Source organism: Phocoena sinus, chromosome X, assembly GCF_008692025.1.
Source record: "Phocoena sinus isolate mPhoSin1 chromosome X, mPhoSin1.pri, whole genome shotgun sequence".
NCBI lineage: Eukaryota > Metazoa > Chordata > Mammalia > Artiodactyla > Phocoenidae > Phocoena > Phocoena sinus.
This window is the reverse complement of record NC_045784.1, coordinates 131,258,907-131,403,085: the sequence shown is the minus strand read 5'-3', so window position 1 is coordinate 131,403,085 and position 144,179 is coordinate 131,258,907. Positions and strand designations below refer to the sequence as shown.

Genomic DNA, 144,179 nt, shown 5'->3' with positions numbered 1-144,179 from the left:
AATGACAACATACAAAGGAATACTCATAAGGTTAACAGCTGATTTCTCAGCAGAAACTCTATAAGCCAGAAGGGAGTGGCATGACATATTTAAAGTGATGAAAAGGAAGAACCTACAACCAAGATTACTCTACCCAGCAAGTATCTCATTCAGATTCGATGGAGAGATCAAAAGCTTTACAGACAAGCAAGAGCTAAGAGAATTCACACCACCAAACCAGCTCTACAACAAATTCTAAAGGAAGTTCTCTAAGTGGGAAACACAAGAGAAGAAAAGGACCTACAAAAACAAACACAAACAATTAAGAAAATGGTCATAGGAACATACATATCGATAATTACCTTAAACGTGAATGGATTAAATGCTCCAACCAAAAGACACAGGCTCGCCGAATGGATGCAAAAACGAGACCCATACATATGCTGTCTATGGGAGACCCACTTCACACCTAGTGACACATACAGACTGAAAGTGAGGGGATGGAAAAAGATATTCCATGCAAATGGAAATCAAAAGAAAGCTGGAGTAGTAATACTCATATCAGATAAAATAGACTTTAAAATAAACAATGTTACAAGAGACAAGGAAGGACACTGCATAATGATCAAGGGATCAATCTAAGAAGAAGATATAACATTTATAAATATATATGCACCCAACATAGGAGCACCTCTATACATGAGGCAACTGCTAACAGATATAAAAGAGGAAATTGACAGTAACACAATAATAGTGGGGGACTTTAACACCTCACTTACACCAATGGACAGGTCTTCCAAACAGAAAATTAATAAGGAAACACAAGCTTTAAATGACACAATAGACTAGAGAGATTTAATTGATATTTATAGGACATTCCATCCAAAAATAGCAGACTACACTTTCTTCTCAAGTGCTCATGGAACATTCTCCAGGAGAGATCACATCTTGGGTCACAAATCAACCCTCAGTAAATTTAAGAAAATTGAAATCATATCAAGCATCTTTTCTGACCACAATGCTATGAGATTAGAAATTAATTACAGGGAAAAAAACATAACAAACACAAACACATGGAGGCTAAACAATACATTACTAAATTACCAAGAGACCACTGAAGAAATCAAAGAAGAAATCAAAAAATACCTAGAGACAAATGAAAATACAATGACCCAAAACTTATGTGATGCAGCAAAAGCAGTTCTAAGAGGGAAGTTTATAGCTATACAAGCCTACCTCAAGAAACAAGAAAAATCTCAAATAAACAATATAACGTTACACCTAAAGAAACTACAGAAAGAAGAACAAACAAAACCCAAAGTTAGCAGAAGGAAAGGAATCATAAAGATCAGAGCAGAAATAAATGAAATAGAAACAAAGAAAACAAGACCAAAATCAATAAAACTAAAAGCTGGTTCTTTGAGAAGATAAACAAAATTGATAAACCATTAGCCAGGCTCATCAAGAAAAAGAGGGAGACGACTCAAATCAATAAAATTAGAAATGAAAAAGAAGTTACAACAGACACTGCAGAAATACAAGGCATCCTAAAAGACCACTACAAGAAACTCTATGCCAAAAAAATGGACAACCTGGAAGAAATGGACAAATTCTTAGAAAGGTATAACCTTCCAAAACTGAGCCAGGAAGAAAATATGAACAGACCAATCACAAGTCATGAAATGGAAACTGATTAAAAATCTTCCAACAGGGCTTCCCTGGTGACGCAGTGGTTGAGAGTCCACCTGCCAATGCAGGGGACACGGGTTCGTGCCCTGGTCCAGGAAGATGCCACAGGTTGTGGAGCAGCTGGGCCCGTAAGCCATGGCAGCTGAGGCTGTGTGTCCGGAGCCTGTGCTCTGCAATGGGAGAGGCCACCACAGTGAAAGCCCCATGTACCACAAAAAAAAATCTTCCAACTAACAAAAGTCCAGGACCAGGTGGCTTCACAGGTGAATTCTATCGAATATTTAGAGAAGAGCTAACACCCATCCTTCTCAAACTCTTCCAAAAATTTGCAGAGGAAGGAACACTCCCAAACTCGTTCTATGAGGCCACTGTCACCCTGATACCAAAACTAGACAAAGATACTACAAAAAATGAAAATTACAGACCAATTTCACTGATGAATATAGACGCAAAAATACTCAACAAAATACTAGCCAACAGACTCCAACAACACATCAAAAGGATCATACACCATGATCAAGTGGGATTTATCCAATTCTTCAATATACGCAAATCAATCAATGTGATACACCATATTAACGAATTGAAGAATAAAAATCATATGACCATCTCAATAGATGCGGAAAAATCTTTTGACAAAATTCAACACCCATTTATGATAAAAACTCTCCAGAAAGTGGGCATAGAGGGAACTTAACTCAACATAATAAAGGCCTTATACGACAAACCCACAGCAAACATCATTCTCAATGGTGAAAAACTGAAAGCGTTTCCTCTAAGATCAGGAACCAGACAAGGATGACCACTCAAGCCACTATTATTCAACATAGTTTTGGAAGTCCTAGCCATGGAAATCAGAGGAGAAAAAAAAATAAAAGGAATACAAATTGGAAAACAAGAAGTAAAACTGTCACTGTTTGCAGATGACATGATACTATACATAGAGAATCCTAAAGATGCCACCAGAAAACTACTAGAGCTAATCAATGAATTTGGTAAAGTTGCAGGATACAAGTTAATGCACAGAAATCTCTTGCATTCCTATACACTAATGATGAAAAATCTGAAAGAGAAATTAAGGAAACACTCCCAGTTACCACTGCAACAAAAAGAATAGAATACCTAGGAATAAGCCTACCTAGGGAGACAAACGACCTGTATGCAGAAAACTATAAGACACTGATGAAAGAAATTAAAGATGATACCAACAGATGGACAGATATACCATGTTCTTGTATTGGAAGAGTCAATATTGTGAAAATGACTCTACTACCCAAAGCAATCTACAGATTAAATGCAATCCCTATCAACTTCCCAATGGCATTTTTTTACAGAGCTAGAACAAAAAATTTGAAAATTTGTATGGAGACACAAAAGACCCCGAATAGCCAAAGCAGTCTTGAGGGAAAAAAATGGAGCTGGAGGAATCAGACTCCCTGACTTCAGACTATACTACAAAGCTACAGTCATCAAAACAGTATGGTACTGGCACAAATCAGAAATATAGATCAAGGGAACCGAATAGAAAGCCTAGAGATAAACCCATGCATCTATGGTCAACTAATCTATGACAAAGGATGCAAGGATTAACAGTGGAGAAAAGACAATCTCTTCAATAAGTGGTGCTGGGAAAACTGGACAGCTACATGTAAAAGAATGAAAGTAGAACAGTCCCTAACACCATACACAAAAATAAACTCAAAATGGATTAGAGACTTAAATGTAAGGCCAGACACTATAAAACACTTAGAGGTAAACATAGGAAGAACACTCGTTGACATAAATCACAGCAAGATCTTTTTTGATCCACCTCCTAGAGTAATGGAAATAAAAGCAAAAATAAACAAATGGGAACTAATGAAACTTAAAAGCTTTTCCAAAGCAAAGGAAACTACAAACAAGACGAAAAGACAATCCTCAGAATGGGAGAAAATATTTTCAAACTAATCAATGGACAAAGGATTAATCTCCAAAATATATAAACAGCTCATGCAGCTCGATATTAAAAAACAAACAACTCAATCCAAAAATGGGCAAAAGACCTAAATAGACATTTCTCCAAAGAAGACATACAGATGGCCAAGGAGCACATGAAATGCTGCTCAACATCACTAATTATTAGAGAAATGCAAATCAAAACTACAATGAGGTATCACTTCACACCACTTAGAATGGGCATCATCAGAAAATCTACAAACAATTCTGGAGAGGGTGTGGAGAAAAGGGAACCCTCTGGCACTGTTGGTGGGAATGTAAATTGATACAGCCACTATGGAGAACAGTACAGAGGTTCCTCAAAAAACTAAAAATAGAATTACTCTACGACCCAGCAATCCCATTACTGGGCATATACCCAGAGTTAACCATAATTCCAAAAGTCACATGCACCCCAATGGTCATTGCAGCACTATTTACAATAGCCAGGTCATGGAAGCAACCTAAATGCCCATCGACAGACGAATGGATAAAGGAGATTGGTACATATATACAATGGAATATTACTCCGCCATAAAAAGGAACAAAATTGGGTCATTTGTAGAGATGTGAATGGATCTAGAGACTGTCATACAGAGTAAAGTAATTTCAAAAGAGAAAAACAAATATCGTATATTAACGCATATATGTGGAACCTAGAAAAATGGTACAGATGAACTGGTTTTCAGGGCAGAAATTGAGACACAGGTGTAGAGAACAAACGTATGGACACCAAGGTGGGAAAGTGGCAGGGGGGTGGTGGTGTGATGAATTAAGAGATTGGGACTGACATATGTACACTAATATGCATAAAATGGATAACTAATAAGAACCTGCTGTATAAAATTTAATAAAATAAAGTTCAAATGTTAAAAAAAAAGATAGAGACAAAGGCAGAAACAGGAAGTTTGAAAGCCTCACTAAACTAGATTAAAAGAACATAGTGGAGAGCTTCCCTGGTGGCGCAGTGGTTGAGAGTCCGCCTGCCGATGCAGGGGACCCGGGTTCATGTCCCGGTCCGCAAGGATCCCACATGCCATGGAGCGGCTGGGCCCATGAGCCATGGCCCCTGAGCCTGCGCGTCCAGAGCCTGTGCTCTGCAACAGGAGAGGCCACGACAGTGAGAGGCCCACGTACCGCAAAAAAAAAGGAAGATAGTTGAGACTTCAGATAATCAAAATAATTTCAGTTTTTTTTCAAATGTAAAAAGGAAGCCTGGCTGAAAGAGTGTAAAAACAAGAGAAAATCTAAGAGGAAGATACATTCCTGTGCTTAATGATTATATGTGATCACATTAAGGTTACCAAATATTAATAACACATCCCACAGAGTTCATTTTGCATAATTTTTCAGAATGATACTGACTCATTGAAGGAACCAAATTCCAAATATAATGCATGAGTTCCATCCCCGTGTCTCCATCTATGAGAAAACATTTAGGACAACTAAGTCAGGGACTAGGGGAGATGCACAGTTTGTTGCTCTGCAAAGAGTTAGCTACTGCATTCGTGGATAAAAAGTGACCCTGAACAGTCGCTTAATGGCAAGCGCTTTAAGCTAAGGGAATGTAACTTTCAACAGTGTAGCAGTTTTCTTTACAAAGAAATAAATAGAAATACATTTCATGTTCATGGGTCAGAGGACTAAATATTCCTAAGATGGCAATACTCCCCAAATTGATTTACAGATTTAACAAAATCCCCATCAAAACCCCAGCTGGACTTTTTTTCAGAAATTGATGAGCAATTCCTAAAATTCATATGGAAATGCAATAGCACAGAATAGCCAAAACAATCTTGAAAAGGAAAAACAAAATAGAAGTATCCAGTCTTTCTGATTTCAAAACTTACTACAAAACTACAGTAATCAAGACAGTGTAGTGTTGGCATAAGGACAGACATATCGATCAATGGAATAGAATTGAGTGCCTAGAAATAAACTCTTACCTTTATGGTCAATTGACTTTCTACAAAAGTGTCAAGACAATTTAATTGGGGGGAGGGGGGAAAGAATAGTCTTTTCAACAAATGGTGCTGAGATAAGATATCCACATGCAAATTAATGAAGTTGTACCCCTACTTCACACCATACAAGAAAATCAATTCAAAATAGATAATAGACCTTGGTATAAGAGCTTAGGCTATAAAAATCTTAGAAGAAAATATAGGAGTAACCTTTACTATCTTGGATCTGGCAATGGTTTCTTAGATGCATGACCAAAAACACATGACAAAAGAAAAAATAGATAATTTGGAATTAATGAAAATTAAACATTTTTGTGCTGTCAATGATACCAAGTAAGTGAAAAGACAACCCTAAGAATGAGAGAAAAATTTTGAAAAACGTGTATCTGACAATGGACTTTTATCTAGAATATAAAAAGAACTTTTACAACTGAATAATATAAAGACAAACATCCTAACTGAAAAATGGGAAAGGGATCTGAACAGATATTTCTCCAAAAGAATACAAGTGCATAATAAACACACTAAAAGATGTTCGACATCATTATTCCTTAGGGAAATACAAAACAAAAGCCAAAAAGTGGAATCAACACAAAAGTATGTTAACCAATATATAAATAAATAAAACATTGTGTATGCATACAATAGAATATTAATAATAAAAGGTGAAGTACTGATACATGCAACATCATTGATGAACCCTGAAAATATTTGGCTGAGTTAAATAATCCAGCCTCAAAAGAACACATATTGTATAATTCCATTTATATGAAACATCCTAAATAAGCAAATCTATAGACAGAGATTAGATTAGTAGTTGTCTAGGACTAGAACACAATGATGGAAAGGAAGGGGTGTGACTTCTAATGGGTACTGGGTTTCCTTTTAGGGTGATGAAAATGTTTTATTTATTTGTCTTTTTATTGAAGTATAGTTGATTTAAAATATTGTATTAGGTATACAGCAAAATGATCTTATTATATATATATATTTCAGATTATTTTCCATTATAGGTTATTATAAGATATTGAATATTGTTCCCTGTGCTATACAGTAAGTCCTTGTTGCTTATCTATTTTATGCATAGTAAGATGTTACGGAAAAACCCGAACTAAGTTTTTGGCCAACCCAATAGTTTGTATCTGTTAATCCCATACCCCTAATTTATCCTTCCCCGCTCCCTTTCCCCTTTGGTAACTGTAAGTTAGTTTCCTGTGTCTCTGAGTCTGTTTCTGTTTTTTACATAGATTCATTTGTATTATTTTTTAGATTCCAGATATGTGATATCATATAATATTTTTCTTACTCTGTCTTACTTCACTTAGTATGGTAATCTCTAAATCCATCCATCTTGCTACAAATGACAATATTTCATTATTTTTTGTGGCTGAGTAATAATATTCAATCTTATATATATATATACACATACATATATATACCACATCTTCTTTATCCATTCATCTTTTTTTTTTGAGCTTTGACTTAATCATACATTTTATTACAATATATCTCCAAGATACAACACTTTAAAATGCTTCTTTAGAAGTTAAAAATGGTATTGTTCTATGAAGAAAGATGATACACTTTTAAAAAGAAGTACATTAGATTTTACCCATATTTAAAACCCATATTTAGATAAGACGTAACATAAATGTTCCAAAATAATCAAGAAAAACTAATCTGCTAAAATGTATACAAAGCAATGCTTTTTGATGATGAATTTGCAAGTGATAAAAATCAAAGAGCTTGATATCTAAAATGAAGCTAAGGTTAAAGTACTGTAAAGTATATAGACACAATTAACATCATCAGATAGATTATGAAGCTGTAGGTAGAGTGGTGCATTACATTTTACTGAGTATTTTATTAAACCAAATTCCCAAACAGCCGCATATATTACTTTTTAATCTGCTATAACCCTCTGAAGAGAACCAGCAGGTTGGGATGTTTATGCGGACCTGCCATCCGTTAATACTATTGAAGCACATGAGAATAAATGAAATACTTAAATAGAAACCAGCATCCATACCTAAATGTGAGACAACCTGGCACCCTCGTCGAACTGTAAGTAAGATACATACCAGATGCAAATGCTTATTTTTCAACACTAATAAGAAAATGCATTTGATAGATATTCATAACTGAGAAATTTAGTGTAAAGGCAGAAGAAAAAGGACCAGTTGGGAATTGTAAGCCATGGAGCAGAAGAGGTGACTGTGCTGGCCCCAAGCAACTCCACAGTGCTGGGATTTCAAAATCCTCAGAAACTTGTGGCCAGACCTCCATCATCACCTTGCCGGGACTTTTTCAAAGACTTCTCCTAAAAGCCTCTGTCTTCCAGCGCGCCTGACAAAGGCATAGTGTGGTCTGGCTGCTTCCCAGGGCTCTTGAGAAACACCAGGGTATTTGGGGAGGTTAGCTCTCCAACGTGCACCTGGGCAGTGTACTCAGCTGGCCCTCCTTATTATCTCTTCAGAAATGAGGACACTGAAGAGAGAGAAATGCAGAACTAGAAACCATTTGGCTTCTGGGGAGATGTCACTTTGGTAATGGGAATTAAAGTAAGGTACAGGTCCTGACTCTCTAAAGAAGAGTTAATATTAAAGTTCAAGTAAGTTGTCTCACTTTTCATTCTTTCATTTTCTCAAAAAAGCTGAGGCTGCATTTAACCTGGATCAAAGCCGTAAAATATAGACAAGTCATTTCTTTAAGAAAATTTATTTGTAGCTCTAGAGCAGAATTAGGGAACTCATACCACATTCATTTTAATAAGGCCTGTTACTGCAACATTGTTTCTAGATTTTCAAAATCCAGCCAACGTGGATATCTCTGCTACTCTGTTTTGGCCTTCACAGCAGCTTCTTCTCTCAGACGAGCTTTCTTTTCTAGGTTCAGGCTTGTTAAAGACTCGTGTCTTTTGGCACCCTTCTTGCCCTCAATAACCATCAAGATGCATCCTGCCACTGTCAAGGCAATCATTACATAGCTGATCTTCACCCAGACCTTGTTCTTTGCAGCATCGAGCATCTCAAACAACCCTAAATTCAGCACTCACGAGACAGTCTCTGGGATTTCATCTTCCTTTTTGAAGCGACCTGACCATATTAGGATCTTCTTCTCCCAATCCGTAGGCTTATGCAATGGCACTCTGTGGCTGTAAGTGTGGGTTGGAGGCTTTGGACTTGCCTGGGGTTTGTTGCAAAATCCATTTATTCTCTTCAAATCAGAGTTTCTGGTAAGCCTTAAAGATGAGAAAGCATCTCTTTCACAGAACCTAAAATAACTTCTGTATAGCACAGGGAAGTATATTCCATATCTTGTAATAACCAGCCGCCAGGCGCAGGCCGCGGAGGCTCCCCATGGCCGCCTACTCCGCCGGCCAACACTATCCATTCATCTCTTGATGGACACTTAGGTTGCTTCCATATGTTGGCTATTCTAAATAGGGCTGCTATGAACATTGGGGTGCATGTATGTTTTCTTTTTTTTTCTTTTTTTAAATTTAATTTTTATTTGAGTACAGTTCATTTACAATGTTGTGTTAGTTTCAGGCATACAGCAAAGTGAATCTGTCATATATATATATATATATATATACTCTTTTTTAGATTCTTTTCCCATATAGGCCATAAGAGAGTATTGAGTAGAGTTCCCTGTGCTATACAGTAGGTCCTTATTAGTTATCTATTTTATATACAGTAGTGTGTATATGTCAGTTCCAATCTTCCAATTTATCCCTCCCCCCCTTACCCCTCGTAATCATAAGTTTATTTTCTACTTCTGTAACTCTATTTCTGTTTTGTAGATAAATTTACTTGTACCCTTTTTTTTAGATTCCACATATAAGCAATATCATATGCTATTTGTATTTCCCATCTGACTTATTTCACTCAGTATGACAATCTCTAGTTCCATCCATGTTGCTGCAAATGGCATTATTTCATTTTATTAATGACTGGGTAATAGGTGCATGTATCTTTTTGAATTAGAGTGTTTGTCTTTTCTGGATATATGCCTAGGGGTGGGATTGCTGGATCATATGGTAGCTCTATTTTTAGTTTGTTAAGGAAATTCCATACTGTTCTCCATAGTGGCTGCACCAATTTACATTCCCACCAACAGTGTAGGAGGATTCCCTTTTCTCCACACTCTCTCCAGCATTTATTATTTGTAGACTTTTTGATGATGGCCATGCTGACTGGTGTGAGGTGATACCACATTGTAGTTTTGATTTGCATTTCTCTAATAAGTAGCAATGATGAGCATCTTTTCATGTTCCTTTTGGCCATCTGTATGTCTTCTTTGGAGAAATGTCTATTTGTTTTCTGTCCATTTTTTTTGATTGGGTTGTGTGTTTTTTTGATATTGAGTTGTATGAGCTGTTTGTACATTTTGGAAATTAACCCCTTGTCAATTGTATCATTGGTAAATATTTTCTCCCATTCAGTACAGTGTCTTTTCATTTTGCTTATGGTTTCCTTCGTTGTGCAAAGCTTTTAAGTTTGATTAGGTCCCATGTTTTATTTTTGCTTTTATTTCTTTTTCCTTTGGATACTGATCTGAGAAAATATTGCTACAATTTATGTCTGAAAATGTTTTGCCTATGTTCTCTTCCAGGAGTTTTATTGTTTCCTGTCTTATATGTTTAGGTCTTTAAACCATTTTGAGTTTATTTTTGTGTGTGGTGTGAGGGAGTGTTCTAACTTCATTGATTTATGTGAGGCTGTCCAGCTTTCCCACCACCATTTGCTAAAGAGATTGTCTATTCGCCACTGTATATTCTCACCTCCTTTGTCATAGATTAATTGACTGTACAAGTGTGGGTTTATTTCTGGGCTCTTTATTCTGTTCCATTGATTCATATGTCTGTTTTTGTGCCAATAGCACACTGTTTTGATTACTGTAGGTTTGTAGTATTGTCTGAAATCTGGGAGGGTTATGCCTCCTGCTTTGTTCTTTTCCCTCAGGATTGCTTTGGCAATTCTGGGTCTTTTGTGGTTCCATATAAATTTTAGAATTATTTGTTCTAGTTCTGTGAAAAATGTCATGGGTAATTTGATAGGAATCACATTAAATCTGTAGATTGCTTTGGGTAGTATGCCCATTTTAACAATATTAATTCTTCCAATCCAAGGGTATGGGATATCTTTCCATTTCTTTACATCACCTTTAATTTCCTTTAGCAATGTTTTATAGTTTTCAGCATATAGGTCTTCACCTCCTTGGTTAGCTTTATTCCTATGTATTTTGTTGAAAATGTTTTAAAATTAGATTGTGGTGATGGTTGCACAACTCTTGTATATACATTAAAATCCATTGAATTGTATGCTCTACACGGGTGAATTTATGTTATATGAATTATATATCAATAAACCAGCTTTTAAAGTTAGCTAGGTATTACTCACAGGGGAAATTTCAGCATATTCCAAAATACAGACTATATTTTTGGATAAAGGCAATAAAATTAGTACATAACAACAAAAGTGGAAACAACAACAATAAAACCTAAACCAAAGAAGAAAATGTAGAGAATCTAAAATGCAGAGTCTCCAGTATCAAAATATATGTGCTACAGATAAAACTGAGCTCAGAGAAAAAATTACTTTGTAATAAAGAGTCTGACTCCATTTTTTAATGTTTGGCTGATGTCAGATTTAAGCCTCACCCTTCCCACTTGTTCTTCTGCCCCACATCTAGACAAGCTTTTGAGAAAGCCTGGATACTTTCTCCTTTGGTGCAGGTCAGAGATTCAAACCACGCAATGCCCTATCCATGCACAGGAATCCTCACACTGGCTCCACTCCCTAAGCACCATAAACATCCAACCCAGTCTCTTTTCCTTGTTCTCTCGAGCCATCTTTGGACAAGCTTCAGAGGCTTGCCCTGTTTTTCCTAGAAAACCTTGTATGTAAGAAATAAAACTTTTCATACCCTCTTGGTGTGTGTGTGTGGCATCATCAGTCTTGACATCCAAACCAATTTTGGACAGAGATGTATCTTGCTTCTCAATATGGCCACAACATACTTTCATTACTTAACATGGAAAACTTAAATTAACTAATAGTTAATTCAAAACCTTACAAATGAGATCACTCATATGAAAAAAAATTCTGTGGAAAGCATAAGAAAGGAGTTATAGGGATACAAGAACAAATTAATGAATTAAGATTAATTAAATAAATCCAATAGTTTGTTACTTTTTAAAAAACAAAAGCAATTGACAACCAATAAAAATCTTCACAAGAGGATCTCAAAATGACCAAGGAACATAAAATAGCTCAACTTAATTAATCAATAGGAAATGCAAATTGAAACCACTATGTGATACCATTACACATCCACAAGAATGGATAAAATGAAAATGACAGACAATACCATAGTTCAGCAAGGATATAGAACAAACTCTCATCATTGCTGGAGGGACTGTCAAATGGTAAACTACTTTGGAAAACTCAAGTATATGTTACAGTTGAGCATATACATCTCCTATGACCTAGCTATTCCAATCATAAGTGTATAGCCAACAGAAATGCATAACATGTTCACTAGAAGACATGCATATTCATAGCAGCACTGTCTATAATATTCCCAATTTGTAAAAACCTAATGCCCACCAAAATGGATAAATACACTGTGGCATATTTACACAACGGAATACTATATAACAGCTATACAACTGCCTGAAACAATATGGATGAATACAAAAGAGATAATATTAATCAAAATAAGTCAGACATTATATATTGTATAGTATATAATTTCATTTATATAAAATTCAGAAACAGGAAAAACTAATCTATGCTGTTATAGAATCAGAGTAGTAATCACTCTGGGGGTGGGGGCAGTAACTGGAAGGGACCTAAGGGAAGTTGCTGGGGAAGTAGTCATGTTCTGTTTCTTGGTCTGAGTGCTGCTTACATAAATGAACAGTTTTGAAACATTGATTTAGCTAAATGTTTATGACATCAGAAAATTTTAAAAGGAAGGGAATGATAAGCGTAAAATTTAGAATAATGGTTACTTCAGGTAAAGGGAGGCAAGATGGAAGGAGTACATAAATTATTGAAAATGCTTTCGTTTTTAGCTTGGGCAATGGCTCCATGGGAATTCATTACATTATTCTAAAAAATAAATGTGCAGAGAACCTAAATGTGTATAACTATAAAACTGCCGAGTTATTTTAAAGATACAGTGAGTATAATACAAAAAGATATGTTTTGGGTAGGAATTATTTAGCAACATGTGCATTATAATTTTTGGAAATTTCTTTTTATTTCTCTCTAATTTATTTTTAAATTCATGTACTATAAAGTTCATGCTTTGTGGTGTACAGCTCTATGGATTCTGACAAAAGCACAGTCAGCACTACCCTTAAGGTATGGAACAGCTCTATCACCACCAAAATTTCCTTCTTCTGACCATTTATAGTCACCTTTGACCATTGGTAGCTAATTCAGGTTGGCTTCTTTGCCTTTTCAATATTCCTTCATCACTTCTCCTTTTCTGAGCACTTTCTTACGTTTTGGCCTCACACGATGCTCCAGTCTCATCTCACATTTCCCCTTTCCCAGCTCAGCAATCACCCAGTTCTTCAAGAAGCCCTTGTTCCTTTTATTGGAGAATGGTATTTAGAAACCAAGATCTGAATGCTAGGTGTGATCATTACTACTGGATGTTATCCATGTTGTTGCATGAATCAGTGGTTTGTTCCTTTTTATTGCTGAGTAGTTTTCCATTTTGTGGATGTACCATAGTTAGTCAATTCACTTGTTGAAGGACAGCTAAGTTATTTCCATTTTTGTTAATTGTACATAAAACTAGTATAAATCTTCACATACAGGCTTTTGGGTGAATATAAATTTTCATTTCTCTTCGGTAAATATCTAGGGCTGGGATTGCTGGGTCACCTTGTAGGCATATGTTTAACATTATAAGAAACTGCCAGATTATTTTTCAAGGTGGCTGTACCAACTTGCGTCTTTAGTAGCAATGTGTGAGCATTCCACCTCCTCTGCATCTTCATCAGAATTTGGTATTGCCAGGTTTTTAAATTTTTAGTTGTACTAGATGTGCTGTGGTAGCTCCTTGTGGTTTTAATTTGTATTTTCCAAATGATTAATGACATGTTTCTTTTCATATGCTAATTTGACATCTGTATATTGTCTTTGGTGAAGTGTCTGTTCAGTTATTTTAATCATTTTTAATTGGGTTGTTTGTTTTCTCATGGCTGAATTTTGAGAATTCTTTGTATATTCTGAATAGAAGTCCTTTGTCAGAAGTGTAACTTGCAAATATTTTCTCCTAGTCTGTAGCTTGGCCTTTCATTCTCTTAACAGTGTCCTTTGCAGTGCAAATGGTTGTTAAACAATAATGAAGTCCAGTTATTTATGTCTTCTTTGATTTCTTTTAGCAGTATTTTGTAGTTGTCAGCATACAGACACTGAATATAATTTATTAGATCTATACTTCAGTGTTTCATTTTTGTGCTATTGTAAGTAGTATTTTTAAAAATTTGAAACACGTTGCATTGCTTGTCTATAGAAATATAATTGAATTTTGTATCTTACAAACTTGCTAAACTCATATATTAGATCTAGGATATTTTTTGTAGATTCTTTATAGGTTTTCTTCATAAAACAATTATGTCACCTGCAAGTATAGGTAGTTTTTTTTCTCTTTCAATCTCTAAGCCTTTTATTTCTTGTTATCCTTTATTGCATTGACTTGGACTTCCAGTACTTTGTTGAAGAGATGTTATGAGAGAAGATTTCCTTTCTTTGTTCTGCATCCTTCAAAGAAACTATTCAGCTTCTCACCGTTAAGTATGATGTTAGCTGTCAATTTTTCGTAGATTCCCCTTTACCATGTTAAGAAAGTTTCTTTCTATCCCTAGTTTTCTGGGAGTTTTAAAAAAATCATGTATAGACACTTTTTTGTAAATGCTTTCTCTGTGTCTATTTAAATGACCATAGTTTTTTTCTTATTTAATCTCTTAATATGGTGAATTATGTTGATTGATTTTCAAATGTTGAAACAGCCTTTTATTACTAGAATAAACCATTCCCACTTTGATCATGACGTATTTTGCATTTAATATACTGCTAGATTTAATTTGCTAATATTTTGTTGCATATTTTTGCATCTATGTTCATGAGAAATACTAGTTTCTCTTTCTTGTAATTTCTTTGATTTGGTATTAGAGTAATGCTTGCCTCATAAAATGAGTTTGGAAGTGTTCCTTCTTCTATATTCTTGAAGACAATATTATTTCTTCCTTAAGTGTTTGGGAAAATGCATCAGTGAAACCATCTGGGCCTGAAGTGTTCTTTTTTGGCACATTTTAACTATGAATTAAAATTTTAAAATAGATATAGGATTGTTAAGGTTATCTATTTCTTCTTGGATGTTTCTGTAGTTTGTGTCTTTCAAGAAATTTGTTCATTTTATCTAAGTTGTTTCATTTCTGAGCATAAGGTTTTTCATAGTATTCCTTTATCCTCTTAATGTCTGTGTGGCCTTTAATGATATTTGTAATTTTATTGGTTTTTCTTCTTGGTCAGTCTGGCAGGAGGCTTATCAATTTTGTTGATCTTTTAAAAAAGCAACTTTTGTTTCATTGATATTCTCTATTAATTTTCTTTTTTCAGTTTAATTGACCTCTGCTCTTATCTTTATGATTTCCTTCCCTAAGCTTGCTTTGGGTTTATTTTGAACCTCTTAGCTGGAAGTTTAGATTATTTATATGAGACTTTTCTTCTTTTCTAATTTAAGAATTTAACAATATAAAGTTCCCTCTAAACACTGATTTAGCTGCATCCCACATATTTTCATCTGTTGTATTTTATCTTTATTCAGTTCAAAATATTTTTAAAAATTTATTTTTGGCTGTACCACACAGCTACCTTGGGATCTTAGTTCCCTGAGCAGGGATCAAACCTGGGCCCATGGCAGCAAAAGCACCAAGTCCTAACCACTGGGCCACCAGGGAATTCCCCAGTTCAAAATATTTTAAGTTATTGGTTCAGATTTCTTTGATCTATGGGTAACTTTGATGTATATTGTTAAATTTCCAAATATTTGGCAATTTTTCAGATATATTTCTGTTATTGATTTCTAGTTTAATTCCATTGTGATCTGAGAACATACTTTATATGATTGATACTCAAATTCATTGAGGCTTGTTTTATGATCCAAAGTATGTTCTATAATGGTGAATCTTCCATGCACACTTGAAAAGAAATTATATTCTGCTTTTGTTAGGTGGAGTATTTGTAAATACAAACTGAGTCTTATTTGATAGTATTGTTCAGGTATTCTATATCATTACTAACTTTCTGTTTACTTGTTCAACCAGCTGCAGAGAGAGAAGTTTTGAAGTCTCCAACTATATGCTATGGATACAGCAGAGAGCAAGACAAAAAAAATTCTCTGGTCTCTTAGACCTTACCTTATAATATGGGAACTATCCAACAAATTAGTAAACACATTCTAAAGCATTCTCTTTGACTTCTCTTGTTACCACATGCTTCTGGTTTTCTTTCTACATCCCTGGTTATTCTCTGCAGTCTCTTTTGCAATCTTTACTTTTTTCTTCCTATTCTCTAGTTCAGTGGTTCTCAAATCTTAGTGAACATCACAATCACCTGAAGGGCTTGTTAAAACACTGGTTTCTGAGCTCCATCACAATAGTTTCTGACTCATTAGGTCTGGGATGAGACCCAAGAACTGGCACTTCTAACATGTTCCTAGGCTATGCTGCTGCTGCTCCAGAGACAAGACTTTTAGAGCCACTGCTTAATATATACTTCAGGATATTTCATCTCATAAATGGTTTCAATTACAACCTATAAGCCTCTGTTCTGAAGAACAAACAATAATTAAAACTTATGGGTAAGGATTCAGCAAGGGAAGAGAGACAAACTGGACCAACAAAAAGTACAGAGGGAAGGCAAGGCTTTATAAGCACCCTAATGGAAGTTATTGAGTTCTCTGGGTATAGTATACATTTGTTAATTCTTTCTCCCATCGTCCATCACCTCTTCATCTGGTAGAACCACCGTGATTTTACTTTAGGAAGATCATCACTGATGATCAGCAATGTGCTTTGTTTATGTGTGGTGTGCTTTGGATAAAGCTGACTCTATCTCTGGTTCCAAGAGCATACATGTAACACAGGCCTGGCCAATCACTCTCCTAGGCCACAATATATGATTTGGATATGGGCAGATGATTCAAGTAAAACATTTTGATCCAATCAGAGATAATACCAGGAATCTTGTTCAAGCAATAAAGAGGTGTTCTCTATTCTGTTGGACTTAAGTCATGAAGTTGTAAACCAGGAATTATTGGTAACCACCTCGCCATAATGAGGGAAGAAACTATATGAAAATGTATGTAATACTGAGGAAAGCACAACTGAGAAATGGAGAGAGTTCATGCCTTGATGATATTATGAGGTCCTGGATTAGGTCATGTTATCTAAAGCTAGACCTATCCCTGGACTATTCTGTTACATGAGCCAATCAACTACCCTTTTGTTAAAGTCAATTTAGATTGAGTTTCTCACCAACTGCAAATATAAGTCCTAACTGAAATACCAGTCAGTCTTATGGATACAAAGAATTATTTCTGTTAGTATAGAAGTATCCTGAGGCCTGCAGCAGGTCAGCCTGGCCTACACTGAGAAGTGAAAGGCAAGTGGGTCAGAAACTCAGAGCCTAAGCCAGGCTGAACTTGGAACATTCCCTGATCAACTTATAAATGTTGTTCAATTGTAAATATATAATGGAAAAATACCATAACTTGAAGAACCCCAAACAGTACCATGATTTTCATTTTGGTATATCCTGGCCTCAACTCAATGCAACACAAAGCTCAGAAGTGAACACTGTAGTGCAAAAAAGGACTCAGAAGAAGCCTGGCTTAAGGAACAGGAAACATAAAACCTAAAGGTCAGGGGTGGGGAATCTTTCATTTTTTCCTCCTTTTATTCCATTCTCTTGTGCCCTAACCTCCAGGCAATCCTGTGGCAGTGATATTGGCTGGCAATGGAGGCATGCGGGAGCCAAAACTCAGAGAGCGGAACATTTCCCTCCATTGGATGGAGTTGTCGCTCCAAGAGAGTAGGAACATATCCCATTGCTTTTCTTCCTTTCTTTGTCTTATTTCTGCTTGACTTTGGACATGGTACAATCATAGAAGTGGGCAGTCTGGGGTGGAAGAATAAAAAGAAGAGACTTGGGAGCTAAAAAATACTTTGGAGATAATTGAGAGAGAGGAACTTGGAAGAGTGACCCCCATAAAATTGTTTATGAACTCCGGAGCAACCCTGACCTGCTTATGAATGTATTTGATACTAATTAATATACCAAAGACTTTGAGAAGTGAGCTAACAGGTAGATCTTCACTCAGGTCTCAGGATGACCACTGGGTGGCGCATATGCTAGACAGATGCAATTAGTACTGCAAAAAAAAAAATTTGAACTGATTTTGGAACCCACAGCCCACTGAAGACTAAAACAAAAATATCAGCATTTTCCTAGGATGTAAACAAAACTGAGAATCTTATAATGTAATATTCAATATGCCCAGGATACAAACCAAAAAATACTTGGCATACAAATAAGCAGGAAAATCTCAACTTGCATGGGAAAAGACAGTCAACAGATAGCAACAATGAGATGACAGAGATGTTGGAGTCATTTGATGAGGGCTTTAAAGCAGCTATTATAAAAAATCTCTGATGGACAATTGTGAACATTATTTAAACAAATATTAAAATTGAAAGCATCAGTAAAGAAATAAAACATATAAAGAAGAATCAAATAGACATTTTAGAACTGAAACACACAGTGAAAAAAAATTCACCTGATGGACTCAATGGTAGAACAGAGATGACAGAGGAAAGAACCAGTGAACTTAACGATAGACCACTAGATATCATCCAATATGAACAGAGAGAAAAGATTGAAAAAAAAAGTGAACAGAGTCTTGGGAACCTGTGGGACAATAACAAAAATTCTAAAATTCACATCATTGGAATCCAAGAAGGAGAGGAGAAAGAGTGCTGAATTGAAAAAATATTTGAAGAAATAATGACTGAAAATATCCCAAGTTTGGGGAAAAACATAAATCTACAGATTCAAGAAGATGAGCCAACCCCATACAGGATATACACAAAGGAATCCATGCCCAGATACATCATAATCAAATGCTGAAAACTAAAGAGAAAGAAAAGGTCTTGAAAGCAGCCATAGACAAAAATATATTAGCAATAGGGGAAAAAGAGATTTCACATCAAAAGCCATGGGATCCAAAAGGAAGTACACAATATTTTCCAAGTGCTGAAAGAAAAGAACTGTCAACCTAGAATTGTAAATCCAGTGAAAATATCTTTACTAATGAAGGTGAAATAACTACATTCTCAGATGAATAAAACCTAAGAAAACTTGAAATCAGAAACCTGCTCTAAAAGAATTGCTGAAAAATTCTTCAGACAGAAAGGAAATGATACCAGAAGAAAAGTTACATCATCAGGAATAAAAAAAAAGTCAAGAGAAATGGTAAATATCTGGGTAAATACAGTAGACTTTTCTCCTCTTGAGTTCTTTATAACATGTTTGATGGTTGAAAGCAAAAAACATAATGATCTCTGATAGGGTTTTAAATGTAGGTAGATATAATATATAAGACAACGATAGCATAACTATGTAGAAGGTAAAGGTATCTATATGGCAGTAAGATGTCTACATTTCAGTTGAATTAGTAAGACACTGATCTGAAATAGATTTATTGATTCTAAATAGACTGTGAAAAGTATACATTTGGTAATCCCTAGAGCAACCACTAAAAATATTGTATAAAGAGAAATACTCAAAAGTACTATAAATGATTTATAATGGAATACTAGAAAATGTTCAAAAATAAACAAAAGAAACACAAAACAGTAGACTTGAATCCAAACATATCAATAATTACACTAAATGTAAATGAGCTAAACACACCATTTAAGAGACAGAGATGATCAGGTTGGATAAAGGAAAACATGACCAAAAGATATTCTGTACATAAGCATTGAACAACCTAAATGTTCTTCAATGGGTGAATGGATAAATTGTGATACATTCCATACAGTGAAATATTACTTAGTATAAAATAACAACCATTGATACACACAAAAACTTGACTGATTCTCAAAGGCATTATACTAAGTGAAAGAAGTCAAAGATTACATACCAATTCTCATTATATGTCATTCTATAAAAGACAAAACTATAGGGATGGATAACAGATAAATGGTTTCCAGGGGTTAGGGGTAGGGAGGAGGCTATGACTATAAAGATACAGTACAAACAAGATTTTTAGGGTAATGGAACTATACTATATTCTAATTATAGTTACATGAATCTATGCATGTGTAAAACTTTACACCAAAAGGACAAAAAGTCAATTTTAGTGTATGATAATTTAAGAAATAAAACTTTAAAAGACAACCAATCACAATATGTGGAGCTTATTTGGATCCTCATTTTTTTTAAATCTACATAAAATGTTTTTTACATTTATGAGACATTTGGAAGTTTGAACACTCACTGTATATTTGATGAAATTAAGTAAACCAATTATTTTTAAATGTGATTATGGTTTTTAAGTCTTTTGTAAATACATACATATCTTTTATACATATAAGTAAATTCTGAAATTTTTATTGATAAAGTTGAAAAAAAAGTACTTAGGTGATGTGTCACCAGTAACGAGGTGTCGAGTCCCCTCCCCATCTCAGAACCCAGCAGAAAGCCTGCAGGGAACAATTCGGGAGTCATCCCCAATGTTCAGCAGAAGCCCCCCTGCCCCTCACATGGGCCTCAGCAAACAAAGGATTCTAATTAGCGGAGATTGGGGTTTCCAGCTGAAGCAACTGGGTGGTAGGGGGCAGGCTGTGCCGGATGCCAGGAGGCGGACCGAGGGCAGCTACAGGTGCCCTGCCAGGAAGAGACAGCAAACCCAGGCCACCACCACTTCCACCCCAAGCCTCAGGCTGCAGGCCCAGGTGGCCACGCCGGGGACCTCGTAGTGAGGTGAGGGAGAGTCCCACACTCACTGGCGAAGAGTTGCTGGATGCGAGGAAAGCCACCACCAGGCCCACCGAGGAGGATGCTGGCTACAAGCCAGGTGAGGCCCACGGTGATGACCAGGGCCACGATGCGGAGGGGACCTAGAGGCATGACAGACACGGGCAAGGCCTCCTCAGATGCCAGTGAGCTCCTGAACGACCCCAGGGCCTCTCATGATCGGATCTCCCCAGGCACTTGGGAAGAAGCGAGTGGAGACCAGGAAGGTGGGAGCCCCTGGCAGGTGAAGGAGGAAGCTGAGCTCCAACCCCAAGGCTCAGCTTGGCTCTCCCTGATGGTGTGGAGGGGCCTCCTAACCTCCTGCTTCTGAGGCTACCAATGTCTTTGAGTCCCTGCCATCCTGCCCTCCTTTCTCCTGTGATGGTGACGGAGGAGGTTCCTACTCCTTTGGAAGGCCAGGCAATCCTCCTGCTGTGAGCTGGGCGCCAAGCTCTCCACCCTGCTCGGCTTTCTTAGCATAGCGGTCACTTTGTCTCCCTCTTTCCCCTCTATTTTCAACACCTCCCGTCCTCAGAAAACGCGGGAGGAAAGGCCTCCTTCGGAATCACATCCGCAGCCAGCGGTGGGGCTCTGCGCCCTCCCTTCCTCTCCCTGCCGGCTTCTCCAAAGTCCTGTGCGCTGGCTTCTTCCACAGACTTCCCTCCCCGTCTCGCAACCTGCTCCACTCTGCCCTTGCCTCCATTACCCCCGCAGGACGGCTTGCGGCCAAGGCCGCCTGGGACCTTCTTGATGCCAGCGCCCCGGGTTACCTGTTGGCCCTAATGTCCCTTGACCCCTCAGGTGGCCACGCAGGCTGTGGCCCTCCCACGGAAACCCTGCTTGGCTGGCTTCTGGGACAGCGCCCTTGAGCCCCACCTGGATGCTCCTCGTCCTTCTGGCTTAGATTGTCCTCCTTGACCCTCCCCTGTAAAGCTGGACTTTCCCCAGCTCCTGTCCCAGGCTGCCTTCTCATTTCCTTCTATGTATTCTTCCTGGATCATCTCATCCATTCCCATTGCCAAAATTACTATCTATATGCCAATGACTCCTTAATGTATATCTGTAGCTCAGTCCTCTCTCCTGAGCCATATCTATATATCCAACTGCTACTTTACTATTTCTATTTGGATATTTCACAGATGTCTCAAACTAAGTATTAAAATAGAACTCATCATGTCTCTTCTGCCAAAAATAAGCAAACTCCATTATTCCAGTATTTTGTATTTCAGCAAATAATCCTTCCATCCATGCAGTCAAGCAAGTCAAAATGACATTGGGGAATCCCCTATATCCTATATCCAATCTAGTACTAACTTTTGTGGTATTTTAGTTCCCGAAAGGACCTCACATTTGAGTACTTTTCCCCATCTCCACAATTTACCGTTTCTACTCTAACTCAAGTTTCTCACATGGTGATTTTAGTAGTCTCTAGACTGATCCCCTTGTTCTCTTTCTTAACCTCTTATATACTAGTTTCCCTACTAAAGCCAGAATAGTCACTCTATAAAATACAAATTTGACTTTCCCTCCCTCCCCTACCACACACATACACACACCAGTAAAGCTTAAAACCTTTCAGTGGCTCCCCAATACCTTTAAAATAAAGTCCAATCTTTAACATAATTTATGAACCCTGCAATTTCTGTCCCATATCTACCATTTTGTTCTCACTGTTTGGTACTCTTCCTTGGTTTCCACTTTCTAGCCACACTGCCTTTCTTTTAATTATTCTATAGTTCTAGAGACTAATGACTCTGAGCCTCTTCATATGCTGTTCCCATTACCTTGAATGTCTTCCTGCTCCCTTTCTTCACATACCATTTGCTTACCTTACTTTTAACTATCTTTTAGCTTTCAGTGTAAACATCCCATTCATAGGAAAATCTTTGCTGATTATTCAACTCAAATAAAGTCAGCTATATATGCTCTTAGAGTTCTCTGTAATTTTTCTTTATAAATGCTATACAGGCTACTATTATTTCATTATTTAATGACTATCTCCCTTCATATTTGAAAGCTCTACTAAGATAGGGACTATATCTATTGTTTGCTCATAATGAAAACTTTATTGCCTTATATGTGCCTGACACAGAGTAGGAGCTTATTTCATTCATTTGTGTAATAAATCCATCCTCTCTCAATATTGTTTAGAGTGTGAAAGAACTCAGTACACTATGATTTCAGTTGAAAACACAATTTATCAAAATTAAACTTTGCTAACAAAATAAAGGAAAATAAAACACATAATAATAAGTGACATTATAGATTATAAATTTCAAATCCTTTAAATAAAATCCAGCGTAGACTGACTTGGTTTGTCCAGTTTGAAAGGGATCACACTTTCCTATTTCTTTCCCTTGCTTCAACAAAGTATTAAAAAAAAACACCATCCAAAAGGCACTCTTTTCAATTATTAAACAGTATAATTATTCCTCCTCTCCCACTTTTGGTCCCTTATTTTTGCTCTAAGGGAAAGGGCTGATTTGGAAGCTCTGGCAAAGAAACACAGACTGTTAATTTGCTAAGTATTTGCTAAGGGGTTTCTCCAGCCAGAAAAATAGGGGACATTAGAATTGGATACTTTATAGATTAACATAACAGAATCACAAGTAGACAGGCCAGCATCTTACTCAGCAAGGTTTTTCCTGTCCCTTCTGAAGGATACTGGAATCATTCTGTTGCAGTTGTCAAAGTTTTTTTTTTTCTCTCCTGAAATAAGATTTATAGAAACTTTCTCCTAACTACATTTTAGAAGGCTGGAGGTAGAATGATTTTCTCCTAAATTCAGAGCACATACAGTAAAGGTAAATAGAGATGAAATTTTGTTACACTAGGGGAAGTCCCCTTTGATAACAAGCTCATTCAGTCTAGAAGTAGTAGTCCATTAGAGTCTGTAGGAATCTTCACATTTCACTCCAGGCCATCTCACTCAATGTGACAGTGTTGAGATACCCCTGGAAATATCCCTGCCTTGTTCAAAAAGCTTACAAGCTTGTATGAAAGGTGCCAGTATAGCCAAGCACAAGTATAAGGTTTTTCAAAAGAACAAGATCTTGTGTGTTGTCTTTCTGGTGGGAGTTTTCCAAAGTTACTGGGTTGACTAGTAGAAGATAGTCATTCATTTGGCATTTCAGTCTGTTAATGGAAGTAATAAAAAAAGTATTCCATCAGGAGATCCACAAGTTATTGGCCAGGAAACCAAACATTTCTGCTCTGATAAGACATTTATTGGAATGACTCTCCAGATACACAATGGAGCATGATGAAGTCCACAGAAGTTGCACATGTCTTCTAAGTTTGTAGGAGTTCTACTTTCTGATTATAAGGGTGTTAGGGGATTGCCATACAGCTCCCCCTTTCTTTCCTGCATTTGAAACCAATTGAAAGATAGAGAAGTCATGCACATGAAAATCAAAACATTAGCTTTATTGCTGATAAAGCAAATACTGGAGAATGCGGCTTCCTTAGTATTGTACCAAAGAATTAGCTTTACCCATCCATTCACAGGCAATACTATACAACCATAGGTAACATTATGTGAAAGCCTGTCCACGTAAAATGTAAGGAATGAAGAAGTGGATCAAAAAGCATGCTTCCCTGTGGTCAGCTGGCAACCAAGGGAACAGAAGGAGGAAGAAGCTCAGTTACACATGTTCAATTCATACTCTCAAATTCATCAGTCAGGTGAATCATCAGAATTAGTAGATGAAGGAATAGACAGATTCCAGGAGAGTGTAGAGAAAAAAATCTTTCCTCATGGAAACCATAGGAAAAGTTGGTCTCCACCTCCCAGAACCTCAGTTTTTCACCTGCAAAATGTAACGTTCTAAAAGTCTATGCCTACAGGTAGAATAATTATATATTTCCAAACTTTGCATTGTATTTTTATTGATGAGTATTCATTTTTAACTTGATGCTACTAGTAACCTTATGATACCTTTGCAAATGACTCTTTCTAATTTGTTGGTGTTTCTCACTGTGAACATGTTGTGAAAGATACAACTATACAATTCTATGATTCAGCTGACATCTGTAATCACTGATCTGAATTAGCTAAAGCACAAATGAACAAAATAAAAGGAAAACACAGGGGTCCAAGATGTCTGTAGGGACAATGGATAACATAGAAGCAGTGAGCATCCACGACTACAGATTATCCTTTGAGCACCTCTCACATATGCTGATTAATGTAGGGAAAATGCTTGGACCATATGCTATGTTAACATGTGATTTTTAAAAAAAGATCAGAATTAGTTCCCTTTGGAAAGGGAAATTTTAAGCCCAATATAGGTGATGAAACAAAGGAAAGTATGTAGTTCATGCAATAGGTCAAATCTTCTGACCAGATGATTCATATTTATACTGTGAAAAGTTATGGATTAGATCCTTCTTGGTGATCTTTAAAGACTTATGGAGAATGGAAGAAGAACTCTAAAAGGTACTCAACATCACTAATCATCAGAGAAATGCAAATCTAAACCACAACTAGATCTCACCCCACACTTGTTAGGATAGATATTATCAAAAGATAAAAAGTGCTTGAAGGATGTGGAAAAATTGGAACCCTTGTACACTGTTGATGGGAATGTAAAATGGTGTAGCCACTATGGAAAACATATGGAGGGTCCTCAGAAATTAAAAATAAAACCACCATATGATCCAGCAATACAGCTGTGGGTATATATCCAAAAGAACTGAAATCGGGATCTTGAAGATGTATCTGCACTCACGTCTTCACTGCAGTATTATTCACAGTATCCAAGACATGGAAACAACCTAAATGTCCATTAGCAGATGAACAGACAGAGAAAATATAGTATATACATACATTGGAATATTATTCAGCTTTAAATAAAAGGAAATCCTGCCATATGTGACAACATGGATGTACCTGAAGGATATTATGCTAAGTGAAATAAGCCAGTCACAGAAGGAAAAATGCTGCATGATTCCACTTACATGAGGTATTTAAAATAGTCAAGCTCATAGAAGCAGAGAGTGGAATGGTGGTTGTCAGGGGCTGAAAAGAGGGGAAAATGGGGAGATGTTGTTCAATGGGTATAAAGTTTCAGTTATACAAGATGAATAAGTTCTAGAGATCTACTGTACAACACAGTGCCTAGAGTTAACAGTACTGTATTGTACACTTCAAAATTTTGTTAAGAGTCTAGACCTCATGTTAAGCGTTCTTACCCCAATTTTTAAAAATGGGCAAAAGATATGAACAGACACCTCACCAAAGAAGATACACAGAGGACAAATGAGCATATGAAAAGATGCTCCTCATCACACATCATCAGGGAAATGCAAATTAAAACTACAGTAAGGGGCTTCCCTGGTGGCGCAGTGGTTGAGAGTCCGCCTGCCGATGCAGGGGACACGGGATCGTGCCCCGGTCCGGGAGGATCCCACATACCATGGAGCAGCTGGGCCCGTGAGCCATGGCCGCTGAGCCTGCGCTTCCGGAGCCTGTGCTCCCCAACGGGAGAGGCCACAACAGTGAGAGGCCCGCGTACCGCAGGAAAAAAAAAAAAAAACTACAGTAAGATACCACTACACACCTATTAGAATGATGAAAATCCAATGAAGAAGCACAACAGGAAATCTCATCCACTGCTGGTGGGAATGCAAAAAAATGATGCAGCTACTTTGGAAGACAGTTTGTCAGGTTCTTACAAAATAAAAGTACTCTTACCATATGATACAGCAATCGTGCTCCTTGGTATTTACCCAAAGGAGCTGAAAACTTAGGTCCACACAAAAACTGCACACAAATGCTTATGGAAGCTTTATTCATAATTGCCCAAACTTGGAAGCAACCAAGATGACCTTGGTAGGCAAATGGAGACATAAACTGTGGTCCATCCAGACAATGGAATAGTATTCACTGCTAACAAGAAATGATCTATCAAGCCACGAAAAGCCATGGGGGAACCTTGAATGCATATGACTAAGTGAAGGACGCCAACCTGAAAAGGCTGCAGACTGTATGATTCCAGCTATAAGACACTCTGGAAAAGACAAAACTATGGAGACAGTAAAAGGATCAGTGGTTGCCAGGGGTTTAGGAGGGGGAGGGAGGGATGAACATGCTGAGCACAGAGCATTCTTAGGGCAGTGAAACTACTCTGTATGATGCTATAATGGTGGATACATCACATGGTGCATGTGTCCAAACCCATAGAATGTACAACACGAGGGTGAACACTAACGCAAACTACGGACTTTAGCTAATAATAACATATCGATCTTGGCTCATCAATTGTAACAAATGTTCCATCCGGTGAAGGGTGTTGATAATGGAGAGGCTATGTGTGTGTGGGGGCAGGGGCTATACAGGAAATCTCTGTATCTTCTGCTCAAGTTTGCTATGAAACTAAAAGAGCTCTTAAAAATATAAAGTCTAGGGCTTCCCTGGTGGCGCAGTGGTTGAGAGTCCGCCTGCCGATGCGGGGGATGCGGGTTCGTGCCCCGGTCCAGGAAGATCCCACATGCCGCGGAGCAGCTGGGCCTGTGAGTCATGGCCGCTGAGCCTGCGCGTCTGGAGCCTGTGCTCCACGACGGGAGAGGCCACAGCAGTGAGAGGCCCGCGTACCACAAAAAATAAATAAATATAAAGTCTATTAAAAATAGAGGCTGGAAAATATACTCCTTATTAATAAGAGGAAATTTCAGAACTTATAAAATGTGATCTCAATGTAAAGTTTAGTCAGGGCTTTAGAACTGATTACCAAAATAAATTACTGATGAGAAGAAAAAAAAGTGGTGATCACTAGGAACCAACAGTTTTGATAGAATACTCAAATTTCCTACTGAAAATCCCATGCTGATTTTTGATGGAACAAAAGGCCCAAATTAAGTTACTATGAATACTCTATTTTGGTATATGGTACAGCTAGCAATATCTGTTGTGTCAAGGCAAGCAGCCTTCTTTTACCAAAGCATCATAATTTGCATAGTGTACACCCTTGGCCTAATGTTACATTAAGCAGCTCAATTAACAGAAAACAATATATAACCATATTGTCAGTAACTGGCATATACAGCTGGACAGCTACACTTTCCCCACATTGCCTAATTCATAGTCTTTTGTATGTCTTTTGTCTCACTCATAATGACCAAAGTTGTAGAAAATATTGCTGTTTGGGAACCACTGTCTTTGCTGTGTGTCTCCTAATACCTTTTAAAATCTTGTCCCTCCCACCCTGGTGTGCCTCAACCGACTACTTTACTTGTTACTTTTGGAGTTACTGGCATATCTTTAAGCTATGTGCTAGTCACTCTCAATTACTCTGATACGTCTCCCCTCTCATTCCATGACACACACACCCCGCCTCATTTTCCTCTTCTCTTGCCATGCAGAAACATATTTCTTGTTTCCCTTGGAGCCTTTCTCCTCAAGCAAGCCAGAGACACATCCCCACAAAATCTTCCTGTGTACTTACTGGCAAGGGACAGCAAAGCTTGCAACTTACAATTTCATGCCTATTTACAGACATGGTGCACTTCTTTCTTACGTTTACTAGGTTAGTATATAAGATGAATGCTGTATATGTGGTATATCTGGATTGAACAATGCAGGCATTTGACAAAGTTTCACATGATATACTTATGAAAAAACTAGAAAGGTAACAACACAATTAGATGAGCTCACAACTAATTGAACAATTACACCAAAACAGTTCTGCTTACTGGATTCATCATAAGATCCATGAGGACGGAAACTGTAGATGTTTTGTGCATCATGTAAAAGGTGCTCAAGAAATGTTAAGTAAAGGGATAAAAGGTATTAAATACAGGGAGAAATGTAGTCCTTGGCTTGTTCAAAATTTTTGTTGATGACCTGTATAGGGATGAAGAGAGCTGAAATGGGCCCAATATTTTTTTAAAAAAATAAAATGTGATAATGATCAATGGAAAAATCCTTCAAATACACAGGATGGATCAGATTTGACTTAAGAGCTTCATATGTGAAAAAAGGCTTAGGGGATTTTGTTGATAGTACTTGGAAATCTTGGAACCTCCCAAGTGGTGTGTTGTTCTTGGCACATGGGTTCTCCACAAATACACTATAGGCATGTAATAAGATACTAATTCCTTTAACTCTCAAGGTGATCAGAAATGGCTTTGGGTAGCTGGAACCTCCAGGCCAGTTGCTTCTAGCTGCAAGCAGCCTTGCCTGTTTGTCCCAGTGAGATATACAAATACTATCTTCTATTTGTATCATGATGTGAAAAAGATTAGGAACCACTGTACAAAATGAACTCCTTTCAACTATGATGACTGAATTGTCTAGGTTATTATTAGAGTTGAAATTAGTACAGCATTCTTTCTAAATTATAGCACCCATAATAGAGAGTAAAACAGCTATAGAATCTTGAAGCAAAATAAACATAACTACTGTGGAATTTGACTTAGAGAAAGATGGTAAAGAAGACAAATGGCATAGGCTACTTTTCTAATGGTCTGGTACGAGGAGGAGAAATCCCATCCTTCATGCACGGATAGTAGAATTAACCAGAGGCAAATAGGGCTGACCTCTATTTAAGTGTATCTTGAATCAGTGCCTATCTCCAGAGGGTTAGTGTCTCCAAGTCCACAGTCTTCTGAAAAAGAGTATAGATACATTTTCACCAGCAAAAGACTAAATAGAAAAACTCCAAGCAGGAACTTCCCAAGTAAGGCAGATCTGGGTGAGATGCAATAGGAAGAGGGCTTGGAAAGGTGGGGGACAGTTTTAAGGCACTGGAGATTTGAGAGCCAGTAGTCAGGGAGGTTGGAAGGGCACCAAAGAAACCTTGGCTGATTTCACACTTTGGCAGCACTTCTGACAAACTTCAGCCAGAAACCTCTCCCACTGCAATGTCCCCTTTTGAGAATACCAGGCAGAATTTACTAAAACCAACAAATTTTTTTCACAGGAGCAATACCAACATCTTTTCAAATCTACTTCATATTTAGTGAGCAAAGAAGAAAACAGAGTTATATACATGTAGTAGTTTGAAAGCACATTATGCTCATAGCCATGTTTTTTGCTCATGACATGAGGTCCTTAAGGGCAGAAACTGTCTTGAACTTTCATATTTGCATTCTGGTATCTAACAGAGCACAGTACGGATAGATAGATAGATAGATAGATAGATAGATAGATAGATAGATAGATAGATAGATAGATAGATAGATGACTGTTAGATAGATAGATAGATAGGTGACTGTTAGATAGACAGACAGATAGATAGATAGATAGATATAGATAGGCAGATGGATAGGAACACTATGGATATATGCTCAAAACAAATGTTTGAATGAAATTGTTGGATAATTGCTAAGACTTGGAATGACACCCATAAGAAAACGGAGAATGATTTGTCCTAGCCCTTGGCATGCTCTTCCTTCTTCCTCACCAAGCTCAAATGCCAACCCTCAAGATATCCCCATCCCCCTTCTCTTAATGTTCTCTCAGAACATTAAGAGAAGCAATAACCTTTCTGCAGAAGAAAACTGGCTCCTTGCCTCAGGGATCAGAATGACTCAGGGGAGAGCATGATTAACAAAAACGTTATCAGGCTAAAATATTACTGTTTAAATCATGAGCAGCCTAGAATAAAAACCATTTAAAATAAGTAACTGTCTTCCTCTTCCCAGCCCATCATTCCTCTATGTCTCCTAGTTCGACATTCCCAAGCCCCCAGCTTCCTCATTATCTCTAAAATAAAGTATCACACCCCAGAAGATTATCTCAGCACCTTCCAAAGCCTCAGAAGGTAGGAATACAGAGGTTCGGGAGGTAGATGGAGGTAAATGGCATAGAGTGTGCCAACTGTGTTATATGAAAGGAAAAGTTTGCTATGAGTTCACTTCTGAGGATAAGGAAAGATCACGGACTAGTAATTGGTACAGCTTTCCTCAGGGAACTCTTGTTTGAGGATGATCAGTGGCTCTGACCCCTAAACGGCTTTAAAAGGCCAGTATGGTAATATGAAAGGAACATAGCAAAAGAAAGGTTCCAGCTCTGATTCTGCCTTGTGTGACCTTGAACAAGTCCTTTTGCCAATCTGGGCCTAATTCGTGAAATAGAAAAAATAATACCTACTCTGCCTAACTCACAGGTCAAGTGCTTTCTACACTACGCTATTTTACCTTTTTCACTAATTTGGTATGTATGATAACTCAATTGACTGAGCATGCAAGCATGGGGTATCTCCTTCTATACATTTGCATTCACACTGCGATGGAATTTACTGAGGAATGTCTAGGTAGTCATTGTAGATTTAAGGTATTTTCTGCGGATTTTAATTTAGGAAAATTTTTGTAATGCTAAACATATTTAGCCATTAATTGAAACAGTACTGTGGTCTGTGTTGTGATTAGCAAATAATGTATCAGCATAGGGATTATAAATATGCTTCCCATTCATCTTTCTGGAGGGTATGAGTTTAAGGTCACTTTCTTAAGCTACAGGTAATAATACAGGGAGAATACTTTGACTTATACATATTCCACATCTTAAATAGTTCAATGTTTAGAAAGTGGAGGGTGAGAGGTCCAGGGACAATTTTTAAAAGGCTTTGTGGAAGATGACTGAGGAATATAACAGTATAAGTGTTTAAAATGGGTAAAATGATGTGAAGGACTAGAAGTATAAGGATAGAGGAAGGATGAGAAAAGAGGGCAAAGCAAATTAACTTAAAGGTAACTCTATAAAAGCCATTGATGATTATTTAGAGACATGTTAGAAATTATTCAATGGGTACTTAAAGCCCAGAAAGAATCCCTTTATTATTTGTCTGATCTAGGTTGTTTATCTCCAAAAGCAAATCATTGGAATGGGGCCAGTGTTGCATTAGGGTTACTAATAGCTCACTGTCTATGATGGCCTACTTTTTATATTTGAAAGACACTTAAAGAACAAATCCTCCATAAGTACCCCTGTGCCCTTGGACCTTTATAACATGGACAATCCTAAATCATGGAACACAGAAGAGGGCAAAAATAGAATATCCTAGAGCTGGTACATAAGATGGGCCTAAGCAAAAGAGAAAGAAGAGGATCAGCAATAAAACAAAGAAGACAGGGATAATATGGGCCCCAAAGAGAGGTAGTTACTCTGAAAGTCCCAGGATAGTGTTGACTTTCATGGTTTAAAGAAGAGACTGAAAACAAAGGACAGAGGAGAAATGTAATATAAGAATTGCCACAGGAACTTAAATTTTTTAAATTAAGATATAACATACACGAAATACATAAAAAGCAATAATTTTAAGTGTACTACTAAATAAAATTACACATTTGTATATATGCCTGTGTAACCCCTATAAAGATAAAGGTATAGAATGTATCTAGCACTCAAGAAAGTTCCCTCTAGTCCTTTCTTTTTTTGTTTGTTTGTTTGTTTGTTTATACTGCAGGTTCTTATTAGTCATCAATTTTATGCACATCAGTGGACACGTGTCAATCCAAATACCCCAAATCAGTACACCACCATCCCCACCCCACCACGGTTTTGCCCCCTTGGTGTCCATACGTTTGTTCTCTACATCTGTGTCTCAACTTCTGCCCTGCAAACCAGTTCATCTGTACCAATTTTCTAGGTTCCACATACATGCATTAATATACGATATTTGTTTTTCTCTTTCTGACTTACTTACTTCACTCTGTATGACAGTCTCTAGATCCATCCACGTCTCAACAAATGACTCAATTTCATTCCTTTTTATGGCTGAGTAATATTCCATTGTATATATGCACTACAACTTCTTTATCCATTCATCTGTCAATGGGCATTTAGGTTGTGTCCATGACCTGGCTATTGTAAATAGTGCTGCAATGAACATTGGGGTGCATGTGTCTTTTTTTTTTTTTTTTTTTTTTTTTTTTTTGCATGTGTCTTTTTGAATTATGGTTTTCTCTGAGTATATGCCCAGTAGTGGGATTGCTGGATCATATGGTAATTCTATTTTTAGTTTTTTAAGGAAGCTCCATACTGTTCTCCATAGTGGCTGTATCAATTTACATTCCCACCAACATTGCAAGAGGGTTCCCTTTTGTCCACACCCTCTCCAGCATTTGTTGTTTGTATATTTTCTGATGATGCCCATTCTGACTGGTGTGAGGTGACACCTCATTGTAGTTTCGATTTGCATTTCTCTAGTGATGTTGAGCATTCTTTCATGTGCTTCTTGGCCATCTGTATGTCTTCTTTGGAGAAATGTCTATTTAGGTCTTCTGCCCATTTTTGGATTTGGTTGTTTGTTTCTTTAATATTGAGCTGCATGTGATGTTTATACATTTTAGAGATTAATCCTTTGTCCGTTGATTCATTTGCAAATATTTTCTCCCATTCTGAGGGTTGTCTTTCGTCTTGTTTATGGTTTCCTTTGCTGTGCAAAAGCTTTGAAGTTTCCTTAGGTCCCATTTCTTTATTTTTGTTTTTATTTCCATTACTCTAGGAGGTGGATCAAAAAAGATCTTGCTGTGATTTATGTCAAAGAGTGTTCTTCCTATATTTTCCTCTAAGAGTTTTATAGTGTCCAGTCTTACATTTAGGTCTCAAATCCCTTTTGAGTTTATTTTTGTGTATGGTGTTAGGGAGTGTTCTAATTTCATTCTTTTACATGTAGCTGTCCAGTTTCCCACCACCACTTATTGAAGAGACTGTCTTTTTCTCCATTGTTTATCCTTGCCTCCTTTGTCATAGACTAGATGACCATAGGTGCGTGGGTTTATCTCTGGGCTTTCTATCTCGTTCCATTGATCTATGTTTCTGTTTTTATGCCAGTACCATATTGTCTTGATTACTGTAGCTTTGCAGTATAGTCTGAAGTCAGGGAGTCTGATTCCTCCAGCTCCGTTTTTTTTCTCTCAAGACTGCTTTGGCTATTCAGGGTCTTTTGTGTCTCCATACAAATTTTCAGATTTTTTGTTCTAGTTATGTAAAAAATGCCACTGGGAATTTGATAGGGATTGCATTTAATCTGTAGATTGCTTTGGGTAGTAGAGTCATTTTTACAATATTGATTCTTCCAATCCAAGAACATGGTATATCTCTCCATCTGTTGGTATCATCTTTAATTTCTTTCATCAGTGTCTTATAGTTTTCTGCATACAGGTCGTTTGTCTCCCTAGGTAGGCTTATTCCTAGGTATTCTATTCTTTTTGTTGCAGTGGTAAATGGGAGTGTTTCCTTAATTTCTCTTTCAGATTTTTCATCATTAGTGAATAGGAATGCAAGAGATGTCTGTGCATTAATTTGTATCCTGCAACTTTACCAAATTCATTGATTAGCTCTAGTAGTTTTCTGGTGGCATCTTTAGGATTCTCTATGTATAGTATCATGTCATCTGCAAACAGTGACAGTTTTACTTCTTGTTTTCCAATTTGTAATCCTTTTATTTCTTTTTCTCCTCTGATTGCCATGGCTAGGACTTCCAAAATTATGTTGAATAATAGTGGTGAGAGTGGACATCCTTGTCTCGTTCCTAATCTTAGAGGAAATGCTTTCAGTTTTTTCACCACTGAGAATGATGTTTGCTGTGGGTTTGTCATATATGGCCTTTATTATGTTGAGGTAGGATCCCTCTATGCCCACTTTCTGGACAGTTTTTATCATAAATGGGTGTTGAATTTTGTCAAAAGCTTTTCTGCATCTATTGAGATGATCATATGGTTTTTATTTTTCAATTTGTTGATATGGTATATCATATTGATTGATTTGCATATATTGAAGAATCCTTGCATCCCTAGGATAAATCCCACTTGATTGTGGTGTATGATCTTTTAATGTGCTGTTGGATTCTGTTTGCTAGTATTTTGTTGAGGATATTTGCATCTATATTCATCAGTGATATTGGTCTGTAATTTTCTTTTTTTGTAGTATCTTTGTCTGGTTTTTGTATCAGCGTGATGGTGGCCTCATAGAATGAGTTTGTGAGTGTTCCTTCCTCTGCAATTTTTTGGAAGAGTTTGAGAAGGATGGGTGTTAGCTCTTCTCTAAATGTTTGATAGAATTCACCTGTGGAGCCATCTGGTCCTGGACTTGTGTTTGTTGGAAGATTTTTAATCACAGTTTCAATTTCATTACTTGTGATTGGTCTGTTCATATTTTCTGTTTCTTCCTGGTTCAGTCTTGGAAGGTTATACCTTTCTAAGAATTTGTCCATTTCTTCCAGGTTGTCCATTTTATTGGCATAGAGTTGCTTGTAGTAGTCTCTTAGGATGCTTTGTATTTCTGCAGTGTCTCTTGTAACTTCTCCTTTTTCATTTCTAGTTTTATTGATTTGAGTCCTCTCCCTCTTTTTCTTGATGAGTCTGGCTAATGGTTTATCAATATTGTTTATCTTCTCAAAGAACCAGCTTTTAGTTTCATTGATCTTTGCTATTGTTTTCTTTGTTTCTATTTCATTTATTTCTGCTCTGATCTTTATGATTCCTTTCCTTCTGCTAACTTTGGAGTTTTTTGTTCTCCTTTCTCTAGTTCCTTTAGGTGTAAGGTTAGATTGTTTACTTGAGATTTTTCTTGTTTCTTGAGGTAGGCTTGTATGGCTATAAATTTCCCTCTTAGAATTGCGTTTGCTGCATCCCATAGGTTTTGGATCGTCGTGTCTTCATTGTCATTTGTCTCTAGGTACTTTTTGATTTCTTCTTTGATTTCTTCAGTGATCTCTTGGTTATTTAGTAACATATTGTGTAGCCTCCATGTGTTCGTGTTTTTTACGGTTTTTTCCCTGTAATTCATTTCTAATCTCATAGCGTTGTGGTCAGAAAAGATGCTTGATATGATTTCAATTTTCTTAAATTTACTGAGGCTGGATTTGTGACCCAAGATGTGATCTATCCCGGAGAGTGTTCCACGCACACTTGAGAAGAAAGTGTAATCTGTTGTTTTTGGATGGAATGTCCTATAAATATCAATTAAGTCTATCTGGTCTATTGTGTCATTTAAAGCTTGTGTTTCCTTATTTATTTTCATTTTGGATGATCTGTCCAGTGGTGTAAGTGAGGTGTTAAAGTCCCCCACTATTATTGTGTTACTGTCGATTTCCTCTTCTATAGCTGTTAGCAGTTGCCTTATGTATTGAGGTGCTCCTATTTTGTGTGCATATATATTTATAATTGTCATACCTTCTTCTTGGATTGATCTCTTGATCATTATGTAGTGTCCTCCCTTGTCTCTTGTAACATTCTTTATTTTAAAGTCTATTTTATCTGATATGTGTATAGCTACTCCAGCTTTCTTTTGATTTCCATTTGCATGGAATATCTTTTTCCATCCCCTCACTTTCAGTCTGTATGTGTCACTAGGTTTGAAGTGGGTCTCTTGTAGACAGCATATATATGGGTCTTGTTTTTGTATCCATTCAGCAAGCCTGTGTGTTTTGGTTGGAGCATTTAATCCATTCACATTTAAGGTAATTATCGATATGTATGGACCATTTTCTTAATTGTTTTCAGTTTGTTTTTGTAGGTCCTTTTCTTCTCTTGTGTTTCCCGCCTAGATAACTTCCTTTAGCTTTTGTTGTAGAGCTGATTTGGTGGTGCTGAATTCTCTTAGCTTTTGCTTGTCTGTAAAGATTTTGATTTCTCCATTGAATCTGAATGAGATCCTTGCTGGGTAGAGTAATCTTGGTTGTAGGCTCTTCCCTTTCATCATTTTAAATATATCATGCCACTCCCTTCTGGCCTGTAGAGTTTCTGCTGAGAAATCAGCTGTTAACCTTATGGGAGTTCCCTTGTATGTTATTTGTCATTTTTCCCTTGTTGCTTTCAATAATTTTTCTTTTTCTTTAATTTTTGCCAATTTGATTACTATGTGACTCAGTGTGTTTCTCCTTGGGTTTATCCTGCATGGGACTCACTGCGCTTCCTGGACTTGGGTGGCTATTACCTTTCCCATGTTAGGGAAGTGTTTGACTATAATCTCTTCAAATATTTTCTCTGGTCCTTTCTCTCTTCTCCTTCTGGGACCCCTATAATGCAACTGTTGTTGCGTTTAATGTTGTCCCAGATGTCTCTTAGGTTGTTTTCATTTCTTTTCATTCTTTTTTCTTTCGTCTGTTCTGCAGCAGTGAATTCCACCATTCTGTCTTCCAGGTCACTTATCCGTTCTTCTGCCTCAGTTATTCTGCTATTAATTCCTTCTAGTGTATTTTTCATTTCAGTTATTGTATTATTCATCTCTGTCTGTTTGTTCTTTAATTCTTCTAGGTCTTTTTTAAACATTTCTTGCATCTTCTCGATGTTTACCTCCATTCTTTTTCCGAAGTCCTGGATCATCTTCACTATCATTATTCGGAATTCTTTTTCTGGAAGATTGCCTATCTCCACTTCATTTAGTTGTTTTTCTGGGGTTTTATCTTGTTCCTTCATCTAGTATATAGCCCTCTGCCTTTTCATCTTGTCTATCCTTCTGTGAATGTGGTTTTTGTTCCACGGGCTGCAGGATTGTAATTCTTCTTGCTTCTGCCCTCTGGTGGATGAGGCTATCTAAGAGGCTTGATGGGAGGGACTGGTGGTGGGTAGAGCTGACTCTTGCTCTGGTGGGCAGAGCTCAGTAAAACTTTAATCCACCTGACTGTTGATGGGTGGGGCTGGGTTCCCTCCCTGTTGGTTGTTTGGCCTGAGGCAACCTGACACTGGAGTCTACCTGGGCTCTTTGGTGGGGCTATTGACAGACTCTAGTAGGGCTCACACCAAGGAGTACTTCCCAGAACTTATGTTTCCAGTGTCTTTGTCCCCACGGTGAAACAGAGCCACCACCCCCCCGCCTCTGCAGGAGACCATCCAACACTAGCAGGTAGGTCTGGTTCAGTCTCCCCCGGGGTCACTTCTCCTTCCCCTGGGTCCTGATGCACACACTACTTTGTGTGTGCCCTCCAAGAATGGAGTCTCTGTTTCCCCCAGTCTTGTCAAAGTCCTGTAATCAATTCCCACTAGGCTTCAAAGACTGATTCTCTTGGAATTCCTCCTCCTGTTGCCGGATCCCCAGATTGGGAAGCCTGACGTGGGGCTCAGAACCTTCACTCCAGTGGGTGGACTTTTGTCGTATGTGTTCACCAGTCTGTGAGTCACGCACCCACCAGTTATGGGATTTGATTTTACTGTGATTGCACCCCTCCTACCATCTCATTGTGGCTTCTCCTTTGTCTTTGGATGTGGGGTATCTTTTTTGGTGAGTTCCAGTGTCTTCCTGTCGATGACTGTCCAGCAGCTAGTTGTGATTCTGGTGTTCTTGCAAGAGGGAGAGAGAGAACGTCCTTCAACTCCGCCATCTTGGTTTCTCCAATGCCCCTCTAGTCCTTTCTGATTCTGTCTTCCATTTCTCCCTTCCCAGGAGGAAACCCCTATTCTGACTTTTTATTATTATAGATTAGATTTGCCTTTTCTAAAAAATTTATATAAATGGAATAATGTACTCTTTTTTGTCTGGATCTTTTGCTCAGCAAACTATTTTTGAGATTCATTCATATGTGTCAATAGTTTGTAATGGTATTTAAATAAATGTTTTATTCGTTGTACTATTGATGGACTTCTGGGTTGTTTCCAGTTTGGGGCTATTACAAATGATGATTTTCTGATCAATCATATACATATCTTTGGGTGAACATGCACAATTTCTTTCTGTTGGATATGTATTTTGGAGTGAAATCTCTAAGTATTTATTCATACTTTCAGCTTTAGTAGATACTGTCAAATATTTTTTAAAGAAGTTATTCCAGTTTATATTCTCACCAGCAATGTATAAGATTCCAATTGTTCAACAACCTGTTAACACTTGGTATTATCTGCTGTTTAAGCCATTCTGGTGGATGAGCAGCAGACACATTGTAGGTTTCGTGTGCATTTCCTGATAGGTGATTATGTTAAGCATCTTTTTATATGCTTATTTGTTATTTGGATATCTTCTTTTGAGACATGTCTGATCAGGGCTTTTGCACATTTTAATTGGGGTATTGTTGTTTTTAATTGATTTGTAAGAGTCCTTAAGGTATTCTGAATACAAGCCCTTTATCATATATATGTACTGCAATTATCTTCTCCTACTCTGTGGATCTCCTTTCCCTTCTACTAATGGTATCTCTTGATGAACAGAACTAATACACACACCCACCACCATCATCACCACCATCCTCCCAGCAGACAAAGTTACTTCCTACTTTACTGGGATAACAAAAACCAGCAGATAGGAGTTCCCTCATTTTCTTGCCACCAACCCTACACTTCCTTTTAACTTATTATAATACAGGAGTTTTTCTCCTCCTAGTTAAGGCCAGTCTCTTCCTCTATGCTTTAAATCCCATCCAAACTTACCATTTTAAGAACCCAACATTATCAACTATTTGTCCTGTATCTTCAACTCTACCTTGAATTGGCTCCTTCTCATCAGTAAGCATTTTCATTTCTCTCCCTTTTGAAGAAAACAACAAACAAATAAACACTCGTCTATTTCTTATCTATATTGGTATACATAGATCTAGTTCATTCACTTTGATTCAAAGCATTCTGTGAATAAATGAACCATGGTTTATTTATCCACTTTTCTAATGAGGGGTAGTTAAGTACATTCCAATCTTTTCCTATACAAATAGTTTGCAATGAACATTCTTTACCATATATCTTTATGCATATGTACAATTTTCTATAGGGTATATACATCTTCAACTTTACTATATATTGCCTAATTATTTCCAAAGCAGGAATACCAATTTATAATTACCAGCAATTAAAAGTTCTCCTTATTCTCATCAATACTTAGTGTTATCAGACTAAATTTTGCGAATCCAGTGAATATGAAATAATAGGTCATTGTGTTGCATTTCCCTGTATACCAGTGAGATTGATTTTCTTTTAATATGTTTACCAGTCATTCAGGATTCTTCCTCTGGTAGTTGCTGCCTCATATTGTGTGCATATTTTTGGTTTGGTTGTTTGTCCTTCTTTTTGGTTTTTAGAAATTCTATATATATTCATAATTTTAAAACTTTGTCAGATATGAGGTTGTAAATATTTTATGGCAGTCTGTAACTTGCCTTTATCTTTGTTTATACTGAGATATTTTAAATTTTAATATTACTAAATTTATCAGTCTTTCCCTTTATGAGTTATATTTTTATGTCTTATGTCTTCTGGTTTATTTTTATGTCTTATTAAATAATTCCTTCCCTACCTAGATATCAAAAAGATATTCTATTTTTCTCTTTTTCCTTACTGGGTGTATAGGTATATACATATACAATATTGTGATATGATTAATATATAATGTATATAATATTAATATATAATGTATACAACTGTATATATAAATGGTTTCATATTATACAACCTTTTGAAACTTACTTTTTTCACTCAACTTTATGCTTTTAAGATTATCTATATTTTAAAAAATAGATCTAGTTCATTCACTTTAACTATATATATATGTGCTCTTACTTAGGGTTTTCTTAGGGTTTAACTCATCAGAAATTAAGTTCTTTTTTAAAATTAATTAATTAAGGCTGTGCTGGTTCTTAGTTGTGACACACGGTATCTTCACTGTGGCATGTTTAGTTGTAGCATACAGGATCTTTAGTTGCAGCATGTGGACACAGCTGAGGCATGCAGACTCTTAGTTGCAGCATGTGGACTCAGTTGCAGCATGCAAACTCATAGTTGTGGCATGCATTTAGGATGTAGTTCCCCAATGAGGGATCGAACCTGGGCCCCCTGCATTGGGAGCATGGATTCTTACCCACTGGACCACCAGCAGTGGGAAGTCCCAGAAATTAAATTCTTGAATGTCTGTGAATGGTGTGAGGTATTGATCTAAATTTATCTGTTTCCATAAAGAGAGCCCATTATCCTAATGCCATTTATTGAAAAGTCAACCGTTTCACCTGCTGACTTGCTGTTCTCTATGTATCCGATAATAAGATTACATTTATACTTGGTTCTGTTTATGAGTTCATTATTTTTCTCCATCTATTATTTGTCTATTCATGTGTGCCTTAATACTACACTATTTTGATTATTATGGATTTGTAGTAAATTTTGCTATCTAGTAGTACAATTTATTTATGCTTATTCTTCAAAACTTTCATGATCATTCTTATCTATTTTTATTCTACATGAATTATAATATAAATTTTAGTATCAGCATGTCAAGTTCTGTAAGAATAAAATCCTATTGATATCTTGATTATATTTTCACTTAATATGTAGAATAATTTGAAAAAAATAACTATGTTTATGACAATGAATCTTCCCCTCATGAACATAGTATAACTCTATATTCACTTAGGTCTTTTAAAAGATTTTTAATCAAAGTTTTATAATTTTCTTCCTAAAAGTATTACACCTTTTATAGGATTTATTTTAATATACCTTGTAATTTTTGTTGCTATTATAAAAGTACCTTCGGGAAGGGAGGTTCTCAATTTTGGCATATGAATACATGTGTGTATGTGAGTGTTTTATGCACATAAAATATTTCACTTTACTTTTTGGTGTATCTTTTGCTATTTAAAAAGGTTTCATTTTTGTTCTAATGATATCTTTATTCCAGTGGTTTTCAAACTGTAGCATATATCAGAATCCCCTAGAGAGCTGTTACAACACAAATTGCTGGGTCCCAACTCCAGAGTTCTGATTCAACAGGTCTGGGGTAGGACGTGAGAATTTGCATTTCTATCAACTTTCTAAGTGATATGGATCTACTGGTACAGTACCACACTTGAAGAACCATTATTTTATACTAATATCTTCATATAATGCTTTTATCTTCCTTTTAAAGATACTGTCTATTGATTCCCTTCATGAATCATAATAAAATTTGCTAGTACTCTCTTTTTGCCTCTCCCCTCCTTCTGACCCAGCTTCTAATTTAAGCCTACATCTTCTTACCCCTAGTTAATATCTATGAAGTTGTCCTCCTTCTATACCCATTCTTGTTATTTGTATTATACACATATTTCAGACTATATAATATTTGCCTCTATTTTGTCATTCCATCTTCATCACTTATTCTTAGCTTTACAGGTAAATATAATTACTGCTCACCATCAAATATATGCCAAACTACTCCTATGATTTCTTGGTATCTAAAGCTTTTTTTCTATTAAATCTCTTAGAAAGTATCATGGGAATAATATTTCCTGAGTTATTGTATGCTCATTATAGCTTGTATTTATAACTGAAAGTTAACTTATAAAATCTTTGGCTCACACCTTCCCATTGTTCAGCCATCTCATTTATAGAGAGTAGTTTTCCAACAACACAACTTTTGCAGCTTTGTCTGAGCAGGTTTCTTCTGGAGCCCTTTTTCTGAAATAGCTCTCTATATATTATAATAAGAGTGGATTACAGATGAAAAATCTGCAAGATGCAGACTCTACCTGATGAGTAGTTCTTAGGGCATACCAAAGACAAAATGAGAAAAAAATCAAGAACACTAGAGGAATTTGAAGACTTTGACATCTACAGCTACTGCAAATATTAAACACAGTCCAACTTCTAGCAAGATTAAAACAAAATCTCACACCAAAGGCCTATTTATCTCAGTACTATTACCCAATATATCATGCCTGGCTTTCAACATAAAAATATAAGGCATGCTAAAAGGCAAGAATAAACAGAGCCTGAAGATACAAAATAAGCATCAGAGCCAGACTCAGATACAACAAAGATTTTAGAATTAAAAAACATGATTAATATGGTAAGGACTCTAATGGGAAAAGTAGACACTATTCAAGAACAGATAGATGGGTAATGGAAGCAGAGAGACAGAAACTCTACGAAAGAATCAAAAGGAAATGCTAGCATCACAGGCACTATAACAGAAATGAAGAATATCTTTAATGGGCTCATCAGTAGACTGGACATGGCCAAGGAGAGAATCAGTGAATGTAAAGATAGGTCAAGAAAACCTCCCAAACTGAAATGCAAGGAGAAAAAAGAATTAATGAAAACTTAGAATAAAACATATATGAACTATGGGGCAATTTCAAGAGGTGTAACACGCACTTAATTGGTTAACAGAAAGAAACAAAGAAGCTGATAAAATATTTGAGGTAATGATGCCTTAGAATTTAAAAAACTTATTGACAAACATCAAACCACAGATCCAGGAAGCTCAGAGAACATCAAGAATATATCATATTCAAGAAGCCAGAGAAGGGGGAAAACACCCTACCTTTAGAAAAACAAGACATTCTCAGAAAAACAAAAACTGAGGAAATTCATCACCAACAGATATGCCCTGCAATTAATATTAAAAGAAGTTCTTCAGGAAGAAGGAAAATAATATCTGTCAGGAACTTGAATCTCCATTGAGAAGAGAAGATCACCAGAAAAAGAGTAAAGGTAGAATTAATTTTTAAAGTTTTATTATTCTTAATTGTTCTAAAAGATAATTATTTTAAAGTAATAAAAGTAGCAATGTGTTGAGTGATTATAGCATATAAAAAGTCTTAATGATTGAAAGAAAAATTATAGGGGATTAGAGGAAGGAATTGGGAATACTCTGTTAGAAGATTTATGCACTACATGTGAAGCGGTTTAGTGTTATTTAGAGGTGAACTCAGATTAGTTTAAAAAATGTATATCACAAATTCTAGGGCAATCACTAAAGAAAACTTAAAAAGAAGAATAATTGAAATGCTAAGAAAGAAGGTAAAATGAAATCATATAAAATAATTAAAACCAGAGAAGGCAGAAAAACAGGGGAATAAAAACAAATAATAAGTGTAACAAATAGTAAAGTTACCAAAAATGGTAGATATTAGTCTGAAAGTATCAATAGTCACTTTCAATATAAATGGCCTAAATACACCAATTAAAAGAAATAGATTGTCAGTATGAATTTTTTAAAAAGATCCCAACAATATGTTGTTGACAAGAAACTGATTTAAAATATATACAGTCAAATAGGTTAAAAGTTAAGAAATGGAAGAAGAAATTCCATGCCAATTCTAAATTTAAAAAATTGGAGTGGCTATATTAATTTCAGACAAAGTGGACCTGAGAATAAGGAAAAATATCAGGGATAAAGAAGGACATTATATAATGATAAGAGGTCAATTCTCCATGGAGATATAACAGTCCTAAACATGTATGCAATTAACCAATGAAGCATCAGAATATTTGAAGTGTAGACTTCAAGTTAAAAATTGTTTCAAGACAAAGAGGGGGAATGATATCAGCAAGATGGCAGAATAGGAAGCCCTGGATCCTCCATTCTTCCCACAGAAACACAAATTCAACACAATACACAGAACAATTCCCTTTGTGAGAAAATCCAGAAACTAGTTGAGAGGCCCCTGTGTCCCTGGTGATGTGAAACCAGCCACAATAAACCCAGTAGGAATATTTGCAACATCCTCTCAACATAAGCACTACTAACACCACAGTGCCATATGATTGAAGGAACACCCCCAACTCCCAGCTTATGCCTGGGGATGAAAGGACTAGGCCATATAACCAATATTCTGATTTTTCTGGGGGTTGACTGAGACATTGGCTTCTGTCTCACCTGCCTTAGAGTGCTGATGGGACCCAGAATACTCTAGTCACCTGGGACCCATTAAGAACAAAAACTGTGGTTTGAACTAGCAAGATAGCATAAACCATAGTCCTACTCCCTAGCTCAGTGAAAGTGAAAAATCTCCAGCTCCCAGCTTCTCCCTGTGGAGAAAAGTAAAGGACTGGACCATATATCCAACATTTTGATTTTTTTCTGGGGGCTGCATAAGGCACTGGTTTCTGTCTTGCCTGTCTAAGAGTGCTAATGGAACGTGTCATAGTCAAGATGCTTGGGGGCCACTGAGAACAAGAACAGCATTTTGAAATAGCATAAAAGTTTGAGAGGTCCCCAGAATCTCTGGCCAGGCATTTCTCCAATGAACATATACAAATGGCCAACAGGTATATGAAATGATGCTCAACATCACTAATAATTAGGGAAATACAAATCCTACTTTCAATAACGGATAGAACAAATAGACAGGAGATCATTAAGGAAATAGAGGACTTGAACAACACTATAAACCAACAAGACTTAACAGACAGTATAGGACACTTCACACAGCAAGAGTAGAATATACAGTCTTTTGATGTACACATGAACATTATCCACAATAGACCATAGGTAAAGCCACAAAACAAGTCTCAATAAATTTTAAAAGGTTGAAATCATACAAAGTATCTCCTCTGACCACAATGAAATGAAACTAGAAATTAATAACAGGAGGAAAATTGGAAAACTCACAAATATGTCAACATTATACAACACATTCTTAAACAACAAATGGGTCAAAGATGAAATCAAAAAAGAAATTAGAAGATACTTTGTGATGAATGAAAACAAAAATACAATATACCAAAACCTATAGGATGCAGCAAAAGCAGTGCTCAGGGAAACTTAAAGCTTTAAATGCCTACATTAAAAAAGAATAAAAATCTCAAATTAATTATTTTCACCTTAATGAGCTAGAAAAAGAAGAGAAAACTACACCTAAAGTTAGCATTAAAGAAGACCTAAATAAATGGAAAAACGCCTGTGTTCATGGATTGGAATACTTAGTATTGTTCAAATAGCAACACTCCACAAATCAATCTACAGATTCAGTGCAACCTCCATCAATGTCCCAGCGGCCTTTTCTGAAGAAATGGAAATATGAACCCCAAAATTCATACAGAATTGTAATGGAATCTGAATATTCAAAATGATTTTGAAAATGAAGAACAAAATAAGAGTACTTATACTTCCTTATTTCAAAACTTCAAAGCTACATGTCTTAGTTCTTTTAGGCTGCTATAACAAAATATAGACTGGGTGCCTTATGAACGATAAACATTTATTTCTCACAGTTCTTGAGGCTGGGAAGTCCAAGATCATGACACTTCCCGGTTCATAGATGGCCATATTTCCACTGTAGCCTCACAGATGCCCCACCTCCTAATACCGTCGTCTTGGGGGTTAGGATTTCAACAGAGGAATTTTAGAGCAATACAAACATTCAGACCATAGCTCCATAGCAACCAAAACTTTGTGGTACTGGCATAAGCATACATAATGGAATCTATAAATCAATGAAATGGAATTGGAAGTTGAAGAATGAACTCAAACTTTCATGTGTAATAGATTTTCTATGAAGGTGTCAAGACCATTCAATGGGTTCTCAATTTTTATGAGGTTTGTTTCCAATTCTCTAGTTAGTGTACTACTTTCCCCTCATCTGGTACAATCATTGTAATGCCATCAATGTAGAAGACTAGCATAATATTTTATGGAACTCAAGATAGTCATCATATTTGTATATTATGGCACAGAGTAGTAGAGTTGATGTAGCCATGAGGCCAGATTATGAAGGTGTACTGTTGGCCCTTTCAGGTAAAACTAAACTGATTCTTGTGATCCTTGCAAACTTACAGAAAGAAAAAGCATTCTGCAGGTCAATAGCTTCATACCAGGGGTCAGGGGATGTATTGATTAGCTCTAGTAAATACAGGACATCTGGAAAGCAGCTGTCACCATCTGGTGAAGTTTACAAGAGTCCACAGTCATTCTCCAAGATGCATCCTGTATCTGCACAGCTCAAACAGGGGAATTAAACGAGGATATGATAGGTATCAACACCCTCCTTTTAAGTCTGTGATGGTGTCACTAATTCCTACAGTTTCCACAAGCATTAAGTTTTGCTTTTGGTTTACTATCTGTGTACAAACAGGAAGTTTCTGAGGTTTATACTTAGTTCCTCCTGCAATAATAGCTCTTATTTCATAGATCAGAGAGCAAATGTAGATATTCTGCCGCTGTCTGAATATGTCTACTCTCTATATATTCAAGAACTGGGGGAGAGGTGGAATAAGTTGAGAGAGAGGGTTATCTTACGTATTTAGCCACTGTTATTCAAACATAGGTCAAAATGCCACTTACCATTTTACCACCATAAGCCCACTTTTAGACTTATGGATCAGACTGATGATTTGGGTCCTCAGAAATTAACATTGACTCAGAGAGAGTGTCTAGTTTTCCCCCAAAAGGCCTGAATATTTTTTTCCTCAGTGTTGTCACCATGGTGAATGGCTACAGGTCCCTTTGTAGAAGGTTTGGGGAAAATATTTACAGTATGTATTTATGACAATGCTGAAGGGTCTTTCCTCAAGGGACCTAGCCTCTCCTTCAGTCACAGAGCTCTGTCTCTGTGAACTTCTTAGGTCTTTGAACTGGGTTCTTAGAAGTCATGAATTTCCATTTTAGTGATTCAAGTCAAGTTTCTATCAGATCTGGAGTTTTCTTGTTAGTTAGATCTAACTACTCAGTCAATCCATGAACCTGTGATTTAAATAAGTGTGTTTTTTTAAGCTTCTAAGTTTTAGGGTGGTTTGTTAAATAGCCCTAGTTGCCTAATACACCAGTGCTCCTCTTACTAATATATTTCTCAAAGCCTTAGAGAAGGGAATGTTCTCTGTGCCATCATGAGGTACAGAGTGTATATATGGGTGGTGGTAGTGGTAGTGGCAATGGTGAGTGTAGAAATTGCATTTCATAAATTCACTCCATCATTCTTATCCCCTTAAGCCTTTAGAGCCTTTCCTCTACATTATGTCATGGAAGTTCTAGCCTCACAATCTCATTAAATGTAGGCCACCATTCAGTCCAAATTTTAGTCAACTAGCCAGTTAAGCTGTTAGAGCTACTTCCTTCTGCAGAAGCAAATGCATTAAATCCAGAATCTTTGGTAAGTATACCTATATCAACGAATTTGGCCTGATATGGTGTTAGATTCCATCTTTCTTGGTAAAATGCCCTTAGAATCCATTCCAGTACATATTCCCTCAGGTTTATGGCAATATAACAAATATAAAAAAATCTTTAAATTTTGATCACATAGAAACTATTTCCTCTTGAGTCTGACTCTATACTTGCCCACCAGAAACATGGTGAGATCTTGATTCTAGTGATGAGTCTAGTGGCAAAAAACAGTAGGGGAGTAGGTCTTGAGGAAAATAGAGATCCTCTCGCAAAGCAACTTTGGAAAACAATTTGACAGTATCTACTAAAGCTGACCATATGCATATTCTATGACCCAGCAATTGTATTCCTAGGTATGTACCTAACAGAAATGCATGCACATGTGCTACAAAAGACATGTACCAGACATGTTCATAGCAGTACTACACATTACATCCCCAAACTGGAAATAACCTTAATGCTCATCAGCAGTAGAATTGATGGATAAATTGTGGTATAGTTACACAATGAAATTCTATACAGTAATGAGGATGAATGAGCTGGTGCTATACACAATATTAAGGATGAATCTCATAAAGTTAATATTTAGGGATGAAGATAGAACTATAAGTAACTAACTAAATAAGATTTCATTTATATAAATTTCAAAACCCGTCAAAACTAATTTATACTGATAAGTCAGAATATTGGTTATCCTGAAGAAGGCTCCTGGGGTCCTGGCAATATTCTATTTATTGACCTAATTTGTGGCTACACAGGTGTGTTCATTTTGTGCATATCACTGACTTGTATACTTATAATATCTTTACTTTTCTGTATTTGTGTCACATTCAAATTTAAAATGTTTTTAAGCAAATAAAAACCACAATGAGGTACCACTTCACACCAGTCAGAATGGCTATCATCAAAAAGTCTACAAATAAATGCTGGAGAAGGTGTGGAGAAAAGGGAACACTTGTACACTATTGCTGGGAATGTAAATTGGTGCAACCACTGTGGAAAACAGTATGGAGGTTCTTCAAAAAATTAGGAATAGAACTACCATATGATCCAGCAATTCCCCTTCTAGGTATGTATACAAAGAAAACAAGAACACTAATTTGAAAAGATATATACACCTCCATGTTCAATACATCATTATTTACAATAGCCAAGACATGGAAACAACCTAAGTGTCCATTGATAGATGAATGGGTAATGGTATACAATGGAATATTATTCAGCCATAAAAAAATGAAATCTTGCCATTTGTGACAACATGGATGGACCTTGAGGGCAGTATGCTAAGTGAAATAACTTAGAGAAAGACAAATACCATATGATCTCACTTATATGTGGAATCTAAAACAAAAACTAAAACTGAGCTCAAACAAACAGAGAACAGATTGGTGGTTGCCAGAGGTGCAGGGTGGGTTAAATGGGTGAAGGGGGTCAAAAGGTACAAATTTCTAGTTATAAAATAAATAAATCTTGGGGATGTAATGTATAACATGGTAACTGTAGTTAATAATACTGTATCAAATACTTGAAAGTTGATAAGAGAGTAAATCTTAAAAGTTCTCATCACAAGAAAAATGTTTTAACTATGTGTGGTGATGGATGTTAACTAAACGTTATGATGATCATTTTGCAACATATACAAATATAGAATCATTATTGTATACACCTGAAACTAATATAATGTTATAAGCAAATTATACTTCAATAAAAAATAAATCAAATTTTTTAAAAAAGAGTAAACCCAAAAATAGAGCTAAACAATATTTTTAAAAAGTCAGAGATGCCATTTCTGGCTTCTGATGAAAGATCTTTGGAGAATGATCATGAAGCTTAAGCTCCTTAACAAATGTTAATGATATCTCACGTCACATTGGGATGAGAAAACTGAACTGAGGGAGCACTTGCTTATGTGAAAATTTTTGGCTTAAAAACAGAACATAAAAACAGACACAAAAGAATTAAGTTGAACCCCTACATTACACCATATACAAAAATTAACTCAAAGTGGATAAAAGAACTAAATGTAAGAGCTGAAACTATAAAAAAATCTTAGAAGAAAAGAGGTATAAAGCTTCTTGACTTTGCTTGAGGCAATGGTTTCTTAGATATAACACCAAAAGCACAAGTAGCAAAATAAAAAAGTAGATAAGCTGGACATCATCAAATTTAAACAGGTTTGTGCTTCAAAGGATACCATCAAGACAGTGAAACTTTCACTGTGTGTGCTCTCAGGCAACAGGAAACTGCCTACATGAGCTCCAGGGGCAGGTGCAAGTTGCCACTGCCATCCTAGGCTCCAGAGGCAGGCCTGGGCTGCCAACACCAATAAGAGTCCTGCAAGCAGGTGCCAAGTGCTGCCCCTGTTGTCCCAGGAGTATGCAGGCTGCCTCTGCTTCTAAGAGACATGGGAGCAGGCACCAATCGCTGCCCTTGCTGTCACGGGAGTGTATGGGCTGCCACATCTGCTAAGAGACCTGGGGCCAGGTGCCAATCACCGCTCCCACCATCCCAGGAGCATGCACAGGCCGCCACACCTGCACACCCCATATCAAGGGGATAATGGCCAGCACAAGCTGAGAAAAGAGGCATCAAGCATCCAAACTAAAAGCAGACCCTCAATTCATGACAAGATGGCAGAGTAGAAGGACTTGAGCTCACCCTCTCTCATGAAAACACCAAAATCACAACTAACTGCTGAACAACCATTGACAAAAAAGACTGGAACCTACCAAAAAAGATATTTTTACGTCCAAAGACAAAGAAGAAGCCCCAATGAGATGGTAAGAGGGGCGTTTCTGCAATGTAATCAAATCCCATACCCACTGGGTGGGCAACCCACAAACTGGAAAATAATTATATCACAGAGGTTCTTCCACAGGAGTGAGAGTTCTGAGCCCCACATCAGGCTCCCAAGCCTGAGGATCTGGCATTAGGAAGAGGGGCCCCCGGAGCATTTGGCTTTGAAGGCCAGTGGGGTCTGAGTGCAGGAGATCCACAGGACTGGGAGAAACAGAGACTTCACTCTTAGAGGGCACACAAAAGTTTTCACATGAACTGGTACCCAGCACAAAGCAGTGACTCCATAGGAGCCTGGGCTAGACCTACCAGCAGGTCTTGGAGGGTTTCCTGGGGAGACAGGGGTCAGCTGTGGCTCACTGTGAGGGCAAAAACACTGGTGGCAGGAGCCTCGTGGAATATTCATTGGCATGAGCACTCCTGGAGGTCACCATTTTGGCACCGAGACCTGGCCTCACCCAACAGCCTGCAGGCTCCAGTGCTGGGATGCCTCAGGCCAATCAGCAGGGTGGGAACACAGACCCACCTATCAGCAGACTGGCTGCCTAAAGTCATACTGAGCTCACAGCCACCTCTAAGCATACCACCTGACACAGCCCTGCCCACCAGAGGAACAAGACCCAGCTCCACCCACCAGTGAGCAGGCACCAGTCCCTCCCACCAGGAAACCTGCACAAGCCCCTGGACCAATCTCACCCACCAGGGGCAGACACCAAAAGCAAGAGGCACTATGACCCTACAGCCAGTGGAAAAGGAGACCACAAACACAAAAAGTTAGACAAAATGAGAAGGCAGAGAAATATGGTCCAGACAAAAGAACAAGATAAAAAACCCAGAAGAGCAATTAAGTGAAGTGGAGGTGGAGATAGGCAATCTACCTGAGAAAGAATTCAGCGTAATGATAGTAAAGATGATCCAAGATCTCAAAAAAAGAGTGCAGGCACAGACCAAGAAGACACAAGAAATGATTAACAAAGAGCTAGAAGATGTAAAGAACAAACAGAGATGAACAATACAATAACTGAAATGAAGAATACACTGGAAGGAATCAACAGCAGAATAAATGAGCCAGAAGAATGAATAAGTGAGCTGGAAGACAGTGGTGGAAATCACTGCCAGGGAATAGAATAAAGAAAAAAGAATGAAAAGAAATAAGGACAGTCTCAGAGACCTCTGGGACAACATTAAATGTACCAATAGTCACATTATAAGGGTCCTAGAAGGATAAGAGAGAGAGAGAAAGGCTGAGAAGAGATTGTAGCTGAAAACATCCCTAACATGGGAAAGAAAACACTCACTCAAGTTCCAGAAGTTCTGAGAGTCCCATAGAGGTTAAACCCAAGGAGGAACATGCCAAGACACATATTAATCAAATTGACAAAAGTTAAAGACAAAGAGAAACTATTAAAAGGAACAAGGGAAAAGCAACATATAATATACAAGGGAATCCCCATAAGGATGTCATCTTTTTTTCAACAGAAACTCTGCAGGCCAGAAGAGAGTGGCATGATATATTTCAAGAGATGAAAGGGGAAAACCTACAAGCAAGAATTCTCTACCCAGCAAGACTCTCATTGAGATTTGATGGAGAAAGCAAAAGCTTTACAGACAAGCAAAAGCTAATACAGAATACAGCACCATCAAATCAGCTTTACAACAAATGGTAAAGAAACTTCTCTAGGGGGAAAAGAAAAGGATAGAACTAGAAACAAGAAAATTACCAATGGGAAAGCTCACCAGTAAAGGCAAACATATGGTAAAAGTAGGAAATCATCCACACACAAATATGATATCAAAACTGGCAATCAGGAGAAGAGGAGAGTACAAATGCAGGATATTGGAAATGCATTAGAAATTAAGAGATCAGCAACTGAAAACAATCTTGTATATATACAGACGGCTATATCAAAACCTCAGGGGAAGCACAAACCAAAGCCTACAATAGATACACACAAAAAAGAAAAGCAATCCAAACACAACACTAAATATAGATCAAAACACAAGGGAAGAAAATAAAAGAGGATGGGAAGAAAAAAGATCTACAAAAACAAATCCAAAGCAATTAACAAAATGACAGTAAGAACGTACATATTGATAATTACCTTAAATGTAAATGGTTTAAATGCTCCAACCAAATGACATAGATGGGCTGACTGGATACAAAATAAGACCCGTATATATGCTCTCTACAAGAGATCCACTTCAGATCTAGGGAAACATACAGACTGAAAGTTAGGAGATGGAAAAAGGTATTCCATGAAAATGGAAATCAAAGCAGGAATAGCAATACTCATATCAGACAAAATAGACGTTAAAATAAAGACTGTTACAAGAGACAAAGAAGGACATTACATAATGATCAAAGGATCAAACCAAGAAGTCGATATAAAAATTGTAAAAATATATGCACCTAACATAGGAGCACCTCAAGATATAAGGCAAATGCTAACAGCCATATAAAGAGAAATCGACAGTAACACAATAATAGTGGGAAACTTTAACATCCCACTTACATCAATGGACAGATCATTCAGGCAGAAGATAAATAAGGAAACACAGGCCTTAAATGACACATTAAAGCAGATTGACTTAACTGATGTTTATAGAACATTCCATCTGAAAGCAGCAGTATACACATTCTTCTCAAGTGCACATGGAACATTCTCCAGGATAGATCACATGCTGGGCCACAAAGCAAGCCTCAGTAAATTTAAGAAAATTGAAATCATACCAAGCACATTTTCCAATCACAACGCTATGAGATTAGAACTCAGCTGCCAGAAAACAAAACTAAAAATCACAAACACGTGGAGGCTAAATAATATGTTACCAAACAACCAATGGATCACTGAAGAACTCAAAGAGAAAATCAAAAATTACCTAAAGACAAATGACAACAAAATCATAACAATCCAAAACCTATGGGATGCAGCAAAAGCAGTTCTAAGAGGGAAGTTTATAGAAATACAATCTTACCTCAGGAAACAAGAAAAATCACAAATAAACAACCTAACCTTACACCTAAAGCAACTACAGAAAGAGGAACAACAACACCCAAAGTTAGTAGAAGGAAAGAAATCATAAAGATCAAAAGAAAAAGTAGACTACACTGAGGAAGAGAGAGGGAAGATGGCGGAAGAGTAAGATGTGGAGATCACCTTCCTCCCCACAGATACATCGGAAATACATCTACACGTGGAACTGCTCCTATAGAACACCCACTGAATGCTGGCAGAAGACCTCAGACCTTCCACAAGGCAAGAAACTCCCCACATACCTGGGTAGGGCAAAAGAAAAAAGAATAAACAGAGACAAAAGAATAGGGACAGGACCTGCACCAGTGGGAGGGAGCCATGAAGGAGGAAAGGTTTCCATACATTAGGAGGCCCCTTCACGGGTGGAGACGGTGGGTGGCAGAGGGGGGAGCTCCGGAGCCATGGAGGAGAGCGCAGCAACAGGGGTGCGGAGGGCTGAGCAGAGAGATTTGCGCACAGAGGATCGGTGCTGTCACTCACCAGCCTGAGAGGCTTGGTCTTCTCACCCACCAGGGCAGGCGGGGCTGGGAGCTGAGGCTCGGGCTTCAGTCGGAACACAGGGAGAGGACTGGGGTTGGCAGTGTGAACACAGCCTGAAGGGGTTAGTGCGCCACGGCTGGCTGGGAGGGAGTCCGGGAAAAGTATGGACCTGCTGAAGAGGCAAGAGACATTTTCTTCCCTCTTTGTTTCCTGGTGCACGAGGATAGGGGATTAAGAGCGCTGCTTAAAGGAGCTCCAGAGACGGGCGCAAGCCGTGGCTAACAGCGCAGACCCCAGAGAAGGGCATGAGATGCTAAGGCTGCTGCTGCCGCCACCAAGAAGCCTGTGTGTGAGCACAGCTCATTATCCACACCTCCCTTCCGGGGAGCCTGTGAAACCCGCCACCGCCAGGGTCCCGTGATCCAGGAACAAATTCCCTGGGAGAATGCACGGCACACCTCAGGCTGGTGCAATGGCACACTGGCCTCTGCCACCGCAGGCTCGCCCCACATCCGCACCCCTCCCTCCCCTGGCCTGAGTGAGCCAGAGTCCCCGAGTCAGCTGCTCCTTTAACCCCGTCCTGTCTGAGCGAAGAACAGACGCCCTCCGCTGACCTACACGCAGAGGCGGGGCCAAATCCAAATCTGAGCCCCTGGGAGCTGTGCGAACAAAGAAGAGAAAGGGAAATCTCTCCCAGCAGCCTCAGAAGCAGCGGATTAAAGCTACACAATCAACTTGATGTACCCTGCATCTGTGGAATACATGAATAGACAACGAATCATCCCAAATTGAGGAGGTGGACTTTGAGAGCAAGATTTATTATTTTTTCCTCTTTTCCTCTTTTTGTGAGGGTGTATGTGTATGCTTCTGTGTAAGATTTTGTCTGTATAACTTTGCTTTCACCATTTCTCCTAGGGTTCTATCCATCCTTTTTGTTTTGTTTTTTTCTTTTTAAAATTTTTTCTTCTTAATAATTATTTTTTATTTTAATAACTATTTTATTTTATTTTACTTTATCCACTTTCTGTCTTTCTAGCTTTCTAATTTTTCTCCCTTTCATTCTGAGCCGTGTGGATGAAAGGCTTATTGTGCTGCAGCCAGGAGTCAGTGCTGTGCCTCTGAGGTGGGAGAGCCAACTTCAGGACACTGGTCCACAAGAGACCTCCCAGCTCCACATAATATCAAATGGTGAAAATCTCCCAGAGATCTCCATCTCAACACCAGCAAACAGCTTCACTCAATGGCCAGCAAGCTACAGTGCTGGACACACTATGCCAAACAACTAGCAAGACAGGAGCACAACCTCACTCATTAGCACAGAGTCTGCATAAGTCCACAGACACCCCAAAACAAAACCAGACGTGGACCTGCCCACCAGAAAGACAAGATCCAGCCTCATCCACCAGAACACAGGCACTAGTCCCCTCCACTAGGAAGCCTACACAACGCACTGAAACAACCTTAGCCACTGGGAACAGACACCAAAAACAACGGGAACTACGAACCTGCAGCCTGCAAAAAGGAGACCCCAAACACAGTAAGATAAGCAAAATGAGAAGACAGAAAAACACACAGCAGATGAAGGAGCAAGATAAAAACCCACCAGACCTAACAAATGAAGAGGAAATAGGCAGTCTACCTGAAAAAGAATTCAGAATAATGATAGTAAAGATGATCCAAAATCTTGGAAGTAGAATAGACAAAATGCAAGAAACATTTAACAAGGACCTAGAAGAACTAAAGATGAAACAAACAATGATGAACATCACAATAAATGAAATTAAAAATACTCTAGATGGGATCAATAGCAGAATAACTGAGGCAGAAGAACGGATAAGTGACTTGGAAGATAAAACAGTGGAAATAACTACTGCAGAGCAGAATAAAGAAAAAAGGATGAAAAGAACTGAGGACAGTCTCAGAGACCCTTGGGACAATATTAAACGTACCAACAGTCGAATTATAGGGGTTCCAGAAGAAGAAGAGAAAAAGAAAGGGGCTGAGAAAATATTTGAAGAGATTATAGTTGAAAACTTCCCTAATATGGGAAAGGAAATAGCTATTCAAGTCCAGGAAGCACAGAGAGTCCCATACAAGATAAATCCAAGGAGAAATACGCCAAACACATATTAATCAAACTGTCAAAAATTAAATACAAAGAAAACATATTTAAAGCAGCAAGGGAAAAATAACACACAAGGGAATCCCCATAAGGTTAACAGCTGATCATTCAGCAGAAACTCTGTAAGCCAGAAGGGACTGGCAGGACATATTTAAAGTGATGAAGGAGAAAAACCTGCAACCAAGATTACTCTACACAACAAGGATCTCATTCAGATTTGATGGAGAAATTAAAACCTTTACAGACAAGCAAAAGCTGAGAGAGTTCAGCAACACCAAACCAGCTTTACAACAAATGCTAAAGGAACTTCTCTAGGCAAGAAACACAAGAGAAGGAAAACACCTACAATAACAAACCCATAACAATTAAGAAAATGGGAATAGGAACATACATATCGATAATTACCTTAAATGTAAATGGACTAAATACTCCCACCAAACGACACAGACTGGCTGAATGGATACAAAAACAAGACCCACATATATGCTGTCTACAAGAGACCCACTTCAGACCTAGAGACACATACAGACTGAAAGTAAGGGGATGGAGAAAGATATTCCATGCAACTGGAAACCAAAAGAAAGCTGGAGTAGCAATTCTCATATCAGACAAAATAGACTTTAAAATAAAGACTATTGGAAGAGACAACAAAGGACACTACATAATGATCAAGGGATCGATCCAAGAAGAAGATATAACAATTGTAAATATTTATGCACCCAACATAGGATCACCTCAATACATAAGGCAAATACTAACAGCCATAACAGGAGAAATCGGCAGTAACACATTCATAGTAGGCGACTTTAACACCCCACTTTCACCAATGGACAGATCATCCAAAATGAAAATATATAAGGAAACACAAGCTTTAAATGATACATTAAACAAGATGGACTTAGTTGATATTTATAGGACATTCCATCCAAAAACAACAGAATACACATTTTTCTCAAGTGCTCATGGAATATTCTCCAGGATAGATCATATCTTGGGTCACAAATCAAGCCTTGGTAAATTTAAGAAAATTGAAATTGTATCAAGTATCTTTTCCAACCACAACGCTATGAGACTAGATACCAATTACAGGAAAAGATCTGTAAAAAATACAAACACATGGAGGCTAAACAATACACTACTTAATAACGAAGTGATCACTGAAGAAATCAAAGAGGAAATTTTAAAAAATACCTAGAAACAAAAGACAATGGAGACACGACGACCCAAAACCTATGGGATGCAGCAAAAGCAGTTCTAAGAGGGAAGTTTATAGCAATACAATCCTACCTTAAGAAACAGGAAACATCTCAAATAAACAACCTAACCTTGCACCTAAAGCAATTAGAGAAAGAAGAACAAAAAACCCCAAAGTTAGCAGAAGGAAAGAAATCATAAAAATCAGATCAGAAATAAATGAAAAAGAAATGAAGGAAACAATAGCAAAGATCAGTGAAACTAAAAGCTGGTTCATTGAGAAGATAAACAAAATTGATAAACCATTAGCCAGACTCATCAAGAAAAAAAGGGAGAAGAATCAAAACAACAGAATTAGAAATGAAAAAGGAGAAGTAACAACTGACACTGCAGAAATACAAAAGATCATGAGAGATTACTACAAGCAACTCTATGCCAATAAAATGGACAACCTGGAAGAAATGGACAAATTCTTAGAAATGCACAGCCTGCCAAGACTGAATCACGAAGAAATAGAAAATATGAACAGACCAATCACAGGCACTGAAATTGAAACTGTGATTTTAAATCTTCCAACAAACAAAAGCCCAGGACTGGATAGCTTCACAGGCGAATTCTATCAAACATTTAGAGAAGAGCTAACACCCATCCTTCTCAAACTCTTCCAAAATATAGCAGAAGGAGGAACACTCCCAAACTCATTCTACGAGGCCACCATCACCCTGACACCAAAACCAGACAACGATGTCACAAAGAAAGAAAACTATAGGCCAATATCACTGATGGACATAGATGCAAAAATCCTCAACAAAATACTAGCAAACAGAATCCAACAGCACATTAAAAGGAGCATACACCATGATCAAGTGGGGTTTATTCCAGGAATGCAAGGATTCTTCAATATACGCAAATCAATCAACGTGATACACCATATTAACAAATTGAAGGAGAAAAACAATAAGATCATCTCAACAGATGCAGAGAAAGCTTTTGACAAAATTCAACCCCCATTTATGACAAAAACCCTGCAGAAAGTAGGCATAAAGGGAACTTTCTTCAACATAATAAAGGCCATATATGACAAACCCACAGCCACATCGTTCCCAATGGTGAAAAACTGAAAGCATTTTCACTAAGATCAGAAACAAGACAAGGTTGCCCACTCTCACCACTCTTATTCAACATAGCTTTGGAAGTTTTAGCCACAGCAATCAGGGAAGAAGAGGAAATAAACGGAATCCAAATCGGAAAAGAAGTAAAGCTGTTACTGTTTGCAGATGACATGGTATTATACTTAGAGAATCCTAAAGATGGTACCAGAAAACTACTAGAGCTAATCAATGAATTTGGTAAAGTAGCAGGATACAAAATTAATGCACAGAAATCTCTGGCATTCCTATACACTAGTGATGAAAAATCTGAAAGTGAAATTAAGAAAACACACCCATTTACCACTGCAACATAACGAATAAAATATCTAGGAATAAACCTACCTAAGGAGACAAAAGACCTATATGCATAAAATTATAAGATACTGATTAAAGAAATTACACATGATACAAATAGATGGAGAGATATACCATGCCCTTGGATTGGAAGAATCAACATTGTGAGCATGACTCTACTACCCAAAGCAATCTACACATTCAATGCAATCCCCTATCAAACTACCAATGGCATTTTTCACAGAACTAGAACAAAAAATTTCACAATTTATATGGAAACACAAAAGACCCCGAATAGCCAAAGCAATCTTGAGAACGAAAAACGAAGCTGGAGGAATCAGGCGCCCTGACATCAGACTATACTACAAAGCTACAGTAGTCAAGACAGTATGGTACTGGCACAAAAACCGAAAGATAGATCAATGGAACAGGATAGAAAGCCCAGAGATAAACCGATGCACATATGGTCACCTTATCTTTCATAAAGGAGGCAGGAATGTACAGTGGAGAGAGGACAGCCTCTTCAATAAGTGGTGCTGGGAAAACTGGACAGGTACATTTAAAAGTATGAGATTACAACACTCCCTAACACCATACACAAAAATAAGCTCAAAACAGATTAAAGACCTAAATGTAAGGCCAGAAACTATCAAATTCTTAGAGGAAAACAGGCAGAACACTCTATGACATAAATCACAGCAAGATCCTTTTTGACCCACCTCCTAGAGAAGTGGAAATAAAAACAAAAATAAACAAATGGGACCTAATAAAACTAGAAAGCTTTTGCAAAGCAAAGGATACCATAAACAGGACAAAAAGACAACCCTCAGAATTGGAGAAAATATTTGGAAATGAAGCAACTGACAAAGGATTACTCTCCAAAATTTATAAGCAGCTCATACAGCTCAATAACAAAAAAACAAACAACCCAAACCAAAAATGGGCAGAAGACCTAAATAGACATTTCTCCAAAGAAGATATACAGATTGCCAACAGACACATGAAAGAACGCTCAACATCATTAATCATTCGAGAAATGCAAATCAAAACTACAATGAGATATCATCTCAAACCGGTCAGAATGGCCATCATCAAAAACTCTAGAAACAATAAATGCTGGAGAGGGTGTGGAGAAAAGGGAACACTCTTGCACTGCTGGTGGCACTGTGAATTGGTACAGCCACTATGGAGAACAGTATGGAGGTTCCTTAAAAAACTACACATAGAACTACCATATAACCGAGCAATCCCACTGCTGGGCATATACCCTGAGAAAACCATAATTCAAAAAGAGTCATGTACCAAAATGTCCATTGCAGCTCTATTTACAATAGCCCAGAGATGGAAACAACCTAAGTGCCCATCATCGGATGAATGGATAAAGAAGATGTGGCACATATATACAATGGAATATTACTCAGCCATAAAACGAAACGAAATTGAGCTATTTGTAATGAGGTGGATAGACCTAGAGTCTGTCATACAGAGTGAAGTAAGTCAGAAAGAGAAAGACAAATACTGTATGCTAACTCATATATATGGAATTTAAGGAAAAAAATGTCATGAAGAACTTAGGGGTAAGACAGGAATAAAGACACAGACCTACTGGAGAACAGACTTGAGGTTATGGGGAGGGGGAAGGGTGAGCTGTGACAAAGCAAGAAAGAGGCATGGACATATATAAACTACCAAACGTAAGGTAGACAGCTAGTGGGAAGCAGCCGCATAGCACAGGGAGATCAGCTCGGTGCTTTGTGACCGCCTGGAGGGGTGGGATAGGGAGGGTGGGAGGGAGGGAGACGCAACGGGGAAGAGATATGGGAACATATGTATATGTATAACTGATTCACTTTGTTACAAAGCAGAAACTAACACACCATTGTAAAGCAATTATACGCCAATAAAGATGTAAAAAAAAAAGACCCAACGCAGCCAAAATTAAATAAATAAATTTATATTAAAAAAAAAGATACATGCACCCCAATGTTCATTGCAGCACTATTTACAATAGCCAAGACTTGGAAGCAACCTAAATGTCCAACGCCAGAGGCATGGATAAAGAGGATGTGGTACATATATACAGTGGACTATTACTCAGCCATTAAAAATAATGAAATAAGGCCGTTTGCAGGCACATGGATGGACTTAGAACTTACATACTAAGTGAAGTCTGACAGAGAAAGAGAAATATCATATGATATCACTTATATGTGGAATCTTAAAAAAACATGATACAAATGAACTTATTTACAAAAGAGAAACAGACTCACAGACATAGAAAACAAACTTATGGTTACCAAAGGAGAAATGTGGCAGTGAGGGATAAATTAGGAGTTTGGGATTGACATGTACACACTTCTATATGTAAAATAGATAATCAACAAGGGCCTACTGTATAGCACAGGGAACTCTACTCAGTATTCTGTAATACCTATATGGGAAAATAATCTGAAAAAGAATAGATATATACATAACTGAATCACTTTTATGTACACCTAAAACTAATACAACATTGTGAATCAACTATATTCCAATATAAAAGAAAAATTAAATTAAAAAAAGACAGTGAAAAGACTACTCACAGAATGGGAGAATATTTTTGCAAATCATATACCTTCTAAGGTCTTGTATCCAGAATGTGTAAAGTATTCTTACAACTCAATAATAAAGTGACAAATAACCCAATTTCAAAATGGACAAAGGATGTGAATAGAAATTTCTCAAAAGAAGATATACAAATGTCCAAAAGCACATAAAATATTTCAAAATCATTAGTCCGTAGGGACCTGTAAACCCAAACCACAATATGATACCACTTAACACTAGGATGGTTATAATTAAAGACAAACAAACAACAACAATTTAAAAAAAACCCCAGGCGTTGGCACAGATGCAGACAAATTGGAACCCTCATACACTGCTAGTGAGAATATAAAATGTTGCAGCTGTTGTGGAAAACAGTCTGGCAGTTACTCAAATGGTTAAACGGTGTTACCATATGACCCTGCCACTCTACTATTAGATAAATGAGAACATAATTCCACACAAAAACTTGTACGCACATGTCCATAGCAGCATTATTCACAAAAGCCAAAAAGCGGAAACAATAAAATTGTCCATCAACTGATAAATGGATAAACAAAATGTAGTGTATTCATGCAATAGACTATTATTCAGTCATATAAAGAAATGAAGTGTTGACACATGCTACAACATGAATCGAACTTGAAAATATTAGGCTGAGTGAAAGAATCCAGTCACAAAGGAACACACATTGTATGATTCAATTTACATGAAATGTTCAGAACAGGAAAATCTATATAGATAGAAAGTAAATTAGCGGTTGCCAGTGGCAGGGGCAGTGGAAGATCATGGCTAAGGTGTGCAGGGTTTCTTTGGAACATGATGAAAATGTTCTAAACTTGATTGTGATGACAAATACACAATTCTGTGAATATAGTAAAAGTGACTGAATTGTACACTTTAAATGTGTGAATTGCATGGTATGTGAATTATATCTCAATAAATCTATTTAAAAACATGCCCATAAATAATCCGCAAAATTAAGACTCTGGGAAACTACAGATAAACACTTCTTCAACAAACAAATGGCAAGAAAAAGTAAAACAGAGCGATAAAGTAGAAATCTATATTCAAAGAGGTTTAAAAAATAAACTTACCAGTTTCAATTTCTGGACCTTACTGGGGTCTGAGTCAAACAAACTGAAAAAGAGAAAACATTTACCACATGTATGAGACAGTTGGAAATTAGGATACCAACTGAATATTTGATGATATTAAGGAAATACTGTTTGGTGTGATAAAGGTATTATGGTTCTGTCAAATTTTTAAAAGTCCTTTTATAACTACAAAGTTAAAGATTTACCAATGAAATGATAAAATATAAGGGACTTGCTTCAAAATAATCTAGATGAAACACAACTTGCCATGAATTGAATAGTTGAGGCTGGGTGATATGTATATGGGGATCATTATGCCATTCTCTCTACTTTGATATAGATTTGAAATTTTCCATTAATAAAACTTTTTAAAAATAAAAACTGCCTCAAAGCTGGAGGGGGTGCCCCTATACCCTGGAGAAGCCAGCTATCACCCAGCCTGTACTTTGGGGGTGGCCTTTGGCTGCTGAGAGTTTGTAGTAAAAGTATAGGCAGAGTAGGAGCAGTGCAGGGGTCTCTTGTACAGCTCTGCTGCAGAAGTCCCTCTATTAGATGTATAGCTGTTGTGGGGTACGATGGGGTATAGATGAGGAGCACCCTGAATGCCTTGGGAGGCTCTGGAGTCCCAGAGACCCTGAGTCTCTTGCCCAGGAGGTCAGTCATACTGAAGAATTTAGGCCCAGCACTACTGGTAGTACCCTGTGAAGCCCAAATAGATCTTTGACCATACCGGAAGGAAGGGACGTTGGCTGATATCATCCTGACTCCCTTAGTGGAGAGGACATCATTTGGGAACTTGGCCTCCAGACTCCCAAAGATACAATTTATGAGAAATAGTTGAACCACAGGGAATGTTTAATTTAAGGAAAAGGAGACTCATGGAAGTGGGGGAGTGGTAGAGTGGGTGCAAATAAGGGTTAGGGTGGACAATGCAAGGGGACCAGGATAAAATCTAAGATTTGTCAGACTCCAGAGCCCAGAGGATTTGCCTCACCAGCAGTAAGACTAGAAAGAAATAGCTAATAAGAGAAAAATTAATATGATGAGGTGACTAAAATATACTTTTTCATTGTTTTATGCATTTCTTGGTGTAAATCCAAAATGGATTTAAAGTCATTTATAATACAGGACGTGCATGGAATATGTCTTCTAAAACAATGGTTTAAAACTATTTAGAATCACGTAAAGAGAATAAGTAAACTGACCATAATGATTGTGACAGAGTTTGACCAGAAAATTTAGTTGTTCTTTCATGCTCTCTCTGTGAGCAGCCATAATAGTTGCCAGATTGAGTTTCCGGCATAGAAGTGACTACAGTAATGCAGAAGTAGCAGTGGTATGAATAGTGGTTTCCTCATCACACCAGTTGTGCAGTGAATTCTTGGTTGTTGAACTTGGAAACTTAGCTCTCTATCTGATTCTCCATGCCTTACAGCGATTCTGTCAGCTACTAAATATCCTTTCTTCCAACTTAATTTTTATCAATTATAATTTATACACAGTTAAATATACAAATCTTAACTGTACAGGTCAGTGAGTTTTGACAAATGTATACACTGTGTTAACCAACATCCCGATCAAGATATAGAACATGACCATCACTCCAAAGGATTCCCTCATTCCTCTTTTCAGTAAACCCACATTCTCTCTGCCCCAGGCAATCATTATTCTGCTTTCAATCACCATACCTTAGTTCTGTATTTTCTAGAATTCCCTATAAATTGAGTCATAGTATGTATTCTTTTGTGTCTAGCTTCATTAGCTCAGCATAATGTTTCTTTTTGAAATACAAATAGTTGGCATTTAATTGATAGTTTTTTCTCAGTTTTGACAAATGTACCATGGCTTTGTAAGATGTTAACATGAGGGGAAGTTGGGCGGTGGTTATATGGGAAATTTCTGCACTCTGCAGTTTTTCTGTAAATGTAAAATTGTTCCAAAATAAGTAGTTCATTTAAAAATAGAAGCAAGGCATAATGTCTTGGAGATTGATCCATGTTTGTCACTTGTAATTTATTTCTTTTTTATAGTGAGTAGTATTCCATTTTATGGATGTACAGTTTGTTTATACATTTGCCTATTGATGGACATTTGGATTGTTTACAGTTTGGAGTTATTACAAATAAAGCTGCTACAAACATTTGTGTACAAAATGCTCTATGAATTTGTATTCTCATTTCTCTCAGGTAAATAACTAGAAGTGGGATTACTGAGTCATAGGGAAAGTGTATTTTTAACTTTAGAAGAATCTACTAAATAATTTTCCAAAGCAACTGTGCCAGTTTATTTTGCCATCAACAAGGTATGAGAATTCAAATTTCTCCACATTCTCACCAACATTTGATGGTATCATTCTTTTAAATTTTATATATTTGTATTGGTGTGAAGTGTTTTGTCTTTGTGATTTTTCCTCTTCATCTAAAGAGTAAATGATATTGAGCATATTTTCATGTGTTTATTGGCCATTCATGTATCTTCTTTTGTTAAGTACACATTGAAGTCTTTTGTCTATTTCTAATTGGGCTTGTTTGTGCTTTATCTTTCAAAGAGTTCTTTGTGTATTCTAGATACCTAACCTTTGTAAGGTATATGTATTGTGACTATTTTCTCTTCCAGTCCATGGTTTACATTTTCATTTTTATAACAATGTCTTTGATTGCAGAAGTTTTTAATGTTGATGAAGTTCAATTTATCAATTTTCTTTTATGGTTAATGATTTTTCTATTTTCTCTTCCAGTCCATGGTTTATATTTTCATGTTTATAACAATGTCATTGATTACAGAAGTTTTTAATGTTGGTGAAGTTCAATTTATCAATTTTCTTTTATAGTTAATGATTTTTTCTGTTTTCTATCATCCTAAACCAAGATCATGAAGATATTGTCCCATGTTTTCTTCTTTCAGCTTCATAGTTTTAGCATTTATGTTTATGTCTATGATTCATCCTAAATTAAATTTTGTGTGTGGTATGAGGTAAAGTTTGAGCTTCATTTTATTCAATATTCAATGGTTTATGAGACTTCCTTTCCTATTTAATGGCATTGGTGACTTTAGATAAAAGTAACTGAAGTAATCAAGGCAGTGTGGTATTGGCAGAAGGACAGACTCCTAGATAAATGGAACTGAATTAAAAAGTCAAAAATAGGGCTTCCCTGGTGGTGCAATGGTTGAGAATCTGCCTGCCAATGCAGGGGACATGGGTTCAAGCCCTGGTCTTGGAAGATCCCATATGCCACGGAGCAACTAAGCCCATGCACCACAACTACTGAGCCTGCACTCTAGAGCCCATGAGCCACAACTACTGAGCCCACATGCCTAGAGCCCACACACCACAACAAGAGAAGCCACCACAATGAGAAGCTCACATACCACAATAAAAGAGTAGCCCCTGCTCGCCGCAACTAGACAAAGCCTGTGCACAGCAACAAAGACCCAATGCAGCCATAAATAAATAAATAAATAAATTTATTTATTTAAAAAAAAGTCAAAAATAGACCCACGCAAATAAATATATCCAAATAATTTTTGACAAAGGTGCAAAATCAATTCAATGGAGTAAGGATAACCTTTCAAGCAATTGTCCTGGAGCAACTGGACATCCAGAGGCAAAAGTATAAACCTCAACCTAAGTCTCACACTTTACAAAGGATCACTCAAAATGGATTGTGGACTTAAATACAGAACACAAAACTATAAAACTTTTAGAAAAAACTGAGAAAGTTATTTGGGATATAGGTTTGGGCAAAGAGTCCTTAGACTCAACACCTAAAGCATAGGCAATAAAAGAAACATTGATAAATTGGACCTGATCAAAATTCAGAACTTTTACTGTATGGAATACTTAGGAGGATGAAAGAAAAGAGAAGCAACAGAGAAAGAGAAAAAACCACATATCCAACAAAGGATTAGTATCTTAAATACATAAAGATCTCTCAAAACTCAACCATAAGAAATAATCCAAGCAAAAACTGGGCAAAATAATACATGAAGACACATTTCACTGAAGATGATATACAAGTAGCTGATAAGCATATGAAAATTTGTTCACCATCATTAATCAGCAGGGAAATGCAAATTAAAACCACAATGAAATATTACTATAGACCTATCAGAACAGCTGAAATAAAAAATATTGACAACACAAAATGCTGGAAAGGGTGCACAGAAACTGGATCTCTCATACATTGCTGGTGGGAATGTAAAATGGCATAGCCACTCTGGAAAACTGTTTGGTAGTTTCTTAAAATATTAAACATGTAACTAGCATATAATCCAGTAATTGTACTCATAGGCATTTAGTCCAGAAAAGTTAAAACTTGTGTGCACACAGACACCTGTACATGAATGTTCATAGCAGCTTTGTCCACAATACAAAAATACTGAAAACAGCCCAAATGTTCTTTGATGGGTGAATGATTGAACAAACCAAAAATAAAATAAATAAATAACGATATATGTGTAGGTCTATTACTGGATTCTAATTTTTTCCACTGATTTATTTGTCATTTCTTACTCCAGTATCACACTGTTTTGATAAGTGTAGCTTTACAGTAAGTCTTGGAACCAAGAACGATAAGTTCTATGACCTTTTCACTCTTTTTAAAGATTTGCTGGGCTTCCCCGGTGGCACAGTGGTTGAGAGTCCGCCTGCCGATGCAGGGGACACGGGTTCGTGTCCCGATCCGGGAGGATCCCACATGCCGCGGAGCGGCTGGGCCCGTGAGCCATGGCCGCTGAGCCTGCGCATCCGGAGCCTGTGCTCCGCAACGGGAGAGGCCACAAGAGTGAGAGGCCCACGTACCGCAAAAAAAAAAAAAAAAAAAAGATTTGCTGAGAGCCCCAAGACATATGTTCGCTCATTCCAACATCTGCACAGCTTTGCCTCCTGAGCTCAGTGAGACTGCCAAACTCAACTGGGAATCCCAGCTCTCCGTGTTGGGGTCAGGAAATTGTCAACAGGCTAAGAGCTCACGTGACTCTGAGGGCTTACATTGTGAGTTTCTTTTCTGTGGATCACAGTCACTGTGCTGAGTATTGTACAATAACTGTAAATAGCTTCCTTACATGTCTTATGCAGTTTAACCATTTTTTGTAACAGCAGGAGTGCTAGGCTAGTGCCATTCACAGTATAGGTTTATTAAACGTTTTTCCTGCTGAAATCATCCAGACTCAGCTTTTTTTGCATGCAACTAAGAGCTGTGACTGATGCAAGCCACCACTTTATGCTACGCTCTAAATAGGTGCTCAGCATTCATTACGTGATTTAATCTTCATTTAGAGGAATCCTTCCTTATAGAAAGCAAAGCAATGGGCAAGAGGCATTTCTAACGGTGGTATGAGGGGTAAAGGGAGAGAGGTTTCAGTGAGAGAAGCTTTCTAGATGGAGGAAGCATGTATAAATGCACAGCAGACTGAGCATGATATGAAATAAAGTATGACACCTTTGGCATTTTCAAAGGATTAATTCTTAGACTTTCATAAATTCCCCTAATCCAATAAAAGCATTATAATGTAGAATTTCCTCCATAAAATGCAGTAAAATGCAATGGTTTATACAGTATACAACCTATAGGATGGTCTTAAGTGCCCCTCCCATCCCTATTAAGATGGGCACCTCTGGGATAACCAGCCATCCTCGTTTTAGCAAAGTCTCACATCCCAGGGAATCTCTCAGTCCTAGCCAAACTGGGATGATTGCTCACTCTTGAAAACTGTCCTTTAATATAATGTGACATCACTCACTTAGCTACAGTTGATTGGTTCTGCATAGGCACCAGACTTAAACTTGGCTGATGAATATCCCTCCCTCAGATTTATGGATATGGGACCACAGTGTCTGTGGCAGCCCTGGAGGTGCCTTGCAGATTTTCTTTCAAGAAGAAACCTACTGTGAGGAATGTAGTCACCCAACAGCCTCCAACTCTAACACTATTAGGATATTTTTGCATCATTTGATCCAAGGCCATTCCCATCCCAGCATCTCCAGCCATTTTCTGAGCGCAGGAGTGATACTAGGGCCATTTCTGTCCAATACGGGATTCATCTAATTAGCAACCTTTGCTCTGGATTCCCCAGTTGGACTGGCTGTTACTTCCGTAGAGTTGCACTGCAATCTCAGGCACTTCCTACCCATTCCTCCTTCATTTCCTATCCTTTAACAAGCGTCAGACCTATGTTGTGGCCTGAAGTCTCCCCCTGCCCACTCCTGCTCTTCCTCTTTATCTTCCTAATCATTACCCACAATAAATCTCTAGATGCCAACTTGCTTTTCAGATGATCCAACCTGGCATAGTGTTCTCCAGTGGTTGAAGCCGTAAGATGAAAATTTAGGAAGGTGTCAGTAACCATATTTCCTGTTGCATGGACCTAAGAAACAAAAGGAGATTTGGAGAGAGGGGGAGAGAGGGAGAGAAAGGGAGAGAAAGAGAGAGGAAGAGAGAGGGAGAGAGCTCACAAATAAATGTATGAGGAAGAATAGAGATTAAAGAATGATAGAGTCTTGATGGCATTTGAATCCTTGGTTTTGACCATTCTTGAGGCTTAACTGTACCTTGTTCTTTCCAAGTTCTGATTGCTCCACTCCTAGGATTTTGTGAGACACCCCATTACCTTTCCATAAATTTCTCTTTCACTTAAGTTAGTTTCAGGTAGGTTTCTGTCAATTTAAACTAATGAAATGCCTCTTCAGTGTAAACATTGTACAGGCTACTAAATTTGTGCTGAATCATATTTCTGTTGAGAGTCAGAAATGTCCATATCCTGTTCATATCCTCATATACAAAATTAATACACTTGTCAGGTTTTACCAAATTTTTATCCATCAGTAGATGAGGGAAATTTTGCATGGCCTAGACGATTTCTTCTGAAAAGTTTTAGCACTTATTTGTTTCTGTATAGAGTGTATAGTAGAATTGTTGTCATAGACCAAAGCCTCAGCCAAATTCAACATTGCACTGTGTACAGAATATTTATTTTCTGGCTAAAGTCACTTTTAGTTACATAATAAAAGTTACTTTTATTATGAATGTTCATTTTCTTTCTTTCTTTTCTTTATTTTTTAACCTTTCAAAGATCACTAGTAGTTGGTTCTTTTAAAGACCATTTTGACGAATAAAAATTCAAAATTACAATACACACTTTGAATCACTTTTCAACAACTCTTAAGGTTATGAACAGGATTAGAAAGCATGAAAGTTTCACTAAGATGCTGATAAAACCAAGATGTAGATGTTGGCCAGAGACGGTGGCTCCCACATATCTTTCTTATACAATGGCCCATGCAAGAGATGGTGGTAATTTAGTCTAGAGAACGGATTGTCAAATTAGAGCCCACAGGCCTAATTCTGCCTCCTGTCTATTTCCGTAAATAAAGTTTAATTAGAACATATCCACACTCATCATCTAAATATTGTCTGTGACTACTTTTGCTCAATGAACATGGATTTGAATAGTGGCAGACAGACTGCATGTGCCCCGCAAACGTAAAATATTTACTGCCTGACCTTTTTCTAAAAAAAATTGCCAACACTTGGCCTTAAGTATTAGCAGTACAAGTGGAGACAAATAAATGAGCAGATTATATTTTTGGAATCAGAGCAGGAACAAGCCTGGTGACTTCAGTAACATAAAGGAAGGTAGGCCAGAGTGGCTAAAACATAAAAGGACCCAGATCATATCATTGGTTTTTTTCTTGTCTTATTTTGTAGCACATTTATACCTATTGCTTTTTACTCAGACATTAACTCATTCATTCAACAAATGTTCTTTAAGTTCCCACTCTGTCCTAGACACTATGTTAGCTTCTTCACACAAACACACACAAATCATAAGGGAAACCAACAAGTAAGCAATTATAACAGAGGGGGAATGATTTAATTGATGCAAAGAGGAGGAAATAAACTTTTGTTTCACTACCTATTCAATATTTTTCTGATATGCCATATCACCTTCCCCAAACTGTACCTGAACCACACCTTCCCTGGTTGGTCATGCCTCCCCTCCCGTCGCTAAAATGCATCACCATCATAGCACCTAATACTCATAGAGCATTTACTGTGTGTCAGATATGGCCAGGTACTTTACACATATTGTCTCATTTCATCACCACAAACCTGTAATATAGATACTATTATTATGCTCATTTGTGAATTAGGAAATTGAGGGTTAAAGAATTGAAGTCCTTTGCCCAAGATTTCATATGTGCTCCAGAAAAGAGCCCTCATGTCAACTATTTTCTATTTCCTGTGCTCTGGCTTGCTGCTGATGCCTAATGTTAAGATCATTGCTGCTTAATGGTATCACCTACCAAAGGCACCACCACCACTGCCAATACCAACCAACGTCTGTGCCAAAGTCTTAAGTCTAGAGCATTAATATTTGGGTCCAGGATACTGTTTCTTGAAGCTCTTAGTATTGTTTCTGATAGATGCCAAATATCTGAGAACAATGAACATATTTTGTGAAAGAATTCTTTGTAGTTTTTACTTGTATTTTTTATTACAGTTCTTGCCCTCCAATCTGGAGCCAGATTACCTAGGTTTGAATCTCAGCCCTGACACTTAACTACTGTGTGATCCTGGTGAAATTGCTTAACTTCTCTGTGCCCCAGTTTCCTTATCCTTAAATCAGGGATAATAGTAATATTTATCTTAAGTGTTTGTCATAAAACACTTAGCTCAGCATTTGGCATATAGCACACATTTAATAAATGTTGGTTACTATTATTAAGGCAACTGGCTTCTTTTTCCGACTCTTAAACAGGCTTTATCTATCAACCTCTTGCCTCTTTCTGAGTACTTTCTGTTGATTTCACCTTACCTTTATTAATCTTATCACTCTAATTGCTACTGTCATGTTCTTTCCTACTACAGGACCTTTGACCATACCGGTGGGGTATGGTCATACCATACCCTCCACCTGGGATGTTCCTTTTCCTGTTGCTTGGCCAATTCCTATTTGTTCTTAAACTCGATAAGGGCATGAACTCTATCTGTTTTGTTTTGTTTTGCTTTGTTTTTTTTTACCATTTTACACCCAGTGCTTAGTACTGCACCTGGGGTTCGGTAGACACTCACTAATGTTTGCTGCCTGAATGAGTACCAGTCTGAGTCTATCATCTCACTTTATTCAGTTATTCCTCTGTATATTAATTCACATCCTAGCTATAGCCTTTTTTCTTTCTACTCACTGGTTTACACAATTCTAAACAAATATTCACTAAACACAATATTTGTTAGGTCTGGGCTAGGGACTTGGAATATAAATTTGAAAAATATGAATTTTCTGCTCTCAAGAAGGTACGTGCTCATTGGGGGACACAGGCATGCAAAGAGAGAAATTATAATCCAAAACGATAAGTGGTATACTTGAGGCCTGTGCTGGATACATTTGTCATATTGGACCCACGAAAAAGGATCAATTTTCCAAATAGACAAATAGGGGTAAAGCGTCTGGCAGCAAGAATTCCAGGGTAAAAGTACGAATGTTTTTTTTTTCTTTTGTTGATGCTGACTTCTACAAATCTTTCCTTTTTATTACCCTTTTGAGTAACAATTTTAATCTCCAATAACTACAATACTGCTCGCTTTCCCATGAAAGTCTATACATTACATTTGTTATGTGTTGTTGCTCTCAATTTTTTCCCTTTGCCCTGAATTTCCATTGCACATACTATTTCAGTGAATTTTTTTGTCCTTCTTTGTAATATGTACTGTTCTTCAATTTTTACGCGCATAAGATATGAATTCTTAACGGCTCGTTCCATTCTAGCACTCAATGTACTTAACACTGTACCTGGACCTTGGATTCAAGGTGCTCAAGTAAGTTGGTGGGAGTCCAGCAGTGGAGTGGTATGCGATTTAAGTTCAAGAAAGTGGTGGAGGGATATCGGAAGAATTTAAGCTCCGGCGACCCTCGATAAACCACCATAAATAGGAGCGTTGTGGGAGGAGTCCTGAAACGGCAAGCAAGGCGACCTAGGTTTTACACGCATACTTTTATAGGTCTATCTATCCTCCTGTCTGCGCCTGTGGTTCCAAATCTGCTAAATGAAGGCAATCAACCAGAGCGGCCCAGCTCAGCCCTGTTGCATCAGAGGCTCTCGCACGATCCGCAGCCCGCTTGGTCCCAGGCGCGCGAGGCCCCCACCCTGCATGGCCGGAAGGAGCGGGGCGGGGCCTCCAGGCTAGGCGCTGGGTCCGAGCGCGCTGGGGGAGGGGAGCGCGGAGCCGACAGTTTCAGGGCAAAAAGCAAAAGGCGGGCGCAGGGCTGCCTTCCGAGGTTCTCTTTGCTTGCAGTTCCTCCCGCTTTGCTGATTTGGGAGTCGCGACCTCCGGCACAGGTGGGTTCCGCCCTGTAGATCGGCGAAGGGGTGTTCTGGGTGGGTGCGATGAGTAGGTTTGCCCAGCCGCTGGCTTTCAGGCCTGGCGCAGTGAGAGGCGGCTGCTCGGCCTCGGGGCGTTGGTACTCACCTTTATTTACCCTGGCAGAGGAGAAGGCCACTTGTGCCTTGCCGCAGGGTCTCGTCACGGTTTGTGCCAGCTGCGCGAAACACAGCCCGCCCGGAGATCAGCGCGGGGTCAGATGGGCCTAGTGCTTGGGAAGAGCTGGAAGAGCTGGAGCAACCTTGCGCTGGGACTGACGCCCAGAGCACATTGTCTCAAACTCGATCGGACTTTCCCGTCCTGGGTCTGTCATTGACTGTGTCTAGCTTTCGGCGAGTCCCTACCCTCTCCCTGCTTCACTTTGCTGGGCAGTGCAGTGGAGGGTGGAACTCGGCTGTCTGCAAGAGCTTGCAGCACTGACTTTCTTTCTTGGTAATGTTTTCTGCCCAGATTTTACCCTTTCTCTGCCCCTCCTGAGCAGGAAACCTAGCAAGAGTCAGGAGTAGCAGGGCAGGGCATTGGGGAAGCTAGGCAAGGCAGCTCTTTCTCTGTTCTGAAAATAACTCTGAAAAGCCTATTTAGGCTTACTTACTTTACTGACTGCCTTGAAAACTGGAAACAACATTCATTCAATGCCTTGGTTGAATGTTAACTCAAGAATGCTCTTCTGAATGCCTTACCATTAAAGATTTTAACCAGAGGACAGATGATTGTCCAAAACCTTATGGGTTGAATGAGCATAGTACACTGCCTGACGCAAGTCTAATCATAAATGACTTGGTGACTTAACTATATACTCAAGCACTGAAAGACAAACTTGAGCTCCCATGTGTGGGAATACTTCCATATTCCCTTCCCATACAGCAGTCTTTTAGGGTTGCCTCTTAGCTTGGTATTGCACTTTCAGGAAACACTGTAGTAAAAATTACACTTTATTTTACATTAACTTAACTATAAAGGCAAAGAATTAGAAACACTATGGAAGGACGTTGCGCTGTCATTCTGATTCTTCCTCATTAAGGAACTGGTGATAATGATAACGGCAACCATATATTATGCAAAACACTGTAATCTTCACAACCATGAGAGGTAAATGTGCTTATGTATAACGATACTTAAAGAGGTTATACTTTATCTCATAACCAGTATGATGAAGGGAATTTTCAATTTGTCGATTGAGTCTGGGGGCATCTTTTGCATCTCCCACCTCATCCTCTGTTTCTGGGAAGGGTGGACTGGGAGGGATCACTTCCTGGTTTTGGTATCTATATCAGGAATCACAAGCGGTTCTGTATCTCTGCTTGTCAACCCTGGGAACAGCAGTAAAATATCCAAATCGATCACTCACTGTCTGCAGTGTTTCTGGAAGCTGTGTTTTCTGCCTGCCAGGATGGGGGGTGGGTGGAGCGGTGGGCCCTGGATTAATAAACTCCCTCGGATGGGAAACGTCTCTTTCTGCTTGGAGCCAAAGTGAACGTAGACTCACCAGTTGGGCACCATTGTGACCCTCTTTCGACAACACCAAACGTCCCTCATGCTTATATGGGCTGTACATGTACCTGCCATTGCCCACGTGTAAAGAGTTTACAGGGTGAGAGGCTTTGGGCAAAACCTGGTCTCTGCCACAGCTGCAGGGTTTAGGCAAGGAGTGGCCACCGGTATGAATGTGAGTGTTCTTCAAGGTGTGGGACCTGTTGATTTCCCAAGTGGTCAGTAGAGTGAGAGGGGAATTCTGATAGACATCTGCTGAGCTGACCTTGTGGGTGAGTATAGGACTGACTGTTTGGCAGGACCTGGTGGATGCGTTGGCCATATTTTTACTCTGTTCATTCATTCTTTCACTCCAAAGACAATCAATGAATGCTTACTCTGTGCCAGGGTGCTGATCCACTCACTGAGATTAGCAGCACGGGAGGACGGTAAGTTTAAGAGGACAACAGGAATTCAACTTGAAGCATGTTAAGTCTGAGGCATCCTCACTCTTCCCCATTCCCAGTATCTAATCAGTACAAAACCTTGTCACTTCTGCATCCTGAATATTTTTTTAAACCCATCCACTTCTCTTTGCCCTCACTGCTACTCAGAATTTCAACCCAGCAACATTCTTTTTCTGTTAATTTTTAAAATTTTTATTGTAGAAGACCCAAATCCCTGCTTGACCCTCAGCCCTCATGGGAAAACCACCATAACCATGGCAACAACTACAACATCAACAACATACAACAGCCCAACGAGCTCTGTATGACCCCTAATAAGTTGTGTCAACTGACACAAACTTTATTTTCTCTACTTCCCAAAGTGTTTTTAAAATTTTGTATCGAGACATAATTTACACGCCATAAATTTGACTCATTTTACGTGTACATTCAAGGATTTTTAGTAAATCTATCGAGTGGTGCAACCATCACTATAATCCAATATTAGATATTTCCATCACCTCAATGTCACCTCTCTCTTGCCCATGTGCACTTAGTCCCCATTACCACCCTAGCCCCTGGGAACCACTAATCTGCTTCTTGTCTCTATGGATTTGCCTATTCTGGACATTTCATATAAATGGAATCATGCAGTATGCAGTCTTTTGTGACTTGCTTCTTTTACTTAGTGTGACGTTTTCAAGTTTCATCCACGTTGTAGTGTGAATCAGTACTTCGTTACTTTTGATGGCCGAATAATGGTATATAATATATGTATATACCACCTTTTGTTTATGGACATTTGGGTTATTTTCACCTTTTGGCTATTGTGAATAAGGCTGGTATGGACATTTACGCACAAGATTTTGGATGCACATATGTTTTCAATTCTCTTGGGTAGGTACCTAGGAGTGGAAGTGCTGGCTTATATAGTAACTGTATGTCTAATCTTTTGCCACAGTATTTTCCAAAGGGGCTGCACCATTTTATATTGATTACATTTACATGCACCACCAGCAGTGTATAAAAGTTCTAATTTCTCCACATCCTCACCAATGTTTGTTATTTTTCCTTTTAAAAAATTTATAGCTGCCCTTGTGGGTGTGAAGTAATATCTCATTTGGAATTTGATTTGCATTTCCCTAATCGTAATGATATTGAACATCTTTTCATCTGTTTCTTGTCCATTTGTATATGTTCTTTGGAGAAGAGTCTATTAAATATTTTGCCCATTTTTCAATAAGGTTTTTTCCCTTCCTATTATTGAGATGTAAGAATTCTTTATATATTTAAGATACAAATCCTTTATCAGGTATATGATTTGAAAATATTTTTTCCAGTCTGTGACTTATCTTTTCATTTTCTAATTGTGTCTTTTGAAAGACAAAGGTTTTGAATTTTTATTAAGTTCAATTTATCATTTTTCTTTTGTAAATTCTACTTTTTGGTTAAGAACACTTTGCTTAATCCAAGGTCATGAAGATTTTCTCCTATATTTTCTTCTGTAAGTTTTATAGTTTTATCTTACATTTATGTCTAATCCATTATGACTTTTTTTTTAATTGAAGTATAATTGACCTACAACACTATGTTACTTCCAGGTGTACAGTATGGTGATTTGATATTTCTATACATTACAAAATGATCACCATGATAAATCTAGTTACCACCTATCACCATACAAAGATATTTTAATGTTACTTACTATATTCCCTATGTGTACATTAAATCCACACAATTCATTTATTTTGTAGCTAGAAGTTTGTACCTCTTAATCTCTCCTACCTGTTTCTCTCATCCGCCCTTACCTCTCTCCCCTCTGGCAACCACCAGTTTGTTCTCTGTGTCTATGAGCCTGTTTCTGTTTTGTTAGGTTTACTCATTTGTTTTGCTTTTTAGATTCCACATAGAACTGAAATCACGTGGTATTTCTCTTTCTCTGTTTGACTTATTTCACTCAGCATAATAACCTCTAGGTCCATCCATGTTGTTGAAAAAGGCAAGATTTCATTCTTTTTTTATGCCTGAACATTATTCCTGTGTGTGTGTGTGTGTGTATGTATGTGTGTATACCACATCTCTTTATGCATTCATCTATCAGTGAACACTTAGGTTGCTTACATATCTTGGCTATTGTAAGCAATGCTGCATTGAACACAGGGGTGCACATATCTTTTCAAATTAGTACTTTCGCTTTTTAGGGTATATACCCAGAAGTGAAATTGCTAGATCATATGATAGTTCTATTTTTAATTTTTAAAGGAACCTCCATACTGTTTTCCAGAGTGACTGCACCAATTTACATTCCCACCAGCAGTGCACAAGTGTTCCCTTTTCTCCACATCGTAACCAGCACTTGTTATTTGTTGTGTTTTTAATAATAGCCATTATGACAGATGTGAGGTGGTATCTCTTTGTGGTTTTGATTTGCATTTACCCTCCTCCACAGGGATTAGACCTACATCATGGCCCAACAGCTGTCCCAGTCTTTTCAGACTCTGTCTCCATTTTCTTTCACATATGTTTCCCCTGATAAACCACTTGTACATCTCTTCCTGTCATGGCATCTCCTTCTCAGAGGACCCGAACTAATTCAGTTGTCAACATTACAAATTGGGGGATTTCTTATATAATATGCATTTCTGGCTCCTCTCAAATCTGGCAGCATTTGGACTGTCTGGCAATAATTAGCTAGAGCTGAGTAGTGGCTAAGATTTTTGGACGGATCAGGCATTCTTCAGTTCACTGCTCTCACCACAATCCCCTATTGTCTCTTATACTTTACCTATTTATGTTACTTGCCTAGCCCCTGTGGACATTTAATTTTGAGGCCCTGATGTAAAGGAGCATTCTTTTAACTCATGTAATCCAATATATTATTGCACTAGTTAAACACAGACACAGATATGACAGATAATCTTAGCTTAGAGCTTTCGTATTGGCCTACTTTACATCAGATATCTTCATGAATAATTCCCTTTTTGTTCAAATGTCATTTTGCTCAATAATGTCTACCCTGATCACCCTGTTTAAATGTCCTACTACCTCCAGCACATCCCTTTATCCTGCCATATAGCTTTTATTGCCTTCTAATATACTATATAATTTACTCATTTATTATGTTTATCTTTGTCTACCTCCTTCCGCTAGAGGATAAGCTCCATGAAAGCAGACATTTTTGTCTGTTTTGTTCACTGATAAATTCCAAGTGCCTAAAATAGTTCCTGGCACATAGTTGACACCGAATAAATATTTGTTAAATGAATTGTGCAGGACGAATGAGAGGGAGAATATGGTAGGCAAAGGAAACAACATATGTGAAGGCCCTGAGGCAGTGGGCAAGTAGATGGGGCCAATTATGTGAAGCCATTGTAAAGAGATGACTCAATCCTTCTGTCTTCCCTCAAGGAGCTTTCAGCAAATGGGAAGAGAAAAATAATTAAACAGGCAATTTTTATATATATTGTAAGTGCACTAATAAGGGTATGCACAAAGAGCTGTGAAAACACTGGGTAGGCAGCTACTAACTCTTCCTAGGGGAGTTAGGAAGATTTTACAAAGGTGACATTTGAGCTAGGTCTCAGGCAGGAGAGTGACATGATGAAAGTGTTTTAAGAAGATTAATCTGGCAATAGTATGGAAAATGGATTGGAATATGGATGGAATGGAGGCAAGGAAACCTCTAGTCTATGGCAGTAGTCCAGGTATGAGGTGATGAAGGCACCTATAGGAATGGAAAGAGAAGGACAAATCTGAGAGACATTTGGAAGGAAAAATTGACAGGAGCTAAATGGACTCTTGGCTTTAAGCCTTTTAGGGGGTAATGCTTCTTCCTTAGTAATAACCATGAAAAGATTCAGATTGACCTATTATGTAATTGCTTATTCTGACTAGAATTTCTAGCTATGGCTGTTCTCCAAAAGTTTCTATTATTATGATTGATACTTGTTGGACTTTAATTTACATTAAGATGGCTTTAGACTCTAAAGGTTGGGAAGCTCTCAAAAACATCATTTTGACTATGAAACAGCAAATTATTCTACTAAAGGAGAAATGAGGGAAGCTATGGGGTTGCAAGGGAAGTTTTACAATGACCTAATAGTTGCTATTTTTTTAAGAATAATATATAAAAGATGGAAAAGAAGGATGAATATAACAGGTGGCACTTGCCTAAAGGATTAGTATTTGGAAGGATAAGCCCCCAAATTACCTCAGGCTTGTATAAATACATATTTGCAAAGACAGCAAGAACAATTTTAACTACGTTCTCAGAAAGAAAAAGTACATGTGTCCTGGGATGGATAAGTTATAACTTGATATTGTTAAACTGTTCTCAATGATCAAAAGAATTAAGGAGAATAAGGACAGGTATTTTAACACTGGATTTATATAAGTATATTACCACTTCTAACAAAGGAAAGGGAAGAAGAGTTTTCAGTCTACTAATCAATAAGCTAAATATGTCCTGGGTTAGCTTCTAGAACAGATTTTCAAGTAAGTGAGTACTTAGAAAATTACACAGTGTTATCAACAAACAAAGACGTTCCACACAAATCTAATTTTTATTTCTGATTATTAGAGATGTTTATGGAAATAAGACAGATATAACATGTACGTTGAATGAATGAATGAATGAAACTTCAGCAAGATTTTAACAAGTCTTTTATGACACCCTTGTGAACAAGAATTATGAATCCATGTTGATGGGTTATATAATTAATACAATTATGTATTAATTAGTTAAATTACCATACTAAAAGAGTGCTGATAGCAGACCATAAGCAAAGGAAGAGTTTTAGATGGCCTGTTGCAAACCCTACCTTTGGCTTGACATCATCAATATTTTTATAACTTACTTGACTGAAGATTTAGAGCAGACATCTTACCAGATTTAAAGAGGTTATGAAGCTAGGAGAAAAGTAATTCAATCCAATGTCCACAAACATTTATGAAATTCTCCTAAGTACTAGGAACCATGCTAGATGTTAGGGTACAAAAATGAATGACCCAGAGGTCTTCACATTGAGATGTGTCCAAGTATTACTGGTGGGAAAGACATAAAAACATATAATTTCAACAAAATATATTGAGAAGGAAAACAGAGGCATAAACAGACTATAATGAGAGAACAAAAGAAAGCTACTAGTTCATTCTGTGACTTTAAGGAAGAATTCTTAGATGATATCTCCACTGATTCTTGAAAGATGTATAAAAGACAGAGTAGGAACGGCTTCCAGTTTGAGGGAACAAAAAGCATGAACATGAGTTTCTCAGAATTAGGAAAGTATAGTGGGTCTGGGAAGCTATAAACAATGAAGTACAAGGAGGTAAATAACAGGAAGTGAGGCTGAGAGGTAGCTCAGGATCAGGTAATGGGAGGCATTACATAACATGATAAGTAAATTGGACTTTACCCTGAAGGCCCTAGGGATCCATTCAAAAAGAATGACATACTAATATATATTTTTAATTCACTATTCCTACAGTGTGCAAAATGATTTGAAGGGAGGGCAAATGTGTGTATGGATAGATCAGTTGGGAGGCTTTTGCAGTCTTTGAGTGAGAAATAATGGTGGGCCTGGACTGGGATGGTAGCAAATAGAGATATAATGCAGTGTGTCGGCACTTATAACAATGCCTGGCACCTAGTACATGTAAATATCTGATATATTTGTAATAGGAGTCCTAGGAGAGGAGAGAGAGAATGGTACAGAAACAATATTTGAAGAGTTGATAACTAAGAGTTTTCCAAAAGTAACAAAGTATTGTGTTATTTTGCTATTGCTGCATACCAAGTTACCACAAACTTAGTACTTAAACAAACATCCATTTATTATCTCATAGTTCTGTATGTCAGAAGACCAGGCATGGCATTACTGGGTTCTCTGGTCAGTGTATTAAAGGCTGAAATTGGTGTGTTGGGTAGGCTGTATTCTTTTCTGGAGGCTTTGGCTAAGAATTCACATCCACCCTCATTCAGATTGTTGGCTGAATTCAGTTCCATGTGGCTGTAGGACTGAGGTTGCTGTTTCCTTGCTGCATATCTGCCACATAGTCCTCTCCATCTTCAAAGCCAATAGAGAATCTCTTTGACAGCAGATTCCTCTGCTGCTTCAAGTCTCTTTCACCAGAAAGATCCCTGTCCCTTTTAAGGGATTGCTGGATTAGGTCAGACCAACCAAAGATCATGTCCCTTTCTTAATGTCAGTTGTGCCATATACATAACCTAATCATGCATGAAGTCACAGATTTAAAAAGTGCTATAACTCAGAGCAGAATAAAGAAAACCTCATCTAGATGTATTTTAATAAAGACTGATGAAAAATAAAGAAAAAGAAACAATCTTAAAAGCAGTTAGAGAAAAAAGATGTATTACCTTACAAGGAGTAGCAATTAGATTGGCTTTAACTTCTCAACAGAAACAATGTGAACATAATGGAACAATATCTTCAAAATGCTGGAGAAACTAACTGCCAATCAAAAATTCTATATCCAATGAAAATAGCCTTCAAAATGAAAGTAAGACAGATGCTTTTAGATGGTCCCAACTTACGGAACCTTCCACCAAACACCAAAGGAAATATTTAGGATCTTTAAGCTGAAGTAAAATGATCCCAAATGAAAGCTTGGAGATATAAAATGGATGCAATGGAGAGGTTAAATATGTGGGTAGATCTGAATGGCCCTGTGGGATGTATGTGTGTGTGTTTGTGTGTGTGTATAATTAAAATAACAGCAGTTGAAGAAGGAAGATAGAGTTAATATAAATTCTTTAATTTGCATTATAATTTTAAAAAATCAAAGATATGTGTTATAATCCCTAGAATAACTGTTTTTAAAAAAACAGTAAAAGAATGTATAACTAACAAGTAAACAAAGGAGGAAATGGAATGATACAAATTACCTAATCAGTGTAAAACAAAGCAAGAGAGAAAGGTAACAAAACAGGCAAGACGAATAGAAAGCAAATATTTGACTTCACACATTAATTAAATGACAAATCATGAAGTTAAAAAACAAAATCTAACTACATATATGCTGTTTATAAGAGACAAAAGGGTGGAATAAATATACGCCACAAACACTACCCCCCCCAAAGAAACCTGATTTAGATATAATAATATAAAACAAGACTTTATGGCAGGTTTCTTTACTAGACATAAGACATATTTTGTGATGATAAGAGAGGCCATCCACCAAGAAGATAAAATTATTGTTCTAATTTGTATGCAGCCCAAATATACAAAGCAAAAATTGACAGATGTCCAGTAAATAAATTCAGTCATAATCAGAGATATTAATACATATCCCTCAATAACTAACAGATCATAAGACAAATAAAACCAATAAGTATATAGAAGAGTTGAACAATAATATTAACAAACAACCTAATTGACAGACATATACAGATGACCTTATGTAACAACTACAGAATATATATTCTTTTCTGCACACAGAAAAATAGATGATATGCTAGGTCATACAGCAACAAATTACCGTTGCACTGAGGGGTTATTTTGCCATGATGAAATAAAGTTAGAAAACAATAATAAAAATAAAAATAGAAAATCCCTCTAAAATATGTTTACTTTTAAATAACCTGTAGGTCAAATTTTAAAAATCACAATGGAAATGAGAAAATATGTTAATTGGCTGAAAAATGAAAATATTGCATATCAAAACTCATGGTGGGGGAGGGGTGAATAGTCAGAGCACAGAGGATTTTTAAGACAATGAAAATACTCTGCGTGTTATTATAAAGGACACATGTCATTATACATTTGCCCAAACCCATAGAATGTAGAACACCCAGCGTGAAAGCTAATATAAATTATGGACTTTGGGTGATAATGATGTGTTGATGTAGGTTCATCACTTGTAACAAATGTATCACTCTGTGGTGGAGGATATTGATAATGGTGGGGATTATGCATGTGTTGGGGCAGGAGGTGTATGAGAAATCTCCATATCTTTCCCTCAATTTTGCTGTGAACCTAAACCTGCTCTAAAAAAAACTTGCTTAAAAAAATGTACAGTGGGTAAAAGATCTTTGAACAGACACTTGACCAAGGAAGATATATAGGTGGCAATTAAGAATATGAAAATATGCACAACATCATTCATAATTAGGGAGATGCAAATTAAAACAACAATGAGATATTACTGCACACCTATTAGTTGCTAAATCTATTAATGGCTAAATCCAAAAAACTGACAATACCAAGTTCTAGCAAGGATGCAGAAGAATGAGAGCTCTCATTCATTGCTGGTGGAATGCAAAATAGTACAGCTACTTTGGATGACAGTTTCAGATTCTAGTAATGTTAAGTAAAACATCAATAGCACTCTTTGGCGTTTACCCAAGTGATCTGAAAACTATGTTCACCAAAAAAAAATGTATTTCTGTATGTATGTGTGGCAGTTGTGGAGATTTCAGCTGTATGTGATCTTGAGGTTGGTTCTCCGAACTGTTGATTGTTGGTGAGTTTCCTTGAAGGAATGGGAATGGCAAATAATGAGGGAAGGAGGCTTTGACTTTTTATTTTATATATTTCTCAGTTGTTTAGATTATTTTTTTTCTTTTTACAGTGAGGAAGTGGTTTTTTCTTCTAGTTTTATTGAGATATACTTGACATAGAGCACTATATAAGTTTAAGGTGTACAACATGATGATTTGTCTTACATCATGAAATGATTACCACAATAAGTTTAGTGAACATCCACCATCTCAACAGATACAAAATTAAAGAAAAGGAAAAAGAATTTTTTCCTTATGATGAGAACTCTTAGGATTTACTCTCTTAACACCTTTGGTGTATAACATTCAATAGTGTTAATTATATTTATCATGTTGTACATTACATCCCTAGTATTTATTTATCGTATAACTGGAAGTTTGTACCTTTTGATCATGCTCATCCAATTCCCTCTCCCTCCACTCCCCGCCTCTGGTCTGATCTCTTTTTCTATGAATTTATTTGTTTGTTTGTGTTTGCTTTTGAAGTACAATTGACCTACAACACTGTGTTAGTTCCTGTTACACAGCATAGTGATTTGATATTTCTATACATTTTAAAATGATCACCCGGATAACTCTACTTACCATCTGTCACCATACAAAGATATTACATAGCTATAACTATATTCCCCACACTGTACATTTCATACTGGTGGCTCATTTATTTTGCAACTGGATATTTGTACCTCTTAATCTCCCTAATCTATTTCTTTCCTCCCCGCACTGCTCTCCCTTCTGGCAAACACCTGTTTGTTTTCTGTATCTATGACTCTGTTTCTGTTTTATTATGTTTGTTAATTATTTTTGGTTTTTAGATTCCACATATAAGTGAGATTATATAGAATTTGTCTTTCTCTGTCTTATGTATTTTACTTAGCATAATACCCTCTAGGTCTATCCATGTTTTCACAAATGGCAAGATTTCATTCTTTTTTATGGCTGACTAATATTCCAGTCTGTCTGTGTGTGTGGGGGGTGTAACATCTTCTTTTTCCACTCATATATTGATGGGATCTAGGGTGCTTCCATATCATGGTTACTGTAAATAATGCTGCAATGAACATAGGGGTGCATATATCTTTTCAGTTTAGTGTTTTCATTTTCTTCATATAAATACTCAGGAGTGGAATTGCTGGATCATATGGTAGTTCAGTTTTTTATTTTTTGAGGAAACTTCATACTGTTTTCTATAGTGGCTGCACCAATTTACGTTCCCACCAACAGTGCACGAGGGTTCCTTTTTCTCCACATCCTCACCAACACTTGTTATTTGTTAGCTTTTTGATAATAGCCATACTGACAGGTGTGAAGTAGTATTTCATTGTGGTTTTGATTTGCATTTTCTTGATGATTAGTGATATTGAGCATCTTTTCATGTGCCTGTTGGTCATCTGTATGTCTTCTTTGGGAAAATGTCTATTCAGGTCCTCTGCCCATTTTTTTTTTGTTTTGTTTTTGTTTTGTGGTATGCGGGCCTCTCACTGTTGTGGCCTCTCCCATTGCAGAGCACAGGCTCCAGACGTGCAGGCTCAGCGGCCATGGCTCACAGGCCCAGCCGCTCCGCAGCATGTGTGATCTTCCTGGACCGGGGCACAAACCCATGTCCCCTGCATTGGCAGGCGGACTCTCAACCACTGCGCCACCAGGGAAGCCCTCTGCCCATTTTTAATTGGGTTATTTGCTTTTTTTACTGTTGAATTTATGAATTATTTCTATATTTTGGATATTAACCAGATATATCATTTACAAAGATCTTTTCCCATTCAAAAGGCAAATTTTTCATTTTGCTGATAGCTTCCTTTGCTGTACAATAGCTTTTTAGTTTGATGTAATCCCATTTGTTTATTTTTGCTTTTGTTTCTCTTGCCTAGGGAGACATATCCAAAAAACTATTACTAAGACAAATGTAAAAGCACATACTGCCTATGTTTTCTTCTAGAAGTTTTCTGGTTTCAGGTCTTACATTTAAGTCTTTAATCCATTTTGAATTTATTTTTGTGAATGGTGTGAGAAGTAGTCCACTTTTGATTCTTTTGCATGTAGCTGTCCAGGTTTTCCAACATCATTTATTGAAGAGGCTGTCTTTTACCCATTGTATATTCTTGCCTACTTTGTTGTAGATTACTTGCCCATATAAGTGTGGGTTTATTTCTGAGTTCTCTATTCTGTTGCATTGATCTATGTGTCTGTTTTTGTGTCAGTACCATACTGTTTTGATTACCATAGTATTATAGTATAGTTTGAAATCGGGGGCATGATACCTCTAGCTTTATTCTTCTTTCTCAAGATTGTTTTGGCTATTTGGGTTTTTTTGTGTTTCCATAAAATTTTATAATTACTTTTTCTAGTTCTATGAAAAATACCACTGATGTTTTGATAGGGATTGCATTGAGTCACTAGATTGCCTTAGATAGTATGGTCATTTAAACAATATTAATGCTTCCAAACCAAGAACACAGTATATCTTTCCATCTATTTGTGTTGTCTTCAATTTCTTTCATTGGTTTCTCATAGTTTTCTGAGTACATGTCTTTTACATTTTGGTTACATTTATTCCTAGGTATCTTATTCCTTTTGATGTGATTGTGAATGGGATTACTTTCTTAATTTCTCTTTCTGATAGTTCATTGTTAGTGTATAGAGGTGCAATAGATTTCTCTATATTAATTTCATATCCTGCAACTTTACCAAATTAATTGATGAGTTCTAGTAGTTGTTTGGTGGCATCTTTAGGATCTTCATGTATAATATCATGACATCTGAAAACAGTGACAGTTTTACTTCATTCTTTCCAATTTGTATTCCATTATTTTATTTTCTTGTCTGAGTGGTCTGGCTAGAACTTCCAATACTATATTGAGTAGAAGTGATGAGAGTGGGCATCCTTGTCTTATTCCTGATTTTAGAGGAAATGGTTTCAGCTTTTCACCATTGAGTGTGATGTTAGCTGTAGGCTTGTCATATATGGCCTTTATTATGTTGAGGTATGTTCCCTCTGTACCCACTTTGTTGAGAGTTTTTATCATAAATGGATGTTGAATTTTGTCAAAAGCTTTTTCTTCATCTACTGAAATGATCATATGATTTTTTTTCTCTTCAATTTGTTAATGTGGTGTATCACACTGATTAATTTGTGGATATTGAACCATCTTTGTATCCCTGGAATGAATCCCATTTGGTCATGGTGTATGATCCTTTTAATGTATTTTTGAATTTGGTTTGCTAATATTTTGTTGAGGAATTTGCATATATGTTCATCAGTGATATTGGCCTGTAATTTTCTCTTTTTTTTGATAACTTTGGTTTGGTATCAGGGTGATGCTGGCCTGGTAGAATGAGTTTGGAAGCTGTTCCTTCCTCTGCAGTTTTGGGGAATAACTTGAGAAGGATAGGTGTTAACTCTTCTCTAAATGTTTGGTTGAATTTACCTGTGAAGGTATCTGATCCTAGACCTTTGTTTGTTGGGAGTTGTTTTCACTCCTGATTTAATGTCATTACTGGTCATTGGTCTGTTCATATTTTCTGTTTCTTCCTGATTCAGTCTTCAGATATTGTACATTTCTAGGAATTTTTCCATTTCTTCTCTGTTGTCCATTTTATTGGTGTATAACTTTGTGTGGTAATCTCTTATGATCCTTTCTGTTTCTCTGGTGTTGGTTCTAACTTGTGTTTTATTACTGATTTTACTTATTTGGGCCTTCTTTTCTCCTTGATGAGTCTGGCTAAAGGTTTATCAATTTTGTTTATCTTTTTAAGAACCAGTTCCTAGTTTCATTGATCTTTTCTATTGTAGTTTAGTCTATTTCATTCCTTTTCTGATATTTATGATTTCTTTTCTACCAACTTTGGGTTTTGTTTGCTCTCCTTTTTCTTGTTCCATTACATGTAAGATTAGGTTGTCTGAGATTTTTCCTGTTTCCTGAGGTAGGTTTGAATCACTATAAACATCCCTCTTAGAAATGTTTTTCCTGTATCCCATAGATTTTGGACCACTGTATTTTCATTTTCATATTCATATTTTTTGATGTCCTCTTTGATTTCTTCAGTGACCCTTGGTTGTTTACTACAATGTTATTTGTTCTCCATGTGGTTGTGTTTTTTACAGTTTTGTTTCTTGTAGTTGATTGCTAGTCTCATAGCATTGTGTTTGCAAAAGATGCTCAATGTGATTTCAATCTTCTTAAATTTACTGAGATTTATTCTGTGGCTTAGCATGTGATCTATCCTGGAGAATATTCCATGTTACTTGAAAAGAATGTGTATTCTGGGGCTTTTAGATGAAATGTTCTATATATACTATTAAGGCCATCTAGTCTAATGCGTCATTTAAGGCCAGTGTTTCTTACTGATTATCTGTCTGGATGATCTGTCTATTGCTGTAAGTAGGGTGTTAAAGTCCCCTACTATTATAGTGTTACTGTCAGTTTCTCCCTTTATGTTTGTTAATATTGCTTTATGTATTTAGGTGCTCCTATGTTGGGTGCATTTATATTTTAAATTGTTATATCTTTTTGTTGGATCGATCCCTTTATCATTATGTAATGTCCATCTTTATCTCTTGTTACAGTCTTTATTTTAAAGTCTATTTTATCTGATATAAAAGTCACTACCCCAGCTTTCTTCTCATTTCTGTTTACACGAAATACCTTTTTTCCATCCCTTTACTTTCAGTCTGTCTGTGTCTTTAGATCTGAAGTTAGTATCTTGTAAGCAGCATAAATAGGGGTCTTGTTTTTGTATCTATCCAGCCACTCTGTCTTTTGATTGGAACATTTAGTTCATTTACCTTTAAAGTAATTATTGTTGGGACTTCCCTGGTGCTCCAGTGATTAAGACTCTGTGCTTCCAATGCAGGGGGTGTGGGTTCAATCCCTGGTCAGGGAACTAAGATCCCACATGCTGTGTGGCCAAAAAATAAAAATAAATAAATACATAAATAAATACTTAATTATTGTTAGGTATGTACTTATTGCTATTTTGTCAATTGTTTTGGGATTGTCTTTGTAGTTTTTTTAATTGTTGTTCCTTTCTTCTTTTGCTCTCTCCCCTTGTGATTTGATGACTATCTTTAGCATTATATTTGGATTCCTTTCTCTTCTCTGTGTGTGTGTGTATATATTATAGTTTTTTGATGTGTATTTACCATGGGATTTATATATAGCAAATTTTATATATATATATATGTAATTATTGTAAGTTACTGATCTCTTTAGTTTGAATGCATTTTAACAACCCTGCATTTTTACCCTCCTCCCCCAATGTTTACTATTTGACATCTTATTTTGTATCTTTCTGTTTTATGTATCCCTTAACTACCCATTGTGGTTATAGATGATTTTACTACTCTAGTCTTTTAACCTTCCTACTAGCTTAATAAATGGTTAATTTTTCTACCATGACTGTATATATTTGCCTTTACCAATGAGATTTTTCCTTTCATAATTTTCATATTTCTGGTGGCGGCCTTTTCTTTTCCACTTAGAGAAGTACCTTTAACATTTCTTGTAAAGCTGTTTTGATGGTGCTGAACCCTCTTAGCTTTTGCTTGTCTGTAAAACTTGATCTCTCCATCAAAACTGAATGAGAGCCTTGATGCGTAGAGTATTCCTTGTTGAGGTTTTTTCCCTCTCATCACTGTAAATATATTGTGCCACTTCCTTCTAGCCTGCAGAGTTTCTGCTGAAAAGTCAGTTGATAACTTTATGGGAATTCCCTTGTATGTAACTTTTTGCTTTACCCTTGCTGCTCTTAATATTCCCACTTTATCTTTAATTTTTGCTATTTTAATTACAGTGTGTCTTGGTGTGTTCCTCTTTGGGTTGATCCTGTTTGTGACTCTCTGTGCTTCCTGGACATGGATGTCTGTTTCCTTTCCCAGGTTAGGGAACTTTTAAGCTATTATGTCTTCCAATATGTTTTCTGCCCCTTTCTCTCTTCTCCTTTTGGGACCCCTGTAATACAAATGTTAGTACACTTGATGTTATTCCAGAGGTCTCTTAAACTGTCTTCATTTTTTTAAATTCTTTTTTCTTTTTTCAGCTTAAGTAATTTCCACTACTCTGTCTTCCAGTTAGCTGATCTGATCCTCTGTATCATGTAATCTATTGTCGATTCCTTCTAGTATGCTTTTTAATATGTTATTGCATTCTTCAGCTTTGCTTGGTTCCTCTTTATATTGTCTAACTCTTTGTTAAAGTTCTCACTGTGTTTGTCCAGTTTTCTCCCAAGTTCTTTGAGCATCTTTATGATCATGACCTGAACGCTTTATTGGGTAGATTGCTTATTTCCACTTAGTTCTTCCTCTGGGATTTTATCTTGTTCCTTCACTTGGAACATATTCCTCTATTGCCTCATTTTGCCTAATTTGCTATTTTTATTTCTATGTATCTGGTAGGTTGTTACATTTCCCAACTTCGGAGAAGTGGCTTTTTTTATGAGGCATCCTATGTGTCCGAGCAGTGCACTCCCCTCTGGTCACCAGAGTTATATGCCCTGGGGGTGCCCCCTGTGTGGGCTGTGTGGGCCCTTCTGTTGTGGGGGGCTGGCTACTATGAGTGGTCTGGTAGGTATGGCAGGCCCTGTCTGGCTGATTATCAGGCTCTGCCTTGTACAGAGGCTGCTGGCCACTGGAGATTGGGGCTGGGTCTCAAGAGGCCTGGCTGCAGAGCCCCAGGAAATCCCAGGGCTAGTGCTGGCCCACAGGTGGGCAGAGCCCAGTCAGTGTGGCTTGTTGCAGGGCCAGTTGTCCCAGATCAAGCATCAGCCTGCCAGTGCATGGGGCCAGTTCCCGACATGGCTGACTGTGGCATCTGATATTACAAAGCTGGTGTCAGCCCACTGTTGAGTGGGTCTGGATCCTGGGGCAGCTAGCTGAGGGGCCCACGGTGTCTTAAAGCTGGTGTCAGCCTCCTGATAGGCAGGATTGTGGCCCAGGGAGGTCCTGGAGCTGGTGTTAGCCTGTTGGTTAGTGGGGTTGTGGCCCTGGTGATCTTGGGCTTAGTGTTGCCTCACTGGTGGGCAGAGTCAGGACCTGGAGTCTAGTACTAGTGCTAACAGGCTGGGGGTGGGTCCAGGTCCTGGTGCTAATAATCTAGAGGGAGGATTCCACAATGTTCCTTGCCAGAACCAGTGTCCTCATGGTAGAATGAGCTCCCCAAATGGCTGCCACCAGTGTCTGTGTCCCCAGGGTGAGCTGCAGTGGCCTTCTGCCTCTCCAGGAAGCTCTCTCCAAGTTCAGCAGGTGGGTCTGACCCAGGCTCCTTTGAAATTACTGCCTCTGCCCTGGGTCCTGGAGTGTGTGAGATTTTGTGTGTGCCCTTTAATGATGGAGTCTCTATTTCCTACAGCCTTTTGACTCCCAAAAGTAAGCCCCACTTGCCTTCAAAGCCAAGCGTTCTGGGGACTTGTCTTCCTGGTGCAGGACCACCAGGATAGGGAGCCTGATGTGGGGGCTCAGACCCCTCACTCCTTGGGTAGAACCTGTGCAATTGTAATTATCCTCCCACTTGTGGGTCATCCACCCAGGGGTATGGGTCTTGACTATACTGCATCTCAACTTTTCCTACCCATCTCATTGTGGTTTCTCCTTTATATCTTTAGTTGTGGAATGTCTTTTCAGCAAGTGTTTAGGTCATTCTCATATTACAGAGATAGCTGCTCTGTAAATAGTCGTAATTTTGGTGTGCCCCTGGGAGGAGATGAGTTCAGGGTCTTTCTACTCCAGCATCTTCTACAATGACCAATTTTTATTTTGTAAGTAAATAGGAAACAATGAAGCACTTCTACAAAGAACACTGATCATATGGAGTCCTCCCAGTTCTCCTAGGCATAGTTAACCACTTTCTCCTTTGCACTTTTTCACTGTACTCTGTGTTTAAAACTACTATAGATAGTAGTAGTTGTCTTTCTTCCATACTAGATGATTATGAGATTCTTGAATGGTGGCTGGGATTGATTATTTATATTTGTATTCCTAGTACTTAAGAAAGTACCCTATTTACACATGCTTGGTAATATTTGTCAAGTGAAATAATGAAGAAATGAATGAATACACTTGCTTAAGAATGTTTTTTTTTGTGGGGAGTAAGCCATTGTAAATGGAGAAGAGTATTTGGTTAACAATTAAGACTAAGGGTTGGAAATTTTTTTCTCTGAAGGGCCAGATAGCAAATATTGTAGACTTTGCAGGCCACATATGGTCTTGGTCCAGTGTTATTGTTTTTATTTACAGTCCTTTAAAATGTAAAACCTGTATGTGGCCATATGAAAATAGGCATGGGCCATAGTTTGCCAGCCTCTGTCTTAGACTTTAACTCTCAATTTCCTAACCTATTTCAGAACCCTCCCTAATTCATCAGCAAATTCTGTTATGTCTCTAGCTATGGCCTTTGTGTATGAAACCAATCAGTCCATTTATTAGCTTACACCACACACTTAACATGTATACATCCACTCAAAATAAGCATTTTTAGCGGGTTTAGTGACCTTAAGGGGTTATTGAGAAGGTTCATGTCAAGCACCATACGGCTTTTCTGCAGTGGCATGGGTTTCTCCATCTTTTCCCACAGGATGAATTAATTCCTTTTAAGATCTTATGCAAATGAAGTTATTTTATTAATATTTCTGAAAACATGACACTTAGGGTGTCACCAACTCCAAGCAAGTTTATCAAGGTACTTTTGCCAATAGATATAGTTTATCCCTAATAATAACCACAATAATAATGATGATTGGAATGATAGCATATCATATATAGGACATATGTAGGACTTACTATGTGACAGCAAAGTTCTAAGTACTTTAGTCCTCACACTAAACCCATGGGATAAGTATTATTGTCATCCTCGTTTTACAAAACAGGAAACAGAGACACTGAGAGTTTAAGAAACTTGCCCACAATCACACATAATCAGTGGAAAAGGAAGTTTCAAGGAGTCAGGATGAGGGTGATTAACAGTGTCACAGTGGAGAGTCCCAGAATGATAAGCCCTAAAAAGCAATCCTTCCATATGTGGTTGAAAGGTTAAAATTAGTGATTTTCTAAAGAACCACTTCAGTTAGATAGTGGGGTGGAAGCAAGATCGCAATGCATAATATGAGTGGCTGGTGAGAAGATAGAAGTAATGGTTATCAACCACTTATCCTTAGCTGTTCAGAATTTCTCCTTTAATGCTGTGGTTGAGATAATAAAATCTGTTCTTTTACATAGCTAGATATGTAGTATCCTACAGCCTTATAAACATTGTTTTATATTGTTACTAACACTCTCATTGTCAAATTTTCTAGGATGTGGTGCTGCAGGTTGTCCCATCTACAAAGCAGGCTCCAGGACCTGCTGAGGGGACGAGTCACATGTTGGGCCCTTCAACAGCCCAACTTCAAAAGCTTATTTCCATTAGCCATCCATTGGCACCATACAGCCTCCAAGTCTCTGAATTGTGTTTGGCAGCAACACGAAGATCATTTTGGTAAGATGTGTAGAGGCAGATACTTTATTTTTAATTGTGACAGAAAAACCAAAATTTAATATCGTAACCATTTTAAGTGTACACTTCAGTAGTGCAAAGTATATTTACATTGTTCTGCAATGACAGATACTTTTCATGTGGACTGAAAGTACTTTCTGTGGAGTTGCGAAGACTTCTAACCATTTATTTCCAGGATTATTTTACAGGTTGCAAGAAAGACAAAACTAATATAGGGTAATAGGAAAATCTCATCCCAGCTAGGGAAAGGGAGGTCTGCTATGCCCCAGCCCCACTCTATCTCCCTGTCTCATCTAAGAAAAAATAAAGAAAGAAGAAAAAAAGCCTCAGTATACAAGGGAGAGAGTTTCAGAGACATAGACTGGAAATTCTATAGCCAGGGAAAGTATTGGGTGGCATAGGGGAAAAAAGCTTTACCCCTGTGTATTAGTTTCCTAGCACTGCTGTGACAAATTACCATAAACTAATTGGCACAAACAACAGAAATTTATTCTTTCACAGTTCTAGAAGCAGGAAGTCTGAAATCAAGATGTTGGCAGGGCCATGTCCTCTCTGAAGACTCTAGGAGAGAACCTTCCTTCCCTCTTCTGGGTTCTGGTGGTTGCCAACAATCCTTGGTGTTACTTGGCAACATCACTACACTCTCTGCCTCCATCATCTTCCCTGTGTCTCTTCTGTGACTTCAAATTTCTCTCTCCTTATAAGGGGACCATTTGTTGGATTTAGGGCCCATGCTAATCCAGTATGACCTCATCTTATCTTGATTATCTTCCAAGATCCTATTTCCAAATAACGTCTCATTCACATGTACTAGAAGTTAAGACTTCAACATATCTTTTTGGGGAGTGCAGTTCAATTCACAACACCCTGGAAAGGGACAAAAACAACCATGAAGGCCACACTCCCAAAACATAGGCCCACTATGCACTCCTTAGACTTAATTCAAAGATTAGAGAATTCCCCTCCCCCCCCACTACAACCAACTAATAAGCCTCCAGTTAAAATAGCAGTGGATTACAGCTGCAAAAGACAGACTGTCTCTGAGGTGAAGCACAAAGAGAAGGGCCAAGACCAAAAGGGGGGATAAAAACAAGATTACTAGAGAAATTTAAAGCCTCTCGTACCCATAGAGACAGTAAATGTCAAACATAGCCCAACTCTTGGCCAGATTGATATAGTCACCCATAAATTCCTATTTACCTCAGTATCTACTGCTCTATACATGTCTGGCTGTCAACTACAAGAACAAAATTACAAAACATGCTAAAAGGCAAGAAATAACACAAGTTGAAGAGACAAAACACCATCAGAACTAGACTCACATATGACACAGGTGTTGAAATTTCCAGTCAGGAAATTTAAAATAACTATGGTTAATATCTTAAGGATTCTAATGGAAAAGGTAGACAAAATGAAAGACCAGATAGATAATGTCAGCAGGGTGATGGAAAATATAAGAAAGAATCAAAAGGAAATCCAAAGCACAGTAACAGAAATGAGGAATGACTTTGATGGGCTTGTAAGATACAACAAGGGATAGAATCAGTGAATATAAAGATAGGTCAATAAAAATTACCCAGACTGAAATGCACAGAGAAAATGAGAGTGGAAACAAACAAACAAAAAAAGAGTATTCAGGAAGTGTTGAACAATATCAAAAGTTGTAACATATACATGAATGGAATACCAGAAAGAAAAGAAAGAAAGAACTAAGCAGAAGAAATATTTGAAGAAATAATTTTTGAAAGCTTTCCACAATAAGTGACAGACACCAAACCACATATCCAAGAAGCTTAGAGAAGCTTAGTATCCATTTTTAAACGCCCACACAAAAGCCCACACTTAGGCAAAAGAGCAAAAACAAAGAGCAAATCTTGAAGGCAGTCAGAGGGGAGAAAAACACTTCACTTACACAGAAACAGAAGAATTACAGCAGAGTTCTCATGAGAAACTATGCAAGCAAGAACACAATGGCATGATAATTTTAAAGTATTAAAAGGAGAAAAAACTGCCAACCTGGGATTCTATATCCAGCAATGCTTCAAAAGTGAGAGAGAAATAGACTTTCTCATATAACTTCTCAAAATATTGTAAAGGAATTTCTTCTGGCAGAAGAAAAATGATATAGGTCACAAACTTGGATCTACATTAAAAAATGAAGAGTGTTCGAAATGAATGAAGATAAAATATAAACTTTTCTCCTTAATTGCACTAAATTTTAATTATTTAAATAGTAATGGCAGTGTATTTGGTGTTCATAGCACATATAAAAGTGAAACAAATGACAACAATGTGACAGAGGATAGGAGGGAGAAATTAGGAATATTCTATTATAAGGTAAATCAAAAGAACTGACAATACCAAGTTCTACCAAGGATGAATAGGAATCAGAGCTCTTTTTCATTGCTATTGGCATGCAAAATAGTATAGCCACTTTGGATGATACTTTTAGAGTTATCTAAAGGTGGATTTAGATTATTTAAAATGTACATTGTAAACATTAGGAAAACTACTAAAAAGTTTTAAAAAATAGTATGAATAATAAGTTAAGAAATGAGATAAAATGGAATCATAAAAAGTACCCAAGGAAGGGCTTCCCTGGTGGCACAGTGGTTGAGAGTCTGCCTGCCGATGCAGGGGACACGGGTTTGTGCCCCGGTCCGGGAAGATCCCACGTGCCACGGAGCGGCTGGGCCCGTGAGCCATGGCCGCTGGGCCTGCGCGTCCGGAGCCTGTGCTCTGCAATGGGAGAGGCCACAACAGTGAGAGGCCCTCATACCACAAAAAAAAAAAAAAAAAATACCCAAGGAAAATCAGAGAAGGTAGAAAAAGAGGAAAAAAGAAACAAGGAGTAAATACAACAAATAGAAAACAGCAAGAAGGTAGATTTAGAGTCAGCTACATCAATAATCTCTTCAAATATAAATTGCCTAACCACACCAGTCAAAATACAAAGATTGTCAAAATGGATCAAAAAAAAATTCTACTATATGTTATCTACAAGAAACGAACTTTAAATATAAAGACTCAGGATAAAACTTAATGGATGATGTGGGGACAAGGGATATATGGAGCTGTCTGTACCTTTGTCTCGGTTTTGCTGTGAACCTAAAACTGCTCTAAAAAATAGTCTATTTAATTTTTTTAATTTAAAGTTAAGGGATGGAAATAGAAACACCATGAAATGCTAATCAAAACAACAGTAACTATGTTAATTTCAGACAAAGCAGTCTTCAGAACATGGAAGATTATCATGGATAAAGAGGCACATAACATAGTAATAAAGGGTTCAGTTCTCCAAGAGAACCTGTAACTATCCTAAAAATGTAGCACCTAATGATAAACCATCAAAATGCATGAAGCAAAAACTGGCAGAGATAAAAGTAGAAGTAAACAAATCCACAATTTCAGTTGGTTTTAATACCTCTCTCAGTAATCGATAGATTAAGCAGGCACCATCAACCAGCTTGACCCAATTGATACTTATAGAACAATCCATCCAACAACAGTAAAGTACACATTGTTCTGAAGTTTAAATGAGACATTCATCAAGGTAGACCACGTTCTGGGCCATAAAACAAAGCTCAAAAAATTTAAAGACTCTAAAAACATATAGAGTATGTACATTGACCATAACAGAAAAAACTAGAAGTCTATAACAGAAAAGTCCCAAATATTTGGAAATTAAGCTATACACTACCAAAAAATGTATAAGTAAAATAAGTCTCAAGGAAAGTTAAAAATATTTTGAACTAAATGAAAATGAATATACAACTTATCAAAATTTGTGGTAAACAACGAAAGCAGTGGTTGGAGGGGGATGTATGGCAATAAATACACACACACACACGCACAATCTGTGTGCAGACAACTGCAAAACACTGATTAAAAAAATGAAAGAACATAAATAATTGGAAAGACATTCCATGCTCATAGGTTAGAAGACCCAATATTTTTAAGATGTGAATTCTCAGTATGATCTATAGATTCAGTGCAATCCCACTCAAAAAATCCCAGCAGACTTTTTTATAGATATTGACAAACTGATTCTAAAATGTATGTGCAGGGGGCTTCCCTGGTAGCGCAGTGGGTAAGAATCTGCCTGCCAATGCAGAGGACACAGGTTCGAGCCCTTGTCCAGGAAGATCCCACACACTGTGGAGCAACTAAGCCCGTGCTCACAACTACTGAGCCCGTGCACCTAGAACCTGTGCTCCGCAACAAAAGAAGCCACCGCAGTGAGAAGCCCATGCACTGCAACGAAGAGTAGCCCCCCTCACCGCAACTAGAGAAAGCCCGCATGCAGTAACGAAGACCCAACGCAGCCAAAGATAAATAAAAATTTTAAATAAATAAATAAATAAATAACGGATGTGGAAAGACAAAGGTATCAGAATAGCCAATACACTTCTGGAAAAAAATTAAGTCAAAGGGCTTAAGTTAACCTTAGTACAGTTGACACAAACAACACAGGGGTTAGGGTGCCAACTTTTTGAGCAGTCAAAAATCTGAGTGTAGTTTACAGTCAGCCCTCTGTATATACATAGTTCCTTCATATATGTGGTTTTACATCCACAGATGAATTTAACTGCAAATCAGGTAGTACTATAGTATTTACTATTGAAAAAAATCTGCTTATAAGTGGACGCAAACAGTTCAAACCTGTGTTGTTCAAGGATCAACTATAATCAAGGCAGTGTGGTGTTGTCAAAAGGATAGATACATAGAACAGTGGAACAAAATTGAGAGCCCAGAAATAGACCCACGCAGATATGGTAAACTGATTTTTGACAAAAGTGCAAAGTCAATTCAATGGAGAAAGGACTGTTTTTTTCAACAGGTGGTGTTAGAACAGTTGGACATCCCTATGCAAAAGAGCAAAACAAAACAAAATGTTCACACCTGCCTCATACTTTGTGTAAAAAATAGCTCAAAGTTGATCATAAGCCTAAATGTAAAATGCAAAACTATAAAACTCGTATGAGAAAATGTCTGTTACCTTGGATTAAGCAAAGAGTTCTTAGATGCAACTTCAAAAGCTTAATCCATAAAGGAAAAAAATGGTAATTGGACTCTATCAAAATTCAAAACATTTTCTCTGTGAAAGACACTGTTAAAAGAATGAAAAGGAAAGCCACACAGACGTGGAGAAAATATTTGCAAACCACATGCTTGAGAAAAGGTTTGTATGCGGATTTTAGAAAAACCTCTTAAAACGTAACAATAAGAAAACAAATAACCCAGTTTTTAAAAGGGTAGAAAGATCTGAACAGACACTTCACCAGAGGACAAAAGTATGGCAAATAAGCATATGAAAACATGCTCAACGTGATTTCATTAGGTAAATGCAAATTAAAGCCACAATGAGATGCTACTATACACCTATTAGAATGACTAAAATCCAAAAAAACCTGGCAGTACTTAATGCTGACAAGAATGCAGAGCAATAGGGACTTGTATTCATTGCTGGTAATAATACAAGAATAGTAGAGCCACTCTGGAAGAAAATTTGGTAGTTTCTTATAAAGTTAAACATGGACTTGTCAACAGTTGCACTCCTAGGTATTTACCCAACTGATTTGTAAACTTATGTCCACAGCAAAAACCCACACATGAAAAACCACTTTATTCATAATTGTCAAAAGTGGGAAGCTATCAAAATATCCTTCAATAGGTTAATTAATAAACTATAGTACATCCATACAATGGAATACTATTCAGCAATCAAAAGGAATGACATGACATTCTGTTGAAGGCAAAACTATAGGGACAGTAAACAAATCAGTGGTTGCTAGGGGTCTGGAGAGTGTGGTTACCCATAAGTATAGGGGAAATGCTAGAATGAGTCATGTGGTACTGGATTATAGTTGAAGACATCAGTATAAACTCACGTTTAGCCTAATATAGATACAGATGTATAGGTGCAGAAATAATTACAGTTGACCCTTGAACGATGCAGGAGTTATGGGTGCCAACCCTCTGTGCAGTCAAAAATCCGCATATAACTTGTAGATTGCCCTCTGTATACACAGTTCTGAGTCCAAGCTCACTCTGCTCACCACACTACAGGCCAATAAATCAGGAGATGAGGTGTTGAGGCAAGGAACAGTGACTTATTTGGAAAGCCAGGCATCTGAGAAGATGGTGGACTAATGTCCTAGAGTATCATCTTATTGGGGTCTGGATGCCAGTTTATTTTATAGAACAGAGAGGGGGAGGAGATGAGGAAGTAAACTAAAAAGGCCACAAGTCTTGCAAAACATCTCCTGGTTTGGCCAGCCTCGGGGAGGGGATGTGTTAATTTCTTCTTTCTTGCAGCCATTCACTGGTAGGCAGGGTCAGGATGTTTCCCTGTGAGCTGAACAAAGGCACTTTAGTTTAACATTCAGGCAGAGGGGCAGGGTTCCCCAAGGTAGACCATTATGTATGCCAGTAGCTATAGACAACATCCTTTTAGTGATTATAGTAACAAAAAACAACAGAGAGCAAAGGTTAAAATAAAAGAAACAGATCCAACATGGAGTCTGATTTTGCTCTTCCCTGCTACAGATGCTCTGTATCCACATTTCCACATTCTCGGATTCAACCAACCACAGACTGTGTAGTACCATAGTATGTACTATTGAAAAAAATTCTGTGTATAAGTGGACGTGTGCAGTTCAAACCCATGTTGTTAAAGGGTCGACTGTATAGATATTTTTTTTTTTTTTTTTTTTTTTATAGATATGTTTTTACACATAGATTAGTATATTTCCTAGCTCTAGCCACTGAGAGGTCCTGGAAACAATGACAGCACAGTGGAAATGAGAACACCCAGATCTTGGTTTCTAATACCATGCTCCAAGAAAAGGAACCAAGGGCTCCTTAGAAAAATGGACTATTCTAGAGCTGGGTCAGAGAAAATACAAGATGAGCCTGGAGAATCTTGAAGTCCCAGAAAGTAGGGAAGTGCTCAAAAAAATTATGAGGCAATGTTAAAGGGACACAGGAGCTAACTAAAAGAGCTTCTAATGGCCAAAGCTGAAACAATTTGAGCAAGAAAATAAATAATATAATATTAGATTATAACCAAAAGTATAAAATAAATGAATCCATGCTGATATATGAATAAATAGGGAGAGTACATATAAATGTCCCATACAAAAGAATTCCAAATAATTTATGTAGATATTCCTCCTCCCCCAGCTATGGAGGTGGATCTTAAGTCCCCAGTCCTAGAATGCAGGCTGCACTTAGTGATTTGCTGCCAAAGAATAGAATATGGAAGGAGGGTGGGGTAACTTAAGTAGAGAAATGTAGCAAACACTACCTTTGATAGCACGTACCAGTGATATGATATGGTGAGAAGGGCACCTCACTCCTGTGGCTATCTTCGCCAAAACTTATAACCCCACTTTAACCATGATAAAAGCATCAGATAAACCCAAATTGTGGGACATTCTAACAAAATGCCTGACCAGTACCTCTCAAAACTGTCAAGGTCATCAAAAACAAGGAAAGTCACAGCCCAGAGGAGCCTAAGGAGACGTGACTAAATGTAATGTGGGTCTTGGATGGGATCCTGGGACAGAAAAAAGACATTAGGGGAAAACTAATAAGATTCAAATAAATCATGGGATTTAATTAATAAATAATGTATCAATATTCATTCATAAGTTGTGACAAATTTACCATACTAATATATGGTATTAGTAATAAGGGAAACTGGGCAATGGCTATATGGGAACTCTTTGTATTTGCAACTTTTCTGTAAACTTAAAATCATTCTAAAATTTAAAGCAAATTTATTAACAGAGAGGTAGTGGAAACCTCAAGCCATAAGTTTCACTATGAAAGGGAAAATGAGGTGGAGTGGTAGTGGAGGGGGAATATTGTTTTAAGATGGAAGACATTGCAACATGTTCGCTGATGAGAATGATCCAGTAGGAGGGGAACATTTGATGATGCAAAAGAGGGGGATAGAAAAATTTCAGAAGTGTAGTACCTGAGTAGGAAAGAGATAGGATCTGATTCATAAATGAGAGTGTTGGCCTTGATTAAGTGCACAGATATTTCAACCATAGTAACAAGAAGGAAGGCAGAATATATGGGCACAGATGCATGTAAGTGGATGGATGTGGAGCATGGGTTTGTGGAGATTGTCTTCTAATTGCTTCCATATTCCCTTTGAAGGAGTAAGCAAGGTAATCAGTTGAAAGTGGGAAGGGAGAGGTGGTGTTGGCAGTTTGAGGAGAGAAGAGACTATGTATAATAGTGTTCTTGGAGAGTGAGTAAGTGATTTTACTAAGAAATTATGCAAGGACTGTTTGGCAGCGTTGAGTACTCATTTGATATTTCGGTGATGATTTTAAAATGAAAGTAACCAATACAGTTTAAATTTTTTTTCTCTAACAATGTTTAGCTGCTTGGCTGCAGGCACAGCGGAGGTGTGGACCTGAGTGTATCCGGGTCAGAGCTTTGTCAGGGAAGCATGGCAGAGGGAGATAGGGGGGCAAGGGAGTTAAGGGTGTTTGCAAGGAATTAATTAAAATGATGGATCATGGAAGGTGGGCCCTGTAAGGAGGGAATCGAAGACATCAAAGGAGGCAAGATGATGGATAACAAAAAGGAGCTTATGGTCAATTGGGGCTTTTTGTGTAGTTGAAGGATTATTACAGTGAAGAGCGCCTGGATAATCGAGCTGGAAAAGGAACAACAGGTAGTCAGAGTATAGGGTGTTTGAAATGAAAATTATGAAGGTATTACAATTAATAATGATTAAGCTGCCAAGAATGATGACAGGGGAAGGGGATGATGGGGTGACAGTAAAAGACAGTAAACTGATCTTCATTTATTTAAAAATAAAGTGACTCAGGAGATACATGATTAGAGTAATGAAGAAGTTTAGAGTTATATAGGATAGCATGAGCTTCAGAGCAGCAGTGAGGCAACTATCCTACCAGGATTACTATAGCCTTGCCTTGATACCTTGATGATCTAGAAACTAGAGCAGTTTTTCCAAAGTTCAATCTGATTTTAGTACTCTGATTTTAAAAATTGCTTTATAGAGGCCCACTGTTAGAGATGATGATTGGCTGAAGGTGGCAGGAGAAAAAAGTGGAAATGGAGAGGTCAGGTGGATTTCAGAGTGATATAGGAGGCGGAAGTAACAAACCTTGGTGATTGATTAAATGTAGGTTACAAGAGAAATGAGTTGAGTCCTAAGTTTCTCTTCTGTATTGACATTTTGGCAAGACCTAATTAATAAACATTTGTTCAGTGTCAACTTTATACAGAACCAAAGATGGAAGACATAGTCCCTACCTTAATGTAAACATAAAACATAAAATGAGTAAATAAATATAAGAAGCATAAATAGCTTATGCCATATGCAAATTAAATTGATACATACCAACTACTTAATTTCAAAGGAAATGTAGGGTTAGTCAAGGAAGCTTCCTTGAATTAAATTAATTTTTAGCTAGATTTTGAAAGAAAAGATGGTCATTTAATTAGAGGAGCCTATAATTTTAAGGAGAAAAATGGCAAGAGCAGAGGTAATAATGAATTCCAGCCATGGAAAGGACAGTAAGCATACCAACTTAACTAAAATAAAGGAGATTTTTTGGAGCTTTTTAAGATATGAGTCCATCCCCATAGTACAAATCATTCCACGACTGTACAGTATGTGCCTGGCAACTTCTCACCCATCTAATAGGACAGGAGAAGATCATTCATAGTTTTGATGACAGGATCATTCTCATTTCTGAATGAGCAAGTACCAGGAGCCAGGCGTTGTGATAAATGCGAAGCATGCAGTGATGGAGAAGACACATTACCTATCCTCAAGGTACCGTCTTATGGCAAAAACAAACACACAGTTATAAGACAGTGTGTTAAATGCTTTTCGACAGCATATGGAGTGCTATAAGAACAAAGAGGAGAGTTACCTAACCCAAACTAAAAAGTTATAAATGACTGCCTACAGGATTTGAGCAGAGTCATGAATATTTAAATATGAATTAGGCAAGGGAAAAAGAGTGAGAAGGTAAGGATGAATGTTCTGGTCAGAGGGAGCTGCATGTGCAAGAGCTTGAAGGTTAGTTTGTCAAAACCCTGGATTACCTCAGTGTAATGACCAATCTGAGCGAGGGTTGATGGTACTTAATCACTTTTATCACTCTAAGGGAGTGGTTCTCAATAGTTTTAGTTTATGAATCTCATAGAAATTCTGTTGCAAGCTATGGATCCTCTCTATAGAAAAATACAGAACTACACACACACACACACACACACACAGAGTTTTACATATCATTCCATTGATCCTTGGTCAAGAACTCCAACTTCAGATCACCACCAAATAATAGCCCCATTCCACAGTATCAGCAGTTGCTCTATCAGAGACTCTTTCAGTTAACTTCAGTGTCTGGATTTTCAAGCATTCAACACCAACTTTTGACTCATAACTAGAAGATGTTATAGGTACATGGAGGTGATGTCCCAGTGGTCCACTCTGCTTCTCTCCCAAGGCTGTTAGAAGGGAAAGGCATTTCCTCCCAGGTAATAAGCTACCTACTAGCAGCATGCCTGTCTTAGACAATAGGGTTTCTTGTAATACTCTTCTCAGACAGTTTGTATGGACTGCATGGGTCACTCTTTTCTGTTTCTATATGTATCTCAGGGTTTTTTGTTGAAAATCTGGACATTTTAGGTTATATCTTATAGAAACTGATTTCTGACCTCGCAGGGGGATTGTTGCTGTGTGTTTTGTTTATTTGTTTATTGACTTCTCTGAAGTAAGTCGTTTTTAACTGTGGCTTCTGTGTATCACAGTGGGGTCAGCATAACTCAGTGGTCCTCAACTGGGGGGATTTTGCCACCACAGGAGACACTTGGCAATGTCTGGGAACATTTTTAGTTGTCACAACTGGCGAGGAGGATGCTTCTAGCATCTAGTGGGTGGAGACTAGGGATGCTGTTAAGCATCCTACAATGCACAAGACAGTGCCCTGCAACAAAAAATTATCTAGCCCTAGATGTCCGTAGTACCAAGGTTTGAGAAACCCTGGTATAGTTTAGTGGCCAGCTAACAATCAGTTAGAGGTTAAGCTAAAAACCTTAAGCCAGTAAGGCTTCCACCTTTTGCCAATGGATGTGTGTGTGGATTGGGGCACACAAAGTTTAGGCTGTTTATAAGTCTGCCCAGGCTTTCAGTTTCTGCCATTCTTCACACGTCTCCACTGTGCCTCACGTCCCTCCAGGGACATGTAGATAACTCGGGCCCTTTCCAGTCTCTCCTTATTGTGCTCACAGCCCTGCATGTGTGCACAGCCTTACCGAACACCGGGGATGTGGGGGGCTTTCCAAGGCCCACTATAGCTGTCTCATTCCCTTCATCCCCTTGATAGATTTCTGGCTGTTCTGCGGATCTATTGCTTGTCCCAACCAGTGTGCCTTCCTTGATTGTATTCAACACCCAGGGCCATGGAGTTTTTATGTGCTCTGCTCCAAATATATTTAGTCCCCTTCAGCAGCAAAGCTGCTGGCTTTCTTGGCTTTCCTGCCCTGGTAGAACTATTGCTGATGGAGCTGGTGGGGATGGGGTAGGGAGTGGAAGCACCCCAAGCTAAAGCACACAGATTCCCACTGTTCTTACCCAAGGTTCAATAGTTTTTCTTGACTAAATGCTTCTTAATTTGTTGTAAGCCTTTGGTCAATTTCCAGGTCCTAAAATGGTTGTTATTGGTAATTTTGTCCAGTTTTATCATTGTTATTGGGGGAGAGGATTTTCCAAGCTCCTTACTCTGCCTTTCCTGAAGTCTCACCTTCAGAGATTCCCAAGACTACACTTTGAGAAACACTAGCATGGGACTTTGGGGTTGGACAACTTGAGTTCACATCCTAGGTTCACCACCTAATGATTATATGATCTTACAAAGTTATTTAACATCTCTGAGCTTTAGTTTTCTGTCCTTAAAGTGAGAATGATAACATTGTACAAAGTCAATTTGAGGAGTACAGATACACTGCATTTTTAAACTGTTTATTAGGATCTCATTGTAGATACACCACAGTTTATTCAGCTATTCCTCAACTTCCCCCACTGACGGGCATTTAGTCTTATTTTCTAATTATTTTGCTATTATAAACAAAACTATTATGAATATCCTTGTGCATACCTCTTCATATGTGACAGTTTCTATAAGGTAAGTACTGAGAGGTGAATTTCTGGGTCAAGCAATAAATATACATATTTTTTATTATTTTCATAGAAACTTCCAGATTGCCATTCAGTGTGTCTTCACCAATTTATACTCACATTACCAATGTTTGAGAGTATGCATTTCTCCACATCTTTTGAAAACACATGTTTTAATCAAACTTTAAAATTTTTGTCACTCTGATGGATAAAAAATGATATCTTAATATCCATTTCTCTGATTACTACTAACGTTAGAAGAGTTCATGTGTTTACTGGTCAATTCTGGTGACTTTCCTATTGATATCCTTTGGTCATTTTTCTATTGAGTTTTTATCTTAATGATCACAAGGATTTATTCTATATCCTGGGTATTAACCCTTTTACGTTAAAAAGATTTTTCCTGTTACTTGTCTTTTAACTTTGTTTTTTGCATTGTTTGCAAAACAGGAGGTTTTTATTTTCATACACACAAATTATATTTTATGCTTTTTGTGTCATATTAGAAAGGCTTTTCCTACCTCAAAGTTGTCAACATATAATAGTTTTATTTTTTATATTTTACTCTATCAGTAATTTACTGTTGAGGCTGACGTGACTCTAGAATCAATTTTTCAAAATTCATTTTTCCAAAACTAGTTATTGAGTAATCTATCTTTTCACCACTATTACAAAATGCCACCTTTAACATATACCATATTTTCATGTACAGTTGAGTCTGTTTTGAGACTCTATTCTGTCCCCTTGATCTCTTAGTCCATTCTGCATGAATATCATACTTTTTAAATGACTATAGCTTTATAATACATTTTTATATATAGTAAGACTTCCCCTCCATGCCTTTCTTTTTCTTTCTCAAAATTGTTACTTTATTAATTCTGAGTATGATTCTTGGAATTAGCCTGTCCAGTACATGAAAATTTTCACTGGGATTTGGATTGGAAGTACATGGAGTTTTATGTATTAATTTGTGGGAGAATTCCTACCTTTTCATTATTGAATCTGCCCATCTGTGAGCATATTTCTCCATTCAAGTTCCCTTCAAGTCTTTCAGGATAGTTTTATAGATTTCTCCATAGTAGTCTTCCACATTTTCATTTTTTCCCAGACACTTTATAGTTTTTGTTCCTCTTATAAATTTGAACTCCTTTTTATTTACCTTGTCTAAATGAATAACCTGATGTATAAGAAAGTTTGATTTTTTGCTAACTTTTTATTTTGATACATCTTCAAACTAACAGAAAAGTTGCAAGAATAGTACAAGGACCTCCTTTATATCCTCTATCCATGTCTTCTTTTTATATACTTGAATGGCTTCATTCTCCAAATTTAGAACTCTGATCTGTTTTGAGTTTATCATGGACACCCAGTGACAATATGAGGTATGGACTCAATTTTATCTCTTTGCAAGTGATTATCAGTTGTCCCAATACCGTTTATTTAAAAATTCATATTTTCCACAGTGATTACACCTGCCACTTTTTACATGCCAAATTTCTATATGCATTCATGTATATTTTTGGACTTTTTATACTCTTCTGTTGTTTTATCTGCCTTTTCCTATACCAACACCACACTGTTTTAATCATAGAAGGTCTGTACTATGTTTTAATATCTAGTAGGGGCTAGTGTCCCCCTCATTGCTTGCAGCTTATTTCTTGGTAGAAGACTTTTTGAAGGAAGTTTTCTGGATCCTGATTTTTTAGTTTTCCTAAATAAATAATGTAAAATAATATAATAATATAAAAGAGTGTGATCTTTTCCTTAGAACTGCAATATGCTAACACCGTGATGCGCTTCGATTATGTCTGGCTTCGAGACCACTGCCTCTCAGCATCTTGCTACAACTCTAAGACTCACCAGCGCAGCCTAGACACTGCCAGTGTGGATTTATGTATCCAGCCAAAGACCATTCGTCTGGATGAGACCACACTCTTTTTCACTTGTGAGTGGACAGGAGACTTGGTCTTCTTTGGGGTACTCTTTTAAAGGACAATTGTTTTACAAAAAATGATTTGCCCCTTTCCAAAACAGGGTATTCTTTTAGTTACTCTTTGTTTTTCCTTTCTTTGGAAGCATTTATTTTTGAACCTTTTATTTTTCTTCTTAAATAAAATTGCTCTAATCTACAGATGACATCATTCTTAACCAGTAAATTGTTGGCAGTATTTATAATAATTATTATTTATTTTATTATTTTTTTTTTTTTTGCGGTACGCAGGCCTCTCACCATTGTGGCCTCTCCCGCTGCGGAGCATAGGCTCCGGACGCGCAGGCTCAGCGGCCATGGCTCACGGGCCCAGCCGCTCCGCAGCATGTGGGATCTTCCCAGACCGGGGCACGAACCCACGTCCCCTGCATCGGCAGGCAGACTGTCAACCACTGCGTCACCAGGGAAGCCCTTTATAATTATTATTTTTAATGCCTTTTATTTTTCCCTTAAAAGGGCCAGATGGTCATGTGACTAGATATGATTTGGATTGGCTGGTGAAAAACAGCTATGAAGGGCAGAAACAAAAGGTCATCCAGCCTAGAATCTTATGGAATGCTGAAATCTACCAGCAAGCCCAAGTTCCATCTGTAGATTTCCAGAGCTTCTTAGAAACCAAGGAGGGACTGAAGAACTTTCTACAAAACTTTCTGCTGTATGGAATTGCTTTTGTAGAAAATGTCCCTCCTACTCAGGAACACACAGAGAAGTTGGCAGAAAGGATCAGCTTGATCAGGTAAGTCATTAGTTTCCTGAAATCTGCAGAAATTAATTTCCAGTGACAAGTATGGTCACCCTCGTTTTTCCAGAATATTTTGTGGCCTGAATAATGGGATTCCCATCTATAGTGCTTTATCTGAAGCCCAGATTTCTAATCTCTAAAGACACTTACATGTTTAATATGGTGAAGACTTCAAAGTCATTGGTATTTTTTTCGAGCCCAGTGATGCTCAAAGTAGGAGTTAGTCATTGTACACTAGAAAGAGCACTACCTGAGTAAAGAGAACCAGATAGTAGTCTGAGTTCTACCATCAAGCAGTTGGGTAAACATAGACAACTGCATAACACACACACCCCTACCCTCAATCCTCACCCCCGCCGCCCCAGTAGCCTCTATTTTCCTATCTGATCAGTAGCAGGATTGAATAAGATGGTGTCTAAAGATCATCTACTTTTGACCTTCTATTATTCCTAAGGCTTAATTCAGAGCCTGGTTGTTAATACTACTGCCTTATACTGTATAGCATTTAACCAGCATATTCAAATCCGTTATTTTCATTGGTCATTATAGTAATCCTGATAAGTGTGTATTTTATCTCCTGTTCTACTGATGAGGCTCTTAAGGCTCAAATGTATTAAGTGGTTTGCTCAGGACTGCTTTGCTAGTAAGCAGTAGAACTGGGATTCAGATAGCTCAGGTTTCCTGATCCTAAATACAATGTTCTTTCCATTGCATTTCTAGGTAGTATATAGATTTATCTTCTGTAGCATTAAATGTGATGTAAACCAACTTTGTTATAATTAGTACTTTCCTTTTATTTCATAAGAGCCAGATATAGCTCATTGTGTAGCAGACAGTATGCTGGGTCATTTGCCCTATCCTAGTAGAGCATAATTAACATTTGTGAACCATTCAGTTTCAAACACAGTTTGAGAACTTTCAAGTAAAGCTGTGCTAGTAAGCAATGAATTGACAGGACTTTAGAGGTTATAGTTCAGAAGGAAGACCATTTCCTGTTTGGATTTTGAGGGTTCAGAGAATAAGATGAACTCTGAAAGCTAAAGAATTAAAGTGACCTTTAGTCAGACCTGAGCCTAGTAGGAAAATAACTATGAAATCAAAACCCATGATGTTATTGTAGCTCTCCTCAAGGAGAGATACAATAACAGTGATACAGCAACTCTCACTAAATACTTGCTAATATAAACTATCCTTTCTCTTTTTCTTATTCCTACATGTCTAAAAGATGGGTGAAGATCTACATTAATCACTTCTAAAAGCAGCTACCCAAAAACATCTTTTTCTATGTGAGGAAGGTGAGTGCAGGACAGAAGTTTGAGTGTGAAAGCTATTAAAAGTAGAAACATAAACAGAGTGGGATGATTCCCTAAGCTTTCAAACTATATTATCCTTTCACCCTTTCCCCCCCCAGCTTCCTAGAATATTACTCAGTGGAGGAATTGTTTAGACTGGTGATGTGTTCAACTGTCATATTTACCTTATAGATGGAAATCTGGAGCCAAACAATCTATTGTTATTTGTGAATAATTAAAGAAAGTATTGGAAAGAGTTTTGAATGATAAGAATGAAAGGTTTCCTATACTTCATTTGACAGAGAAACCATCTATGGGAGGATGTGGTATTTCACTTCAGACTTCTCCAGGGGTGACACTGCATACACCAAGCTAGCTCTGGATCGGCACACTGACACTACCTATTTTCAAGAGCCCTGTGGGTAGGTGGATTAGAATTTTCCAAAGTGGGATCATTACGTGTGATGGTCTTGAATAGTTTCTTAATCATTCTCTGTTTTATTTGAACCAAGATCATATCTGCTGCTGATGATTTGTATGACTGTTTCTTTTCTCCATAGAAACATGATCATTTTTAAACACCCTAGCTCAGTCTTCTTTAGACTTACAGGAATAAAATTTTTGAAATGATTGAAAATCTACCTTACTACATAAATGGATGTAAATTTTGTTTAATTTACATTTTTCTCAAAGTAATTACAAATAACTTACCAAAAATGTATTGATTAACCATTAGTTTGGGAATTTGTACAGTTTTTCATATTTAGTTATTATATTGCAAAGGGGTCAATCTTCCAAACACAGCTACTTTGGGTATGGTAGTAAGAGGAATTTAAATCCAATTTACAAGAAGTTGGAGAGGAGGAATGAATGAAAAATAACCTTATTACATGGACTCCGAAGCTATTGAGTCAAAGATAACGTATACCATACTTTTTTGCAGCTTTATTGAGATATAATTGACATATGACATTGTGTAAATATAAGGTGTACAATGTGTTGATTTGATATGGTTGTATACTGTAATATTATTACCACCAGTAGCTAACAGAGAGTAGATCTTAAATCTTCTCACTACAGAAAAGAAATAGTAATTATTTGACATGATACATTGATTTCCTTTAAGGGTTTGGAACCTAAGAATATTTGGTTCAGAGGAGGAAGAATAAAGCATCTTTTTGACATCCTGCTCAATGTTATGGATATACAAAAAGCCCTGCATCCTCATTCTACAGGATGCAGAAGGAAGAATATGAGGAAATGGGATGAGAAACAGTTGGACAGGGGTTGAGGTTCAAATATTGACTAGCTCTTTTCTCTCTGACCACTACCAGAGATACACAGTTGTCTGTGCCTTTAATTTAACCCTTTCTAATCAATGGCAAGGACCAAGTACATGAGCAGTATAATGAGAGTGGTTAAGAGTTCGGGCTATGGAATCAACCAGACCTGGATTTGTATCCTAACTGGAACATAGGTTAGCTTTGTGATCTTGGAAAATAACTTAACCTCTCTGTGCCTCAGTTTCTTCATCTGTAGAATGGGACTAGTAATAAAACCTGTCCATTTGTATTGCTTAGGGATTAAGTTACATGATGTATTTAAAGCACTTGGCATACTTCCTAGAACATAATAAATGTTCAGTAAATACTAGCTATTATTATTATCATTTTAGCCATTGTCGTCATCATCATCGTCATTGTTACATGCCTTATGCTTTCTAAAGCTACCTTTGCTCAGGATCTCATCCTTTCCAACCTCCTTGGGGATTTCTCTCTCCTGTATCTTCAGCCTTCCATACATATTGACTCCTTCCTATCAGCTTTTCATTTCTTAAATCTCTACTTTTGTACACTTCCTTTGACTCTATCTCCTTCTAGTTACAGCCCCGCCTCACTCCTCACCTTCACAGCTAAACTTATTGAAATAATTGTCTACATTCAGTGTCTTTTCATTCTCACTTCTCATTCATTCTTCAAACCTGTAGTCAGCTAGTTTATCCACCCCCCTCCCAATTAAAATTAATCTCTCCAAAGTCACCAGCAACTAACTTATTGCCATACCCAGTGTGTACCTTTCAGTCTTCATCTTATTTGACCCCTGGGGCCATTTACCACTACCTCTTCTTAAATATCCTTTCTTTTCTAGTTTTCCTTCTATATCTATAGCCATTTTTCCTCAGTCGCCTGTGCCAGCTTATTTTCCTTTGTCCATGTCATAAATATTGTTGTTTCTCAAGGTTTTCTCCTTCTCCCTCTTTTCTTACTTGAAATGATCTCTCCAATTGACTTCTTCCATACTCTTGGCTTTAGCTATCACCTACAGGCGACTACAAAATCTACCTCTCTTCTAAGGTAAACATCTTCAACTGGCTACTAAGTAATCCTAACCTAGAAATTTCACAGAAAGGTCAACATAGCCAGAACTGACCTTTCTCATTTTAATTGTATTTACCCTAGGTTCTCCTTGATTTTATTCCTTCTATCTTTATTTATGTTTATTACTTATTTTACTTTGTTGTTTACTTTTCCTTATTTCTTCTTTTTCCCTAAATTACTATTAATTTTATTTTCCTCTTGTTAATTTGAAATTTTTACTTTAGTTTTCCAGTCCATTAATAGTTGCATTTCCTTTTCCTGTTAAATTTTCAGCCATATATAACTCAACTATTTCAACATGTCCTAAAACTGAACCTCTTCCTCAACCCCTCTCACCCCCTTTTTATCATCCAATTATGCATCTGCCTGTGTTCTCTTGGCAGATGGCATTATTTGTCAGGTTGTCCAGGTGAAAAACCTGCAGGCATTCTAGTTATTTGCCTGTTCGTCGTCCTCTGTCATGTTGCTTAGCTGTGTCCTCTTTTCTATAAAACCCATCTCTAAGCTCAACCCCTCAGTATTTTTCTCTGCTATTTCAGTTATCCAAGTTGTTTTCCATGTTTTTTGTCATCTTGCTTCCCACCAGTTCATCTCCCATCTCAGTTTAAACTCGTTGTTTTACGTTGATATCTTTGGTCATACTTTTTTTTGGGGGGGGGGCCTGGAATGCCCTCTCCTCACCTCAATCTCATTTCAGCCCAACTCTTGCTCATTCTTTAAGACTAAGCAAAACCATTCTCATCCACCTCCAAAAACATTTCTCTATACAATAATTTCCTCTGTTTATGGCTCCACTGTATCTTGTATACAACTTTATTATAGTGCCTGTTGGTACTTACTTGCTTCATCTCTTCTTAGTAGACTGGCCTTCTTTAAAACAGAGACTATACCTTATTCATGATGGTATTCCCTGAGTCTGTCACATATAGCCATCAATACATATTAAATATGCTTAGGAGGAACCTGTAGTGGCATTAATATTTCAAAGCACAAAAAAGTACAGCTGGCTATGAAGGGAAGACAATTGGGAAATGAGATTTATTTCTTAGTGAAAAGAAAATGACACAGTGGAGTCAATAATCATTTCATATTTTTTTTCTAAAATTTTGATATATTCTCTTTTTTCCACTGAACAGAATAATTTAATTTTTCCCCCTCTTTAGCATTCAAGTGTTTCACTGTCTTAAGCATGAAGGAACAGGTGGCAGGACACTGCTAGTAGATGGATTCTATGCAGCAGAACAGGTACTTCAGAAGGCACCTGAGGAATTTGAACTCCTCAGCAAAGTGCCATTGAAGCATGAATATATTGAAAATGTTGGAGAATGTCACAACCACATGATTGGGGTAGGGCCAGTCTTAAATATCTACCCATGGAATAAAGAGCTCTATATGATCAGGTGAGTACCAAAGAACTATCTCTCAGTGTAATGTATTTGTCAGATATTAGTCTTCTAATGTAATGAAAATTCCTAATATCCTATGTCTGTCACATTTTAATATTGCTATTGTATAGCTTTCTATTAGTACAATTTCCATTCTTATTTTAATTCCCATGGAATAATAAATAGGCCAACAGAGAAGGAATGCTAGATAGGAGGGGACAGATATTTCACATAGCATTTAAAATGAAAACATTTTAAAAACAAAACACAGTTATTAAATTGTGCTCAGTCACCAAATAGCTAGGGTACCCAAAGGCATGATAACAACAACATTTGACTGTTGCCCAGATTTATGCAAAGCTCCTGACCTGTGTATATCCAATAGTCTACTAGGTATTGCCACCTAGTATCTTGTAGGGTCATAAAGCACAGTTTATTCAAAACTGAATTCATCATCTCCACTCATTTCAAGCCTTCTCCTTCACACTGAATTGTGAAGATAAAAATAAATTGTTGCCCCTGTCTTTGCCCCTGGATTGTAGTCGGAACTACATAAATACTAAATCACTTCCCTGGGATAAGCTCCACTGGAAAACTCTCCCTCAGTCATTCTTATATCTCAATTGCCTAAAACAATGAGTAGGTGCTCAATATTTTCCCAAACATTTTATTACGAACATTTTTCATAATACAGAAAAGTTGAAAAGCATTTACAAGAAAACTCACATACCTACCACCTAGAGTCTACCATTGAGATATTACTATACTTACTTTATTACCTGTCTATCCATCTTTCTATCCCTCTGTTTATCTATCAATTAATCTTATTTTTGATACATTGGAAAGTACATTGCAGATATGAGTATATGTCCCCCTAATATACTTCAACATTTATAACCCTAAGTCTAAAGTTCAATATTTGTTTACAGATCTTTAATTTTGATATAAAATATACATACAGTGATGTTATAAATATTGAATATACACTTGCTGAGTTTTGAAAAATGCATACGCCTATGTAACCCAAACCCCTATCAAGATATCGAATATTACCATCACTACAGAAAGTAACTTTATTCCCCTTCTCAGTCCAACCCTCCACATACACTGAGAGGAAAACCCTGTTTTGATTTTTTACCACCATAGATTAGTTTTGCCTGTTCTAGAAATTCAGATCATGGAACAGATCTATTCTTTTATGAATAAACACCTGAGCTGTTTCCTGTTTGGTGTTATTATGAATAAAGCTTCCATGAATGTTCATGTAAAAGTATCTTTGTAGATATGTGTTTTCATTTCACTCAGATAAATACCGAAGAATGGAACTGCTGGATCATAGAGTAGATGACTTTTTAGTTTCATTAGCAACTGCCAGAACTTTTACTAAAGTACTTGTTCCATTTTACATGGACATCAACAGTGTATGAAAGTTGTACCCACTCCACATCCTTGTTAATACTTGGTGGTGTCAGTCTTATTAATTTTAGCCATTATGGTGGGTATCTCCTTGGGGTTCTAATTTGCATTTTTTGGTGATTGATGATGTTGAGCCTCTTTCCATGTGCATGTTGACTATTCATATATTTTCTTTTGCTAAGTATCTAGTTAGATCTTTTGCCCATTTTTTCACTGGATTGTCTTTTCATTATTGAGTTGTAGGGGTTCTTTATATACCCTGGTTACCAGTTCTTACCTGATATGTTTTAGGAATATTTTCTTCTAGTCTGTGGCTTACCTATTTATTTTTTAACTGTGATGTTTGATAAGCAGAAATTTTTAATTTTAATGAAATGTAGTTGATCCGTTTTTTCCCTAATGATCATTGAATCTGTGACCTGCATAAGAAATCTTTGACTACCCCCATGACATAATGATATTCTCCTATGTTTTCTAAAGGTGTTATGGTTTTATCTTTTGCATCTAAGTCAGTGATCTATCTCAAACTAATTTTTTACATGTTGTGAGGTAAAGGTAGAAGTTCCTGTTTTATACACATGGATACTCAGGTGTTATAGCACCACTTGTTGAAAAGACCTTCCTTTCCCCCATTGGATTACCTTTGTAACTCTGTCAAAAATCAAATGACCATATAAAGGTGAGTTTGTTTCTGGACCCTCTGTTTGGTTCCATTACCTATTTGTGGATCTTTATGACAGTTCCACACAGTCTTGGCTACTGCAGATTTATAGTAATTCTTGAAGTCAGGTAATATGTTTGTCAACTTTGTTATTTTTCAAGATTATTTTGGATATTCTAGATCAGGGGTTTACACGCTTTTCTGTAAAGGGCCAAAGAGTAAATATTTTAGGCCTTGTAGGCCGTATGGTCTCTATTGCAACTACTCAATACTGTGTGGAAACACAACAGCAGCCATAGACAATACGTAAATGAATGGGTGTAGCTGTGTTCCAATAAAACATTATTTACAAAAACAGGCAGGAGGCTGGGTTTGGCCCACACACCATAGTTTGCCAGCCTTAGTTCTAGGTTCTTTATATTTTCATATAAATTTTAAAATCAGCTTTTCAATGTTTAGGGAAAAGCCTGTTAGGATTATGATTGAGATTGCTTTGAATCTATAGATCATTTTGGTGAGAACTGACAAACTAACAGCTTTGAGTCCTCCAATCCATGAACCTGATCTTTCTATATATTTGGTCTTATCTAATTTCTCTCATCAGTGTTTTATATTATTGAAGATAGAGATCTTGTGTATCTTTTGTTTATTTTATTTCTAAGTATTTTTATGTTTTGATGGTATTATAAAATAAAATTTTAATATTATTTTCCAATTGTTTGCTGCCATTATATAAAAACAATTTATTTCTCTTTAAATTAGCATTTTATTCTATAGCCCTGCTAAAGTTATTCATTAGTCCTGAGAAGTTTTTATTTTTTAGGTTTCTTGGAATTTTCTATATAGACAATCATGTTGTACGGACAGTTTTATTCTTTCCTTTCCAATCTATATGCTTATTTATTTGTTTTTCTTATCTTGTTGCATTGTTTAGCACTCCACTATTATGTTAAATAAGAGTGGCAAGAACAGACATCTTTAGGATGAAAGTGTTCACTATTTTGCCATGTATGACATTAGCTGTAAGGGTTTAGTGATGTTTTCTATCAGATTAAGGAATTTCCCTTCCAAGTTTGCTGAGAGGTTTTTTTAACCATAAATGGGTATTACATTTTGATAAATGTTTTATCTTCATTTATCAATTGAAATAGTCATATTATTTTTCTTCTTTATTCTATGGATATGGCAAATTACATTAATTTATTTTCAAATGTTAAACCAACCTTGCACTCCTAGGATAAACTGTACTTGATCATAATTCATTACTATACACACACACACACACACATGTATATGTATATGTGTGTGTGTGCATGTGTATGGACCCAGTCAAGAGATAGATACTACATGGTAGGTTAAACAGGGAAAGGTTAATATAAAGAATTAGGAACTAGGATAAAAGAGTGACTATGAGATATGAGGAAATTAATGTATATAATATTCTTTCAGAGCAGCTACAGTGTCATTGCATTTTAAGCACAATGCTTTGCCATCTAATTTGATAACAAAATAATCCATACTCCTCTGTTCCTTAAACACATGACGCTTAAGTCCTCTTTTGTTGTTCCAACATTATGGGTATGCACTGGAAATAAGAAAGTTTTAAATATTATGGAATGACAGTATGTAACATTCAAAATGCTGGTAGTAATAACTGTATCACCACAATTTGTAATGTGCTGAGCAGTGGTGCAAAATGATGAGAGCACCACATACGTCTCTGCTGCTACTACTCAACTCTGCCATTGTAGTATGGGAGCCACCATAGACATATAAGTGAATATATGTGGCCATGTTCCAATAAAACTCTGTTTCTAGACACTGAAAGTTGAAATTCATATAATTTTCATGCCACAAAATTTTAAAAAAAGATATGAGGAAATTAATTATAGTACCCTAGGGCTGAGGCAGAGTATCCAAGGAAGAATAAACATGGAAGAGGTTCAGGTCTGGAAGAAAGAGTGGTTCAGCCACCTGATATCAGAGAAGTTTGCTGATTTAGCCAGGCAGGAGCTGGTCTAGAGTTGCTGAGCAAACAATAGGCCACCCTTCCAGAGTACAGGCAGGCAAGGGAGCCGGCAATCAGCAACTGGTGGTGTGAGTGTGCAACGGAAGCCTAGGTGCCAGTGAAAGCATGCAATCTAGGTGCTCTTAAGTCTTCCTGCTTTCACTGGCACTCAGACTTACTTTCAGTATGTGATCCCACGGAGCACAGGAGGCCTCCTGCAGGTCATTCAGGGGCTCTGGTTTACTATGCTGAGAGGGCTATGGAAAGGTTGTCACCAAGATGAGGCTGCAAGGTGGCATAGGGACCGTGTCCTGGGCCCTGAGGGTTGGTGCCACCTGATGCCCTCACACCCACACAGCAGAGACCTGGCTAGGGCCAGAAATAGCAAGAGAACCTTTCTCCTGCAGTGTCCCTCCAACACCAGCTACTGAGAAAGTTTAATGTTGTACTCGCTATAAAGGAAAAATGCTAAAAGAAATTCTTAAATCAAGAACATGTATTGTATGTAAGGATGCATTCAGAACTGAGAAGCAATAAATTAGTAACTGATACATACGTATCTGGTTTCAGCTTAATAATATCATGTTGAGAAGTTTTGCATCTAGGTTCAAGAGGGATATTGGTCGACAGTTTTCTTGTTTTGTAATGACTTTGTAAAACTCTGGTTTACCAAAGAGTTTGTGTGGTATTAGTGCTATTTCCACCTTAAATGTTTGCTAGAATTTACTAGGGAAGCTATCTGGGAATGGAGTTTATTTTATGAGAAAGTTTTGGATATTAAATTCAATTTTTTATGTATATATAGAGCTAGTAAGATTTTTGTTTCCTCTACTGGTTCTTTCAATAAATTTGTACATTTTATCTAAGATGTCAATTGTTTAGTCATAAAGTCATTCATAATATTCTCTTATTCTTTTCATATAACGTCTATCATCTCTGTAATGATGATTCTTGGTATTAGTAATTTTAGCTCTCTTTTTTTCTTGTTTAGTCTAGCTAAACGTTTACCAATTTTGTTCGTCCTTTCCAAGAGCCACCGTATTGCTTTGTTAATTCTCCCTATCGTTTGTTTCTATTTTATTGATTTATGTTATCTTCATTATTCCTTTATTTTTACATACTTTTGGTTTAATTTATTCTCATTTTTCTAGTCCCCCAAGGTAGAACCTTATATCATTGATATTATACATTTAGTCTTTTTTAGTACAATCATTAAAAACTATGTTTATACCTCTAAGCCTTTTTACCTGCATCCTACAAATATTGATGTTTATTTTCATGATAATTAAGTACGAAATATTTTCTGATTTCGCTTGTGTGTTCTTTCTTTAACCATGTTATTTTGTATTCTGTGTCCTCTCTGATTTTTTTGACTAATTATTCCGTCAGCCACTGAGAAAACAACACTAAAATATCCAAATACTATGGTGATTTTGTCTATTTCTCCCTTTAATTCCATCAGTTCTTGCTTCATGTTTTTTGAGTATCTGTTACTAAGCACATACTAATTTATGATTTTTATCTTTCTGATGAAACAACCTTTTGTCATAAAATGCCCTCTTTCACTTTGTTTTCAAGTCTATTTTATCTGAAATTAATATAACCACTCCAACAATCTTATACTTACACTTTGCATGCTATTTAATTTTCTATCTTCTTTTTCTAACTTATCTGTGTTTGTGTGTTTAAATAAATGGCATATACGTACTTCAGTCTTACTTTTTTATCCAGTCTGACAATCTCTTTTAATTGGGATATTAAGTGCATTAACATTTTTTAAACCTTTAAAAAGTTATTTGTATACCATAAAATTAATGTTTTAAGTATCTAATTCAGTGATTGTTATTGTATTTACAAAGTCATGTAACCATCATCACAATCCAGTTTTTGACATTTCTGTCAACCCAAAAGTTCCCTCCTGCCCATTAAGCAGTGACTCCCCCATTCCCTCACCCCAACCCCAGTCCATCACAGCCCCTAGCAATCACTTATCAACTTTCTGTCTGTATGGATTTGCCTATTCTGGACATTTTCTGTAAATGGAATCATATAATACATAGTCTTTTTTTTGTTTATTACATCTTTATTGGAGTATAATTGCTTTACAATGGTGTGTTAGTTTCTGCTTTATAACAAAGTGAATCCGTTATATATATACATATGTTCCCATATCTCTTCCCGCTTGCATCTCCCTCCCTCCCACCCTCCCTATCGCACCCCTCTAGGTGGTCACAAAGCACCGAGCTGATCTCCCTGTGCTATGCGGCTGCTTCCCACTAGCTATCTATTTTCCGTTTGGTAGTGTATATATGTCCATGCCACTCTCTCACTTTGTCACAGCTTACCCTTCCCCCTCCCCATATCCTCAAGTCCATTCTCCAGTAGGTCTGTGTCTTTATTCCCGTCTTACCCCTAGGTTCTTCATGGCATTTTTTTCTTAGATTCCATATATATGTGTTAGCATACGGTATTTGTCTTTCTCTTTCTGACTTACTTCACTCTGTATGACAGACTCTAGGTCCATCCACCTCATTACAAATAGCTCAATTTCGTTTCTTTTTATGGCTGAGTAATATTCCATTGTATATATGTGCCACATCTTCTTTATCCATTCATCCGATGATGGACACTTAGGTTGTTTCCATCTCCTGGCTATTGTAAATAGAGCTGCAATGAACGTTTTGGTACATGACTCTTTATGAATTATGGTTTTCTCAGGGTATATGCCCAGTAGTGGGATTGCTCTGTCATATGGTAGTTCTGTGTGTAGTTTTTAAGGAACCTCTATACTGTTCTCCATAGTGGCTGTACCAATTCACATTCCCACCAGCAGTGCAAGAGTGTTCCCTTTTCTCCACACCCTCTCCAGCATTTATTGTTTCTAGATTTTTTGATGATGGCCATTCTGACTGGTGTGAGATGATATCTCATTGTAGTTTTGATTTGCATTTCTCCAATGATTAATGATGTTGAGCATTCTTTCATGTGTTTGTTGGCAGTCTGTATATCTTCTTTGGAGAAATGTCTATTTAGGTCTTCTGCTCATTTTTGGATTGGGTTGTTTTGTTTTTTGTTATTGAGCTGCATGAGCTGCTTGTAAATTTTGGAGAGTAATCCTTTGTCAGTTGCTTCATTTGCAAATATTTTCTCCCATTCTGAGGGTTGTCTTTTGGTCTTGTTTATGGTTTCCTTTGCTGTGCAAGAGCTTTGTAGTTTCATTAGGTCTCATTTGTTTATTTTTGTTTTTATTTCCATTTCTCGAGGAGGTGGGTCAAAAAGGATCTTGCTGTGATTTATATCATAGAGTGTTCTGCATATGTTTTCCTCTGAGAGTTTGATAGTTTCTGGCCTTACATTTAGGTCTTTAATCCATTTTGAGCTTATTTTTGTGTATGGTGTTAGGGAGTGATCTAATCTCGTACTTTAACATGTACCTGTCCAGTTTTCCCAGCAACACTTATTGAAGAGGCTGTCCTTTCTCCACTGTACATTCCCAACTCCTTTATCAAAGATAAGGTGACCATATGTGCGTGGGTTTATCTCTGGGCTTTCTATCCTGTTGCATTGATCTATCTTTCTGTTTTTGTGCCAGTACCATACAGTCTTGATACTGTAGCTTTGTAGTATAGTCTGAAGTTGGGGAGCCTGATTCCTCCAGCTTCGTTTTTCGTTCTCAAGATTGCTTTGGCTATTCGGGGTCTTTTGTGTTTCCATACAAATTGTGAAATTTTTTGTTCTAGTTCTAGTTCTGTGAAAAATGCCATTGGTAGTTTGATAGGGATTGCATTGAATCTGTAGATTGCTTTGGGTAGTAGAGTCATTTTCACAATGTTGATTCTTCCAATCCAAGAACATGGTATATCTCTCCACCTATTTGTATCATCTTTCATTTCTTTCATCAGTGTCTTATAATTTTCTGCGTACAGGTCTTTTGTCTCCTTAAGTTGATTTATTCCTAGATATTTTATTCTTTTTGTTGCAATGGTAAATGGGAGTGTTTTCCTGATTTCACTTTCAGATTTTCCATCAGTGTATAGGAATGCCAGAGATTTCTGTGCATTAATTTTGTATCCTGCTACTTTACCAAATTCATTGATTAGCTCTAGAAGTTTTCTGGTAGCATCTTTAGGATTCTCTATGTATAGTATCATGTCATCTGCAAACAGTGACAGCTTTACTTCTTCTTTTCCAATTTGGATTCCTTTTATTTCCTTTTCTTCTCTGATTGCTGTGGCTAAAACTTCCAAAACTATGTTGAATAAGAGTGGTGAGAGCTTCCCTGGTGGCGCAGTGGTTGAGAGTCCGCCTGCCGATGCAGGGGACACGGGTTCGTGCCCCGGTCCGGGAAGATCCCACATGCCGCAGAGCAGCTAGGCCCATGAGCCATGGCCGCTGAGCCTGCGCGTCCAGAGCCTGTGCTGCACAACGAGAGAGGCCACAACAGTGAGAGGCCCGTGTACCACAAAAAAAAGAAAAAAAAGTGGTGAGAGTGGGCAACCTTGTCTTGTTCCTGATCTTAGTAGATATGCTAATACATAGTCTTTTGTGTCAGCTCTCTTTCACTCACTTAGCATAATGATTTCAAAGTTCATCCATGCTGTAATATGTATCTGTTTAATTACTGAATAGTATTCCTTTATATATATCATATTTTGTTTATACATTCAACAGTAATGAACATTTGGATTATTTCTAGTTTGGAGCTATTCCAGATAATGTTGCTATGAACATTTGCATACAAGTCTTTATGTAGACATGTTTTTTTCATTTCTCTTGGGTAGATTTCTAAGAATGTAATTGCTGGTTCACATGGTAACTCTGCATTTATCCCTTTGAGGAACTACTAAACTGTTTTCCACACTGGATGCACCAGTTAACATCCCTGCCAGTAATGTATGAGGCCTTCAGTTTCTCTACATCCTCACCAGCATTTGTTATTATCTGTCTTTGATTATAGCCATCCTAGTGGGTGTGAAGTAGTATCTCACTCTGGTTTTGATTTGCATTTCCCTGATGATTAATGATGTTGAACATCTTTTCATTTGTTCTTTCATTTTGCTTCTTGGCCATTTGTACATCTTCTTTAGTCAAATCTGCTGTCGATTTTTAAATTGTATCATTTGTCTTTTCTTTTCTTCCAGTTTCATTGAAATGTAATTGACATACAGTGCTGTATAAGTTTAAGGTGTACAGCATAATGATTTGACTTACATACATCATGAAATGATTATCAACAATAAGTTTAGTGAACATCCATCCTCTCATATAGATACAACATTAAATAAATAAATAAATATTATTTTCCTTGTGATGAGAACTCAGGATTTACTCTCTTAACAATTTTAATGTATAACATACAACAGTGTTAATTATATTTATCATGTTGTATATTACATCCCTAGTAATTTTTTATCTTACAGTTGGAAGTTTGTACCTTTTGATCATCTTCATCCAAGTCCCCCTCCCCCCTCTACCCTCTGCCTCTGGTAACCATAAATCTGATCTCTTTTTCTGAGAGTTTGTTTGTTTGTTTGTTTTTGAAGTGTAATTGACCTACAACACTATGTTAGTTCCTGGTGCACAACATAGTGATTCAATATTTCTATACATTTCATACCCATCACCATGATAAGTCTACTTACCATCTCTCACCATACAAAGTTATTACATAATTATTCATTATACTCCCCACACTTTACATTTCGTACCCATGATTCATTTCTTTTGTAACTGGAAGTTTGTACTTCTTAATGCCCCTCAGCTATTTCTCTCATTCCCCTTCCCCTCTCCCATCTGGCAACCACCTGTTTGTTCTCTGTATCTTTGACTCTGTTTCTCTTTTGTTTTGCTTGTTCATTTGTTTTATTTTAAAATTCCACATATAAGTGCTATCATATGGTACTTGTCTTTCTCTGTCTGATTTATTTCACTTAGGACAATGCCCTCTAGGTCCATACATGTTGTCACAAATGGCAAGATCTTCATTCTTTTTTATGGCTGAGGAATATTCCAGTGTGTGTGTGTGTGTGTGTGTGTGTGTGTGTGTGTGTGTGTGTGTGTGACATCTTCTTTATCCACTCACCTGTTGATGGGGCCTAAGTTGCTTTCATATCATGGCTACTATAAACAATGCTGCAGTGAACATAGGGGTGCACATATCTTTTCAATTTAGTGTTTTTGTTTTCTTCATATACATACCCAGGAGTAGAATTGTTGGATCATATGGTAGTTCTATTTTTAAGTTTTTGAGGAAATTTTCTACTGTTTTCTATAGTGACTGCACCAATTTACATTCCCACCAACAGTGCACGAGGGTTCCCTTTTTTCCACATTCTCTCCAACACTCGTTATTTGTTATCTTTTTGATAATAGCCATTCTGATAAGTGTGAAGTGATCTCTGTGTTTCTATACACTAACAATGAACAATCAAAAAGAGAAATTAAGAAAGCAATCCCATTTATAATTGCATCAAAAAGAATAAAATACCTAACAATAAATCTAATCAAGGAGGTAAAAGACATGTACCCAGAAAACTACAAGACACTGATGAAAGAAATTGAAGGTAATACAAATTGATGGAAAGATATACCATGCTCCTGGCTTAGAAGAATTAATATTGTTAAAATGTCCATACTACCCAAGGCAATCTAAAGATTCAATGCAATCCCTATCAAAATACCAATGACATTTTTCACAGAACTAGAACTATAATTATATAATTTGTATGGAAACACAGAAGACCCTGAACAGCCAAAACAATTTTGAGAAAGAACAACAAAGCTGGAGGTGTCACGCTCCTTGATTTCAAACTGTACTACAAAGCTACAATAATCAAAACAGTATGGTACTGTCATGAGAACAGACAAATAGACCCATGGAACATAATAGAGAGCCCAGAAATAAACCCATGCACTTATGGTCAATTAATCTATGACAAAGGATGCAGAATATACAATGGGGAAAAGACAGCCTTTTCAATAAATGGTGTTGGGAAAACTGGACAGCTACATGCAAAAGAATCAAACTGGACTACTGTTTCACACCATATATAAAAATAAATTCAAAATGTAGTAAAGACTTAAATATAAGACCTGAAACCACAAAACTTCTAGGAGAAAACATAGGGAATATGCTCTTTGACATTGGTCTTAGCAATTTTTTTGGATATATCTCCTCAGGGAAGGGAAACAAAAGCAAAAATAAACAAATTGGACTACATCAAACTAAAAAGCTTTTGCATAGCAAAGGAAGCTGTCAATAAAATGAAAAGGCAGCCTACTGAATGGGAGAAGGTATTTGCAAATGATACATCTGTTAAGAGTTAATATCCAAAATATATAAATAGCTCATACGACTTAACATCAAAAAACAACTCAATTTAAAAATGAGCAGAGTACCTGAGTAGACATTTTTCCAAAGAAGACATACAGATGGCCAGCAGGCACAGGAAATGTTGTTCAACATCACTAATCATCAGGGAAATGTAAATCATTTGAATTCTTGTTGGTAAGTTTTATGAGTTCTTTAAATATTCTGGCTACAAGTTCCTTATTGGATATGTCATTTACAATTATTTTTCTCCCAGCATGTGGCTTGTCTTTTTACTCCCCTGTGTTCTTTGGTTGTGCTAGAGTTTTAAATTTTGATGATATCCAAATTACCTATTTTTTCATTGCTTGTGTTTTTCTGTCTTGTATCTAAGAAGGCTTTGCCTAAACTAATGTCATGAAGATTTACTCCTGTGATCTATTCAAAGAGTTTTATAGTTTTAGCTCTTACATTTAGCTCTCTGATCCATTTTTTAGTTAATTTTTGTTTATGGTGTGAATTAAGGGTCCAACATTGTTCTTTTCCTTGTGGGTGTTCAGTTGTCCCAACACTGTTGTTGAAGAGATTATATCCTTTCCCCTATTGAATGGTCTTTGAACCCTTATTGATAATCAACCAAATATATTATATATATTATTTTTAAGCTTTTGTTTTCTTTTTGCCTGATCATTTTTTTTCTGTTCCTCCTTACCTACCTTCTTACGGATTATTTTAATACATGTTTTGAATTATACCTTAATTTATGCACCATGTAAACATTTTTTTCTGGGAGCTTTCAAGATTTTATGTTTGGTTTGCAGCAATTTGTCTGTGATATTCCTAGGTGTGGTTCTCTTTATTTTCTTCCAAATGGGAATTCTCTGAGCATCTTGAATCTGTAAATTTATGTATTTCACCAAATTTTGGTCATTATTTCTTCAAAAAATTTTTCTGCCCCCTTTTCTCTTCTTTTCTGGAACTCCAGTTACACACATGTCAGACCTTTTGATATTGTCCCACAGGTCCCTGATGTTTTATTCATTTTCTTTTCAAAAAGTTTTTAAATCTTTTCTTCAGATAGATCAAATGAAATTAGCCAGTTTTCAAATTCACAGACTCTTATCTGTCAGCATCATTCTGTTATTAAGTCCATGTAGTAGATGTTTTAATTCAGATGTTGTATTATTCAGTTCTAAAATTTACATGTGGTTCTTTTTTATAGTTTCTTTTATTTTTGGCTGAGAGTTTCTATCCCTTCATTACAAGCATATTTTTCTTTACCTCAATGCATGTAGTGAAAATAGGTGCTTTAAAAATGTTGTCTGGGGCTTCCCTGGTGGCGCAGTGGTTGGGAGTCTGCCTGCCGATGCAAGGGACACGGGTTCATGCCCCAGTCCGGGAAGGTCCCTCATTCTGCAGAGCGGCTGGGCCCGTGAGCCATGGCCACTGAGCCTGCACGTCTGGAGCCTGTGCTCCGCAACGGGAGAGGCCACAACAGTGAGAGGCCCGCGTACCGCAAAAAAAAAAAATGTCTGATAATTCCAACATCTGAGATATATAAGGGCTGACCTTACTTGATTGTCTTTTTCCTTTGATAATAGGTCACATTCCTGGTCCTTGTTACATTGAATAATATTGAATTGAATTCTGAAGAATGTGAATATTATGTTATTCGGACTCTAGATTATATTTCTCTAAAGAATGTTGATTTGGGGTTTTTTTTAGTAGGCAATCCATTTAATTGTGCTCAGATTTCAAACTCCGTTCTTTGATAGTTCAAACTTCAGTTATTTTAGCTCTAGATGTAATGCTGGGAGTTTCTCTTGCACATGTGAAATTCAGGGGTAATCCACATATTTGGGTAGAGCTTATAAAGTTTTGTGCTCCTCTTCTCTGATTCTCTCCTTTCCAGGATTTCCTCTTCACCTTCTGGTGGCAGTTGATTCCCCAAACTCTGTCGTTTGGTTCTTCAGGGCAGAAAGACTGAGCGATTTCTTTTGGGGTTTTAACTGCCCTGTATGGTAAAGGCTGTATTGTAGCATACCCTCAGGCTAGATGCCATGAAAATGGGAAACTCACCCAGTACAGTTTCTTTCTTTCCTCCCCTCCAACATCTGCCTCTACAGTACCTTTGGATAGTTGGTTTTTGTATTTTGTCCAGAGTTTTAAATTGCCACCTATGAGAGGAACAGGTTGATGTAATAGGAGTTTACTTAGCCATTATCAGAAGCAGAACACAGTGCTCAATATTTTTTAATAAATAAAAACATAGCATGCTTAGGCATTCCCTGGCAGTTCAGTGGTTAGGACTCCACGCTTTCACTGCCACAGCCTGGGTTCAGTCCCTTGTTGGGGAACTAAGATCCTGCAGGGTGCATGGCACAGCTATATATATATGGCATGCTCTGTATATAAGTAAGCTTTTTCTATAAATGAGACATTATAATAGGTGCAATACCTATTCACATTTTAAACCTTATTAAAACATTTTAGAGCAAGAGGTATTAAAATGCAAATATTTTGGTACAACTACTTACCTATCCTTCAGCTGTTATTATTCAAAGCTTAGTCTAACCCTGTCTTCCAAGTCTGAGTATAACTTACTGTGAAGACTTTCATGGTTTCTAGGGCTCATTTTTGTGGCTTGAGATAGTTAACTAGTGTTTATTTTAGCTAACATTATTGACCACCTATGTGTCAAGCACGGTGTTAGTTCATAATATATAATACTTCATATAATCCTGATAACCATATAAGGAAGTTATTATTATTCTCAGTTTTCTGATGGGGAAATTTAGGCTCAAAGTGATCAAATAGTTTCTCTAAGGTCACACATCTGAACTGGGATTGTAACGGTGATCTGTCAGAGTACAGTGCCCATCAAATGCATCTTCCATTCAATCACTGAGCTCTCTGTACTTGGAAAATCTTTAATTTTCTGTCAACTAATAAGAGGAATAGTTTCATTAGGACTCCCTAGATATTCTTGTCAGATAACTATCTGCTTTATTTTCTTTCCCCTACTTCCAGGGCTTTCTTGCATCATATCAAAGCAGAAAAAAAAACAAACAGAAAAATTATGCAATAATATAATGACATCACTTTGAGCAAAAGTCCAGAAGTCATCTTATTCTAAATATTAAAAAAATTGCAAATCCATTTTACTAATCTGTAATAAACTTTTCCTGCTGCTTCTTGCTATCAGCCTTAGAAAACAACATCATCTAATATAATATAAATAGTGAATACTAGATCTCATGTGACCTTGGACAAATCTTATCTTTATGTTCCTTATCTATAAAGTAAGATAATAATTAATAGCTGTGCTACTTACCTCACAGGGTTATCAGATAGAGGGTCAATGAGATTGTGTATATGAAAACACTTATAAACTTCAAATCTCTATTTGAAGTCAAGAGATCACAATCATGGTGTGTAAAAAGTTGACCTTATGAACCAGCATACACAAGAATTAGATCATTGTTCTGCTCTCTGGTACTAACAATGAGTTAAAGTATTATGGAGACCTGATTTCAAAACCACTCTGCTATTTATAAACTCTGTGGCAGGTTTAACCTAAGTTTCAGTTGCTGCACATGTGAAAGGAGGCTAATACCACCTTCCCTTCTGGGGTGATGAAAGGATTAAATGAAATAATATTTGACCAAGTGCCTAACACAGCACTGAGGGCTTCTGGAAGTGACAGTGAGTGTCAAGACCCTGGTGAAAACTATGCTTCCTCACCCATTTTTCCCTGTGCGCATGGCTCCTTGAAGCCTGGGATGAAGGACTATTATATGCATTCTTTCATTTGATTTTCACAATAGCTCTATGAGGTCAGCTAAGCAGATGTTGTTATGCTCATTTTTATATGTGAGAAAACTAAGGGTATTGGCTCTGATTGTGCCATGTACTATCTAACACTAATGAATACTGTATGATGTCCAAAAAAGGTACCATTAAATATTTTTTCTCTTTTAAAAGAATAGCTTTGGGGCTTCCCTGGTGGCGCAGTGGTTGAGAGTCCACCTGCTGATGCAGGGGACACGGGTTCGTGCCCCGGTCCGGGAAGATCCCACATGCCGCGGAGCAGCTGGGCCCGTGAGCCATGGCCGCTGAGCCTGTGCGTCCGGAGCCTGTGCTCCGCAACGGGAGAGGCCACAACAGTGAGAGGCCCGCTACCGCAAAAAAAAGAATAGCTTTGGCAGTATCTATTAAAGCTGAGCATATACATACCCTATTACCCAGCAATTCCATTCTTAAATTTATATCAAACATAGATGAATATATATATATATTCACCAAAAGACAAGTAATAGAATGTTCATATCAGCACTCTTTTCTTTTTCCAGTTTTATTGAACTATAATTGACATATAGCATTGGTATTAGATTAAGGTATACAACATAATGTGTTGATTGATATATATACATGTTGTGAAATGATTACCACAATAGTTAACATCTATTACCACTTAGTTACAGATTTTTTATTTCTTGTGATAAGAACTTTTAAGATCTACTCTATTAGCAACTTTCAAATATACAATGCAGTCTTATTAACTAATTAGTCACCATAGTGTACATTAGGCCTTATCTTTTAACTGGGAGTTTGTACCTTTTGAGCACCTTCACCCATTTCACCCACCCCACAACCCCATCTCTGGCAACCACCAATCTGTTCTCAGTTTCTATGAGTTCAGTTTTTTTATTCCACATATAAGTGGAATCATACAGTATTTGTCTTTCTCTGTCTGACTTATTTCACTTAGCGTAATACCCTCAAGGTCCATCCATGTTGTCACAAATGGCAATATTTCATTCTTTTTATGGCTGAGTAATATTCCAGTGTGTGTGTGTGTGTGTGTGTGTGTGTGTATTACCACATCTTCTTTATCCATTCATCAGTCATGGTTACATAGGTTATTTCCATGTCATGGCTATCAGAAATAATGCTACATTTAACATGGGGGTGCAGGTATCTCTTTGAGATAGTGATTTCACTTCCTTTCAGATATATGACCAAAAGTGGAATTTCTGGATCACATGGTAGTTCTATTCTTCAGTTTTTGAGGGACCTCCATACTGTTTTCGATAGTAGCTACACCAGTTTACATTCCCACCAACAGTGTACAAGGGTTTCCTTTTTTCCACATCCTCACCAACAATTGTTATCTCTTGTCTTTTTGATAATAGCCATTCTGATAGGTGTGAGGATATATCTCATTGTGGTTATGATTTGCATTTCTCTGATGATTACTGACGTTGAGCACATTTTCATGTACCTGTTGTCCGTTTATATGTCTTTGGAAAAAATGTCTACTCAAGTCCCCTTCCCACTTTTTAATTCAAGTCCTCTTCCCACTTTTTAAGGGTTTGTTTTTTGGGGGTTTTCTGCCATTGAGTTGTATGAGTCCTATATATTTTTTGCATATTAACCCCTTATCAGATATATGATTTGCAAATATTTTCTCCTATTCTGTAAGTGGCATTTTCATTTTGTTGATGATTTCCTTTGCTGTGGGGAAGCTTTTTAGTTTGAGGTAGTCTCATTTCTTTATTTTTTATTTTGTCACCTTTGCTTTATTTGTCAAAACAAAAAATCATCACCAAAACCAATGTGAAGGAGCATACACCCTATATTTTCTTATAGGAGTTTTATGGTGTTAGGTCTTACATTCAAGTCTTTAATCCATTCTGAATTGATATTTATGTATGGTGTAAGATAGGAGACCAGTTCAGTTGTTTTGCATGTGGCTGTCCAGTTTTCTCAACACCATTTATTGAAGGAACTTCTTTCCCCATTGAGGATTCTTGCTTCCCTTGTCAACTATTAGTTGACCATATATATGCATGGGCTTATTTCTGGACTCTGAATTCTGTTCCATTGGTCTTATGTGTGTGGTTTTATGTGAGTATCAAAACCATACTGTTTTGATATGATTGCTTTGTAATATAGTTTGAAATCAGAAAGTTTGCTGCCTCCAGCTTTGTTCCTCTTTCTCAAGATGTTTTCGCTATTCTGGATCTTTTGTAGTTCCACACAAATTTTAAAATTGCTTTTTCTATTTTTCTGGAAAATGCCATTGGAATCCTGATAGGGATTACATTAGATCTGTAGATTGCTTTGGGTATTATGAACATGTTAACAATATTATTCCATAAGCATGGAATATCTTTCCATTTATTTGTGTCATCTTCAATTTCTTTCATCAGTGTCTTATAGGTTTCAGTGTACAGATCTTTCACCTCCTTGGTTAGATTTATTCCTGGGTATTTTATTCTTTTTGATACAATTGTAAATGGGTTTGTTATCTTAATTTCCCTTTCTGATAGTTTGTTGTTAGGGCATAGAAATGAAACTGATTTCTGCATGTTGATTTTATATTTTGCAGTTTAATTTGTTTATTAATTCTAACAGTTTTTTGGTGTAGTCTTTAGGGTTTCTATATATAATATCACATAGTCTGCAAATATAGACAGCTTTACTTCTTCCTTTTCAATTTGCATTCCTTTTATTTCTTTTTCTTGTCTGATTTCTGTGCCTAAGACTTCTAGTACTATGTTAAATGAAAGTGGTGAGAGTGGGCATCCTTGTCTTGGTCCCGATCTTAGAGGAAATGCTTTCAGCTTTTCAGAGTTGAGTATGATGTTGGCTGTAGGTTTGTCATATATGGCCTTTATTATGTCTAGGTATATTCCCTCTATACTCACTTTGTTAAGAGTTATTATCATGAATGGATGTTGGATTTTGTCAAATGCTTTTTCTGCATTTATTGAGATGATCATGATTTTTAGCCTTCATTTTGTTAATATGGTATATCATATTAATTTATAGATGTTGAACCATTCTTGCATACCTGGAATGAATCCCACTTGATCATGGTGTATGATCCTTTTAATGGACTGTTGAATTTGCTTTGCTAATATATTTTGAAGATATTTGCTTCTATATTCATCCATGATCTTGGCCTATAGTTTTCTTTTCTTGTAGTGTCCTTATCGGTTTTGGTATCAGCGTAATGATGGCCTCATTAAATGAGTTTGGAAGTGTTCCTCCTCTTCAAATTTTTGGAAGATTTTGAGAAGGATGGTATTAATTTGTCTTTAAATATTTGGTGGAATTCACCAGTGAAGCCATCAGGTCATAGACTTTTCTTTGTTGGGAGGTTTTTGATTACTGATTTAATCTCCTTACTAGTAATTGGTCTGTTCAGATTTTCTATTTCTTCATGATTCAGTCTTGGTTGGTTGTATGCTACTAGGAATTTTTATCCATTCCTTCTAGGTTGCCCAAGTTGTTGATGTATAATTATTCATAGTAGTCTCTTATTGTCGTTTGTATTTCTGTGCTATCAGTTATAATATCTCCCCTTTCATTTATAATTTTATTTGAGTCCTCTCTTTTCTTGGTAAATCTAGTTATAGGTCATGTCTATTTTGTTTATCTTCTTTAAAAAAACAGCTTTTAGTTTCATTGATCCTTTTCTGTTGTCTTATTCATCTCTGTTTCATTTATTTCTGCTCTAATCTTTGTTATTTTCTTCCTTCTACTAACTTTGGGCTTTATTCCATGAGATGTAACATTACATTGTTTATTTGAGATCTTTCTTATTTCTTAGTGTAGGTGTTTATTGCCATGAACTTCCCTCTTAGAGCTGCTTTTGCTGCATCCCATAAGTTTTGGTGTGTTATATTTCCATTTTCATTTGTCTTAAGATATTTTTTATTTCTCTTTTGATTTCTTCTTTGACCCATTGGTTGTTCAGTAACATGTTGTTTAATCTTCACATATTTGTGGACTTTCTAGTTTTCTCCTTGTAATTGATTTCTAGATTCATACCATTGTAATTGGGAAAAGTAGTTTGATATAATTTCTATCCTCTTAAATTTGTTGAGACCTGTTTTGTGGCCTAGCATGTGATTTGTCTTGGAGAATGTTCCATATGCACTTGGAAAAAATGTGTATTATGCTGCTTTTGGATGGAATGTTATATATATATATATGTATATATATATAAGTCCCTTTGGTCTAATGTATCATTTAAGGCCACTGTTTCCTTATTGATTTTCTGTCTGGATGATCTGTCCATTGAAGTAAGTATGGTGATGATAAACTTCCCTACTGTTATTGTGTTACTGTCAATTTCTCCCTTTATGTCTGTTAATGTTTGCTTTATGTGTTAGGTGCTATTAAATTCAGTGCATAAATATTTACAAATCTTATATCCTCTTTTTGGATTGACCTCATTATCATTGAATTATAATCTTCTTTGTCTCTAATTAGTCTTTGGCTTAAAGTCTATTTTGTCTGATATAAGTTTAGCTACCTTTGCTTTCTTTTGGTTTCCATTTGCATGCAACATCTTTTTCCATCCCTTTACTTTCAGTCTGTGTATGTCCTTGAAGCTGAAGTGAGTCTCTTGTAGGCAGCATATAGATGGGTCTTATTTTTCAATCCATTCCAGCCACTCTATGTCTTTTGATTGAAAAGTTTAGTCCATTTCATGTAAAATAATTAGTGATAGGGACTTCCCTGGTGGTCCACTGGTAAAGAATCCACCTTCCAATGCAGGGGACACCGGTTCAATCCCTGGTCAGGGAACTAAGATCCCACATGCCACGGGGCAAGTAAATGCCCATATGCCACAACTACAGAGTCCACGTGCTCTGGAGCCCATGCACCACAACTAGAGAGAGAAAACCTGCACGCCACAACTAGAGAGAAGCCTGTACACTGAGGCAAAAGATCCCGTGTGCCACAACAAAGATCCCACATGCTGCAACTAAGATCCAACACAGCCAAAAATTAAATAAATAAATAAATATAAATATTAAAAAATAAAATAATTAGTCATAGATACGGTCTTATTATTGCCATTTTGTTATTTGTTTTCTGGCTATTTTGTAATTCCTTTGTTTCTTTCTTCTTCTCTTTGTCTCTTCCTTTGTGGTTTGATGATTTTCTGTAGGTGTTATGCTTAGATTTCTTTTCCCTTGTCTCATGTATCCATTATAGGTTTTCCTTTGTGGTTACCATGAGGTTTATCTAAAACATCTTATAACAGTCTATTTTAAGCTAACACTTAAGTTCAAACACACTAAAGCTCTGTATTTTTACTTTCTCCCCTGTGTTTTATGTTTTTGACCTCACAGTTTACATCTTTTTACCTCGTGTAACCATTAACAAATTATTGTAGTTATAGTCATTCTTACTACTTTTGTCTTTTAACCTTCATACTGAATTTATAAGTGATTACCCACCACCGTTACAACATTAGAGTATTCTGAATTTAATTATGTATTTACCTTTACCAGTGAGATTTATACTTTCATACGTTTTGTTGTTCCTAATTAGCACCTTTTCTTTTCAGCTTATATTGTAGAAGTCCCTTTAACATTTTTTGTAAGGCCAGTCTAGTAGTGATGAACTCCTTTAACTTTTGCATGTCTGGAAAACTCTGTATCTCTTCTTCAATTCTGGATGACAGTTTTGCTGGGTAGAGTATTCTTGATTGGAGGAATTTTTCCAGCACTTTGAATATGTCATGTCACTCCCTTCTGGCCTGAAAAGTTTCTGCTGAAAAATCTACTGATAGTTTTATGAGGGTTCTCTTGTATGTAACAAGTTGTTTTTCTCTTACTTCTTTTAAGATTCTCTCTGTCTTTAACTTTGGCATTTTAATTATATTGTGTCTCAGTGCGGGTCACTGGATTTACCTTCTTGGGAATCCCTGGGATTCCTAGATTTGGATGTCTGTTTCTTTCTCTAGATTAGGGAAGATTTCAGCCATTTTTTTTTTTAAATAAGCTTTCTGACCCTTTCTCTTTTCTCATTCTGGGACCCCTATAATGCAAATATTGGTCTGCTTGATTGAGTCCCATAATTCCCTAAAGCTATCTTCACTCTTTTTAATTCTTTTTTTTTCCTCCTCTGATTGGATAATTCCAATTTCCTGTCTTGGAGTTCACTGTTCCTTTCTTCCACTTTATCTATTCTGCCATTGAATCCATCTGTTGACCTTTTCAGTTCAGTTACTATATTTTTCAACTCTGTGCTTTCTTTTTTGTTGTTGTTGTTGAGAAAGTCACAGTTTAATAGGCAGCATATTTGTAATACTACATACAGTATGTCTGTTTTGTAAACATTGACATCCTACACTAAATGAAATATGTAAGTATATCAAATTTTGTTATTAAAATCAGAATCTGTTAAAGGTCACTTAACACTCAGCTATTAACTGTGAACCTAAATGGCCCAGGGTTAAACTCTGTGCTTTCTGTTTGATACATTTTTTTTAATATTTTCTGTCTTTTTGTTTAAATTCTCACTTTGTCATGCATTGTTCTCTTAACCTGGTGTGAATCTTTTGACCATTATTTTGAACTCTTTATCAGATAAATCATTTAATCTCAGTTTCATTAAGGTCTGTTTCTGGAGTTTTAGCTGTTCTTTTGTTTATAATATATTCCTCTGTTTCTTCATTTTCCTTGATTCTCTGTGGTTTTTCACACTTCTCTCAGTTTTGACAGAGTGGTCTCATGTAGGAGATGAACCTTATTGTTCAGCCCAGCTCTACCTCTTGATTGTCTCTCAAACCTTTGTGATTGTCTAAGGTGCCGCCTTTGTTTTTAGTGGCTCCTAGTAGTCGAGGGTATGTCAAGACCTGTCAGTGTCCCAAAGGGAAGGATCTCAGTCAGCACAGATGCAGGCTGATTGGAAGCCTCAGACAGCAGTTTTTAAAGTATACAAGTAGACCCCTTTTAGGGAAAGACTGGGAGCTGAGGGCTTCTGCTTGGCTTCTTTGCACTAAGCCATGAAGAGATAGCCAGTTAAGAAGTGTTTCTTTGTTTGCTACAGTCCTGTGGATTCTGTAACTCAAACCCCACTGGCTACCAGAGCCATGTGATCAAGGAGGGTGTCCCCTGTGCAGCAGTCACAAAAACCAGGTTACCAAACATGTATACAAGCTCATTCCAGGGAGACACTGGTGACCTGGAGTGGGCCAGAGGAAGAATGTGAAGATGGTGACCACTGGCCTTTCCCATCTCCAGGGAGGATCACAGTCTGTCCATAGCTGTGTGCTAAATTAGAAGCCTGACCCTCAGGCAGCAGCTTTTAAGGTATGCAAATAGACCTCTTTTAGGGAAAGTTTGGGATATGAGTGTTTATGTCTGCTGTCTCTGTGGTAGGCCTGAGGGGGGGGATAGCCACAATAAGTCCTCACAGACCTATTAAGAAGTGTTTCTTTGTTTGGTATAGTCTGTTGGGTCTCATGATTGCAAGCCCCATTTTCTTTCAAAGCTATGTGTTTTGGGGACCCATCCCTCAGGTGGAAGTCTTAAAAGTTGGGACACTAGATGTTGGGTTCAAACCCTTCAGTCCTCAGGGAGAAGCTGGGAGTTGTGAGCTTCTACATGATCATATGTTTATATGTCACTGAATCAGGGGTAGGGCCATGGCAAGATTGTCTCAGCCCTTCTTATACATTCTCATTCACCCAATGTGTAGGAGTCGCTCAGTTAGTTTCTAGATTTCTTCATAGAGAATTGTTCCCTGTGTAACTGTAGATTTGCTGTGTCCATGGGAGGAGGTGAGTTCAGGAGCCTCCTATATTTCCATCATGGAGCAGAACCTCCAGCACTATTTGTAATAGTTACAAACCAGAAATGACTCAAATGCCCATCAACAGAATGGATGAATAAATTGTGGTGGTATAGTCCCACAATAGAATTCTATTCAACATGAAGGATGAATGAACTATTGCCATATAGCACAATGATGATAAATCCCCTAAATATAATGTTAAATGAAAGAAGCCAGGCACAAAAGAGTACATACTGCAGTATTCCATTTATATAAAGTTTTATAAATAAGCAAAACTAATCTTTGCTGACAGAAGTCATGATGGTAGTTATCCTTGGGTGAGGGGAGAGACAATATGGGAAAAGGGGACAGGGAATGTTCTGGGGTTCAGGTAATTATCTATGTATTGACCTGGGTGCTAGTGAAATGGATGTGTTCACATCATGAAAATTCATCAAGCTTATGATCTGTGTACTTTTCTGTATATATAGTGTACTTCAGTAAAAAAAAAAAATTAATTTGCCTTAGGTAAAAAAGAAATCCAATATCTTAGCAAAGCTTTTTCAGTGGCTTCCCACAGTACTTGGAATAAAATCCAAAGTCCTTACCATAGCCTACAGAGCTATACATGATCTGGCCCATGGCTACCCTCCTCCACTTCACTTCTTACCATTATTCCCCTTGGTTACTCAGCTGCAGCCACATGGCCTTCTCACTTGTCTGCAAACATAAAACTACTTTCCACCCTAAGACTTTGTACTTGATGTTCTCTGCCTGGAACACTCTTCTCTCAGCTTGTCACATTGCTGGTTTCTTATCATACAAGTACCAGCTCAAATGTCACTTCTTTAAAAAAAAAAAAGTCCTTCTCTCAACAGTCCTTCTGAAATAGACTTCCCAATATTTTTTTTTATCACTTAACACTATTTTTTTCTACATAACATCTGTAACTAGTTATGTATTTGTTACTTGTTCATCATCTATCTTTCTCAATAGAATGTAAAATCCCCAAAGTCTGGGATCATGTCTGCTGTGTTCACCATTATATCTTTAATGCCTGACACACCACCTAGCACATAGCAAGTGCTCATGTAAATGTTAGGGTTGAATGAATGAATCAATGAAGATTCCTGGGTAAACTCTCTACTAGGCTGTAGCTAGGATTTCTCCCACGAAGGAAAACACCTGAAAAGTTGTAAGTCATCCTATTAAAAAGAAAGCTTTGTTAGTACAAACTCTTGCCAACCTCAGCTTGGTGAGGAGAAAGCTCAGATCTTTCCCCAGTGTTTCTATGAAATTTGGCCAAGGGAATGTTCTTTAGATAAAACATAATATTCTAAGATGGTAGAAACCAGCTAAAACTTTCTTCTATCCCCTATCCTCAGATTTTCCAAAAGAAAACAAAATATGGTCAACAGGCAGTGGAGCTCTTCTCTAAAATCCTATAGTCATGAGAGAACATTATTATTGTTACCTCATCATGGGACAAGTAATAAATATAGGGAAAGCTTATGTAAAATTGCTTAATAAGCAACAGATTTCTTTAACATGTGTTTGAGGAGATCTTTCTTTCTCACAATTTCACCTTAGGTACAACAACTATGACCGGGCTGTCATCAATACCGTACCTTATGATGTTGTCCATCGTTGGTATACAGCACACCGGACTCTAACAATAGAGTTGAGGAAACCTGAGAATGAGTTTTGGGTCAAACTAAAGCCTGGCAGGGTGGGTGCCAAACTCGAAAGATGTCAAGTAAGCTCGTTATACTGAAGCAGTGAAGAATGAGTACTTATTGAATACGTGAGTCAAAATGTTGCAAAGGAAAAAGAGAAAAGAGTCCTGGGTGTTGGCCCTGGTCCTACCACTCACTCACTAAATGACCTAGAAGCAGGCTCTCCCCACTGACTCAGTGACTATTTGTATGATGAGGGGGTTGAAGGACTCCCTTTACCTTCTCTCTTCCCTGGGACCTTGATTCATTAATTATTTCATCCTCATGTCCCTATGGGCTAAGGGTCCTTCTGGCTTTATGATTCCTTTTTTTTTTTTTTTTTTTTTGCTCTTGATATTTCCTCTGGATAAAGAATATCTCTAGCTTAGCATAAGACATAATGAAATAGTTTAACTCTTTGAGAACATATATAATAACAATTAAAGAGAAAGAAAAAAAGAAACCAATGATCTGGTTTGCTTTGATAAGAGAATAATTAATCAAGAAATAAAAGCTCCTCAAAGTTCAGGGCCTGTAACCTGCTGTTACTTTTGTTACTTCCATCTAGCCTACTACAGAGCTACATACATCCTAGTTTCCAAATGTTTGTTTAATCTCAAAAGAAAAACACCTCATTGAATGTAACCAGAGAACAACCTAAAGCTTTTATTTTAAATGATCTCTTCTGATTTAGGGTTCCTTTGGTCTGCCCTTGTTCTGAGTATTTTTTCTCTCTTTTTTTCCCACTCACAGGTCCTATTTATAGACAACTGGCGCGTCCTACATGGCAGGGAATCCTTCACTGGCTACCGCCAACTCTGTGGCTGCTATTTAACAAGGGATGATGTATTAAACACTGCTCGTCTCTTGGGTCTTCAGGCTTAAAATTGACAGCATTGGTATTAGGAACACACCTGACAACCTGGCTACCAGAATTCATATCAGCAGAATAATATTGTGTCAATACGGACTTCAAATTGTCTCCTTACCTCATCACACAAAACAAAAGCCTCCCCTTTCTCTAATAGGGAAAACCTTGGAGAGAGGCTTCTGAGATAGCCAATGTCAGCCATCTAGTATGGTAGCTTTCTTCCCCAAGTTATAACGTGGACTCATTTGGTTTTTGGACCCTTTGATGTAATTGTGGTCAATCTGCCTCAGAAATATAATCACCACATTGATAGAGAAACAATAATAGTCACTAGGTAAAAATTTGTTTCAACAGGATCTGTTAAAAAGAAATGCATTCTAGGAATAACAAAGTCTTAATAGAGCAGAGATTTGCAACATTTTTGGTCTTAAGACACCTAATCACTCTTAAAAGTTATTGAGGACCCCAAAGAGTGCTTGGATGTGGGTCGTGTCTATTGCTACTAATTGTATTAGATATTAAAACTTAGAAATGTTTAAAATTTAAGGACAAAAAAGCACACATCCATCAGCTGTCAGAGAGATGACATCATCACATGTCATGTAGCTTCTGGAAAAGTCTTCTGTACATTCATCAGATAATTCGAGTGAAAAAGGCAATATCATCTTAATGTTGTTATTAAAAATTGTTTTTAATACACAAACCCACTAAATGGATCTCATGGACTGCTCTAAAGGTGTCTTTAGACCACACTTTGAGAACCAGTGTGCTAGAGGATACCTTGGGACAGTCCTTTACATAGGCCTATGGATTAAAGAGTTTAACTGGTACCCTAAATTTTTCTCTGTGGTCTCCTAGAACTACAGATATTGTAGGAATTGCTTCATATTACAAGCTCAGTGATAAGGTGGGAAGTGAATGCAGAGTGTTTTATCTTGTGAGAAGAGTTATCTCTATCTAAGTCATCTCTTGAGGAGTAAAACTAAGAAGTCACAATAGCTCCTGTGGAACAAACCCATCAGTTTTGTAATTCCGTGAGGGATAATTGCAGAAAGTTTTTAGATGTTTCTGAGGTTCCATATAGTAATTCACACACACATGTGCACGTGTGTGTGCATACACACAGAACACAACAGAGGGTACAGAGGGTTAGTCTCTAAGATTGTTCAGGGAGTTCATCACAATCGATAATGTGCCTCCAAAGAACTGGAGATTACTATCCGAACTTGCATTTTGGCTTTTGATGGAATTTAGGATACAATCTGTTTTCCTCCATTTCTGTTAATCGTTTTTTTCCTTTTTCTCCCCCTATCTTAAAATATTATACATGTTAATTGCCAAGATTTGACTGGGTTAAGTATAATACCTTGTTTCTTTTATTTTTTTAATGGCTTTCCTTTATATGTGGAGAGAGAGAAAGGGAAAGGGAGACAGAGATAGAGAGAGGCAGAGAGATAGGTGTGAGGTTTATTTTCCCTTGGCTTTCGTTGAAAGCGAAGCTGTACAATAACCACATTGACTGCTATAAAATGATGAAAGACAGTCCAGGCTAGGATGTGCACAAGAGGAAGAAAGCATTATTAGTGAGGCTGGGAGTCACAAATCAAAGAAAAGTCAGTATTCTGACAGAGAATAGAGCGTAATCTGATGTTTTCAGGAGGTTCCTAGTTCACATTTAATAGTTTATACATTATTTTATTGACCCATCCAGTGCTCCAAAATATGTTCTCAAATATTTCTGCATTTTAATTGTACTATATAGGAATCTTTAGGGGTCTTCCATGAAGTGTGTTTTCCTCTTAGGTCAAAGGATTGATAATTAAGTTCACGTCTTAAAAGAGTATACCCTTTAGCAATTAGAATAGAAAAGTAACAACAAAAAGTAACAACATTTTAACATACCGTCTTTTCTCTGTACTATTATGTACGCTTAAAATATGTTACCATTCCTTAGTCTTCATCAGGATATTTACCTTTTTAGAAGTTTTACCTAAATTAGCCTTGAAAATTACACTATAACTGAGGTCAGCATTGCTTTATGACAAGGAAAGAACATATTCATGGCCCTGGAGAGATAAGGACACAGATCAATCTTATCCCTTACTGAAGGACTCCCTTTACCTTCTCTCTTCCCTGGGACCTTGATTCATTAATTATTTCATCCTCATGTTCCTAAATTTTCAATCATTACTTTTCTACAGTGTACTCTCCTCAGAGGAAGAAAGAGGAAAAGGAATTATTTGAGTGTTGATGATGATCACTGACAACTTTCTATGTGAGAGATTTCTTTTTCACATCTCTTTCTGGTGTCCCTGAAAATGTAAGCATGGGTGTGTGTCAACCAAGCTCACTGTAGAGTCACTTTTACTTTTTGCTATAGTGGGATGGGATCAGTAGAGTCAAGAGCACGGCGCCTAATATGGTGTTATAGCACCTAACATAATCATTTCATAATATGGATTTGTTGTAATGAAAATAAATTAATGAATTCCTTTCAAACAAACTCACCAGAAAATATCACATTCCCTGTATGTCTTTTTGTGTTTGGCAGTTAACTGGTGCTGAATTTTGTTCACCTTCATCTAGAGAGACCAAGCATTCAAGTGTGCGCAAACTGAGAGGGGTTTCCTGGGCTGCAGAACTTATAGTTTTAAGACTGGGAAAGTCCCACACAGATCATGACTGTTGGTCCTTCCTTCTTGCTGCTAGCTGCATTTTGCTCTTCAGTTTTCTCTTCTTCAGTTTAAAATGAAGGCCTTGGACTAAGTAGCATCTAAAGGTTGTGCCATTCTATAATTTTGTTTGGCCTCTCATCGCTTAAGTTTTCTTATATGGGTACAGTAAGGAAAATACCTACCCTACAGGGTTTTGTGACAAATTTCTGATTATTAACTAAGATGTTTGTGGCACATAATAATGACCAATAATAATAGCTAACTCTTACATAGTGCTTGCTATGTGCCAGACACAGTTCTAAGTGCTTTTAATACCCACAGCAACCCTATCCCCATTTTAGAAATAAACAAATACAGACAATGAGAGATTAAGTGGCTTACCCAAGATCACATAGCTAAATAAGTGTCAGAGTTTGGATTAGAACCTTCACAGTCTGGCCACAGAGACAATGCTTTAAAGTAATTTGCCATATTGCTCAATAAATGTTAATTCCCACCCCCCTTTCCCATACTTACACAGTCTAGCTGACCAATCATAGATAATAATCATCTCCACTGTCACAGTGTTTCCCAAAACATCTTAAAAGAACCATGAGAATATCTACATTTGTTTTGCAAATACTCTGCAAAGATCCACAAACACCCCCCCACAACTTTCTGAAAACTTTTCTTCACTTTCTCTAATTTTGTCTCTTTCAAAGGTGGAACCTTGAAGTTAGAAGGAAATCAATCAACCTATTCAGCATATTTCCTTCTTACCACAATCTTACAAAATACCAGTCAGTTGTTAAGATCAAAAGCACCTTACAGGGCTTCCCTGGTGGCGCAGTGGTTGAAAGTCCGCCTGCCGAAGCAGGGGACAGGGGTTCGTGCCCCGGTCCGGGAAGATCCCACATGCCACGGAGCGGCTGGGCCCGTGAGCCATGGCCGCTGAACCTGCGCGTCCGGAGCCTGTGCTCCGCAAGGGGAGAGGCCACAGCAGTGAGAGGCCCGGGTACCGCAAAAAAAAAAAAAAAAAAAAAAAAAAGGACCTTACAGGACCTATTCACATCACTGCCCCAGGAAGCTCTTGGGCATATTGAAGATCCACTCACAGAGCCAGCTGATGGCTCGGCTCAGCTCCTAGTTGTGAGGTCAGCCTGTGTCTGTGCCCTCACCTCTTCAAGATTGCAGCTCACCAGAGCCAAAGATGCTGGGAGATTTGGTAGTAGCTCTTTTTTTCCTGATTTACATTCAGGGGTTGGTGGGTAATTTCATCCTGCTTCTTGGCTTTAAGCAGTGAGCTTCCATCTTGCTCATAGTTCTTTTAGACACCATTGTTTGCTTCCAGTGCAGCAAAAGCCTGCTGCTTCAGCACAGAGACAATTATCCTTTTTGTGTGTATGTTGACCATTCCTTTTTTATTTTACCTTTTTATATTTTGCCATCATTGCTGTGTGTTTGGAGCACAAGGCTAGCCACAGCATGAACTTACTGTAATATCTTGACTGGAAATCTTTTCCATATCGATATTATTCTTCCCTGATTCCCTAAATTGAGTTTGCAAAATATGACTGCACACTTTCTTGATGGATCAGGCTCATCGCTATCATGTCTGTTTTTGTGCCAGACTATGAAACAGTATAAAGTCTTAGCTTGATTAACAGAATCCAAGCTTCCTTTCTCGAAAAAACTAATCAAACATCTCTTACAACTGTGATACGTTGTCTTAAGCCATGTGTGTGTGTATTATATTGATTAATAGTGATGTTCTAACTTTTTCTCTGTGGGTGGATAAGCACGGTAATTTATCGTGTGCACAAGTGAAGATCACAAGGGTCAATGCTATGCACATCTTTGAAGTCAGTGAAGGCTTTTCTGTATTAGCCCCATCATTATCTATGGTCTACCCTTTGCCCCATTGATGGTGGTTAACTCCCTCCAATTCAGGTACTCAGTGTCCTCTCACCTTCTGCTTTCTAGCTCCCTCTCTGATACCTTGACTGAGGCAGCATAGTGTTGTCGGAAGAGCATGGACTTGAACCGACCTTGGCTTGAATTCAGCCTCTGTCTCTCACTAGCCTGGCGAATTTTGGGAAGCCACTTTCTCTCCTTGAGCCTCTGTTTCTTAACCTGCAAAATGGGGTAAAAAATGACATCTGTCTGATAAACCTGTGGTAAAGAATGAAATGAGGTCATATGTATAAAGTGTCTCCCATAGTGAGCAGCACATAATAAACACTCAGTACTTAGTAGTTTATCAATGTCACCAATATCAGTATTTGAACAAATAGCAGAGACCAGGGTTAGCCTCTGTGTTTGATAGAAATCAGCCTTCTACTTAGAGAGAAAGAGCAAAGTTATGGGAGTCAGAGCTGGAGAAGTATGTGGAATGCTAAGGGTCAGAGAGAGTAGACAGGTCGTGAATTGCAGAACTACTGGCAAGGCACCTGAACCTCAAGCATGGCCTTTATGGATAGGAAGTTGGTTTTGGGTAGGTGGTCCGGGGGCTGAGAGCTGAAAGAGCAGAAAGGTCATAGAAGAGATCAGAGAGCCTGATGAGAAAAGCTGAGTCTGGAGTGTTTTAGGGAGAGTGGCTTGATAACAAAGATGTGTAGGGTGAATGAGGCAGGCAGGGAGACATCCATGCCTGCAATGATACTTCCACATCTAACTTCACCACCTTCCAAAACCCCACTGAAACTACTATAAAACGATATTTGAAAAGATTAGAAGAGCAGGAAAAGAGACAACTAAGAAGTCCACAAACTAGGAATTGTAAGCCCTTAGTGGGAAAAGCCAGAAAACAACCTGATTTACTAACCCCCCTTCGCTCCTCACAAGAATCTTCAAAGGTTGCAACAGGCAACTCTGAAAGGGGAGGTGAAGGGGGAGTGGGTACCAAACTAATGAGGGTTTTTGAAAAGTAAGAAGTAGATTCTTTTCAAAATCCCTTTCTGTAGTTGATGCCTGCCTGCACTGAGTGTCTGGCCCTTCCCTGCCCTGACAGAAGTCTGAAGTGTTATATTCTCTGCAGAGGGTAAAGCAGAGACTATCTGGACTGGGAGTTCCCAACAGCTGGAACAACAGCTGGAGTCTCATATTGAAAACAGAGGGCTCAAGTGGAGGTATGCACGCTGGAAGCTATAAACCCCCAGTCCTCTCCAACTCTGACCCTGAAATTCCGGCAGCTGGGCCATCTGACCAACGAAAGAGAAAGATATCTAAGGATATTGATACTGAAGTGTCCCCAGAAAGGGCCCAGCTGGATTAGTCTACAGTGAAGCACACAGTTTGACATTGTGAGGCAGATGAGGGGGAGGAGACCCATGCAGTTGAGGAGATTGATTTTCAGAAAGGGACAGTGGACCTGAGCATGTTTCTTACTGAAAGGAAAGGAGCTAGTCAGAGAAGAGGGAGAGATTAGAGGATTCTGGAAAAAGAAATTAATCCAAATCGGAAAAGGAGAACTAAAAGTGTCACTGTTTGCAGATGACATG

The 144,179-nt window shown here is 37.3% G+C and overlaps 1 protein-coding gene across 3 annotated transcripts; it reads left to right on the top strand.

The window, feature by feature from the left end:
• The first annotated feature begins 72,373 nt into the window (after window positions 1–72,373).
• Window positions 72,374–141,323, top strand: TMLHE (trimethyllysine hydroxylase, epsilon). Of its 3 annotated transcripts, XM_032620147.1 has the most exons (8): window positions 72,374–72,532; window positions 92,295–92,476; window positions 106,441–106,617; window positions 107,119–107,398; window positions 108,999–109,118; window positions 112,238–112,474; window positions 137,030–137,168; window positions 137,908–141,323. In XM_032620147.1, the coding sequence occupies exons 2-8, from the start codon at window positions 92,296–92,298 to the stop codon at window positions 138,037–138,039; spliced, it is 1,266 nt and encodes a 421-aa protein (XP_032476038.1). In that variant the 5' UTR covers window positions 72,374–72,532; window position 92,295; the 3' UTR covers window positions 138,040–141,323. The 3 variants fall into 3 exon arrangements, with proteins under 3 accessions (XP_032476038.1, XP_032476039.1, XP_032476040.1); XM_032620148.1 differs by lacking the exon at window positions 112,238–112,474; XM_032620149.1 differs by lacking the exon at window positions 92,295–92,476 and having other exon boundaries at window positions 72,426–72,532.
• The last annotated feature ends 2,856 nt before the right edge of the window (window positions 141,324–144,179 follow it).

Coding starts and splice junctions, on each gene's coding strand:
- TMLHE (XM_032620147.1), top strand. CDS start 92,296: ATGTGGTGCTGCAGGTTGTCCCATCTACAAAGCAGGCTCCAGGACCTG. Junction 109,119..112,237: donor TATTTTCAAGAGCCCTGTGG/GTAGGTGGATTA, acceptor CCCCCTCTTTAG/CATTCAAGTGTTTCACTGTC. Junction 137,169..137,907: donor TCAAACTAAAGCCTGGCAGG/GTGGGTGCCAAA, acceptor TCCCACTCACAG/GTCCTATTTATAGACAACTG.